Source organism: Solea senegalensis, linkage group LG20 (genome assembly GCF_019176455.1).
Source record: "Solea senegalensis isolate Sse05_10M linkage group LG20, IFAPA_SoseM_1, whole genome shotgun sequence".
NCBI classification, from domain to species: Eukaryota; Metazoa; Chordata; class Actinopteri; order Pleuronectiformes; family Soleidae; genus Solea; species Solea senegalensis.
In genome coordinates this window covers 19,980,863-20,105,798 of record NC_058039.1, presented here as the reverse complement: position 1 = coordinate 20,105,798, position 124,936 = coordinate 19,980,863, and the positions used below count along the sequence as shown (strand labels likewise).

The 124,936-nt window shown below is 41.8% G+C and overlaps 15 protein-coding genes, 1 long non-coding RNA gene and 1 other non-coding gene across 23 annotated transcripts in view; 7 read left to right on the top strand and 10 right to left on the bottom strand.

Moving 5' to 3' along the window:
- Positions 1-4,704: 4,704 nt before the first annotated feature.
- Positions 4,705-22,635, bottom strand: LOC122786507 (CCR4-NOT transcription complex subunit 3-like; the record flags this gene model as incomplete). The annotated part of the gene is made up of 17 exons (XM_044052868.1): positions 4,705-7,059; positions 8,917-9,042; positions 9,151-9,283; positions 10,294-10,495; positions 11,125-11,221; positions 11,559-11,763; positions 11,971-12,073; positions 12,326-13,310; positions 13,879-13,935; positions 16,475-16,608; positions 17,142-17,232; positions 17,459-17,587; positions 19,420-19,515; positions 20,375-20,503; positions 21,333-21,422; positions 21,733-21,807; positions 22,552-22,635. Coding segments are annotated over 17 exons (2,835 nt in total), but the record flags the coding sequence as incomplete, so codon positions are not given.
- A 5,585-nt stretch (positions 22,636-28,220) lies between these two features.
- Positions 28,221-34,050, bottom strand: LOC122786389 (coiled-coil domain-containing protein 106-like). 4 transcript variants are annotated; one of them, XM_044052664.1, is made up of 8 exons: positions 33,433-34,050; positions 33,199-33,304; positions 32,016-32,189; positions 31,220-31,411; positions 29,808-29,954; positions 29,531-29,731; positions 29,279-29,439; positions 28,221-28,584 (listed from the first exon to the last, which is right to left on the bottom strand). In XM_044052664.1, exons 2-8 carry the CDS (start codon positions 33,236-33,238, stop codon positions 28,429-28,431), a joined length of 1,071 nt encoding a protein of 356 aa, XP_043908599.1. In that variant the 5' UTR covers positions 33,239-33,304; positions 33,433-34,050; the 3' UTR covers positions 28,221-28,428. The 4 variants fall into 4 exon arrangements, with proteins under 4 accessions (XP_043908599.1, XP_043908600.1, XP_043908601.1 ...); XM_044052665.1 differs by having other exon boundaries at positions 33,199-33,301; XM_044052666.1 differs by having other exon boundaries at positions 32,016-32,150; positions 33,199-34,050.
- A 23-nt stretch (positions 34,051-34,073) lies between these two features.
- tmem238a (transmembrane protein 238a) lies at positions 34,074-35,435 on the top strand. Its single transcript, XM_044052670.1, has 3 exons — positions 34,074-34,175; positions 34,538-34,698; positions 34,835-35,435. The coding sequence occupies exons 2-3, from the start codon at positions 34,545-34,547 to the stop codon at positions 34,996-34,998; spliced, it is 318 nt and encodes a 105-aa protein (XP_043908605.1). The 5' UTR covers positions 34,074-34,175; positions 34,538-34,544; the 3' UTR covers positions 34,999-35,435.
- A 1,729-nt stretch (positions 35,436-37,164) lies between these two features.
- On the top strand, positions 37,165-41,465 carry LOC122786390 (recoverin-like). Of its 2 annotated transcripts, none has more exons than XM_044052669.1 (4): positions 37,165-37,234; positions 39,078-39,650; positions 39,922-40,033; positions 40,760-41,465. In XM_044052669.1, exons 2-4 carry the CDS (start codon positions 39,270-39,272, stop codon positions 40,843-40,845), a joined length of 579 nt encoding a protein of 192 aa, XP_043908604.1. In that variant the 5' UTR covers positions 37,165-37,234; positions 39,078-39,269; the 3' UTR covers positions 40,846-41,465. The 2 variants fall into 2 exon arrangements, with proteins under 2 accessions (XP_043908604.1, XP_043908603.1); XM_044052668.1 differs by having other exon boundaries at positions 39,029-39,650.
- A 411-nt stretch (positions 41,466-41,876) lies between these two features.
- Positions 41,877-49,565, bottom strand: LOC122786388 (germ cell-specific gene 1-like protein). 2 transcript variants are annotated; one of them, XM_044052662.1, is made up of 7 exons: positions 49,497-49,565; positions 47,037-48,007; positions 44,659-44,853; positions 44,515-44,574; positions 44,270-44,428; positions 44,055-44,166; positions 41,877-43,101 (listed from the first exon to the last, which is right to left on the bottom strand). In XM_044052662.1, exons 2-7 carry the CDS (start codon positions 47,230-47,232, stop codon positions 42,546-42,548), a joined length of 1,278 nt encoding a protein of 425 aa, XP_043908597.1. In that variant the 5' UTR covers positions 47,233-48,007; positions 49,497-49,565; the 3' UTR covers positions 41,877-42,545. The 2 variants fall into 2 exon arrangements, with proteins under 2 accessions (XP_043908597.1, XP_043908598.1); XM_044052663.1 differs by having other exon boundaries at positions 47,037-47,992.
- Positions 49,566-51,645: 2,080 nt separating this feature from the next.
- Positions 51,646-53,491, top strand: LOC122786560. The gene is made up of 2 exons (XR_006362458.1): positions 51,646-52,090; positions 53,317-53,491. It is a non-coding gene; the product is annotated as an uncharacterized LOC122786560 (long non-coding RNA).
- A 2-nt stretch (positions 53,492-53,493) lies between these two features.
- Positions 53,494-60,915, bottom strand: LOC122786559 (epsin-1-like). Of its 2 annotated transcripts, XM_044052942.1 has the most exons (10): positions 60,816-60,910; positions 59,946-60,056; positions 59,457-59,612; positions 59,155-59,283; positions 58,946-59,066; positions 58,679-58,854; positions 57,220-58,525; positions 56,827-56,973; positions 55,866-56,021; positions 53,494-54,738 (listed from the first exon to the last, which is right to left on the bottom strand). In XM_044052942.1, the coding sequence occupies exons 2-10, from the start codon at positions 60,012-60,014 to the stop codon at positions 54,230-54,232; spliced, it is 2,769 nt and encodes a 922-aa protein (XP_043908877.1). In that variant the 5' UTR covers positions 60,015-60,056; positions 60,816-60,910; the 3' UTR covers positions 53,494-54,229. The 2 variants fall into 2 exon arrangements, with proteins under 2 accessions (XP_043908877.1, XP_043908878.1); XM_044052943.1 differs by lacking the exon at positions 53,494-54,738 and having other exon boundaries at positions 55,769-56,064; positions 60,816-60,915.
- A 640-nt stretch (positions 60,916-61,555) lies between these two features.
- necap1 (NECAP endocytosis associated 1) lies at positions 61,556-66,817 on the top strand. The gene is made up of 8 exons (XM_044053390.1): positions 61,556-61,676; positions 62,854-62,954; positions 63,308-63,412; positions 63,505-63,586; positions 63,670-63,778; positions 64,326-64,467; positions 64,540-64,633; positions 65,273-66,817. The coding sequence occupies exons 1-8, from the start codon at positions 61,582-61,584 to the stop codon at positions 65,328-65,330; spliced, it is 786 nt and encodes a 261-aa protein (XP_043909325.1). The 5' UTR covers positions 61,556-61,581; the 3' UTR covers positions 65,331-66,817.
- A 407-nt stretch (positions 66,818-67,224) lies between these two features.
- txnl4a (thioredoxin-like 4A) lies at positions 67,225-69,572 on the bottom strand. The gene is made up of 4 exons (XM_044053392.1): positions 69,420-69,572; positions 69,044-69,222; positions 67,700-67,803; positions 67,225-67,621 (listed from the first exon to the last, which is right to left on the bottom strand). Exons 2-4 carry the CDS (start codon positions 69,194-69,196, stop codon positions 67,450-67,452), a joined length of 429 nt encoding a protein of 142 aa, XP_043909327.1. The 5' UTR covers positions 69,197-69,222; positions 69,420-69,572; the 3' UTR covers positions 67,225-67,449.
- A 985-nt stretch (positions 69,573-70,557) lies between these two features.
- On the bottom strand, positions 70,558-77,378 carry LOC122786877 (E3 ubiquitin-protein ligase znrf2-like). Its single transcript, XM_044053391.1, has 4 exons — positions 76,588-77,378; positions 74,689-74,784; positions 72,221-72,326; positions 70,558-71,929 (listed from the first exon to the last, which is right to left on the bottom strand). Exons 1-4 carry the CDS (start codon positions 76,913-76,915, stop codon positions 71,872-71,874), a joined length of 588 nt encoding a protein of 195 aa, XP_043909326.1. The 5' UTR covers positions 76,916-77,378; the 3' UTR covers positions 70,558-71,871.
- Positions 77,379-79,384: 2,006 nt separating this feature from the next.
- On the bottom strand, positions 79,385-83,699 carry mturn (maturin, neural progenitor differentiation regulator homolog (Xenopus)). The gene is made up of 3 exons (XM_044053393.1): positions 83,061-83,699; positions 80,099-80,221; positions 79,385-80,026 (listed from the first exon to the last, which is right to left on the bottom strand). The coding sequence occupies exons 1-3, from the start codon at positions 83,217-83,219 to the stop codon at positions 79,919-79,921; spliced, it is 390 nt and encodes a 129-aa protein (XP_043909328.1). The 5' UTR covers positions 83,220-83,699; the 3' UTR covers positions 79,385-79,918.
- Positions 83,700-85,306: 1,607 nt separating this feature from the next.
- On the top strand, positions 85,307-99,885 carry LOC122786875 (SH3 domain-binding protein 5-like). Its single transcript, XM_044053389.1, has 9 exons — positions 85,307-85,652; positions 85,921-85,983; positions 89,005-89,133; positions 95,413-95,577; positions 95,660-95,790; positions 95,995-96,037; positions 96,781-97,000; positions 97,118-97,471; positions 98,687-99,885. Exons 1-9 carry the CDS (start codon positions 85,560-85,562, stop codon positions 98,872-98,874), a joined length of 1,386 nt encoding a protein of 461 aa, XP_043909324.1. The 5' UTR covers positions 85,307-85,559; the 3' UTR covers positions 98,875-99,885.
- Positions 99,886-100,849: 964 nt separating this feature from the next.
- On the bottom strand, positions 100,850-102,771 carry LOC122786749. The gene is made up of 4 exons (XM_044053215.1): positions 102,678-102,771; positions 102,536-102,591; positions 100,992-102,112; positions 100,850-100,915 (listed from the first exon to the last, which is right to left on the bottom strand). The coding sequence occupies exons 1-4, from the start codon at positions 102,698-102,700 to the stop codon at positions 100,904-100,906; spliced, it is 1,212 nt and encodes a 403-aa protein (XP_043909150.1). The 5' UTR covers positions 102,701-102,771; the 3' UTR covers positions 100,850-100,903.
- Positions 102,772-105,615: 2,844 nt separating this feature from the next.
- trnae-uuc lies at positions 105,616-105,687 on the top strand. The gene has a single exon. It is a non-coding gene; the product is annotated as a tRNA-Glu (tRNA).
- Positions 105,688-111,383: 5,696 nt separating this feature from the next.
- tpbga (trophoblast glycoprotein a) lies at positions 111,384-114,179 on the bottom strand. The gene is made up of 2 exons (XM_044052115.1): positions 113,662-114,179; positions 111,384-113,511 (listed from the first exon to the last, which is right to left on the bottom strand). Exons 1-2 carry the CDS (start codon positions 113,946-113,948, stop codon positions 112,662-112,664), a joined length of 1,137 nt encoding a protein of 378 aa, XP_043908050.1. The 5' UTR covers positions 113,949-114,179; the 3' UTR covers positions 111,384-112,661.
- A 5,883-nt stretch (positions 114,180-120,062) lies between these two features.
- Positions 120,063-124,211, bottom strand: tmem222b (transmembrane protein 222b). The gene is made up of 6 exons (XM_044053387.1): positions 124,044-124,211; positions 123,213-123,297; positions 122,835-122,866; positions 122,623-122,719; positions 122,404-122,534; positions 120,063-120,884 (listed from the first exon to the last, which is right to left on the bottom strand). Exons 1-6 carry the CDS (start codon positions 124,166-124,168, stop codon positions 120,797-120,799), a joined length of 558 nt encoding a protein of 185 aa, XP_043909322.1. The 5' UTR covers positions 124,169-124,211; the 3' UTR covers positions 120,063-120,796.
- A 635-nt stretch (positions 124,212-124,846) lies between these two features.
- paqr7a (progestin and adipoQ receptor family member VII, a) overlaps positions 124,847-124,936 on the top strand; it is a 10,920-nt gene continuing 10,830 nt past the window's right edge. The window contains exon 1 of the mRNA XM_044052133.1: positions 124,847-124,868. The gene's annotated coding sequence lies outside the window, so the exon portion shown is untranslated. The remainder of the gene's footprint in view (positions 124,869-124,936) is intronic.

The window sequence follows — 124,936 nt, the reverse complement described above, 5'->3', positions numbered from 1 at the left end:
TAATTGAGATAAAATCACATGCTAAATTAGCTTCACTCTACCCTAATTTTACAAACTTCTCAAAGAATGTATCTACGCTATAGAGAATATAATCTAATTAAACTACAGTTTATAATCTGAAACAGTGAGTATCCTAATATCATACACACTGAACGTGTCATTTAAATTTCAATGCACTGATATCGTACCAACCCTTGACAAAAAGACGGAAATAAACAGTGATAAAAGTATATTGTAGGCATTAATTCTCCACTTGTAATCACCTATTGTGATAATTAATTCCACAGATTGTGTAACAAACACCGTGTTCACCACAAACAGAGCATTTAAAAATGAATTTGGGTTTGGTCGCCCTCAGCTTCCTGAACGCTCTTGTGCTGTTGAATGGCTGCTTGATGAATGGGAGGAAAACGAGAGGATGCGGGAGGATGCCAAGCGATAACGCGCTGTCATCAGTTACCTTGACAACTGCAACCTCCACCTCTAACATGTTAATTATGGGTTTTTTTCTTCTTCTTTTGTCCTGTTCTTGGCTCAGCGTCGTGAACTCTTTGACTTCACTGACTGAAAATATACAAAACATGTAAATCTGTACAACACTTTAACTTTATATATATTATATATAGTCAAGAGGTAGTTATGATGCAGCTGTAACCTTAAGGTTTGTCCATTAGTAGTTTCATTGGCTGAGTTTCAAAATACATTTAATATCTATATATTGTCTATAATTGACCTTATATAGCACTAAATAATGGTAAACATAAAAAAATATATATTTTGGTGGATAAATCTGAATTGATTGACAGACAGGTGATCACGCAAGTATGTTCCCATTAAATTTTGGTGAGAATCGACCCACCGATGACGTCACAAACCATGATCGACCTGGTCAACAAATCCCAGTCACTTATAATGAGCAAAACTGTGGAAAGACTGAGACATATCTCAGTCAAAACCGGATCAGAGACTCTACCATCCGGATCCAGTCATTTAAATGTAACATGGTTCAGTTCCATTCAACAACATCGAAACATGTTTGTGTGACAACAGCGATAAGGAGGTTAAGTTCTACACGGACCAGTGAAATTTAAATAATTATAATGTGACCCAGAGTTGTTTTCTTGTCTCTGTTTTTTTTTAAACACTGTGGGATGACGAGTTCTACCTGTGAGTGTTTGTTTGTGTGGTTGGTCATAAACGTGACCTGCAGCCACACGAACAGGGAAACTGAAGTCTGTGTTCCTTTGCTCCTCCACACCAAAGTCCATGGAGAAAAACAGTCATTTTTACATCACACACACACACACACACACACACACACACACACACACGAGTTGCTGAGCCACTGCTGCCTCCACCAGCGACTTCAAATGTAAATAACACATTTTAGAAGTTGGCATTTGAAATCCTTTGATCAGATTGACCTCAGAGACACCGTGTGACCACACGAGGCAGCAGAGGACCAGCAGCTTCTGTGTCCCCGTGAGCTAAACTCACTGAATTTCTCTGTGGGCTTTGGTGTGGGAGAGTGAGTGGTTTACAAACTTCAGTTTCCTGTTGGGAAAGTCAGTGTAACAGTGAGATAAAGACGTGAACATGTTCTTAAGATGTCGTAGACTTAAACTGACATAGATCATTTTATCGCTCTAAATCTCAGCTACAGCGTTTCCATTTGTCTTTCACGTGGATAAGTATTAATATTTTAAAAATGTTCAAGTGCAAAGACGACGGGCGTCGTCTGAACTGAGCTCTCGCAGTAAGAGTCACATGGTGGAGGAAGCACAGATGGAGGAGCTACGTGTTGGTCTCTCTCTCTGCAGGAGTAGCCAGAGGAGCTGGAACACATCGAGCTGAGCGTTTGCCAGCTGTTCCCTCACCAAAGACGACGACTGATGCTTTAATCTGCGTTTCACATCACAACACATCACACAGCCCAGGGAGGCAACAACAGATTATTAGTCTGGAAGATGGAAAATGTGGTAAATGTGGTTGTGAAGCTCCTGCAGATGGACGACACCAGGATCCTCTGCAGTCAAAGTATCAGTAAATCAATACTGCCACTGGATTTGTGATCAATAAACCAGAGGAGATCAATTCTGTGCAGCACGCTAAATTAAATATTTACTTTCCCCCGTGTGCGTCGTTTCAATCATTTCAGCAGTTTTGGTGTCAGTTGTCGACGGTTAATCATTGAAAGCCTCGCTGGAATCCACCGAGGACCAAACACACCAAAACTGAACCGAGAAGGAAACCGGATCTCTGTGTGTGTGTGTGTGTGTGTGTGTGTGTGTGTGTGTGTTAGTCGACCTCCAAAGAGAGTGACACGTAAGTAGAGGCAGAGAAATGTACGTATTTCCCTCTGAAACGACGTCATCTGTGAGACACTAAACGTCGGTGAAAACCCGGGACAACAAAGCCAAAGCTAAGTTGCACCAAATTTTTACAAAGATTTGCACGTTTTCGTAAATGAACAAACTCGTCTGAGTGCGAAAATCGTGGCAACATTAAAACGTGTCCATTTGAATGAATGGTTCAGCGTGACCTTCATCATCATCATCATCATCAGTGAGGAGCAGCAGGAGAACATGTGGGGGAGCAGATATGATTCAGAGGGAGGGGGGAACGCGGGGGGGCAGCGGGATGTGAGGTGATGAAGAAAATGAACCCTTTAATGATGCCCTCGAGGATCCAGCTGGACGACGGATGAGGAGTGACTCAGTGTCTGTGACGAGATGAGGAGGTCAAACTGATTTGTTTCCTGTGACCTCTGACCTTTCACCTCCTGACCCTGCATCATCTACACATCTATAAACTGTATCTAGTTATAGTATGTTGATATAAATCCTGGTTTGCTCACAAAAAGTGGAATTTTAAGGGGTTCAAATTCGAAACACAGGTGTCCCTTATGTTAAGGGTTTTTTTAAGGGTTAAAGGAAGAGGAGGTCACAGGCTGTGATATGAAGTTATCATGAAGGCTTGGTGCGGCCCTGCTGTGACAGGAAGCAGCTGAGTGGAGCCCCCGGTGGTTTCACTGTGACACAGGCTGAGGGAAAAAAAGGAGAAAAAAACTTTCTCTGGGCGTTTTCCAGACTCTGCTTCAGCACCATCGCTCGTCTCCATGGTAACATGTATGAACGGATGAGCGTCAAACAGGCAGAATGTAGGGCAGGAGCCGCTGACGCCGCGCTGTCAGTGGCGTTTTATCATCATTATTACATTTCTCCTCTTCATATTTGCAGTTTATTTGAAGTCTGTTTGTTTGTTTATTAAAATAAATAAAGTGTATATTTTAAAGTTGAAGGTTCACTTTATTGTCATTCATCGTGTTAACATGGAGAGTGGAAATATAATTATATAATAATAATTATGACTTTGCTTTAAACAAAACGATTTCATGAATGTTATTTGTTTGTTTTGTTCTTGAAAATTAAATAAGATTTCAGTGGTTTTATATAACAAATATAAATATATAAATATTAGAATAAACTATGATGATGTGGTGGAGAGACAGACGGACAGAGAGACAGACAGACAGACGGAGGGAGGGAGGGGCGAGCAGATGGCGACACATCGTCTCCATATGTCACATGAGGTGAAAACTGTGACGAGTAAACAAGCGTGAAACATGAAAGAAGAGAAAGTAAATAAGTGGGACCATGTTCACCCAGAGGTGAGGAAGAGGGTGATGAGGAGGAAGATGACAGGACGAGTAAGAAGAGTAGTAAGAGAAGGAAGAGGAGGAAGAAGAAGTGGATGAAGATGAGGAAGAGAAAGAATTAGAGGAAGAAGAGGCAGAAAAGGAGGAAGAAGAGGAAGTTCAGACCCAGGCGTCTGTTTTAATAAATGTGGCGGCCATTTTGTTTGCCTGTTTACCTGAGTTTTTTACTGGACAGAAAATCAGAGAGAGACGGACAGAAAGAGACAGAGAGAGACAGACAGACAGAGAGAGACAGAGTTGTGTTGAGGTCAGGAGTCAGAAGTTCCAAACCTCACCTGTGGTCATGAGCTGTGAGTCGTGACTGAAAGGATGAGATGATGATGATAATCTGGGACGTCTGAGCTTCAGGCTGAGACAGAGTCCAGGAGACGCAGAGTCAAAGGAGGAGTTCCCTCTGAGGAGACGAGGAGAAAAACCTCAGAAAACCAGAGCAGAAAAAGAAATGACGTGTCGTACAAGCAGAAATATGTTGGTTTGTTTTCAAATTCATGTTCTGGACTTTTTCTGTATAAAACATCAGAGGAAGTGGACGCTCTTACCTGCTGACAGGTGAACCTCAGGGAACCGTCTGTGACTGTGAAAGCTTCATGAAAACTTTATTAGTTTCTTATATTTCACAAACCACACGAGCAGCTGGGATTTTTCTGAAAAGTAATTCTTTTTTAATATTTTACAATCCTTTATTCATGGGTTATTTCATTATTTACTTTTTCAGCGTGTCACTCTGTAAGCGTCGTACTCGCGTGTTGTCCGACGACAACAAACAAGAGACAAAAAAAAACAACCGAGAGCTTTTTGAAGAAAAGAGTCTGTACAAGAGTTTGTCGCCGAGAGAAAGATTTTCACATTTCACGTCAAAACTCTCGTCCTTTCAAAAAAATCAAGGACGACAAACGTAAACAAACAGTTTTTAAAAGCAGGACAGAGAGTGGAGGGAGCGGCTCAACACGTGTGTGTGTGTGTGTGTGTGTGTGTGTGTGTGTGTGTTTATAAAATCCTCGTTCTCCTCGGGTTTTAAAACACTTTCCCAAAAACAAACCAGTACAAACAACCACAGACAAGTCCAAAAAAATACAAAATATAATAATAAAGATGGTCTCTGTTGCTGCTCCAAACATTGGAGGATAAAAATGTGTTATTTTTCTGTTTTATTTCTTTTTCTTAAAAAAACAAAGAAACAAACAAAGAAAAAAAACAGTGATTTTTGTGAAATGAAACAACGCGCGTGAAGCGAGGGATGAAAGCGTGATTTTTGTCGGCCGTCGTCGTTGTTGTTGTTGTTGTGCTGTTACTGCAGCTGCTGATGACAACGATTACATTTCCTCATTAAATGATCAAATACTTCCTGAGAAACAACGGAAACATTTACCTGACGCGAGAAGAAGAAGAGAAACAGCGAGAAGAAAACGCCAGCGAAACGCGGGAAAAGACAACTGTCAGTTGTGCGTCTGTTTGTGTGTGTGTGTCAGTGCTGGTATCAGTTTGATGATGACGACAAAGGAAGCAGGGAAGAAAGTTAAGGAAAGGAAGGAAGGAGAATGAAGAAATAATTTTCAATTTTTTGGTGAAAAGTCGTGTTATTTCATTTCCACGATTTCCGTTTCCTGTTCCGATCGAAGCTGGAATTCGCGGCTTTGCGTCGTTTTTGTACGTAAGCGCGATCAAAACGAATACTTTTCACCTTTAAAAAAAAGAAGAAACTTCTTTGACGTCCTAACATTTCAAACCATCATGATTTCTCTCTTATTTAGTTGCCAGACGTCTGACCTTTGACCTCGTTCTTCTACGTCTTCATCATGTTGTTGTTAAATTGTCCTCTTGTTTGTGTGTGTGTGTGTGTGTGTGTGGTGAAACTGACATTAACGCTGCCCACCAGGTTACAACGTTACTACCAACACCTCGGCGGCTGTGGCTGTGATGATGATGATGATGTGAGGAGGAGGCGGGGCTCGATTATTTATAGAGCGCAGACTCACAAAAATGAAACAGCCACTCTGAAGCCACTTCACACAGAACACAGGATGGTGAAGTGTGTGTGTGTGTGTGCGTGTGTGCGTGCGAGAGAGAGAGAGAGTGAGACAGTCGTGGTAGTGTTGGGGTTTTTAAAGCCTGAGGAACCAGGAAAAAAAAACATTTGAGCCACTTCTTAAAAGACTCGGCTCATAAAATCTACGTCAGTTTGAGTCTACGGCGTCTTAAGAACACGTTCACGTCTTTATCTCACTGTGAGACAAACCTTTCCAACAGGAAACTGAAGTCTGTAAACCACTCACTCTCACACACCAAAGCCCACAGAGAAAATCAGTCATTTTAGCTGCTGGTCCTCTGCTGCCTCGTGTGGTGACTTTGTGTCACTTGGGTAAATGTTAGTGAAGTCTTTCAAACACAGAAATAATACAAATAACACATTTGAACTTAGCGATGGAGGCCGCAGTGCATCAACAACTCCTGTGAGGCTGTGATGTAAAATAGTTCTTGTTCTCTATGGGCTTTGGTGTGGGAGTGGTTTACAAACGTCAGTTTCCTGTGTGAAGAGTCCGCCTGACACTGAGATAAAGACGTGAACGTGTTCTTAACGTATCGTAGACGTAGAGGAGTCTGGCTACAATGTATTTCTCCTCGAGTCTCCAGTGGCAGCCATGTTAGCCAGGTGTACCTAATAAAGTGTTTATTATTTTATTAAGGAAAGAGGAATCAAAATAACTCCTCCTCCTCACCGCTGCATCGGTCTCCGCCCACAGCCTGAGACGCTGAGTCATGGTTAAAGTTTCCTCTCTTTCTCTGTGTGTGTGTGTGTGTGTGTGTGTGACTGTTGTATGATTAACGGTTCATTATCTTTGGTTGTTTCAGGGCGAAACCGCTTTTAAAGCAACACAACAGAGCGGGGAATGAAAACAAAAACAAAGAAACGTGTGGCGTCAGGTGGACAACTACAAAATAAAAGTCCTCGTATTGTGTGAAAAGAAAGCTCCAGTTTCAGGAAAAGACAGGAAAAAAAAAGAAGGACCTGATCCTGATGATGCAGGTGGTGGGAGGAGCTTATCACTGAGGATGACGAGGCAGAGGTCAGGTCAGAGGGAGGGAGGAGTCTGGCTCCCGTCCCTCGGTGAGCTGAGGTCAAATGTTAGCCAGTGGACCGCTCCCGTCTTCAGCTGCTCGTTTGTCTTTCTGTGTGTCCACTTGTCCCCCGTCTCACTTCTCTGGCGTCCATCTGTCTGTTTGTCCGCGTTTGTCTCCACAGGTCACTGGAGGTCGCGGTCTTCTAGATACCGGTACTCGAACGTGAAACCCTCTTTCTTCCTCTGGCCCCATTTCTCGTAGTCAAAGTAAATGTAGGTTCCCTAAAACACAAACCATGCAAATAATAATAAATAAATAAATAAATACAATAAATACTCATCACAATCCTCGCATCAAAAACATCACATCAAAGTAGGGATGCACGATATATCGGCATTAATATTGTTATCGGCCGATGTTCGTCATTTTTTAACATATCGGCATCGGTTCAATGAGTAAAACTGCGCCGATTTTAACAACCGATGTTTATATCCGTCTAATTGCTGTTTGTGTATGTGTGTCGGGAAGGGGAGGCCATGCGGCATTTGTTTGGGCACATGACAGCGTCAGTGGCGCAAGCGCAGCACAAGGTGTGTGTGTGTGTGTGTGTGTGTGTTGAGGAGAGAGAATGTCAGCGGTGTGGGCGATTTTTCAGGGTGTTAATAGAAGATACGCAAAAAGCATTATGCAACACTTGAAAAATCGAGGTAATGCGCGGAGGGTTCCGCGTCAAGTCATTCAATACCACAAATTTAATTATGTCATTTGAAAAACCGTCACCCTGAAGTACACAAACAACGGCAGGAAGCTAACGCTAGTAACATTAGGCTGCAGACAAAAAAGAAAGCAGCGCAGCTGGGACTCGACCAAAGGAAGACAGTGGCCAGGGCAATAACGATCAAGGCAATGGAAATGATTGCTCTTGACGACCAGCCGAGGGTTCCGACGGTTGATAGCGCATATTGAACCCCGCAACAATGTTTTGCAATTGAATAAATATCTGGTTGCCATAAATACTGGCAAGTTTGATAAAGTATTTTAACATGTTTTCTTTTATTATGGCAGCTCTTAGTAGAGCTTGTCAGGCATCTGTTGTGTAGTTTTATTGTGAAGGGAAGTGGCGCGGTTGTTGTTGTTGCCGGAAGGAAGGGTTGTTGACTTTATTTACGTACCCAGTATAGACGCCCTTATCTCGGTTACAGTAACTTTGGCAGGGTATTATTTTTATTTATGTTCATGTTTGTAATTTATGATCCAAACTTTCTCACAGGAGTTTAGTGAGTTGAGGGAGTTAAACTTTTAAACTACTTTAATTTAGTTACACACTTGCTACAAGTGGTAAAGGTTTCTAAAAATCTTTACTTGTAGTTGGTTACTTGTGTCTTATGTGACCTTGTTATTTGGAGGTAAAACATGTTTTGAAAATAAAGGAAGACATTCAAAAATTCAGCTTGCATGATTTTCATTCTGTACAAACTTTTATCATCTCAGAAACTTTTTTTTAAAACATATATCGATATCGGTAGATATCGGTTATCGGCCATAGCAGCAATATTAATATCGGATATCGGTATCGGGGGAAATAGTCATATCGGTGCATCCCTACATCAAAGTTCATAAACCACTCACTCTCCCACACCAAAGTCCAGAGAGAAAATCAATGATTTTACATCACACACACAGGAGTTGTTGATCCACTGCTGCCTCCATCACTGTGGGCTTTGGTGTGGGAGAGTGAGTGGCTTATAAACTTCAGTTTGTCCAACAGTGAGATAAAGACGTGATCATGTTCTGAAGATATCATGGACTGATTCATCAGATAAAACATCACAGTTTAATTATGATAAATTAAGAACACAACTGCTTATTTGAACTTTTATTCAATACAAGTAAGAAGCTAAAAATCTGTGTTTTTAAGAAGTTTTTAAAGATGTGCAAAAATGGCCAGAAAGGGTGGAAGAAGAAGAAAATGGCTGCCATAGAACAACATACAGAGGAAGATGAAGAAAACAGAGAAGAAGACGACGACGACTAAGAGCAAGAGGAGAACGATGCAAAAACTAAGTATGAATAAACTAAATACTTAGTTACTAAGTTTCTTCATAATCCGCTGAAACACATGAAGACGAGACACTGACCTGCTCAAACTCATCCGTGATGGTCTTGGGTTCTTCATGTCTCTGGAACCACATCATGTACTTTGTGTGAAACCTCCACGACTGTTTCTTCAGAGCTTTGGCTGCCAGATACTGAGCCTTGGTGCCCTGCACACACAGACGACACAGAGGACACACAGCGTTACAGACATGTGGAAACACTCCCTCCTCTTCCTCCTCTCCCTCCTCTTCTTCTGAGATGAGCGAACATCGTACCTCCAGGTAGTAGAAGATGAAGAAGAGCGTCTCTGTGGAGAGTCTCTGGTAGAACTCCACGGTGTCGGAGTGAGGTGGCGGCACCTGGTGGTGGAAAGGCAGGGTGGGACACGGGTTCCTCATCAGGTACTGCCTGTGGACAGAGGACAGAGTCTTTTAGTGGGACACAAGCGGAGGACGGAGGGACAACGAGACAACGAGACAAAAAACAAGAGGGAACATGAAGTTGTGTCAGTCAGATCAGAAAAAAAATTGTAAAAACGATATAAACAAACGTCTTAGAACGCCTCACACATCGTGGACTCCATCTCCCAGAATGCATCAGTCCTCTTTTGTGACTTAAACTTTGTTTGTTCTTAACGTGAAATAATAAAGAAAATGTATTCAAATTAACGTTACACGAATGTCTATGAAGATTTTTTAGCATGGAAACATAAGCCTTTTAAAATCATTGCTGTTGATAATAAGCATGAATAAACAAAAACATGAGCATGAACAAACACCATAAATAATGACAAATACTGTTCAAATATACATGAATACATGTATATACCAAATGTGTCGCATTTCCTGTGGCAGGAAGTTCTCTCTTCAAAAAACACATTTACTAAGAAATAAGTTTATGATACAATAAAATAGCATCGTGTAAGAACCTCGTCAAACTAAAAAGAGGAAGAACTCACTGGGAACGATCACGTGACCTCCCTGATGGATCCACACTAAGTGGGAAAATCCACCAAACTCACTTTTTCCATGTAAACCACGTATTTTTAGACCCCAGACAAACTCACTGTGTCCTGGTTTGTTTCCACTCATCACAGTGACACAACAAGAGTGTCCCAAAAATCAAACAAACAGACAAGGATGTCAGGGAAAAACAGAACAGAACATTTCAACCCAAATAAGCAAACGACACAAACTGTGTCAGAGACACTTTGTTTTAGGATGCTACTTGTGCTTTTAAATTCTTATATTTACATTCTAATTGTTTTCCTCTCAAATTCAAAGTTAAACATTTTTAACAACCTAAAAAAAAATTAAAACGGAAAGGATTTTTCTCAAACAAGTAAAAAGGTTTTGTCCATAATTACAGTCACACTGTTTTCATTATTCCTATCGTGAAAACAAGAGTTTGTACTGCACCTGATCCTCTCCGAGTCGGACGGGTGGGGCATGTGCGTCCACGCCGCCTCCTCCATGGCCTGTTGGTAGAGCTGGTCTTTGGACAGGGGAACCGGCCCCAGCGGGCAGACGCCCAGTGACGGAGCGATGCTGACCTCTGACAGCGAGGACTGGGGTGCTGACGAGGAGACGGAGGAGGCCACGGTGCTACTGGGGAAGATGTCTGTGGAGACGCGGAGAGGACAGACAGTTAGAGAGAGGGGAATAAAATCCAGGATTATAGTCAAACTCACCGGGTAAAATCTACAATGACACCTTCAGATTATGTTCACATCTTTATCTCACTCTTAGACACACTTTCTCAACAGGAAACTGAAGTTTGTAAACCACTCACTCTCCTACACCAAAGCCCACAGAGAAAATCAGTGATTTTAGCTCGCAGGGACACAGGAGCTGCCTCGTGTGGTCACTGAGGTACATGTGAGGGAAGGATTTCACAAGATGAAATCTCAAACTAAGACATTAGAACTTAGTGATGGAGGCAGCAGTGAGTGTGTGTGTGTGTGTGTGTGTGTGTGTGTGTGTGTGATGTTAAAATCACTGGTTTTCTCTGTGAGGTTTGGTGTGGGAGAGTGAGTGGTTTACAAACTTCAGTTTCCTGTTGGGAAAGTGTGTCTACGAGTGAGATAAAGACGTGAACGTGTTCTTAAGATACTGTAGACTTCAGCAGATTATATATATGTGATATATGTAGAAGTTTCATTTCAGTTAAACAGGAAAAAAATCAGTTTTCCTACTTGTGCTCTGTGCTTGGCGTGTGTGTGTGTGTGTGTGTGTGTGTGTGTGTGTTACCTGCGGTGAGGTGCAGTGAGGGCAGGTCTCCCTCCATCCCTGAGCTGAGTGCTGCTCGCTCAGCCATGGACTTGAGGCTGCTCAGAGGCTCCTGGGGCTGATGAGGACAGACAAGGAGACTCATGGGAAAACAGGTTCTTAGTTGTGTGCGTGCGTGTGTGTGTGTGTGTGTGTGTGTGTGTGTGAGGTTGTATACGTAAATAGAATAATATATAAACTCAATATTAACATTTGATTTTGCCAACTACATTTTGCGATGAATAAAATAAGGTTTTAGTGACTTTGGAGCATTTACCAACTTTTTCTGAGAACAAGAATGCGTCGTAAGTGGCTGATGAATAAATAATTATACGCTGATGCTGATTATTAAAGTTGTATATGGTCTCAGCCCTCGTGTGTGTGTGTGTGTGTAGTTTGTTGTGCTATTGTCTCACCTTGATGCTGTCAGAGGACATAGTGGAGTAGGACATTGGTCCGTTCAGCAGGCTGTTACTGCTGCTGCTGCTGATGCTGATGTTTGCAGTTTTAGCCTCGCTGTAAGACGCCGGGGACAGAGCGCTCGACGACAGAGTTAAAGAGCCCAGTAAACTGGGACCAGTGTCCTTACTGGGAAAGAGACCGAGAAGAGAGGAAGAAACACTGAGAGACAAAGACGGGTTTAGATTTTTAAGACGTGTGAAAATGACTTTAAAACACTTGAACACATTCAGCCATTATCTATCTACTACATACAGTATATAATATATAACATGAAAACAACGCCTACATTTTAATGTACGTTTTTCAACTTGATGGTTTATTGTTCTAACAATAAAAGTGTCACTCAAACTGCTGCTGGATACTCACGGCTGATTGGCTATGGAGGTCAAAGACGATGGTTGGCTGCTCAGTGATTGGCTGCTGCTGAGGATGGATTCTATTGTGGCGTCAGCGACCACGGCACTGTAACCTGGGACAAAGAGACAACGTCAATATTTCTTTGCTCCATAAAACAAATAAATCATTCAAACTGAATCCCTTTTAGAGAACATCATCATCATCATCATCATCTCCAGGTTTGATTGATATTTTTCAACATTTATCACTAAATCAATGTCAGAGGAAGTGACACACAGCCTCATACACCTCTCCGTGTACATTAAGGTGAGCTGATGTTATGGCTGGATGAATGAAACATGGCGACACTTGAACAAAAACTCACTGGTGCTACCGTTCTGCTTCTGCTGACTCGGCGGTCGGACGGAGAGCGACGAGTTTCCTCCGATGACTCCGCTCCCCGACGATCCCGAGCTGCCCCCGTTGCTCCCGATGACTCCCAGTCCACTCCCTGGAGCGAGGCCTCCCACCGGACCCGGCGACATCAGAGAAGAACTCTGCACCAGCGACTGGCTCGAGCCCAGACCCAGAATCCCAGAGCCGATGGTTCCCATCCCCACCGACGAGCCCAGCAGTCCGGCCGACGAGGACGTCGGGCCGCCGACTGTAACGCACCCGCTGCCGATGGACCCCACCGCGCTGTTGGAGGTGGTGGTGCAGATGCCGCCCAGAGAGCCCGGCAACCCTGAGCCGACGGTGCCCACGGCGGCCGCCTGAGCGTACGGTGCCGGGGTGGAGCTGGACAGAAGGCTGGCCATGGAGCTCAGGGACGCCGGCATCCCCGAGAGACCCAGACTACCAGACAACGGGCTGGTGGCCATGGAGCCGGACATGCCGCCTTTCCCCAGCGACAGACCCAGACCCAGCCCGAAGCTGTTGGAGGTCGGCGGGGGCCCCAACGGAGCCTGAGGCTGGGAGTTTGACATCAGGGGCCCCTGAGTGATGGCGTTGGGGGGAGAGGAGGCCAAGGGGGCGGGGTGGCTGTTGATGGTGGCGATGGGGATGGGCAATGAGGAGGAGCCAAGTGAGTTTTTGGCCTGTTGCTGCTGCTGTGTTGACGGGTGCGGCGGCTGCTGCGTGGCGTTGCTGTAGCTGCCGGCGGAGATGTTGGAGAGCAAACCCCCCGAGCTGCCGTGGTGACTGTTCCCACCGGAGCCGCCGCCGCCCGCAGCGATGGTCGCCATAGAGACCAGCGAGGATGCGGTCAGTCCTGAGACAGAGGAGGAGGACGAGGACGAGGAGGACGAGGAGGATGAGGAGGAGGAGGAAGAGGACAGCGAGGAGGACGGGTTTCCGTTCTTCACGGGCGACTGGAAACCAAAAATAAGAAAACATGGGTTTCTTCGTCCTGTTTTCACACCGTGACACTGAACTATTCTGTACACTTCATAACATCTGGAATTAAAACTCTATGAATGAGCAAAAAGACTGCACTCATTTTGAATTTCATTTTATGAAATATAAGAGCTTTCTTAAATGCGACTTTGGAAAGTACGAAGACAATAAGACAAATATTCCTGAGTAAATATGTCAAATGTTTCACACTGTAGAGTGATAACCATATGAAATTAATCTATAAGATAATTTAACAAGACATGAGAATTTCTGAGTGTATGAGCCGTTACATTCATTTCTGACGAAATAATTAAAATGAAAAGAGAAGACGGAGAGAAAATGTGCAGATTTACTGGCTTAAAATCGCCATTTCATCACAGAAAAACAAAACAGATGAAATAATAGTGTATTTGTTCATTTGTAGCAAACATTGTTTTGCGCAATAAAATTTACTTTCTTTACTTTATGACCTCACTGGCTAATCTGATGTTGTGACTGTTAAACTCAGGATTATTTCATGAGTTTCTTTCTCTTCAGACTCACCTGACTCACTTCACTGTCAGTCGAACGTCCTCTCTTCTTATCGTCCTCTGAGTTCTCCTGAAAATAACAACAATCAAGTTTTTATTTTCATGTTATGAATAAAACACAGGAAATACAAAATCTAAGTGAGGAGCAGAAAAGGGGAAATAATCTCATATAATCCGCCCACATTTAACAAGACATGAACGTAAAACACTGCAGAGATATCGTATATTTAAAATCAGCCGTTTTCACGTATCATCTATGAGGAAAGTTGCATGTTTCATAAGTGAACTTTGACTTTTATCAGTGTAACTGAAGCTGTACGAGTCTCAGACTTACCCTCTGTTCCTCGATCATTAATAGCTAAACTCCACCTCCTCGATGTCAAAGCATTTCACATTTCCACGCCCTCTATTCACACACAATAACTGCTCTCATACAGTAATAAAGAGTGCAGTATGTGGGCAGAGACGAAAGAACAGATGATTCGAGGCTAACCGCAGCAGAACAATGGCAATTACCTCACGTTCACCGTTTTAATGTCAGACATGATGATGAGGAGAAAGAAGAAGTGACAAAAATGAGGGTCAATGATGAGAATAAAGTGGGAGGTGATTGTTTTTGCTGGAGCAGTTTGATGAAGTTTACTCAGAAAAGAAGAGCAGACGAGTTTTAACGGCGAGGACGAGGGACACATTTACACTTGCTGATCAAACAAAGGCGTCAAATGATTTAATCTGCAGTAAAAAGACTCACCGAGTGTGTTTGACTACATTTCTAGGCAAATAAACCTTAATTTGACATAAATAAGCCAAAGAAATAAAGCAGGTATTATCTGAAATGAAAGGTAATATTAAGTGTATTTTAAGATCATGTAATACAGATGATAAATAGTAGAGTGTATTTACAGTGTACTGTCATGAGTCCAGAGAAACAACCTGTGTGTGTGCAGCTTTATATCATATATATACATACATGTATATATGTATATATATACATAAATATATATACACATATATATGTATATATATACACATAAATATATATACACATATATAAATATATATATATACATACATATATATACATAAATATATATACATACATATATAATATATCAGGATTTATATGACATATTACCCAGACCGTTTAGTACTTTTTATCTTTTTTATTAGTTTGAACTTGAGGGGTAAAGTTCAAACTTTCCAAAATAATATATACATATATAATAATATAATAAAATAATAAAATATACAGCCTGGAAGCACATCAGACCATCTGAAATGTCTACCATATTGTTCAGCAGAGGGCGGTGTGAATGCAGCAATCCTTAGATCCACTTTAAAGGGGACATATTATACCCTATTTCTCCAAGTTAAAATAGTTCCCTGGTGTACTAATGAACATGTCAGTGACATGCTTTGGTCAAAATACCATAAGGATGAAGCATCATAGCAGTTCAATAACCCTGCTAAACCCGCCCCATTCAGAACGCTCGGTTTTGTGCATGGTCCCTTTATATGCAAATGAGACCCAGGCAAACACACACCCACTTCTTCCAGGGGGTTTCTGATTTGTCCTCTTTACAGCGCTTTACAGCTCTATTCGTCTCCCCCTCCCTCCACTAGTTCTCTGACAATATCAACATGTCAGCAAGAGTGCCGTCACAGGAAGAGACGTCCTACATAAGGATGGAGCCGAACACTGTCCAACTGTAAATCAGTTAAAAACACTTACGGACAGCACCACTGATCCACCGCTGTGCTCCGGTCATGGAGGACATACTGAACAAATATGTTTAATTAGGACGTGTCAGAATGGTCAGTTATGACCTCTATGTGACCTTTTCTTAACAATGTGTGTGTTTGTACGTTGCTGACTAAATACGGCGACCGCTGGTCGCAGTCTGATGTGAAGTGGTGGGGTGGAGTGGCTCAGTGGTTAAGACTGGAAGCCTGTGTGTGAAAGACATCGTGGTCCCAATGGTCGCAAGTTCGACTCCACCCCTGGCTGATTGTATTCAATCCAATTGTAAGCCGCTTTGGATAACAGCGTCTGCTAAATGACATGTAATTAAAAAGTGGTGCGAACACACGTTTGCTGACTTTATCCGGCACATTAGCTTCATATATAAAATCCTCTGTAAAACACTGTGCTCCACTGTGCAGCCACCAACAGCACACTTGTCCCTCCGCGTTGACATAATACCGCTCTTCCTCCCTCGCCTGCACTCTCGCAGGGACAAGGTGGAGCTAAGGTGGAGCTCTCCAAGTAAACTTACTGGTGGGGCGGTAACATTCGCGGTGAAATGCGCATGCTGCCGTCATAAGAGCAGGGAATTCAACATGGAGTGTTTTATCGCCTATACTTACACTAAGGGGGACCACGAAAACATGACTGAGTATGGTTTTTCTACACTTTGGCGACTGGTAGGGCCTCCAGAGTCCCAAATATAAGTATTGAAATGGTTAAAAAGTTGATTTTGCATAATATGTCCCCTTTAAATAACACAAGTTAAACCTCCTCCTGACATTTGGACCACGTTTAAAAACAATGAGCCACAAACAGAAAATCCACACACGTGGAACGGCTGAGTCTGTGAAAGCTTTGGTACCGTAGTGCACGTGGCCGGTGAGGGGGGGATGGGCGAGGACGAGGTGGTGGAGGTGGGCGTGCTGCTGGAGTGCTGGAAGATCTCGTCCTCTAAGTGCGAGTGTCCTGGCGGTGACGTGGCCATCAGCGCCTGAGCTGCAGAGACACACACGGAACAAGAGTTTACATCAAATATCAGTCAATCATTGTCTGAATCTGAATTTCCTTCTTCTGGGGTCTCTATACCGACTTCTGCAGCAGCTGTACCTCATCTGCACATAGAGCATCAACAATCAATAACTGTCTTGTATTTAAAACTGTTAACTGGGAAAAATTGACATGTCAGATTAAATGTGTGTGTGTGGGGGGGGGATGGGTAAGATTGTGTTGATTTATATACTAATGTGAGTAAAAAAGAATTTAGTTATCGTAAGTTAAAAATCGTACACAGGTTATTATAATAATCATTCATTCTATGTACATTTAATGTGCTCAAAGTCTGGGTCGGGACCCAAAGTCTGGGCCACAAAATGATCCAAACCTTTCAGTTAACGTTTATGTGCCTATGTTTTGAATAATGAGCATAAAATTAAGTTTTATTTTATCCAGGTGTGCATTGACTTTATAATCTACGTTTCCATCAAAACAAAAATGTGCTCATAGTTCAGATTACACAGAACTCCACTTACGAATTTCCTCCAGATTCAGGTCGTCGTAGAGGAACTCGTTCTCTTCGAAGTCCATATCCTGCGACGAGTCCACATAATACTCCACGTCATCCTGGAACACGAGGAAGGACAAGGAAAAATATTAGAAAGGTTATTTTTTAAAGGAATTGTGCAAAACAAAACCTCAAAAAATGACTGGAATATAAAAGGGAACCAGTGCTTTTATTCATGTTCTGTTTTTGCTGTAACAATTACTCGATTATTAATCCACGACTAAACTATTTCGATAACAAACATAATATTGACTGGTCCACAGACGTCTGCAGGCGTGGACAAACCTTGATCTTCCTGATGGCGTCCACCTGCACTGAGTCGTTGTCCAGCATCCTCAGTATCGTCTCCAGCATCCTGATGTGGTGTCGATGCTTCTCGATGAACTTCTTCAGCTCCTCAATCCGGTCCTGCTTCTATGCAACAAGGGGAAAAACAGGACAGACAGACGGAAAGACAGACGGAGGAAGAGACCTTAAAAATTGTCGAGTCATAGTTTGTGCGTGTGTGTGTGGACGGTGAGCTGTCAGAGCCGGTTGTTGTCGCACAAACTTCTTAATTTAAGAGCGCGAGCGTCATTTTAAAATAAAACAAGCAAAACAAGCATGAAGAGAAAGGATGTTAAAATTTTAATAAGTGAAGTGAAACACAGAAGCAGCTGCTCCACGTGCACTTTACAGCCTAATGCGTCAAACGCAACCACTTCATATTTCAATAATTCATTCTTAAAACTCCGTCACAGTTGATTAACGCTCTGAAGTAAAAAATCAAACGCCTTTTATTTTCATTTTCTTGCTTACTCGTGTAGTTCAGCTCACGTCTGTGGACTGTGGACGTGTATTTGGTGAGTAAAAGCTTAGAGAGTGGACTCTTCAGAACGACTGCTTACGCTGATGTGATCTTTAAAAACACAGGCCAGTCATGTTTTAGTGGAACGTAGCCACGCGTTTCCTCTCAGAACATAATATTAATGAAGCAGCAGCAGCAGCTACAGCTACTGCAGCTGCAGCAGCAGCAGCAGCAGCTACAGCTACAACAGCACCAGCTACAACAGCAGCAGTAGCAGCTACAGCAGCAGCAGCAGTAGCAGCTACAACAGCTACAGCAGCAGCTACAACAGCTACAGCAGCAGCTACAACAGCTGCAGCAGCAGCAGCTACAGCAGCAGCTACAACAGCTACAGCAGCAGCAACAGTTACAGCAGCAGCAACAGCTGCAGCAGCTACAGCAGCAGCAGCTACAGCTGCAGCAGCTACAGCAGCAGCAGCTACAGCTACAACAGCAGCAGTAGCAGCTACAACAGCTACAGCAGCAGCTACAACAGCTACAGCAGCAGCAGCAACAGTTACAGCAGCAGCAACAGCTGCAGCAGCTACAGCAGCAGCAGCTACAGCTGCAGCAGCTACAGCAGCAGCAGCTACAGCTACAACAGCAGCAGTAGCAGCTACAACAGCTACAGCAGCAGCTACAACAGCTACAGCAGCAGCTACAACAGCTACAGCAGCAGCAGCTACAACAGCTGCAGCAGCAGCAGCTACAACAGCAGCAGCGGCGGCAGCATCATCACATGTGAGGAACATGAAGCGGACGTTAAATTCTTCATGTTCCACTTAAGGCTTATTTTCATGATTGATTCCTCTGTCCATTATTTTCTAGCTGAATTTATTTGTGATATGCAGCAAAGAAACCTGAAAATATTATGGGCTGCAACAATAAGTCAATTATTACTCGTTAATTTAGTTAAAACAAGTTTTCAGCTTCTTAAATGTGGATATTTTCTGTTTCTTTGCTTCATGTTAACATATTAACAAACAAAACATGGCGTTTGAGAACATCATCATTTCCTAGTCTGATCTAAACATTTTTAACATATTCTGACATTTTATGGACCCACTTGACTCATTTGGAAAATAATCGACAGATAAATCAATTGTAAAAATAATCGTTAACTTTCGTTAGTTTTTAGTTTCCTACATAAAAACAACTTTAAATTCTTCATGCCCCACTCACACCAATTACATTTAGAGCTGAAATCTGGCTTTGAATTAAAAATAGAACAAGAAAACTTTATTTTGCCACCTAAAAACTTTCCTCATCATTTCTTTGGCTCATATTTGGCTTAATGAGTTTCTGTGGACGACTTGAAATGATGCGCTTCTCAAACGTCTTGTTTTTTGTCCTCACACTGTGTGAAGATGAAGAGACGAGGACAGCAGCCAAACCTTCACTGAGACCAGATCACACTCACCTCTTTGTCCCCTTTCTTTTTTCTCGTCTGGACCGACAAAGACTCCACTTCGCTCTCAAACTGGTCCACCTGCATGTTTAACGTGTCGATCATGTTCTGAGACACAGAGAAGGAGTGAACCAATGAATGTTAGTAGAATTAGTCACAGCTCAGGTGAGAAGCATTACACAGCTTCATAGAGATTTAAATCAAAGTACAATAAAAAGAATCCAGTACTTCTTAGATCACATTACACTGTAAATAATAGACAATGAACAATATTAATAAAAGCTGACTACTATGGTAAGGTAAAAAAAAAACAACTGTTCACAGAGAGATATTTAGAGAGAGGGCGCCTCCTACTGGCTGTTCCACTAAGCGCTGAGCAGCTGCACATTACTAGACCCTTCAGTGGAGAGGTCAGCATTCCAGCTTCAGCAACAACTGCACATTTAAAGTAGATCCATTTTCAATGTCCTCATAAGAAAATTCTTCAAATATCTTTTTATGAGGAACAGCACAAACATGTTTTCCAGCTCACAGCACCAGGACCTGAGAGTTTATGTTTCTGCCTCAGTCAAACCCTCTTAAGACCATCGCCTGCATTTACTTTGATTTTATGGCTGTAGAATTGTCACAAAATCTTACATTTTTCCAAGATAATTTTCACTTTCTTTCATCTGGCAGTTATTCAGCCGTTAAGGAATCACGGTACTGAGAAGCTGACATCACAAATGTGTGACGCGGTGGTGAATCTCGTCTGTGAGTCCAGAGGTTCTACCGTAATGACCAGTATACGCGGTCACGCTCTGGACCGAGCCAGTCCATAGCTTTTATATTCTAACAGTCTACAGGAGTTACGGTAATGAGACGTAAACATGGCGACGACAGCATGGTCACAGGGAAGATTTTCAACACTCCACTCCAGTCCACCAGGTGGCAGTAACGTTAAAGACAAAGACGCGATGACACTCACCGTCAGCCACATCCCGACCTCCTCCTTCTCCTTCTGGGCAGGGTCCACCTTCTGTGCCAGACCCAGTCCTTCTTTAGAGTAGGCTTTGGTCTTCGTTTCTCTCTCCACGATCTTGAAGCGCTCCATTTGCTGCAGACGCACGTGTAAACGCACACATGTGAGTAAAACACTGTGTTTGAGGCAGTGTGTGTCTGATCAGACAGAAACAACGCTGTGATGCTTTGTTTAATTATTAATTCATTCATTAGACCATTGTCAGTGGACAGTTAAGTTTTGCTTTTACAAACTACACAAGTAAAAGCTTGTAGGAACAGAGTAATAATAACTGCACTATACTCTTAATTTTCTTATTTTTGTGTTTTATTTTGACTTCAAATCATTAAAACTAAATCATTTTGGTTTGTGATCGACATTTTAAAAGTTTACGTACCATATAAAGTTAACTTGTACAATGTGTGAGAGAATTTTTACATATTTTTAAGTCACAAAAACAGGTTTTTTTATTCTTATTTCAAGACATTTCATTGATTATTAATCAATTACTAGAAATGTTCAATAATTAAAACCAGTTTCTGTGATTTTTCAGCTTCTTGAAAATTCTTTGCTGCATATAAACAAAGAAATCATCAGAATTGAATCATTTTTGGTTTGTGGACAAATCAGACATCATTTCCAAGTTTAAGAAGCACTGGTCAATATTTTCCAACATCTTTTAAACGTTTGTGTACCAAACAAGTACGGAATAATTGTTACTTGCAGCCCTAATAATAATAATAATAATCAATGATAGTTTACAACATGACACATTCATTCACATCTTAATGATTAAGATACTGTCTGTAACAACGACCACAAAGATTTTCAGAGCTTTTCCTGAAACAAACCCAGTCATACACACGCGTCCTGCAGGGAGCGCTATAGTCAACATTCTCTCTCCTCCCGCCATCTTTCCACTCACCGTTTCTATGAGTTTGCGATTCTCGACGAGCTGCCTTTTGTCTTTGATCTCGTTGGAGGCCACCCACGTCTTGATCTGGTCTCGAAGACGCTGACGGATCAGAGGAGGAAGAGGAGGAGAGACAGACAGGGAGAGAGAGAGGGAGAGAGAGAGAGAGAGAGACACATGAGTGAAGTGTGAGATTTGTGCAGAGACTCATCTTCAGCTTGGCTTGAGTTTGGTCTTCATGGAAACATGGAGATGAAGCACAGACGCTGCTACTGGCTGACTGTGATGAAACTTAAAACTCTGCACTCACAGATGAAAATGTGTCACATCAGCAGATACTCGGGCTGTCACAATAATCAAACTAACCTCTAATGACACATAGGGAGGTTAAAATCAGGCTCTCTGTGTTTACCTGGAGCTTTTTAATCTCTTTCTTGAGGTCCGCCTCATATTTCTCCTTCTGGTTGGCGTTTGCTGCATTGTGAAGCTGCAGAGACGGTGAAAGAGAAGAGAGGGCAAAGGTTAAAACGTTCTGGAACAACGTTGGGGTTATTGTGTGTATGTGTCTGTGTGTGTATGTGTGTGTGTGTGTGTGTGTGTGGTTTGAATGAAAACTGTGATGTAATAAAATTCTTCTTACGGGAGAAAAACTATGAAAAGGTTCAAAGAATGTGAATTTATCATGATCTGTCCTCACCAGGGGAATTCATAATCCATTAAATTAGTTTAAGATTTTCTGGTTTCTTTGCGCCATAAAACAAAGAAATCATTTGGACTGGTCAATTAATCAGTCTATACGTTCTGGTTCGACTCAAATTCTGATTGGTCGACTTTTTACTGTGTTCATTTCATACAGTCTACGGTTAATTTGATTTCATCAGGAAGAATGTACCAAGTGCTAATGGGGGTGTTTTCAGAGAACACCCCCCTTCTTTTCAGTATTTTGGATTAGCCCCACCCACAAGAGACAGATTAAAGAACGTCTGGTGGTTTTATTTAATGTCAGTCGTCCTCTAACATCCATGTCACAGACGTCACAGTGTGGCAGCATTTTACGAAAATATATGGCGGGAAAAAAGGCAAATGCAAAGTTTGCCAGCGACCGTTTTCATATCACAGCTCGACTACAAACATATCATATAAAAATGGAACAAGTTCACAATTCACAGAAAACCTAATCAACAGATAATTGATTATGAAAATAATCATGAGTTGCAGTTCTATTTCTCACCTTTTGCCAAATGTCTTCAAACTGTTCAACTCCTTCCCCGACTTTTTTCAGACATCGATCTATTTCACCTGGATGAAAGAAAACAGAATAAAATCAAACATACACAGAGAATAATAATAATAACTTAAGCAAGAAAAATATCATCTTAAAGTCGCTTAAATGTGTTTAATCAATTACTTTTACACATTCTCTGATATGAATTGATTCAACTGATTGACAGTTGATTCCACGTAGAGATGCAGCTATTTTCATAGTTGACTAATCAGTTTGTGTTTTTAAAGAATTAAAGGAAGTTTCTCTGATTTTTCAGCTTCTTAAATGTGAATATTTTGTAAAAAATGAATCATTTCAAAAGCAGACATTTGAGAACTTCAAATCGAAACACTGATCAATAGTTTTCAGCATTTTCTGACATTTTCTGGACCAAACGACAATTCAGTTCATTGTGAAAATAACAAACACAGACATTTACACATTTTTCCTACATTTTCTTGATTAACTGAGAAACTTCCAAAGATTAATTGTTCAGTGGACTATTTGAGGAGACTTAAGGATGTTTGACATGTAATTAAGTGGACTGAAAAAAAAACTTTTACATGGACTCTGCCTCCTCAAACAGCCTGGATGTTATTTTAGATGAAAGTCCAAACTTTCATTTATGTAATAAAACATCACGACGTGACACTCAGCATCATCTCTGCTCCTCTGTGAGTGGAACTAGAGCGAGATTCACAGTTTTTATAAACTCTATGTATTGAGCGTGGATGGAACATCCGTTAACGATATCCCGCTGTAATCCCAGGTCACTTCCACCTTAAGTTTTCTCTCATTCATTTGAGCAGCACCACCATGAGGAGATATGAAGTAGTGACGCCCGGTCAGTGAATCTGTAATGATTCTCTCTGACACACATGTTGGACATTCATGACTTGAGGGGACATTGCATTGACTTACATTCATTTCCTGGAGACTTACTCTGACCTAAACCACAATTAGTACTGACCTAATCCTAACCCTGAGCCTGACCTTAAAATGTAGTCATTTACATTATTTACAAGTCCCCATAATGTGACTGTGTAAACAGGTTTAGGTCCCCACAACATTAGTAATACCTGGACGCACACACACACACAACAAAGATGAAAAGACTGCAGTGGAATCTCACTCAAGGAAAAACTACTTAGGGAAATGAACTGTTCATCATCATCATCATCATCATCATCATCCTTCTTCTATGGCTTCCTCCTCCACATGAGGGTCACGTTAAACTAAAATAAGCAGGTTTATTAAACACTTAAAATGAGTGCGTCCTTCTGGTTTTGTTTCTCCTTTGAGCTTCAACTGACGTCAAAAACAACCACGGTGCAAATAAGAACAGTATTATCAACATTTACTGTTTAATTAATTTTAAAAATGCATGTCATGATTGCCTGTTATTAAAGGCTGTTGCATTGATAATCATCATATTTGTCAAATATACTAATTATTAGAAATGTTCATTTAAAAAGTCACTTATAATAACATGTCTTCAATTTGACCATATTTATAGTCAATGTCATTGTAACACACATAAATATCCTTTATTTAAAGAAATAAAGCAGGTGTTATCTGACATGAAACGTGTACTATTTTAAGATCATGTAATACAGACCATAAACAGTAGATTACATTTTATTTTAGAGTGTATTTACAGTGTAATGTCACTCTCAAAATGTTTCATGAGTCCAGGGAAACAACCTGTGTGCAGCTTTATATCCACATATATCTCCTATACAGGATATAGTCTCAACATACACTGATTATATTTATAACACATTGTTTTAATTATCAAGTAAAACCACTCAAACTGATTAATCGACTACCAAAATAGTGGATCATTGCAGCCCTGAATTTTACAACAAAATAATATAATATCAGAATGAAGTCAGTCATAACTGCTGCACAGACTGTGTTGACTGTTTCATCAGAAACACCATCACATCTATACGCTACCATCATGTCATTCTGACTCATAAGAGGAGATGTATTTTTATTATTCCGGTGCCAAATATCAATATTTATAGTTTCAAATATATGGCGCTCTAAACAGAACACACTGAGCAGCATCAGGACACAATTTCCCGACTGTGGAGAATGAGAGCAGCCTAAATATTAGAGGGGTTACCTCTCAGCAAAACACGGCAGTTACTGCAGGGCTGTTGATCACACTATATTCCTTTGATTCTAAAATTAATATTTAACGAGTAATAAAATTAATTGATATTATAGTGCTTAACTGAGTGGAAGCTCGACTATTGCTGTGTTTCCATCGCGGTATCGTTCGGATTGGAACGGTTAAGTCCTGGGTCGGGCAACGTCGTACCGGTGAAACGACCACGAAACAACAGAGAACGTCCAGCAGCTCTTTTTTTCCCAGCAAGATTTGCGTCCGTTTGTCTCAACAGGACGTCAAACACGCATTTACCTCAACTACCATGCGATATTTACACCAGTCCACCCTGACCAGTACCCCAAGTACATGACCAGTACTCTGGTACCCCAAGTGAAGGGTGCCAAAGAACGGAACCAATATTGATAATTTTGGTATTATTGCCAATGAAAACGCACTGACTGTGGGAAACCGAACCGTTCCACTCTGTAAAACCGTGTTTCCATCATGGTATAGTTTGGTTGGGTTTGGAATAGTCAGGCGTGCGTTTAGACTGAGAATGATACCTGTATTTGGTAGACGGGGGGTGTGGCCTGTGCTCGATGGTCCTGCCAGGGAGATACGTAGCGTGGCGTTGTATGTCTGTGGCAAAAAAAGAATAAACTGGACGTTTTTTGTCCCCCCCAAACAACTGTCATGGGTCTGGCTCCACCTGTAGCGGACCGTACCACTACTCCTACCCTAAGGGAAGTGTACTGTGTCTGTTTGCTTCATCTTCCTCTGTATGTTGTTCTATGGCAGCCATTTTCTTCTTCTTCCACCCTTTTTGCACATCTTTAAAAACTTATTTAAAAACACAGATTTTTAGTTTCTTACTAGTATTCAATAAAAGTGAATGTAAGCAATTGTGTTCTTAATTTATCATAATTAAACTGTGATATTTTATCCGATGAATCAGTCTATGATTCTGAACAGTTACTGCAATCCCACCGCAAAACACTAACACAGTGATTGTTGTCATATTTTCCTGGATCAGATATCAGCGAGAAAAGAAAACGTAAAATCTGATACACACCTCATGGTCAATTCTTACATGATAAAGCCCCTTTAAATGAGCATTAAAGTTTACCAACACGTTTAATACAGGGACCCACTTTTATGGAGATAAACAACTTGTATTTTATACATAAATCTACTAAGTAAAAAGATAACTCTATACATTTGTTTGGGGAATGAACTCTGCCTGAAGCTTCTGTGGGCCTCACACGTCACAGATTGGCATCGTGGATGTGTAGCTGCCAAATCTGCAGCATCTGTGTGACGCCACCGTGTCAATATTGTAATAATTCTAATAAAGTGGTCAAAGTACGATATATATATGATACTACAATCAATGTCATCACTACGAGATTATATCATTTATTGGCCCTGACTTCCTCAGTAAACTATTATACTTTAATATTGTATGATTTTTGCTTAATTTCACATTTGAAACTAAGGGACACAGTTGAAACTAAGACACCAAACCATGTCAGCTCACCTGTGTGTTTTCACCTTGAGAAATTGATTTATAATGGCGTGTAATTAATAACACAAACTGTCTGTGTTGCTTCTAGGATTCACTTCATCAATATGTGCACACATTTGACCCGCAGAAGATACGTCGACTGTCCGTTTCTCCACAGTTTCACGGTCCCACAGAAGAACCAGGCAGCGAGGGTCAAACATTTCTTATCCCGGGATGTTTGTAAACAAGGCGGGCATCAGCGGCGCCAGCGGCAGCCTGAGGGGCACCGACCACACTTGTCCAACTCCGCTCACAAAACCGAGCCTCAGCCCGGGCAGAAGTTTGAGTGTGAAGGCGCCGTGGGAACACGCAAACACGGAGGGGCCAGCGGCGTGGAGAGCCGCAGCTTCCCACCGGCTGCGCTGTTCGATGTAGGAGACACAATTTGGAAAGAGGAGAGAGAGAGAGGGAGAGAGAGAGAGAGAAAGGGGCGCACGGCACGCAAATACATCACTTTCGGCTCCTGCGGGCCGCTTACCTGGATTTTTCCGAGTCCCGATTTCTTTCCACGATCGCTCCCACTTCGGGAAATCTTCAGGGATTCAGTGAAAAAGGCCCTTTTTTCTAAATTGTTCTACAATTCTTCTCGCTAAACAATCACTCCGCACATCCAAGATGGCTGCCAGGAACACCTCCTCCTCCGATGCCCAGTCGGCCGGGAGTCCCGCCCTCCTCGACTCTGATTGGTCCGCAGCAGCTGCTCGCGCACTCCTATTGGTCAACATCTGCCATCCGTACAGAAAGCCTGCTTTGACGACTTCCGGCACAATTCGCGCTGTGATTGGCCGCAGGGCGTTGTGGGAAATGGCGTTCAGTCGCGTGTCACAGCTCGCCATAAGTGTTTTATTGATTCCGATCGATTTTTTTGGACTGATTGCTCGATTTATTGATTGAAATAACAAAGTATAACAAAGCACGTATGGGAAATCAAAATGTACATTTTAACGAAATAAAAGAAAAAAATATTTAAAATGTACGGTTTTTACGATTGAAATTCATAGCAAATAAATAAATAACTGGCTGAAAATAACATATAATATAACATGTAATATACTAATATATGTAATATATTAGGTATTAACATAGATATTGCACAGATTTATTTACTTAGTCATATATTTATGCTTATTTTATATTTAATATTTATTTTGTATTATTATTTCATACATTTTGGTATTCATTTGAAATTTGAATTAAATTTGAATAGTAAGAGTTTAATAGTTCTTTTTTATCTACTTTAATTTAAAATACTTTAATTGTTTGTCTCTATGTACGGGCCTATAACTCTGATTGGCACAGGAATTATTTAAAATTGCATTATTTAAATCATGTATGAAATGTTATATATTTTGAATCGAATTTCCATAAGTGAGACATCTGAAGGATCAATAAAGTCTAGTCTAAGTCTATAATTATTATTGATTGTTAATTAATCATAACCAGTTAAGCCCTAAACTTAAACCACCTTAAATTATAGTTATAGTTATTATAATTATAATAACAACTATGCTCTTAAACATTTTTTTTTCTGCTTCTTGAAATTTTGTTTTAGATTGTATTATTTTAACATTCATAACAATTCTTAAAAAAACGGACATGTTTTTGTCCACTGGAGGGCGCTGCAAGCTGCTGCTACACAATGTTCTCCTTTCATTTCTTTTTCAACTAATAGTCATGAATAACTTAAACTGTGTGTGATGAATACATGAATGTAGAACAGTAACAAACAGTAATATTGTGAATTAAACACTTGAAATGTTTGTTTATTCAACATCATTCCTCATATATACACGCGCACATATGGAAACACTGTAACAAAATAAATTATAAATAAGAATTAAATTTACTTATGACACAAGTCACAAACAAACAAAAAATAATATATATTGCTTATATAACAAATACAGCAACTCTTTTTTTTCTCCAATGATACTTGATGACAAATGTCAATATTTTAAATAAACACAAAATAGTTGGTCATAAATTAAACAAACACAAAATGAACTCGTCCGATTTCATCCAACGTTCAAACAGACAAGAAAGTTTTCAGCATGAACTAAAGTCAACGTGATGCAGATTCTCTCAGTGAAGGTAAACAAAAAAACATCCTGCTGCACGATAAATAAATGAATGTCAGAGTGTGTCAGTGAAGCGCCTCTGCTCAGTTTCTGAAGCGGTACGAAATGGGCAGCAGCTTGTGATTCTTCTTCATGGTCTGGACTTTGCCGTGCGTGGGCTCGTCCATGGTCTTGTAGCAGCGGCGAGCGTAATCCAGCAGCTTCTCCTTCGACGACTCGAACTCTCCCACCTCTGCCATCTGCACCACACATTTACACACTCATTACACATTAAAGCAAGTTTCTGTGAGTCTTCAGCTTCTTAAACATGAATATTTTCAGTTTTCTGCTCCATATAAACACGTTTCATAATATATTATCAGTATTATGATAAATAAATAATACTAATCGTGATTTCCAGGTTTGATCAAAATGTTTCTACATTTTATGACATTTTATGGACCAAACATCTGTCGTCAACAGAAATGTATAAAGGCAAATACGAGCTAATGAAATGATGAGGTGGAAAAATAAAGTTTGCTTTGATATTTTGAAGCTTGAAAAGAATCAAAACCAGTTTCTTTCATATTTCAGCTTCATAAATGTGAATATTTACTACTTTGTGACAATTTTCAGCTACAACTACTGTCTGTAGTTCAGTCAGGGTCCTAAAATTAAATTAAACTAAATGTACTTAAATTTACATAATTCTACTTTATGTTCTTTTTTTATTTCTGGTCATTCTCACATTTCTTACACACGTTTGATGTTTTATTTGTGCTTTACTTCCACTTTCAAAGCAAATTCAGTTTATTATGAATATAAAATATGAAATCTGATCTTTTAACTTCTTAAATCAAATTCTCTTGACAGATTTTGTCACGATGTGAACATATTTACAGCTAATAAAGCTGCAGGTATTGAACGTGTGAATGTGTGAACGTCAGCTCAGACCTTGTCCGGAGCGACCAGCAGCAGCTCGGCGATGGGCGAGGTGGAGGCCATGGTGTTCCGGTCGACGCCGTGGATCTGGAACGCCCGGGACATGCTCCTCACGCGCTGGTACGTGGACAGAATCTTCTTGTAACGGATCAGAACGCCGTCTGGGTCTTTCACTGAGCGGCGAGGAAGAGGAGGAGGAAGAGAGAAAACAGAGAGTGAAGACGTAATCATGAAAGAACATAATTCACCGTCTGCGAGTCAAACCTCTCTGTCTCTCCCTCCCGTGCGTGATCCTGAAGATCCTCCTCATCTTCATCCTGGGCTCAGCGCTGCCTCGTCCTCGGTTCTTCTTCTTCGTCCCCTTCTCTGCGACCTCGTCCTCGTCCTCGTCGTCTTCCTCCTCTTCCTCCAGGTACTCGTCCTCAGTGTAGTATTTTTCTTCCTCCACGTGGAACTCCTGCTTGACTGAGAGGATGAGGGCGGACACGTTACAGTGACACGCGTGTGCGGGAGACGTGAAGGACACGTGCGACGTCCTCACCTGGGACGGCGGTGGCGCGGCGGCTCCGAGCTCCGGGCGCCTGCAGGCGTTTGAGGGTCATTCCTGAGCGGGTGGTCATGGGTGAGGGAGGCGGGGGAGAGCAGGAGGGCTGGACCTTCATGCTGCGCTGAGCGTCTGCACACCACTCTGATCACAGCAGAGATTATTCACAGGTTTATTTTCTGATTTAAAAATAAAGGAAACGGAGGAAGAAAAGATGCTTCATGATCCTGTTAATGTTTAAAAACTGGACCATAACATGAGATTAGATGAGATTAGGATAAAATAAAAAGAGATAACAAGATTAGATAACATAAAATGAGATTAGATGAGATAACATGAGATTAGGTGAGATAACATGAGATGAAATAACGTGAGATTAGATGAAATGAGATATGATAACATGAGGTGAGATACGGTTAGATGAAGTGAAATAAAATGAGATTAGAGGAGAGAAGAACAGATGATATTAGGATACAATAAGAAAAGACGAGGTAACATGAGATTAGTGCTGCAACTAACGATTATTTTCAAAATCAATTTATCTGTCGATTATTTTTCGATTAATAGTAGAATCGTTCGGTCCATAAATATCAGAAAACCTTAAAAAAAGTTGATCGGTGTTTGTCAAACCTGGAAATGATGATGTTCTCAAATGTCTTGTTTTGTCCTCAAACCAAGAGCAAAACAATGAAGAAAATATTCACATTGAAGAAGATTAAACAATCAGAAATCTTGTTTTAATCATGAAAAAAAAACGATTATCGATTATCAAAATAGTTGTCAATTAATTTAGTAATCGATTAATAAGGTGACGTGTGTGTGTGTGTGTGTGCGTGAGGTAACGTGTGTGTGTGAGAGGTGTGTGTGTGTGTGTGTGTGTGAGTGTGTGTGTGTGTGTGTGTGTGTGTGTGTGTGTGTGTGTGTGTGTGTGTGAGGTGGCGTGTGTGTGTGTAGTGACGTCCAGGTATTACTAATGTTGTGGGGACCTAAACCTGTTTACACAGTCACATTATGGGGACTTGTCCTCCTTGTGGGGACAAAAAGCAAGTCCCCATAACGTAAATTACTACATTTTAAGGTGAAGATATGTTTTAAGGTTAGGTTAGGGTTAGGATTAGGCCAGTAGTAATTGTGGTTAAGGTTAGAGTAAGTCTCCAAGAAATGAATGTAAGTCAATGCAATGTCCCCTGCGTGTGTGCGTGTGTATTACATTACATTACATTACATGTCATGTCATGTCATGTCATCTAGCAGACGCTTTTATCCAAAGCGACTTACAATGGAATTGAGTACAGTCAGCGAGGGGTGGAATCGAACTTGCGACCATTGCGACCATGATGTTTTTCGCACATAGGGTACTGGTCTTAACCACTGAGCCACTCCACCCCCCCGTGTGTGGTGTCTCTCACCCTCCGGGCTCCTCATGCTGACGATGAAGCGGTCGAGCTGACAGCGCAGGAAGTTGCGCTCCTCCTCCAGCTCCTCGATGCGTTTCTGCAGCCAGGCGTTCTTCTCCAGAGCCACGTACAGGTGAGCACGCAGGTTTGACACCAGGATGAAGGGGCTGTAGTGAGGGTGAGCGGGCTCCTGCCCCACAGGCTCTGCAGGAGGAGGAGGAGGAGGAGGAGTCAATAAGACCCTGTGAAAACATTGTATTCTGCACGTATTTAAAATACACTCCCACACCAAACTCCATAGAGAAAATCAGTGATTTCAGCCACGGGGACACAGGAGCTGCTGGTCTACTGCTGCCTCATGTGGTCACTTTGTGTCACTGAGGTTAATCTGAATGAAAGATTTCACAAACCAAACTCACTAAATAAGACGTTAGAACTAAAAAGTTTGCAACAGCGAGATTATGTTGCAAACATAGACTTAATCTGGATTAAATATCTGTTGTGGTTGTAGCAGCCATGTGTTTAGTGACAGTGAGTCTCTGTGTCAGTTCCTCATACAGCCACACTTGAACTTTTTTTCTTTCTGAGTTCCAATTACAAATGGAACGCACCAGAAGAAGAAGAAGAAGAAGACGAAGAAGAAGAAGAAGAAGTAGTTTCCAACGCAAACATCCTCTCAGGAACGTGAAGATGGCTCCATGACCCACTGAGGGATTACAATCTGCAGTGTCACCAGTAGATGTCACTCACTCTCACACACTGAACAGTGTGACCTGAGATATATTCTGACACATGATAAACAACGTACCATCCATCATCTGCTGGCCCTGGTTCAGGTGATGATAAGACGGTGGTCTCTCCAAACGCTCCTCCAGAGGGAAGGAGACTTCGTAGGCATCCAGATACAAACCACCTCCTCCTCCTCCTCCTCCTCCTGCTGCTCCTGCAGAGGAGGACGAAGACAACTGAGGCATGTAGTGACCTGACAAACAACAACAGAACAGCAAAAAACAAGCCACTTAAAAACGGCATAATATTCCATCTACACTGCAATCTCTGGAGTCTGGAGGTCAATTGAGAGGTGGACCACAGTCCAGATCCAGACGCTGTCTTATCCAGACCTGGACCTATGATTATCATACAGAGTTGTCGCTGTGAATACCTGGAAATCTTCAACAACAACGTCATAATCTTTGAGTTTGATCCTGGAAAATTGACCAGGAATTTTCTGCCCCCTTTTCCAACTCTAACCCTTGTATTTCAACTGGCACAAGAGGTCCAGGACATTCAGTCAAAACGATCGTTCATGTCAAGAGTTCTAACGTCCAAACACAACAAAACATCCACTTCCTGTTTCACAGTAAGAGCACTCATTCATGGAGGCTTTTATTGTGACATAAGTGTTGTTGTTTTGGATATCAACTGTCTGGTGTTGTATTGATATATAAGACAATTATATCACTATAAATGAATTATTGATCAGCTCTTAGTATAAACACAAGTGGTATATGTGTTTCTGTTAATGTATAATAAAAATATACAGAAAATAAATACATGTGAATAAATGAAGTGGAAGAACACTTGAATTTCCCTCAGAATCATTCAGTGAAGCCTGTTTTCACTGTTTCACTTTTAATGAATGTGATTCTATTGAACATCATCAATGATTATTATCATTTTATCCACAGTTATGTCTTTAGTTTATCATTTCTGACTCTAATCACTCAAAATGTGATTAACTCAATCTATCTGAGCTTATATCTCACTCTATTTTACCTCTTTTTAAGAGATAATCTCTGTAAACTATACTTTTATTGTTTGATGAGTTATTATTGAGCATGTTTGAGTTTCTGCTTCGTATGAAATCACAAAGATTAAAAAGTCGAATTGATAAAAACAGAAAGCAGGAAAAAAAAACAGGTCATAAAATCAATGATAAACATGAATAATACTGATTAAACACGTGATTATAGTGTCACAGTGGTCGTTACCTGTCGTGTTCACTTCGTCTCTGTTATCCGGTGGATTCATGGCTCACAAACTCGTTATGAATGAATAAATGAATGAGTGAATGATTCCCGCCGCTCCGTGACACTGCTTAATACAGGTTAATACAGGTTAATACAGGTTAATACTGGGTTTTTTACTGGTTATAGTGGAGTAATACCGCGTGACAGCGTCCACACACACGCACACACACGCAGCGTGTGGTCTGCTGCAGTTACCTGATTATAAGTGACGACAACAGGTGAAGAACAAGCAGCAGCAGCAGCAGCGTGGACAGGTCTCTTTACTGCGCATGCGCACAACAGCCGCGAGTCACGAACCTCCGCCATTTTCTACCTTTTTTAAAACTTTATTCACAGTGAACAGTGAGGAAGACCGTTCCCGCCATTTAGAGAAAAAAACAATACACACGTAAGTCACAATTATGAGATATTACGTCATTATTGTGAGATATTATGTCATAATGATGATATATTAAATCATAATTATAGATATGTAGTCATAACTATGACATATTAAGTCATAACTGACATAATAAGCCACTAAGTCACAATTATGAGATATTAAGTCACAATTATGAGATATTAAGTCATAATTATGAGATGCTATGTCATAATAATTATACTATCACAAAAATCCTATTTGAGTTACATGAGTTACTATCTCATAATCATAACTAACTCTCATAATTATGACTAATATACATTTTTACTTTTCAAGGGGCAGAAACATATTTGCCTTGGAATATGTTGAAAAATATCCACCATCCAGTCCAGTAGGTGGCAGTAGTACTGCATGTATTCAGCGTCATTAAACCCGAGAGGAATAACCGGAAGTGTGCCACCTGAAGGCGTGGCTCAGGTTAACGCGGAAGTGAAGAAAAGCAGCAGCTTCGTCCGTGAAAAAGTTCATAAAAACGTTTTAAAAAAACACGAGTTTGAGTGAAAAACAGAGAAAACAGGTGAGTGGATATGAAAGAGGAAGACTTTATGCTGAGTCATGACGGATTAATACGTTTATAGATTATCTGATGAAGATAGTTTGATCTGATCTGAGTTTATCTGTTTATGTGTATGTGCAGTTATTGTTATTTAAAAGGTTCCTGCATCATTAGTTCAACCCTAGTTAGTCTAACTAACTAGTGTTCTGATTATTCTATAACATGTCTATGTCTATTATACTTCTTTTTCTTATTAAATCATAAAACAATGTTTTATGTTTAATGGTTTATTTAAAATGTAGTATTGTTCCATTTATTAGTGGGTAAACTCTGTCATTGGTGGATTATAGATGAATTATTGGAGCGCGTTTGTTTTCTCTCAGTGTGACGATGAAGAATCTGTGCGACGGACTCTCTCGCTGTAAAATTGCTCTGGCCTTCGCCGTGCTGATGGATTTGCTGGGTGGCGCCGCCCTGCTGTTGGGAGTCTTCGCTCACCTGGAAGTCAAAGGACGCGACTTTGGTGACTTACTGGTCTACACTGGTACGTTTCTTTTGTCTCTGCTGTAATTCAGGTTTAAAACACTTAAAAACAGCAGCAGCAGATCATTTATTGTTTTATGTCTTTTGAAAATGATGATTGATTGATTATTGATGATGTGACCTGTGTGTGTCCTCAGGAGCTCTGTTTGTCCTCATGTCCCTCGGAGGTTGGGTCCTGTGGTACAGCGGGAACATCGAGGGCCTGACGTCAAAGAAGGAGCTCGGACACATCGGCAGCGCCGTCGACCGACTCGCTCGCAACCTGAGCCGCAAGATCCGCACCTACAGGGGGCGCCTTTGAAGCCCTGGACGTGAACACATGAATACATTTCATCCTGAGAGTCACGTGTGTGTGTGTGTTCGTCAGTGTTAGTTTGAGGAGTAAAGTGTTTGTTTTTTACTTAATATTCAGTGTTAGAAACATTTCAACTGTTACAAAAAACTGCTTTTTTAAAAAGTCATATTTTAAATAAATTTTTAAGTAAAAGCCTTTAATAAACTGTTTACATGTTTGTTATCTCTTTGTTTTTATTTGATTTGATTTTATAGCCCATCACATTTAAAAACATTTAAAAGTAACTCAGTGACGTCATTCTGGTGAATTTATTTCATCAACAACTCAAGTCCTTGGGATATACTTTCAAGTGCCACAAGGGGGCGCCTCTACTTTTCCAGTCAGGATTTACAGGAGAAGCAGGAGGAGTTTGTTTTTTAAAGATTCATGTTTTTAACTTTACAATATTCAATAAAAATGTGTAATTTATGTCAAACTTCATGTAAATAAAGTGAACATATCCAGTTTCTGCATTTATTTCTGTTAACCTTTTTTGATGCTTCATTTCTGTCACCTTTTATTTTATTTTAGTTTATAATACATTTTTTTGTCCACATATTAATTTTTAGTTTAGTAAATGAGACGTTGTGAAGCAACACTGAGTCCAAACTTAGTCATAAATAATTACCTAATAACTACATAAGAAATAATATGCAGTATATAAGATGATTTTATTCAAAACAAAACAGACGGATAAATATGTCGACGTGAAAAATAACATAAAACTTTAACAAGAAAAATATTAAAGTAAAAGTTTGAAATAATTATAAGTTTAGTGTAACAACTGCCACAAGGGGGAGCCTGTGTCTTTACTGTAGTATGATCTTTTTTAAAAATCCATGTTATTAACTTTAAAATAATAAAGTCATTTGTTTCAGATTAAATGAAAATAAAGTGATTTTTTTTAACCGTATGAAGATATAATATCAATATTTTTAAAAGCATAAAAGATAACGTGTCATGTTTGACACGCGTCAGCAGAGAAGACACTGACCTGACGTGAAGAAGAAGAATGTCCTCGTCCTCGTCTTCACTGATGTCGTCACCAAATCCTCTTTACAGTGAACAACATGGCCGACCTTCACCTTCTTCACCTCCTTCATCTTCTTGGTCTAAACCTGGAGCTAACCCTGGTCTAAACCTGGAACTAAACCTGGTCTGAACCTGGTTGCAACTCAAAGAATGTAAAGTTTAATTTCAAGAGCATCAGAACATGAAAAAGTTAACAAACAAATCATGTGGCTACATGTGGCTAACATGAGCTAACATTAGCATCAGGATCAAACCAAACTGTGGCAAAAATAACGTTTACGTTTTCCTCAATGAATGAAACTTTTTCTTTTTCTTTGAACAACAACATTTTTGTTTTTTAACATTTATACAGGATGAGGAGAGAGGAGAGAGGAAGGACACTGGTGAGGATCCTCAGGAAATAAGTGGTTTTATTTAATCCAGAGATCAGCTGATTAGAGTGGATGCTGTTCTAATGTTGTCCTGCATTAAAGAGAGTTTACATGTGGTTATGTCACAGGTGTTGGTTGATGTTATATAATTAAGTATTTACTTATCACTAAAACTTCTTCTTTGGTGTTCTTCTTTGGTACAGCTGTGAGCATCTTCTTCTTCTTCTCTGTGAAACATCAGACACGAGTCACTGGAGGAAAAACAAACTGAAGTGAGTTTAAATGAGGTCAAACCTTCCCATCATGCCTCAGTCAGGACGTCGACACCTCGTTTTCCTGAAGCTGAAGACTGTTGATACGACGTTGTTTTTGTTTAAACTGCTTCAGAGCCGAGCAGATGGTGGATGAGGAGTCAAAAACCGAGCCAAGAGTCTTTAAATCTCTTCACCACACTCTTCCTTTAAGCCGATTATTCTTCAACAGAGTTTAGGTCCCTGTTGATTTTGGAAACGTTTGACTTACTTTGTCACTTCCTCCTTGATCAGGTTTATTTGTGTCAACTGTCGCTGTCATTACATAATATCGTCTATATCAGATTAAGTTAAAGCTATATGTATGTATATGTTGTCTTAAATGGTGATAAAGAGGAGGAGGATGAATAAAGTCACATCACATGTGGCTCCACTGCTGCATGATCATCCAGCTTAATTGACTTAATCTGATCAGGTGGAGGCAGATTTTCTGTGTCGCTCACAGACGCAGAATCAGTGCTATCATCGACTCGTCAGCTGAAAACACAGGTAAGACCTTCACACACCTGCTCTACACTGACATCAGCACATATGAACACGTTTTAGTGGAATAAGCTTTCATGTTATCTGAGTCTAAGTTTAATTATGTGAAAAATATTATTTTGTGGATATCTGGGCATTTAGGGTTTGCTGTATAAAAGTAGAGACAGTCAAATATTCTATTTCGATATTTAATTCATGTAAAAATACAGATACTTTTAGCTATTTGTAGGCACAAATACAGAATATTGTGAGAAAAACCCTGGAATTGTATTAGCAATCAGTGTTAAGTAATAATTCATCATCAACTTATACTTATTTAGTGACAATTTATATTTTAAATATGTTTAAATCAAAACATATTTGTAATCATGTAAAAATAAAAATAAATAGGCTTAAAAAGAATTTGACTTTGCAAATCTCACAGTGTCTGTGTTTTTTTAATGTGTCATGTTGAATAAAAACTAAAGTTGAATAAATAAATAAAAGTTTTATAATTATTTATAATTTGCATGTAGATGTTGGTGAACAGCGACACCTAGTGGGATTACTACGCCAGAAAGAAAGAAAATGTTGAGTGTTGCAGTAAAAAGCCAAAGATATTGATAAATAAGACTCGTGTAGACACCTGTAATGTCTTAATATTTGTCTCCTCAATTTCAATGAGAAATTGTCAGCCAAGAACTTTTCAGATCTTTGATGCTGGATTGTCAGAAAGCAACGGGAATGAGATGGAGCTCATTATTTCCTTCATTGTTTTTAATGCGAGCGTGGGTCAACGCAAACAAATGTGTCGCTGAGGGTTCTCAGTCATCCTGGTCATAGTCTTCTTCAGTCGTTACCTGGGCGCGGCTGGAGAGGCTTCTACAGTTCTGACTCACCTGTGGGAAGAACCAGGTTCTTTAACCTCTGAGGTTGATTCCGGTCTAGAGAGTCGCTTCACTGTTGTTCTGTGTTTGCTTGTTGATCCTTTTTGGAAGAGAGCTCAGGACAGTCAGGACTCAATTGTTCACCTACATCTCAAGGACAAGGGACGAGAATGTTCACATTCTGTCCAGGGAAGACAGACGGTTTGAAAGAGGAGTGAAGGAAGACATCTACGTGAACCTGGAGAAACCATCAGTCAACAGAGGAGGTGGACTAAAAGTCCTGGTGTACTTCTGCACCAAGAGTGTGTTGGGTGCATGTAGACAGCGAACTGAATTCCCGCCCCATTGGTCTGTCGAGTATAAGCCCCGCTCACCAAGCAGAAAAAACATTTCGACATGGCGACCCATGAACCGGCTGACACTCCGACTCCCCGAGGGAGCTGTAGCATCGTTCTCTTCTTCTTCTTTGGTAGGAATGCATCTAGACTTGTACCGCCACCCGATAGTGAAGTGGGATACTACAGGACCCAGACATGCTAAGGAGGACAGGAGTATTTAAGGAGGACTTAAGACACCAACTATCAGACACCTACAATGCTGTTCTGAACATAACAACAACACTGAAGTCCAACACGTCACGATAGTAGACTCTGCCTCATGTGAAACAACAATCTGCGTCGTTCAACCAAACAGCTCTCTAGACCGGAATCAGCCTAAGAGGTTAAAGACCGGGTTCTTCCCATGAGTTAGTCAGAACTGAAGAAACATCTTCAACTCAACTCAAGCCAGTCCAGTTGTCCACAGCTAACTACTGAAGAACAACTAGAAAATGTGATTTCTCATCCAGTCTGCGTAGATAATGATTCTGAATTTGCTTTACTTGAAAGAACTTCTTGTGTCTTGTCTGTGACGCTTCTTTGCTGGTCTCACGAAGGGCTGATTGGCTTAATGAGCTCACCAAGTGGCTTCTTCTAATGTCACAGGATCTGCTTCTGTGCGGCGGATCACTGGCCGGGACCAGGCTCAAGATTAAGACGGATAATGCTGTGATATTACGGCCGGAATAATCTCCTCTTTGCTACTTTGACAAATAAGAGGAGGCAAATCCACACGTCAAGAGTTTTGCGTCGCTTGTTGCCGTCTCAACTCGAGAACTTTACCAACAGCCGACGACAATGGGTAACACCAAGAGTGGAGCTGTGTCGAAGGAGATCCTAGAGGACCTGAAGCTCAAGACCAAGTTCTCAGAGACTGAGATTGTCCAGTGGTACGAAAACTTCAAGAGGCAGTGTCCGACAGGACGCATCTCGCAGGAGGAGTTCCAGAACATATACAGAAAGTTCTTCCCGGACAGCGACGCCAACACGTACGCCCAACACGTCTTCCGCTCCTTCGACACCAACGACGATGGCACACTGGACTTCAAGGAGTACATCATCGCTCTGCACATGACATCGACGGGGAAGACCACGAGGAAACTGGAGTGGGCCTTCTCACTGTTTGACGTGGACAAGAACGGATACATCACCAAGACAGAGGTCAAGGAGATCTGTACGGTGAGTTCTGGATCGCGGGGACTATTTTTAATCAGCACACGTTTTTATTTCCACTCAACGGAGGATTTTAAGTATACACAACAGTATCATCGGTATAGAGGATGACTTTATTGTTTCCTTCTGGATTATTTTCCTACACAAAAGTAGAATTTACAGTTGTGATAAATACATTTACATCATCTATATCAGGAGAAAATAACAAGCATGTATGGTATGTTTATTGAAGCTTATTAACACATTAAAAACATTGGTTTGTTTGTTTTGCTAACAGGCGATTTTTAAGCTGATTTCCAAAGAGGACATGGCCAAACTGCCTCAAGATGAAAACACAGCTGAGAAGAGGGCGGACAAACTCTGGAAATACTTTGAGAAGGACGACGATGGTGAGATGAACCAGTGAATGACGATCATGAGTGACAGATTCACACATACAGTATGTGTTGTTTTTTTGTTGGTGGGCCCGACACTATCGGTGTTAGCGTCACAAAAAAACATCGTAAATTTGAAGAGCTACCATGTCAAGGAGTTCTGTTTGTGACGTGTTTGATTCAAATGTATAAAAGTGATTTGATTGGCGAGAGCCTCCTGGTATTACGTGCTCCTTGATCGGACATTGCGTCTTTACATGTAGACGATGGAGGCGTTCGTCAACACTGAACGCCTCCATCGTCTACATGTAAAGACGCGTTTGGTGTGACGGGCATGACTTTGACGCACATCTATCGCACCAACCGTGTCTGGCGCTCGAGTTGAAATTTTCCACTTTTTCCGAAAAATCACACTGACGGCGTCTGGCTGCTGGTAAGTATGTGACATCATTCAGAGAATCTCAACGCTGATTGGCCATCACGTCAGGCTGTGCTGTCATGACTCAGAGCACAAATCCATGGGAAATTGGATTTCCACTCAAATTATTATGTGTCCATCCAAACAACAATTTCATATAAACCTAACACAATTTTTTGCAAACGTTGACAAATTTGCGTCACGTTGGGTGTGAACACAGCATCAGACGATGTCAATTAGCTCAAATAAACACTGCATTATCATGTCGTTAATAATTCATTGTGAGTTTAACGTCTTTCCGCATCTTTTCTCCACGACTCCAGACCGAGTGGCAGAAGGAGAGTTCGTGAAGGGAGTGTTGGAGAACGACGGCGCTCTTCGTTTGATTCAGTACGAGCCGTCCAAGTAACTCTTTCATATTCAACGACATCTTCGTTCATGACACGTGAACACAGAGCAGGAGTGTCTGTGGTCTGTGAGAGAATTTTTATAACATTTTTAACACATATTACAATTAAAAACCCGAGTTTAAAGTTTCCATAATTTTTTACTTTCACATAGAGAGAAACGTTCCCTCCAATTGTTTGTGGCAGAACTTCCTCACTTTAATCACAGTAGAAAATGTGCATTAATGTGTGATTATTTAGTTTAATTCTGAAGAAAAGTGAATTGTGTTTTAGCTTCTCAAACACATATTTATTTTTTCTCCACTGGGCAGAAAATGACTGTATAACTGTTGACGCTCTCGGTCGTTTTCTAAATGTATGACATGTGAAACTGAATTTTCCTTCACAATAAAATTGGTAGGATTGTAGTAAAAACTTTTATTTTGAAATGACACCTTTTTCTCTCCTGAACTCTTCATGTTCACGACATTTCTCAACATTTTCTGACCCAAACTACTGAAAAGAAACAGAGGAAGTTTAGTTTCGTTATAACGAGAACGTTTATTTGTTGCTGTTTCAGCTTCCTCTGACAAATGACGACGTTCAGGTTCAAAATAAAAACAAATAATAATAAAAAACAAAACTCCAATCTCTCTCTGATTCTCTGATAATCCACAAACTCCCCTGGGACTCGTTTGGATTAGAAACTGCTTTAGAAACATATTTTCAATGAAGTCTGACGATTAATCCCAGTAACCAGGACACTGTCTCACCATCTTACTGTCTCACTGTCTTATTTTCTCACTGTCTCACTGTCTTTTTGTCTCACTATCTCATTATCTTATTGTCTCACTGTCTCACATCTAACTGTCTCACTGTCTTTTTGTCTCACTATCTTACTGTCTCACTGTCTCATATTTTAATGTCATGTAATCCAGGTTATAAACAGTAGATTATTTTTTATTTTCAGCGTATTTACAGATTATTGTCACTGTCCACACACATGTTTATATCCACATGTGTCTCATTTATATCAGGATAGAGACTCAACATATACACAGATTATCACCAGATTTATTTAAAGGGCAGTGACAAAGATTTAAGATTATACAACTGATTTATTTACCTAAGAGAGAATCCTTTAACTTCAGTGAGAGATCAGATTAAACAGGTGGAAACGTTTATAAAAACACTATTGTTTTACCAGTGAATGAATGAATGAATGAATGAATGAATGAAAAAATCCTTCATCTGGTTGTTCTCGGGGAAACAGATTACGGCACGAAAATCATCTCAGTTACAAGTTTGTGTCTTATGTAAAGTGTTGTTTAATTCAGCCTCGTAATTTACGTTTTTAATTAATCTCCTCGTTCTCTCTCTCTCTGACTGGGCAGATTATTGACGATAATCCCCTGTCCAGTATTTGAAAGCATCTGTCCAAACGTTCAAATCTCTCTGTCGCTGTAATCTCAGATTCTTCCTTGTACTTAAAATCAAGGTGGTTAAAACAACAAATATAAATAAAGTAAGAAAACTGGGTTTATAATAAACCGACATCCCTCCTTTCTCAGTAAACCGTGTCTTCATGTCTCCCAGTAAAGTCCAGAATTGGACGACACATCAGTGGCAGCTGAGCAGAGTCTTGATTAAGAGACTGGATTAAGCTCTTTTTAGAATCGTTTATATACAAACAAAGACAAAGGTTCAAGTGTCTTCTGAAATCTCAGCAGAGTGAGTCCTCTCTCTCGCATGCGCACTCTTCGTGCAGCTCATAATCCATCTCGTCCATTTCCCGCTCGCAGTCTTCACATCCCTCGACGCCACATCCCTCCACCACCACCACACCGTGAGGGTCCACCAGTGCCGCCACACCACCGACTCCTCCCGCCGCCCCCAGCGCCATCCCAACGCCGTTCCCTCCGACTCCTCCCACTCCTCCCATTCCCATCCCCAATCCTCCGACTCCGATTCCTCCCCCGCCGACCAGCAGCGCTCCCCCAGCGCCGCACTCTAGAGGTCCCACAGCTGGTCCCACTCCTCTGGGCCACAGCGGGTCCATGATCGCCCCCTGCTGGCCGAGCTGGATCAGCTGGCTGACGGAGTAAACGCCGGCGCCGCCGGATCGAACGACCTCCTCGTAGGAAGGGGCGCGGGCGGCGGCGCGGGCGTCCTCCAGCCTGACCCGAGCCCGGTGCTTCATCTCGATGATGGTCTTGGTGTAGGAGTTGAGCGTCGCCACGGCGGCGGCCATGCAGCAGCTGAACGACAGCCACGCCATGCTGCGGGACGACATGTCGTCATTTTTACGTCTTTTAAAGACACAGAAACCACCCAAACTTTTACAAACAAAGGATCATCTTTAGTCCCAGGTCTACGGCTTCCATTTTAACTAGTTTGGGCAAAAGAGTATGTTTTTCAAGATGGCGACCGTTGACGTAGAAATTTGAGCATTTCATACAAAACTTTTTGACCACCCAAGCTTCTAGAATTTATTATTTTTTGACTAAAAGAAACTTAGCTGAAGGATCATCCATATTCCCAGGTCTACGGCCTCCATTTTGACTCGTTTGGGCAAGATCAACAGAATCCACCATTTCTGCCCTGTCATCAAGATGGTGGCCATCTCAAATTCCTGGAATTTATTTATTTTCTTCCGAAATTATCACATTTTTGTGGCACTAAACGTTGGTGAAAATGGACAAAAATTGGCACAGAAATCAGAACTACGTAAAAGTGGTGCAAATGGGCTCAGTGGTGCCACCAAAGGTGAAACCCGGTAGGACAAAGACGAAACAAAGTTGCACCAAATTTCAAGAAACTTGGTTGAAACATGTCACAGCCCAAGACCAAGAAAAACGTCTATTGGGACCATGACCTCAACATAACAGAAAGTCGGCCATTTTGAATTTTGGCGTGAATGAATGAGCATCCAATAATCATACCAACTTAAAAAACGGGAACCATCGGAATTTCAATCGTTTGCCACAAAACAGGAAGTGTCCTGTAACTTTGCCATACATTGACTGATCTGCTCAAAACTTCCTACGTGAGACGAGAGACACGGCCAGAAAACATCAGCACAGGAAAACTAGGACATGGCGCCAGGGCGGCGGGGATAAATAAGATAAATGTGTCATCAATATGGTGGTCACTGACGTTGTTGATAATTGTGTCCATCATTTCATCCCAAACTCTTTGACCATCCAAACTTTTACAAGTGAAACAAACTTACGCGAAGGACCATCCGTAGTCCCAGGTCTGCGGCCTCCAGTCTTTGGGTCCGATGCTGACGGTCATCTGAAACACTGTGGTGTACATCATGTGAGCCACCATCCCCATCATCCCTGAGCGAGCAGGAAGACACCAGCACAGAGTTTCAAACAAAAGTAAGAGAGAAAACTGTAGAACACAGCAGCACAAAGTGTCCCAGTGTCCCCTCGTCCTCACCGGAGAGGACGGTGCACATGGCGGCGAAGGCGTTGATCTTCAGCGCGTTCATCTCCCTCTTAGCGCAGAGGCAAATGGATTCCACACACATGAGCAGGAAGCCCATGGCCAGAAGACCGATGTACATGCACTCACTGATGACGGACAGCCACAGGACGCCTGCGGACAAGAAGTGTACGTACTTATTTTGAAATATATATACATATGTTCTGCTTTTAAATAAACGAGTGACGACTCGTACCAACCTTGAGTTTCTCCTGGCGTCAGCTCAATGAAGCTGCGACACTTTTCCTCCTGATCATTCCCTGAAACATCCGTCACCACAGACTGCTTTTTCAAACCGTGCATTTAGGCGGACTTCAGAGACTTGACAGTTCTTCACCACTTACCTTCATTGTGTTTCTCACAGGAGAGCCAGAAGCCTGTATGGAAGTAGCGCAGCATGTACTTGTCCTCGCCCGTCTCCCAGATGTACTGGACGGCGTTGGCCAGCTGCTTCTTCTTGAGCCGGGCCAGTTCCTCCTTCTGCAGCGGAGTCAGCGTCACGTTTGGCGCCGGGTTCCTCGGGTCCGGAGTCGGAGCCTCTGAAAGATCGGATTTAAAAACACAGAAGAGAGAAGGTGAGGAAACGTATGGAAGCCCGTTTCAGCCATAAAGAAAAGAAGGCATACTAGGTCATAATTATGAGATACTAAGTCATAGTTTTTAGATACTAAGTCATTATTATAAGCTACTAAGTCATGATTGTGAGATATTAAGTCAGTCAGTCAGTCAGTCATCATCTAACCGCTTTATCCTCCACCAGAGGGTCGCGGGGGGTGCTGTGCCAATCTCAGCTACACCGGGCGATAGGCGGGGTACACCCTGGACAGTTGGCCAGTCCATCGCAGGGCCACACACAACTAGAGACAAACAACCATTCACTCTCACACTCACACTCACTCCTACGGTCAATTTAGAGTGTCCAATTTACCTAATCCCCACATTGCATGTTTTTTTTTTTGGACTGTGGGAGGAAGCCGGAGAACCCGGAGAGAACCCACGCACACACGGGGAGAACATGCAAACTCCATGCAGAAAGGCCCTTGTTCCAACCGGGGCTCGAACCCGGGTCTTCTCGCTGCAAGGCGAGAGCGCTAACCACTACATCACCGTGTGGCAGATATTAAGTCATCATGACATAATATCTCAATCATGACTTACTCATGACTCATGATTGAGATATATAACGACTTAGTATCTCATAACTATGATATGGCAGAAACAGACTTCCATAGAATCAGAGTTCTTCAACAAACACTTGACTGTGTGTGTGTGTGTGTGTGTGTGTGGGATTATTTCAGTCATCCATGTGCCAAGAAAACCTCGACATAAATCCTACGAGGATTCTCCTGTCGCTCACACAGCGTGTAACACAATCCGGCCGGCTGGGAACACAGTACACTCTGGGTAAATTATGGTCTTTCTCTATGTCGTGGAAATTGAGTCGTACATGGAAACAAATAGGCTTAGAGCTGGAAGATAAGAAGAGTCCAGATAACGTCCAGCTGCAGATGCAAAGTTCTCAGATTAGCAACAAATCTGGGATTATGTGACGCTGCGACAGACGACTCCAGAGAAAATGATGGAATATATTAAAAAAATCATGGATCAAAATCTGCACTGAAATATAAATAAACAGAAGTTTACTCGTGTGTGGAGCTTTTCTTCAAACCTGAACAAAGTTTGTTTTTGTTCTGGTGAATGAATGCAGAAAATGAACGGCTGAATTTTCATTTAGACGCAAGTAAAAAGTGTATTTTCTCATCCTTATGTTACATCTTAAACAAACTGCAGAACATTTCATTTTGTAAAGTAGTTTTAAGAAATGATCACTTTTTATTATAAAAAATATTATAAATACTAGATAAAGAAACATTTAGTCTGAATATTATACAATTTCTTGACTAAAACATGTTTTAAATTTTAAATAATATGTAAATAATATTTTAAATAATGTTCATGTTTAAATGCCATTCATCATTACATATGCAAATATCTTGTAAAATATTTCTTCAATGTAAGAAAATAATAATGTTAGTGTTTTATAGTTTATAAGTGATATAAAATAAATAAAAATTAAGTTGTACAAAAAACATCTGTGACACTTCTTAGTGACAATTATTTGTTTTGGTCAAATACTTGTAAGAAATATGAACAAATATATAAAACTGTAAACATAATATCAATTCTTTTAATATTTTATGTTTCTGGAAACAGTTTTGTGACAGCAAAAGTAAAATTTTGCCAAAATGGTTTACGTTTTATAAATCTTTACAATGTATTTGTCCAAACCAGCTGCGTTGTTTTTGTATCATGTGGCAAAAGGTTTTAGGCTAAATGAATCTGCTTTCTAAACAAAAATCCAATAATAAGTTTATACATAACAATATTTTACAATTTAAATAAAGAAAATATGATGAGGTTTAAATCAGTGTTCCTCAAACCTTCTATATGAAGACTTACCTTTTGAAAGATGGTAAACGATTGTAGCGACTCATTTCTGAAACAACTAATATCACAAAGTGTAGAGATATTTGATCAATTCATTTAAACTTCAATTGTAACAAAAAATGGGAACATTTGGCAACATTTTTGACAAATGTTGCCATGTTTTGGAACCCAGTCACACTTTTTTTTTTATAACATGAACAGCGTTTATGAACATACAGTAGGTGTGTGTGTGTGTGTTTGTGTGAACAGCAGGGGGCGCTGCAGCAGCAGTCACCTGTGGTGTACGGCTGGCTGTTGTTCTGGCCACAGTTCTTCATCTTGACCGGCGACAGGCAGAGCGGCTTCACCACCTTGTGCGTCCCCTCGCACCAGTACGACGTGCAGAACGCCGACACGGACAGCGTGAGCGCCAGCGAGGTGAGCGACAGCGAGAGGAGGGAGCGGTTCCGCCGTGACATCTTCTCCAACATGGCTGCCTGTCTCTCCCGAGCGAGGCCTCGGGCTCACAGACCACCGGTCCTGGTTCACAAAAATGGCCCCAAGAGCCGATCTGACCGAGTGGGAGGCGACGGTAGCTCAGTGGTAGAGCGATTGTCTTTCAACTCAAAGGTTGTGGGTTCGATCTACATGCCGACGTGTCCTTGGGCAGGATTAACCCCACGTTGAGACCCCACCAGGTCTCTGAGAGCAGAGGAGTGTGAACTGTAGAGTAAAGCAGTTTTGAGTGGTCATTAGTTGCCGTGGTGATTGAAACGGATTCATGGAGGATGGTGGCGAGGCGAGGTCGAGAGAGCGGATTAAGGATGTTTGAGAACTGGAATAAAGGTCAAAGGGCAGGATAAAAGGGCGGGGCTTAAGGAGGAGGACAAAGAGGTTAGAAGATGACGTGATTTAATCACTACGAGAGACAGATGTGGACTTCCTCTCTCTTCTCTCTCGTGTGACCTTTGACCTTTGGCACGAAGCCATCGCCGCTCCACCACAGGCGTGCGCCGCCGCCGTCGCCATCAGAAAAAAAAAAGTCTAAATCTTTTCCTGCAGATTTTTGCCGACTAATCATTTGCGCGTTGAGGGCATCAACCTGTGCCTGCACCTCACCGAAGGAGAGATTGAGCTCGTGGAGGAGCGGATTAGTCCCAAATCTCGGGCCTAACTCTGGTAATCTCTGTATTAATCCCACAGAGTTAGGTGGATGGGATTAACGTCTGGTGACTGCGGTGCTGTCTTTGTCTGGATGATGACCACCTCAGAGGAGAGAAGAGGAGAGAGACAGAAAGTTCACAATATTATTATAATTATTATCATTATTGTATGGTCTTAAAGTGATAGTTTTTTGAGATTCTGACACATAATCCAGACGCACACTCGACATCCAGCCCAGGGAAGTCAGTAAATAAAATCTACGTCCATTTTAAATCGACAATATCTAACGAGTAAATTCACTGCTTTATCTCACTGTTTAATGACAGTGAGTTTTCTGACTGGAAACTAAAGTCTATAAACTGTTCATTTTCAACCTGTGAAGAATAGTAACATTAATCTAAGCATAAATTGTGTAAAATGATGTAGTTTTAGTATATGTAACAGTAGTAGACAGTTTGGTTAGACTCTTTCGGACCTCGGGGGCCCCAAAGCCTCGGGACACGCCCCTGCTAATATAGTGAACATGCTCAAGTTTACGCCCACTTTGAATGTTAGCATGCTAGAGTTAGCATTATGTCCAAAGACATATTTCAGAATAGCTTCAATAACTGGCTTTTACCACTCACTCACTCTCCCACACCAGAGTCCATAGAGAGAATCAGTGATTTTCGCTCACAGGGACACAGGAGCTGCTGGTCCTCTGCTGCCTCGTGTGGCCACTTTGTGTCACTGAGGTCAATCTGAACGTATGTTTTCAAACACAGAATTCACAAATAAGCTCATTTGGACTTATTGATGGAGGCAGCAGTGGATCAACAACTCCTGTGTCCCTGTGATGTAAAAATGATACTTCTCTCTCGGGGGTTTGGTGTGGGACAGTGACTGAAGCAGCAAAAACTTAAGTTTTACAGTCAGAAAAATACAAAATAAACATAACATGAGGTTATGGGATTCAGGTTCAACTCAGTCCAGCTCAGCTCACGATGTGGAGCTTTAATCCAGTAGTAGTTATTGTTGTGTGTGTGTGTGTGTGTTTATCACCTGTGACTGTGTCATCAGATTACAGATGAACACATGGACTTTATCCATAAATCACAGATTACACTTTAATCACACATGCAACTTTACGAGTAGTGTTTTTAATCATTGATAATGTTTTTTACAAAGTAAGATTGTCTCTCAAAACTAATAAACACAACATTTTCTTTAAAAATGAAACTGCATCACAACAAGATTCATTCATAGTATGTATAATGTGTTTAAATATATCTGTAAAAACACTTTAGACAGAATAAACAAACGATGTGGACTCACAGAACGTGGTTTGGTGCAGTTAGACTTTATGTTTGTTACTTCGCTTTTGTTTTTGGAGATTTAATCACGTTCAAACAAATAAACTAAAGTAAATATAAGAGGGATTTTGCAGAATGAGGTCATTTTTTTTATCAGATTTTGTGTTTTCACTGTCTCTGTAACGTCCTCACAGAGACAGTGAGACATAAATAAATAAAACACTTCAGTAATTGATTTTTGATCAGATTACACTCACAACTCAACACAAGGAAAAGAGGGAAAAACACAGTGAACTCACAGAGTTTATGTCAGTGTCTCCTCTGCTCTTCCTCCCAAGTGTCTCCTCTCTTCTACTCTTCCTCCCGAGCGTCTCCTCTACTCTTCCTCTTCCTCCTGTGCGTCTCCTCTGCTCTTCCTCTTCCTCTTGAGCGTCTTCTCTGCTCTTCCTCCTGAGCGTCTCCTCTGCTCCTCCTCCTCAGCGTCTCCTCTGCTCTTCCTCTTCCTCCTCAGCGCCTCCTCGGGTGAGTTTCCCGTCTGAAAACCTCACAGATTTCTCCTCTAATCCTCACAAGTCCCATCTGTTACTTTCCCTGCCTGGTTTTTCCTTCATCTCCTCTGTGACCTCTGCTCCTATACTGATTACTTTGACAGGATGGTATAGAACAGATGATGAGTGTGTCGTGATGTCACCGTGTCAGGACCATGATGCTGATGATGCTGATGATGAAGAAAGAGAAAAAGCAGAAAATCAGGAGTGAAGCTGAAATAATCGACCACACACTCGCGGAGATAGTTCTACATTTCTACATGTATTTCAATGTCAAAACCTTTCAAACAATAAACAGATAAACTTAACTTGAGGCTTATTTTTCAGTCAAGCCCAAATTCAATTTATGTAAAATGACTAATAATTGCAACATTTATACTTAAAATGATGTAAATAATGAATTATTACACAGCTGGGCCCATTTTTAAGACATTTTCAGTGATTAACATTGATTCCGATTTTCAACTATTAACAGATTTGGATTTGTGCATATTCTAGGGAATTTTATTCAACAAAATGTGAAAATATGATGATTTAAATCAAATCTAATAGTAATGTGAACACTAATACACTAGTAGTAATACTTTTACACGGTACAATCATGTACCACAACGTGCTAATTCCCTACAATGTTTACATGCTGAATATTAAGCTTGTGCTGTTTCTTATTCTGAGATTAAAGTCAGAATTGGCAGCGGTACACGGGTTTCCTGTGGTGCTACTTGGGAGGAAAATCACAAATACTGTTCTACTGTGTAAACACTCACACACATGTGAGTGTGTAGAAAATTAAAGCATACAGTATGTGAGGAAGAGGAGGATGATGAGAGATTAAATCGGCCTTCTGTGAAAAGTCTATGTACGCCACTGTGTTTTAACATTTTACTCTCAGCTGGTTCATGGTATAAAAATGCAACTATACACAAAAAAAGGTCAGAACTTTAATGACTTTAACGTCAGAATTCTGTCTTTTGGTTGTTGTTGTGACATGTGGGTCAAATCCTCATGTGAAAGAAAAAAAAAGGCATCGCGAGGACTGAACTGACCATCGTGTCCTAATGTCACACACACACACACACACTCTTAATCTGCTGCCTCCCTCCGTCTGTTTTTAGACAATAATCTGTCTCTGTTTTTGTGAATGGTGGACACTCTCCTCGTTTCCTAGTCCTCGTCTCCTCAGCATTTCCTCCAACATCCTGATCTGACTCCGCCCCCCTCACTCTCATTAACTTGATGAATAATAAAAAGTCTTGTGTGTCTGTTTTTATTTGTCTCTGTAACGTCCTCACAGAGACAGTGAAACATTGAAACAACAGTTAACTCACAGAGTTTGGATCAGCGTCTCCTCTGCTCTTCCTCCTGAACGCCTCCTTCTCCTCAGACGTGGATCAGCGTCTCCTCTGCTCTTCCTCCTGAACGCCTCCTTCTCCTCAGGCGTGGATCAGCGTCTCCTTCTCCTCAGGCGTGGATCAGCGTCTCCCTTCTCCTCCTGGATCACGCCTCCTTCTCCTCAGGCGTGGATCAGCGTCTCCTTCTCCTCAGATGTGGATCAGCGTCTCCTTCTCCTCTGGATCAGCGCCTCCTTCTCCTCGTCTCCTTCTCCTCAGAGGCGTGGATCAGTGTCTCCTTCTCCTCAGATGTGGATCAGTGTCTCCTCTGCTCTTCTTCCTGAGCGCCTCCTTCTCCTCAGATGTGGATCAGCGCCTCCTTCTCCTCAGGCGTGGATCAGTGTCTCCTCTGCTCTTCCTCCTGAACGCCTCCTTCTCCTCAGATGTGGATCAGCGCCTCCTTCTCCTCAGGCGTGGATCAGTGTCTCCTCTGCTCTTCCTCCTGAGCGTCTCCTTCTCCTCAGATGTGGATCAGCACCTCCTTCTCCTCAGGCGTGGATCAGTCTCCTCAGATGTGGATCAGCGTCTCCTCTGCTCTTCCTCCTGAACGCCTCCTTCTCCTCAGATGTGGATAAGCGCCTCCTTCTCCTCGGACGTGGATCAGTGTCTCCTTCTCAGACGAGGACCAGTGTCTCCTTCTCCTCAGACATGGATCAGCGTCTCCTCTGCTCTTCCTCCTCTTGACATCCAAGAAGCAAACTGGGCCAAACTGATCAAAGTTTGTAAATCACTGTTTACTCGGATGTAGATTATGAATAAACGTGTGTTTATCACACAGCTGTGGCTGCAGCAGGCAAGTTCTTTACCAGACCTTTGATGACACGGTCAGGAGCAACGTGGGATTCAGTATCTTGCCCCCTGAGCTGGGAATCAAAACCACAACCTTCCAGTCACACACAAGAACAACCTGTAACATGAATAGTGAAACTTTCCAGTAAAGAAGCACAAAAATCAGTGAGTAAAAGCAAAGATTTGTCATGTTTTAGTGTGGTTTTATTTCTCAAATGTACTGTATATACTGACTGTCACACATTACAACACAACTTTCAATTTAAATACACAGGAAAAAATAAATCAATTTGGTACAAAATTAAATTTGAGCAATAATAATAACAATAATAATAATAATAAAAATAATACATGTTTCATTCTTCTCTACGGGAACAAACATGCGTGTACATGTCCGGTTTTCATGTAGATAACACCTAATTGTCCATTATCAAATTTTTACTTATTTTTTTGGAAAAATCAAGATGTTTATGAAACAAAATACTGTTTTTTTTGTCATTCATGAGAAAATATGTCAGGGGACATATCTTTTAAGAGTTTGTTACTTTCACAAATTGAGGGTTTATTTGAGCATGATTAGCTGAAGATTAGCTGAAGCTCTTAATGACTTATATCATTTATAACACCTGTTTGATTCTGGATATATCACATTGCTGCTGTTTTAAATCATTTTTATACGTTTTCTGTAATGGTTTATACACCACTATGTAGAAGCTTATTTATCTGAAATGATATTTTTAATGCTAAAATATAATTATTATTGTTGTCCATGGATTCTCAAATTGACTGTTTTACAAAAAAACAGGAAAAAATGTGTTGTTATTATTTCTTTATTAAGATGTGAAATTATATTTAATTACTTGCATTCCTGAGCAGAAAAAATAGTTCTAGTGTTTCAATGTTATGCTTGATTAATTTCTGACTCAAATTTTGGAAAAAAAAGATAAATTTGGTTTGTGATTTGTCAAATAAATAACATTTCTATAACATTTTCTCATGTTATGACAGGTGGTCTAATAAATGTGTTAAGCATGGTATAGATTAAAACATTATGAAACTCAAGTTTGCATCACTTTGTAAACCACTCACTCTCTCACACCAAACCCCATAGAGAAAATCCTGCATTTGGATTTACTTCAGTGACACAAAGTGACCACACGAGGCAGCAGTAGACCAGCAGCTCCTTTGTCCCTGTGAGCTAAAATCACTGATTTTCTCTATGGACTTTGATGCGGGAGAGTGAACATTTTTCAAACTTCAAAATTCTGTCCAACAGTAGGATAAAGTAATATGTTTTTTTTAAGATATCATAGTCTTAAGTCGGTGTAGATTTCAGTAGTTGAGTTTTAAGTGAAATGGCTAAATCTGTTTTTCCTTGTTTTTTTTTACAGGGGGCGCTCACAGTACAGTCAGCACTGACTGTCCACCACTACCTCATACAATGACACTTGAAAAAAAAATACCTGAACTACCCCTTTAACATCATGTGATCATAATGGTGGTGAATTGCCCTGAATCATCAGTGAATAATCGAGCAATGAATTAATAAATAAATGAATCAATAAATAGTCATTTATGTTTTTAACACATACAGAACATCTGTGACTCCCCATATTTACATGAGCACTATATATATACTGCATACACACACACACACACACACACACACACACACACTTACACACACATACATACACAACACTATTATGGGAAATTTTCACACAAACTCACTCAGATTCTTCACACTGCATGAAATAAATTAAGTTTTCCAATAGATTTGGTTGAAATCATTGGTAGTTTCACACATATACGGCCCTGTCTATAGATATATACATATATCATACGCTGTACACATCAAAACCTTGGCTGTTTCATGAGTTGGACGCAACCAGATTTAAGGGCTGAAGGTGAAGCGGGTTTTGTTTTGTATTCATTCATATATTAATTCATATTACGTTCAGGAAGCCGCGTACGACACATATTCCAGCGCTATAAATATTGTTTTCTTAAACTTATTTTGGGCAAAAGTTATGGCTCTCTTCATCAATATGAGCCTAGTCTTCTTCTAAAATGGCTGCCTGAAGGTGTTACTAAGATGGCTACCAAACATTAGTGAGGCTTAATTTGTACTATCACACTTTTTGGAAGGTACATTCAAGGACCGTGGGAGCCACAAGTCTTTATCTGTCTCCTTATGTCTCCCCTATGAGCTACACATACATGAAAACTGCACAGTGTGGTTCTTTAACACACTCATCCAAATAAAACACGCATTTATATTTAAAATTGTGACAATTTTAAATGTCAGAACTGGAAGGGATTGCTGTTTTTGCTCCCCGTCTCACCCGTCCTGCTGTTTGGCGTTGGCTGTGGCTGCACTGGGGCTCCCCCTGCTGGCTGTGGAGTAAATCCTCCCACATGACCTACTCCTGTCTGAGGACTCCCACCAAAGAAACTGGACACAGTGGGATCTGCTAAAGGATTCCTCACAGGACTTCCTCTCGGGACCATTCCCACTCCTCCACGGGGTGACTCCACGTGACGTCCCATCAACTGACTCCCTCCAACAGAAACGGGAACGCTCAAGCCAGAATAAGACGCTCCCAGAGACTGGTATGGCAGCTGCATACGGGGAGTTTGACTGGAAGGATTGGCAGCTCCAAAAGTGGGAGCAAATGCACCACGGGAAGGTGCAAAGGTGGAGCCAAGAGGGAACCTGCTGGGTTGGGATGATGTTTGAGGAAAGGACACTCCAGCAACAGAACCTGAGCTGAGCACACGGCCAAACGACAGGCCCGGGGCTTTGAAAGAGCCTGGGAAATCAGCAAAAGTCATGAAGGGATAGAGGGACGTGGAGGGGGGGAGGGAGGAAGTCCGAAGAATTCCAGCAAAGAAAGAATGCACCAAATCAGAGCGGGGGTTTATATATAAATATACAGAATATATATATGTACTGTATGTGTGCTTGTTTATATACAGTTAAGGCCAATTCATTGTTTCCATGTCTGTGAGTCCAATAAAATTGTTTGTCTCTATGTTTGCGACAGTCATCCATGTTCCCTGGTTACAGTCACATGCAGTGCAATGCTGTGTTTACGTCATGGTGCGGTGTCTTGATTGAAAACATGAAAACAGAACTTTTACTTGGTAGGCAGGAAGGTAGTGCTATTCAAATATTTGATAGTATTATTTGTCGAATATTGTAAACTAAAAGTGACAATAATGCATTCAAAGGCCCTCGTAAATTCCATCACTACTGCATGATCTACTATAGCTTTAAGATGCATTCAAGAACCCTTGCGAATTTCAAACACACATGACATCCACAGAGTTTAAATGCAAGTACTGATAAAACATTTGTTTTGTATCTTTTCAACAAATTACGAATAGTTAACAGTCACTGATCGACTTTTTATAATCAAGCAAATAATCGATTATTCTACTACTCATGCCTACCCCGACCAAAAAGGTGAAGGTACACAGCTATTTACTGAGGACTCTAATACACCAGAACATCACAGACTGTCACTTTCAGGTATTTATGTGTGAGCAGAACATAGAGTAACTTTCAGTGGACCCACAGGACAGAAAGGATGGAGAGGACTTTAAAATGTATGAGTAAACAAGGTATTGTAGGTCACTAATGTTCACACATGTACACATACAACATCTACACACAACAGCTTTTGACCACAGGGGAGGAGGACAACACATGATCACACTAAGCTTCTCCAAACAAACCTACAGATAAATATGTATTTGTCAGTCACACTGTTCCTCGCTCCTCTCTCTGCACTGGAATGATAAGCGTTTGTAATTTCAGTGATTTGTTTTCATGCATCCGTTTGAGTCAAGCGCACGGTAAATAGTTCCACATGAAGGCAGCGTTTTCACCCAGAGCGACGTGTTTTGCTTTTGTTTTTTTTCCCCCAGTTCTTACCGATGGCTTGCGTCTGGGCAGCGGGCATGTCGGTGACAGTGCGTTGTTTGGGTTTAGAAGAAAACAGATCATCCAGATCGACCAGCGACGCGCCCGATGAACCCAAGAACTGAGCAGTCTTTCTGTACATCTCCTCTTCTTGTGCTGTTCGCTTTCCTGCAATAAAATAAAGGTCCGGTTCTATTCTAAAAGGTGTTTTCTTAAAAAGGGGACAGATTAGGAGGGAAAAGAAAGAGAGAGCAGAGTGGAAGAGAGGGTTAATCGATTAAGTTTGTTAGCAGAGCGCTGACTCATGGAGAGATGGCGGTGAAATGGAGGATATGGAGAGAGATAGTCATTCATGCAAAGGGACTTGAAAGTGTATAAGAAAAGAGTTCACAACATGGTATGGTTTGGTTTGGTACGGTACTGTATGGTTTGGAATGGTAAAGCCCTGGATGTACCATACCATTTACTCTGGTACATCAAGAGAATGGTGCCAAAGAATGGAATGGTTGGATATGGAAACACATTTAAAATACATACTGTAATGAACCAAATTGAATTGTTCCACTCAGTGGAAACACAGCTTAAGAGATTGTCCACACAAAACAAGTTTCAGTGAATCTGCTTACATTTCTTGTATCAGGAATTACATCTCAACAAAGACTGGCTTATGTTACGCAAATTTTTCACTGAGTTTAAATATTCAATTCGAGTGATTGAGGCAAGCTTTACTTTTCACGAGCGATGCAAAACTTGCGTAACCTCACAAGTTTTCAATAATGTTACACGTAACCTTGCCATGTGAGAAATTTGCATCCTGGAGTTGGTTTCAGTTAAAATCAAGCACAAATTTTAGTGACAATTTAGTTAGATTAATCAAAGGGGAGAATTCTATCGATGAACACAAAGCAAATAATGAGGATTCAGCCTTGTGAGCGATGGATGAATGGATCATGTAGAGTAGCTTGTGTTTTACCTGTGACATTGCTAGCTCCGCTGCTCGGTGCACCCCACGGATCGTTGGCTTTAGATGCTCCGTCTCCAAAGGGGTCACTGGATGGTGAGGAGGCCGAGGGTGGAGCAGGTGAGCCCCACGCATCATCTGTACTGGCTGGAGCTGAAGCTACATGAATAAAAAGAAACCACCATTTCAAACAGGACACAAAAGTAATACAGATTTGACACCAATATTTCAGTGTGAAGTTTAAAGACAGGGTTAATGTCCTGGCTTCTTTCATACTCTTAATCTGTCTCTCCAACTGTCAATTCTTGTTATTGAGAAGGCTAAACTTGTTGCAATTATGCAAACATACCACACCTCCACATGTTACATTCTGTTACTCTGAGCATAAATTTGTTTGCTTCTTACCTGTGGCTCCCCAAGGGTCATTGTCCGCTTTCGAGACATCTCCAAACGGGTCAGACGTATTGATGGGTGAGGTGGCTCCCCAGGGATCTGATGGTGGAGCTGATGGTGCCCCCCATGGATCTGACCCAGTAGCGGGTGGAGAGCTGGCAGGGGCTTCCCAAACACCTGGACCACCTTTGGGCGACCTGGGTGAAGAGGCATTAAAGGGATCTGAGTTGTCCTCTTTGGGGGGCGTTGTTGGTGCAGTGAAGGGATCTGTCTTTGTAGGTTTGGTTGGTGCAGAGAAAGGATCCTCTTTAGGAGGTGTTGTTGGCGCAGTAAAAGGGTCATCTTCAGGAAGTTTGGATGATGTAGAGAAGGGATCCTCTTTGGGTGGTGGGGCAGCAAAAGGGTCATCTTGAGCAGGTTTGGCTGCTGCAGAAAAAGGATCTTCTTTAGGCGGTGTTGTGGGAGCAATGAAAGGGTCTTGAGGAGATGTCAGTGCTGCAAATGGGTCTTCTTTAGGGGGTGCTGATGCTGGTGCAGTGAAGGGGTCATCTTTTGGGGCACTGAAAGGATCGTCTTTTGGGGAGTTGAAAGGATCATCTTTTGGTGTGTTAAATGGGTCATTATTTGGTGCATTGAAAGGATCGTCTTTTGGGGTGTTAAATGGGTCATTCTTTGGGGAACTGAAAGGATCGTCTTTTGGGGAGTTAAATGGGTCATCTTTTGGGTTGTTAAATGGATCATCTTTTGGGGAGTTAAATTGGTCATCTTTTGGGGTGTTAAATGGATCGTCTTTTGGGGTGTTAAATGGATCGTCTTTTGGGGTGTTGAAGGGATCATCCTTTGGAGCACTGAATGGATCGTCTTTAGGTGTATTAAAAGGATCACTGTTTGATGAAGTAAATGGATCTTCATTGTCTTTGGGGGCACTGAAAGGGTCATCTTTCGGTGCATTGAATGGATCTGGCCCATCTTTGGAAGCTACAAAACGATCCTCTCCATTCTTTGGTACAGCAAAAGGATCTTCCTCAGTTTTTGTTGATACAAAAGGATCTTCATCAGTTTTTGGTGTGGCAAATTGATCGTCATCCGCTGTACTCGGAGAACCCCAAGGATCACTGCCAGGTGCTTTGTCGGTTGCGTCAGGTCTTGTGGGTGTACCCCATGGAGCTGTGGCCTCTTTAGGTTCCTTGATGGGCCCCCATGGGCCTGGTTTCACCTGCTTCTCCTCCTCTGCATTTTCTCCTGCCCACACATTGCCTTTCACGTCAGCACCTTTGCCAGCATCCTCCCATTTCAGCTCGTCTTCACTCATCTTAGCCTAGAATTAAAGAGATCAGAAAAAAGGATCAGTCATGTAATCAGCTGCACCTGTTAAAGTGAAACTGCAAGTCTGGTAGCTTATTCTCTACAGAGCTCCCCCTATAGTTTCAGAGTACCGATCCATCCATCGTCAACATTGACATTCACTCACCCGTCTCTCCGTTTCTTTCTTCTCAACTTCCTGTCTGACCCGCTCCTCTTTACGGGCAGTGAAGGAAGCGGTTAAGTCAGCCACTGAGGGAATGTTGTCTAAGGACGGAAGCCCAGTGGCTCCGGGAACATAGCACGGCTTGTAACTTGCATCCTTGACAGCATCTGAGGATGACGCTGGCTCGAAAGGATTGAAAATAGTCAATTAATTAGAGTTGTGTGATTTGCATCCAACCAAAACATTGTGTAAATTTAGCAGTGAGCTCACCTGCGGCACTTTTTGATGTCTTTTCTCTGGTCTTAACTGCAAAGTCTCTTTCCTCTTTAAGTTTCTCATCGTCCTCCATTAGAACGAGGACAACCTTAGCTTTCTCTCTCACATTCCCACCCTGGGAAGATACACTTGTATTAGACTCGCATCATTCAAACAAAATCCAACTTACGCCTGAAATATAGTCATAATTACAATTCATGTACCTGATCTTTGCCATCTTTTTCAACAAAGCGGTATTCTGTGAGGGCCTTGACGATGTAGACGTTGTCTTTCATTTTCAAAAGCACGCGATCATCACCGGTCTTTAGCAGATACTCCAAAAGTGTCAGGGACTAGAGAGGAAAAAAAAAATTTTTTTCAAGTAAATGAATAAGAAATCTAGACAAAATTGGCAGATTATTTTACTTAAATCAATTGAAGGATACCGACTCATTTCTTATCAGAGTAAAAATATATATTGCTTAACATCCCTGGTGAAACTGCTTGGTTCCCCTCGGTTCCTCACCTTGTGGATGTGTCTCCAGTTCCTGTCATCTTTCAGGCGTTTCCACAGCATCGTCATGATCTCACTGCAGGCCACGGCATTGTAGGTCAGGTCGGAGATGTCGGCCATCTGAGTGCTGGACGGGCCCCATGGGTCGTTGGATGTAGCCTCTCTCACCTGCAAACGGACATCGGAATCAGAGCCGGCCCAAGGCATAAGCGAACTAAGCGGCTGCTTAGGGCCCCAAGACCACCAGGGGGCCCCAAGAGCAATTAATTAAGTAATAATAAATAAAAAATTTTTTTTGCGTGCGAGTGATGACACATATCAGTGTTCTTGAGGGGAAAAAAAAGCAGCGAAACATAGAGAATTTAAGTTGAGACATTAGTTGGAGTGAAAACACAGCTGAGAGCAGCCCAGTGGGTTATAATTTATGTATGTGTGTGTGTGTGTGTGTGTGTGTGTGAGTGAGAGAGAGAGCGAAAGCTGTGTCTGTCTAATTACCCTTACCTTAACCTCAGCCTCAGAGTAGTTCTGGACCAGGTTCTTCAATTGTCTGCGAAGCATGGAGGACGTCATGGTGACCGAGGGGGAGTAGGTGGGGAATCAAACCACCACGATCTGATTCAGAGGAAACAAAGAGTGAACAAAAGATTGACCCAAAAACACTCACAATTAAGTAGCTAAATAGCTAATGTCACTTAATAACACTACTCTAATTTGTCATTATATGTAACATATAAATGTCCTGCATAAACAGTGGATATTTTATTTTAGAGTGTATTTACAGTGCGTTGTCACAGAAACACCTGCTTTATACCCACACATATCTCCTATATCATGATCCAAATACACACATATTATGTATAAGATATATCACCCAGGCTTACAGAAATGTTGATTTGACTTGTGTAATTATATAAATATAACAATATCAAATTATTTAAAAACAGCATATTTACATGTCATTTGATTTGTGACAGTTTGTGTCTGTGTGACACTGCGACAACCACAGACCTGTGTCTGCTGTGTGGCTAAGCTACATGCTAGTTAGCAGCCAGCATCCTGAGGCTCGCCTGTGGTGAAGATACGAGCGAAACCATCACAAACAGAAGAAGGCGACACTGACTATGGGCCTCAGTCTAACTGCTGGTGGATGAAGTAACTGTGGACATTCACGCTCCAAGGTTTCAGGACCTCGGAGAGCGACTGAAGACGAACAGCAGCTAACGGTGTCAAGCTAGCCAGAGTTAGCTTAGGACTTTAGCTACAGGCGGCATTGTTTTGATTCCAGAATCGCTCACAATAACACATAATGAACTGTATTATGTTCTACAGTTATTAATGTGTAGCTACAGTATAAAAAATAACCGCTTTTACCCCCGAGTGAATGTTCAGGAACCTTCGAGGAGACGACACGTCGCTGCGGGGTTTCCGTTTCCGCTTCCGCCGACGTCCAGCACCTGCAGCTGTGTTGTTGCCAGGTTACACCGTGGGGATGTGAACGGAAGTAGTCAAAATCGGAGCTAATAATTAACAAATATCTGTGGAATTGAATCAAAGTTTAAAGCAACCATTTATTTAGACAGTGTTACATTTTAAAGATAATTTAGCAGATTTAACTTTAGCACAAAACATTCATGTTGCTATGGGCTTAATTAGATTTTAGATATGTGTGACTGTGTAACAGTGCGAAAATGAAGTATGCCGATGTGTGTATATACTTAAGTTGGTTTATGTCTTCTTCAGACTCTGTATAATGAGTACAATGTTTATGTTATGTATTTAAGTTTGAATTATGCCGAATTGGCCAGTAGTAGCACATGCATGTAATTCACTACTATATGAACTTAAACCAAACAGTGATCCCATTAAAACTGATGAAAACTTTAAAAATACTACAAATTTCAGCCAAGTTCTGTGAGTTTTTTGTTCCCACCAGATGTTACTGATAATAACATTTTACTTGTTATTATGAGTGTTATTATTATATAATGTATTATCCTGGCTCCGTATAACGATATGATAATTATGATAAGGAATTAAATAATTAAAAATGAAGGGAGTAGTAGCACGCGCGCGCGCACACACACACACACACAAATGAGTCAGAACAACTCCCCGCATTAATAACACTTGAGCCAAGATGGCGGCCGAGGGCGAGTACGAGTCGATCTTGTGCGTTAAACCCGATGTCAACGTTTACCGGATTCCCCCGCGAGCTTCGAACCGCGCATACAGGTGAGCGAAGAGCCGCCGGTCACCGACAGCGTCTGTTACCGCGGGTGTGTGGCGGTGTCTGGTGTCGCTTTGCGCGGACATTTCTTTCATGTGGTCGCTGTCAGGTCGCTCCAGCTGCCGGAGCAGAACGCGGGAGAACCGGCGTCTAAGAGCAGACTGACACACACACACACACACACCTGTTGATTCGGAGGTTCTTTAACGTACATGTATGTTCGTGTTTCGGGAACTCTCGGGCTTGTCATGAAAGGTTCGTGTGTTCTCGGAGCCGCTTTGTTGTGCTCAGGGACGTCGGTGGCTTATTTGTCATCGTGACGCCAGTGGTTCGATCCCGGGCGTTGAGCCAGGACTTTCATGAGTTCTTCCTTTGAAAAAAATAATAATAACGGGTGTCATCCCGGAAATCAGCTGTTTTTGCGTTTGTTTTAATAATTTCAAAATAAAAGTCCCCACTATAATGTAAGGAAACCCATCCAGCATCTTCCTGATAAAAGATCAATTTCACCACCACGCCATACATTAACCAATTCACAGCCATTTATAATAAATACATCGTATGATTAAATAATAAGTTTTTCATTTTTTCACTTGTTTCGTCCATACTATTGTTAGAAACGGAGAGTCAGAGTTCTGCAAACCTCGTCTGCGGACACTCTTGACTTATTGTAAGTCGCTTTGGATAAAAGCATCTGCTAAATGACATGTAATGTAACTTGAAATATTCAGTTTGATGGATCATAGTACAGCATCTAACAATCAGAAAATGTTAAAAAAGAAATCCTTATTGGTGTTTCCCAAACCTCAAAAATATGATTTGAAATGTCTTATCTAAGTGATGTTTGGGGTTAAGTGTCTTTAAGGACACATATATAGACGAGCAGAGCCAGAAATTGAACCCACAACCTTCCAGTTGAAAGACAACTCGCCCTACCACTTAACCTTTACTTAAGTCACATCATGGGGGGTGGAGTGGCTCAGTGGTTAAGACCGGTACCCTGTGTGCAAAAGACATCATGGTCACAAGTTCAGCTCCACTCCTGGCTGATTGTACTCAATTCCCTTGTAAGTCGCTTTGGATGAAAGCGTCTGCTAAATTAAATAATGTAATGTAATGTTCTCCACATGGACGTTTGGTACATTTTATTTAATTCATAATGGAACATGTTGATTTGTGCAGGGCGGCCGACTGGAAACTGGACACTCCAGACTGGTCCGGTCGAATGAGGATCACAGCGAAGGGCAACGTGGCTTTCATCAAACTGGAGGACAAAGTTTCAGGTAAAGACCTTTAGGTGTATTAAATGTTTATATATTCCAACTTTTTTGCAGAGTTTTTTTCTCGGACTTCTGACTTTTTCCTCGGATTTCTGAATTTTTCTCAGAATTATGACTTTTTCTCAAAATTCCGACTTTTTCTCAGAATTAAGACTTTTCCTCAGAATTACGACTTTTCCTCAGAATTACGACTTTTTCTGAGAATTCTGTTTTTTTTTTTACTTTCTTTCAAACTTTTTTTTAACATGTGTCCCTAAATACGCTTCAATAAAAAGAGGTTTATTTACACTTAAAGTAGAAAATGTATGAACAGAAGAACAGAAGCAGGTGTTTTGTTTATGTTTTTTTCCCTGCAGGTGAGCTGTTCGCTCAGGCACCAGTGAAGGAATATCCCGGCATCGCTGTGGAGACGGTCAGCGACTCCAGCCGATACTTTGTCCTGCGGATACAGGACGACAGCGGTGAGGACGAGGTGTTGTTGTTGTCCACGTGACTCCTGGAAATCTCTGTGGAAACGTTTTAAAGTTCAGTTCTTCTCTCTTTTATCTCGCAGGTCGCAGCGCTTTCATCGGGGTCGGCTTCGTGGACCGAGGGGACGCTTTCGACTTTAACGTGTCTCTGCAGGACCATTTCAAGTAAGATGGTGGCGACGTTGCTGAATTCTGCTGAGATGCTTTGTTTATTTCAGTATCAGCACTGACTGTGTGTGTGTGTGCAGATGGGTGAAACAGGAGATTGAGATCAATAAAAGTAGCCAGCTTGGACACTCAGGACCAAAACTGGACCTGGGCTTTAAAGAGGGACAAACCATCACACTCAACATAGGGGTGAGAGTCAGTTTCATCAAATAGAAAACAGAAAACATGTGTCGTAGAAATAAACAGTTGACTTTAGTCATAGTTCTCATATTTGAAATTTTAATTTTTTATATTTCTTGGTTCTGTAGCATGCAAGATACAAGTATTCAATATAATTTTCATAGTCTATGATGTTTTAAGAATAAGGTTCCTAACAAGAAACTGAAGTTTGTGAACCACTCACTCTTCCACACCAAAGTCCATAGAGAAAATCAGTGATTTAAGCTCGCATGGACACAGGAGCTGCTGGTCTACTGCTGCCTCGTGTGGTCACTTTGAGTCTCTTGGGTAAATGTTAGTGAAAATTTCACTCACAAAATAAGACATTTGATCTACTGATGGAGGCAGCAGTGGATCAATATCCTGAGTGCTGTGATGTACAATCACTGATTTTCTCTATGGAGTTTGGCGTGAGCAGGTTAAAAGCCATTAAAAAAAACAGAACTATCCCTTTAATAAATAATAATTTAATAAATTCCACTAAAATGCTGACACTGACGTTTTCCTCTGTCTCCAGCAAGGTAAAAAGAAGGATAAACCCCGCCCACAAAGCGCAGGAGGGTTTGGACTCCTCCCACCACCACCTGGAGGCAAGATAGCCCCTCCTCCTTCATCAAGCTCATCCAATCACAACATAGTGCCGCAGACTACAGCAACAGGTAGATGGCGCTAACACGTGTATTACTGAAAAATGACATTGAAACGCTTTGACACGAGTCATGTGGTTTCAGGCTGTCTGTTAGAGCTGGACACCAGTAACTCCAACACTGTGGTTCAGTCCAAACCCACTTCAGACCTGTGGGGAGACTTCTCTGCTCCTGCCACGTGAGTCTCACACTGTTTCATCCTCGAGAAATTCACTCACTCACAGGCAAGTGTCAAATATCATCATTTTCATGGTTTTTCTTCCTTGAAAATGTCGTGTTCTGTAAGAAAAGTGATCAATCCTAACAATTCAGTCAATTCTTTTTTCAATTCTTTTTATAATCAATTAATCTGAGCACTTGTTTGGTCCATAAATTGTCAGAAAAACCTCAAAATGATGACGTGCTTAAAGTGTCAAAATTCATCAGTTTGAATGATTTCTTTGTTATATGGAGCAAAAATAATGAATTGATAGTTAAACTAATATATAATCCATAAATCAATCATTTGTTAGTCATTATTTTGAAAAAAAAACCTGTGTGTTTTTGTAATTTTTGACAGTCTTCTGTTATCTTAAAGGTCCAGTATGTAAGAATTAGTGACATCTCACATGAGACTCCACCCACATCTTCCTTTCTCTTGTGCATCAGGAAACTACGGCGGGCCTCACAGACCATAAAGGATGTCAGTATTTTTTAGATCAGACTCATACAAACAAACCTGTGGTAGATTCCATTTCTTAAATCTTACGTACTGGACCTTTAAACGCGATAAAACACAGAAATTGTCCTTTTTTTAACGTGTCTTGTGTGTTTTCAGCTCGGCTCCTCCTCCTTCATCTCAACCACAGAACACGACCAACTGGATCCAGTTCTGAGTCGCCAGCGTTTCCATGGTTACGCAATTTTTTTATTCTTTAATCTTGCCTGCATCAGTGTTCGCTACTTCCTGTTCATCACGTTCACGCCCCCGATCCCGAAAAAAAAATCTGAATCACATGATCACATGATATCGTCATCTCACAGTTTCCTGACAGAAGTGACATCACCGGTCACATGACTAAGGGCTACTGTTTATGTGAGAGTTTGTGCCGGTGTCTCCGCACCACTAGATGGCTCTCTGAGCAACTCTAATCTCGAGGGCTTTTCTTATTTGTATCGCCCTCTGCAGGCTGACTGGAGAACTACACCTCCAGAAGTTGTAAGAGTAAAGTGAATATTAAAGGACTTTTGTTTACATTTTATACTTAATTAAAGACGTAGAGTAGTCACGTCTTCACCCTGGAGAAAATTTAAATATCCTCCAAATTTCTGCACTTATCACCTCTAATCCTCATTTATCACCACAGTAATCAGGATTAATCAGATTATATATCAGCTGTGAGGTGTTTTAATCCCTGTTTTTGCTTAAGCGTGTCAATATAATGTTATTTTACTCATAGAAATGAACACAAACGATGTTCATTTCCGAGAAATAATCTGAAATTGAGATTCAAACGCCTCAGAACTGAAGGCAGAAAAACTAGCTACCAGGATTGTTACTTTATCGGACGGATGTCTCCATGGCAGCAAATGATATGTGATCGTAAAAGTACGTTCACATTCCAAGTTGTCGACTGACATTCTCGAACTTTTTTATACCAGGTGCCACCAGAGGGAAACGCATGCACCACTGGTGGTCCACGTACCACAGTTTGAATATTTGAATTTAAGTGACTCAATGATGGTAAGACTTTGCGATGCCTGGCAAAGAGTGACGCAAAATTCATGAATGCTCGCGTCTTTGCTTCGACTCGGTGAGATAACGTTGTACAGTAATATCACTGCGCCGGATTACATCATACAGTATGCTCACTGTATGGGATTACTTTGTACAGTAATCTCACTGTGGGATTACTATGTACAGTATGCTCAGTGTGGCATTATATTGTACAGTAATCTCAACGTGTGGGATTACCTCATACAGTAATCTCACGGGTGGTATTACGTCGTACAGTATTTGATATATTATATTGAATTATATGTTGTATATTGTACAGTAATCTCACCCTGCAGGATTACTTCGTATGGTTATTTTACTGTGTGGGATTACGTTGTACAGCACTGTAATCTCAGCATGTGGGATTATGACATACAGTAATCTCATTGGGTGTGAACGCTCCACGAGGCTTTGTGTGTTTGTGTTTCCACGACTGTGAAATCTATATTAATGTATGTGTACGCGTTTACATTTGTTTCTGTTGCTGCTAAAATGTAAATAAACAAGCGTCTCTTCATTTCTCGCTCGGGATTAATCACGGTATTAACACGTTCGATTTACGACCAATTTAGCGAGAAAGAGGCAATAAATCCCTTTTTAAAAGGACGACTGACTTGTGTGGTTTTTGTGTTTTTTTACGCACAAACACACAAAACCTGCACATAAACACACTGAGTGCTCCAGTGGCGTCATACGAAGACCAGACCTGAGTATGTCTGACTCCATCTGGTGGCGATTACGAGCCATTGCACCCTCCGTCTTTCTCAGGGTAGATCAAAGTGTGGCGGTGAACCACAACAGATTACAGAGCTGCAGTCCCAACAGACATGACAGAACAGAAAGTACTTAAAGAGTGCAAACTTCTGCAACAGCCTTCGTATTAACATTTTTGTCCAGCATAATAATCAACATCTGTCCTTCACTTTGAGTTTTGCTGCAGACTGAGATAATCAAACAGACTAATAATCAGTCTTAACCTTCTTGGAGAAAGAAAATATGAGACAAATCAAGCATTTTTCTGTAAAAGTCATATTTATTACAACATTTAAATAACGGTCTTGTCTCTCGTGTCATTCAGCACTCGTTTCATAGAAATAAATGTTGAATTATTTGCATGAAGTGGAAATCTACACACACAAAAAACTGAATATTGTTTTAAAGATCTGGGGCTTTTTGTAAGTTGTCGAGACAAAAACTTCTTAGAAACGTTGGGTAAAAAAATAATAAAAAAAAGTGAATCAATATCTGTATTTTGTGGAATAATCCTTGGGCGACACCACCAGACCTCGTCCCTTCCTCGCTCCGCGGTAAACTGTCTCAACAATGTCTATCATCTCCTGCTTGTCCTCCATCGTCCAGTTGATCTTGTTGTTGTTACCGGTGCCCAAATCAATCATGATGTGTTTGTTCCTGAGAAAGAAAACAATGACTTTATTTAAATAATGAAGCACTTAATATGAATACTGCACAGTACAAACACCATCTTACCTGAAGAAGAACATGACCGTGCAGGGATCGTACAACTCGTACATCTTGTTGAAGTCGGGCACTTCTGTGATGTCCACCAGGTAAATGACAGCAAAATTCTTCACCTGTCAAGATAAATATTAATATTATTATTATTATTAGTATTAGAGCCCGAGCCACGAATGGCAGGGGCCGAAAATTTAGTTCCTCCGAATGTCCCGAAACTTGGTGGGAAGATGTTAAAGACCAAGATGAACAAAAAAGTCGATAGGAACCACGGCCTCAACTCAACAGGAAGTCGGCCATTTTGAAGATCTGCAACCTATGTAAATGAGCGAACTCGAGACGAGTTCAAGACGTTTGTTGTACCGACACAAAAACACGGCAATTTATACGAGACACAACAAAGGTGAAATGTTGTCGAATGGTTTTGCAGATTCAAAACGGCGTGACCATGGCAACCCTCATTATTATTATAGCCATGGCTTTCCAGTCATTTTTGAGTTAACGTGCATAGAACGGCTTGAAATTTGGCATGGAGGTCGGGTCGGCACAAAACCGTTCGTAGCCCTAGGGCTCTGTAGCGCCCCCAGAAGTCAGTTCATGGTCAGACAAACAAAGTGGTCGGATCGGGACGAAATTCGGTGAGATTGTCGGGCTTACTCCACGTAAGTCTTGAGCTAAAATTGCTTTGAATGCTAATTTATTGGTTTCTAAGTCACATATAGTTGTTCCAATTTTAATAATTATTATTATTATTGTTATTATTATTAAGTGTAAAATCATCTTCACTGTTTTTGGTGTAACGTTACAGCGCCACTTACAGTCCTGGCATATGTACTGCAGCGTTTTGAGTTGTTTTGTGTGGACGGAGATATTTCCCGAAGCATCACAGCACGTGACCGGCAAGTGACGCTAGTGATCATGTTTCGTAGACACGGAGAGTGAGCTTATGCAAACTTGTCTCTGATTTTTCTTTGCTGTGGAAATATGTGCTGTTTGGTTTCCACGACAACAAAAATAAAAAGCAGAATTAATGTGTTGATCAATCTATGGAAATATCATATTCACAAAGCCAAATTTAGTAAATCTAAACCTCCTTTTATAGCTTTTGGTAAGGAAACTGAACAGTAAACCATCTATGATTCAAAAAATAAGAAAGCTGCTGTTATGCTCTATTATGAATGTATTTATTTGAAACTCCCCCTGGCTCTGGTCTTAACGAATGTGTCTGTATGTATTAATGACTCTGTTTTGCGTGTTGTTATTGTTTTGTTTCATAAAGGTTCAATAAAGATTTTTGTTCTTTTGTTGTTTTTTTTAAAGAGTGAGCTTATGCTAGTGTCCCAATAAATGTACTCTAACCTTTTCTGCGATGCTGTAAAGAACCTCGTCCATCTTCATGCACGTCGGGTCCCAGTCGTGTCCGAAACGGATCACCAGGACTCGGTCCTCTTCTGAGAGGATGGCTTGGTCAACCTGCCAGCCATTGTGGAGATGTGGGAGCATGTACGACATCTTGAAGCGGATCTCTTCACCCCAAGCTGGAAATCAACACATAAGTCAAGCTTGGTAAAAACAAAACAGAACTAAAACCGGGTTTTAGCTCACAGCGTGAACGGAGGTGTAGCCTAGCGAGTGGCTGCTAACAAGCTAGCAAAGAGCCTACAAGCAGGGTGAAATAAAACCATTATAAATGGAGATTACCGACGTAAAAAACACACTGAAACATTTGACGTACCTCAAAAATGCAAATGTTGTGTATTCGGCGACGGCGTCAACCCTCTTTGGCTTTAAATGCGGTGAAATCCCCGGTGTTTGATATATATATTTTGTCCTTTTCGTCAGGGCGACGTACGCGAGTCGACGTGACGTCACAATCTCCTTCTTTGAGGTTTTGTGGCGTTTGGCAAACTACGATTTGCTGCATTAGCGCCACCACATGGTGTGGAGTAAATGTTTAAGAATTCTTATACTAGTTATGATAAAAATAAAAATAATTATTATTAAATAATAATAAAATGAACCTAATATCTCAGTCTATATCCTCTTAATCAATTAAGAAACTGATCTTTTTGATCACATTCACTCCAGTTCTGTAGTTATTTTGAACTAAAACTGAAGAAAACATTTCCGTTTAAAATAAAAACTATAACTGAAACTGAATTGTGAGTTTATAAAAGTAACTTAAATGACGAGACTTTTGGTTATAAACCTGTCATTAAATGAAACAAGAAATTCTTAGCTTAACTCCTAAAATGTATTTATTTTTTAAGAATAACAATTACAATTTTATTTTATTTTATTTTAGAATCCCCAAAACTATAAGAACCTTGGCCTTCTTAACACGTGGAAACACTGTGATAATCTCCTGCTTGTCTTTCTTTCTCAAGTCTAAAGTGATTTCTTTTGTTTTTGGCACAATCAGGGGATGGTTGTTCATGTGTTTAAATACATTTAAAAACAATAATTAAAACTAATGACAAATCCAAAACTATTGTAACTTTGGTTGTAAAATGAAACAGACAGAATCATTTTATTTCTGTGTGCAAAGTCAAATAATGGACGTATCCAAAATAAAACTAGGATGTTTGTAAAAAGCTGTTAAACATTATGTTGCTGTGTTAAACAGCGTTTAGGGAAATACCTTTTTAAAACAATGACATTGTCATAGGTGGGGCTAACAATTCCGTCCTCGACTGTATCATATAACATAGTTCTAAGGTCTAATAACAGGTGCTTTTACCTCCATCATTTAACATTTAAATCACTTCTAAAGATTCACCTCTTCAGAATAAGAAAAGTTAACTTTTACCATGTCACTATGTTATTATGTCACTGTTTTACTTCTATTTTGTGCTCTAAAAAATAACATCGACTTGTGCAAGGAAGAGACACGGAGACAAAACATTTATTCTTGTGCAATCCATTACAGTACAAATACAAAATACATTGGACAAAGGGTTCAAAGGTTACAGGGAAAACGTCCCAGTCTATGGCATAGCAGCATATTACGACACTCCCCTGGAGAGAGAGAGAGAGATTTATGAATCAACGTCATTTTCACCAATAAACTACATAATCACACCAGTGTGGTTCTAAAAAAACAAAAACAAAAACATGTTAGACCAACTCTTCTACGGCACATGATGATTGTTTAACACACAGTAGTGATCGCCAATGTTTTTACATCCTTACTACAATCAACACTGTAATCATCCCTTAAAGTTGATTTTGGTGTTACTCATTGTTTATGGCTGGGGGTTTTTTTCACATTGCACAACAACAGACTCTAATCCAGTCTGCGACCCAGTCTGCGACCCAGTCTGCGATCCAGTCTGCGATCCAGTCTGTGAACAGGCGTCGACCCAACTCTCTCCTACAAGAGATTCTCGTCGGATTTAAACGTCACTTTGCTTTAACACCTTCGTACGGAAGCGTATCGCAGTCACCTAAAATCATTTTTAAAAAGGCTGTTTTAGTGACATTTTTTGTGGGGGGATGACTTTTTCTGCTGAGTGAATGAGATTAAAGCTTGATCGTCGCTGACTTGAAAGCAAAGATGTCCAGTTTTTTTACTTAACTTTGGGTTTCAGACGTTGGGAGATTCTTCTGTCGTAAATGTCGTTAAAACAGACCCGAAAAAAATCACGCTAATACAGACCCCGCAATTTTTTTTCATAAAACAGACCCCGGAATTTTTTTGTAAAAACAGACCTGGAAAAAAAAACCCCCCAAAAATCTCTCGTAATCTCATAAAAAAACAGCTCGAAACACAAATTTTTAAAAATGATTTCACGTGAATGCGATATTCCTCCGTAAACGCCCTGCAGCAGAACGTCTCTCTCCAGTTCCCGTGTTGTTATGAACCCTCTTTAATCCAGCAGGCGGAGTCACGAACATTCACATAATTCTGGAAACAAAATGGCTCCACCAGTAAGTTCTGAGAATGTCACATGACGTCTTGAAAGAAATGTTTCCAAACGTCCACGAAGAGATACGAAAAATGAAATGTCTTAGAATCCCTGAGGAGCAGCCGAAGCTCGGCTCAAGCTCGGCTCAAGCTCGGCTCAAGCTCGGCTCAAGCTCGGCTCGAGCTCGGCTGACGATCGGCTCACACAGACAGTGTTGGGATGAGGTCAGCGGAGACACAGTCGACCACAGTGATGTTGAAATGTTAACTCTCGCAGCTTCTAGTCGGCGGGGTGTTCTGGACACGAGCGGTTCACCTCAAACCACTCGTCTATGCACCTGAAACAGGAGAAACAACGTGTTTTCTCTCATGATCCAAAAGAATTTTTAACATAAAGACATCTCGTAAAAACAGAATGTGTAAAAACATTTACACACTACAAATGTAGCCATTTTTGTTTTAATATCATTTACATGTGATTTCCAGGTGCGTTTTACAGACATACAGGTGACCACTTGGGGGCAGAATTTCCAAACTGATGAGGATTGATCACTGAAGTGTGTTTAATCATGAGTTTAATCGTGAGTTTAATCGTGAGTTTAATCATGAGTTTGTGTGTCAGTCATCACCCTTTATGGTAGATGCAGAGACAGGGCAGTCTGGCGATGGTGTCTCCCTGCTCCATGTCTTCTAAACAGATGGCACACTCCCCAGAGTCTCTGGACAGGATGTCCTCTGACAAAGACAGAGACAAAGACAACAGAGTGAGCCACTGTAACAAACATCAGTTTGGTCACAGAGAAGAGAGAAAGACATCAGCCTCTGATGGGATGAACGGCTGTTTATGATGGAAAAAGAGTTTGAAACATGTTTGTCTGCATGTTTAACAATCACCGGTTCTACTGTCAACACCGGAGGCAAAGAAAGAACCACAACAGTGTCAGTGCGTGCAGAGATCTTCAGATGTTCTCTGAGAACTGTTACTAGTACTATTTTATGTAGCCCATGAAGTAACATATAATTCACTCCATCATATTATGCCATATGATGTTATATTATTCAATATGCACTTTGCATTTGTATTATTTATTTTTGCTTAACTTAACCATTTAATTTAGTAATCTTTGGGGTCACGTTTTTACAAATTTGGCTCGTTTTCATGAACAAAAGTAGAAGAAAAACATGGTCTTTTGTCACTTCTGCACACCTGCACACACCTCCAGCATGTCCATATAAGGAGTTGTGTGTTATTCCCACGGCAATTTACTTACTGTGCACCTGCGGCACAGACCTGTGCCGTGTGAGCACTGGGGTTACAGACTTTAAGTGTATTGGTGTCATCTGTTTTTCTGTGATAAGCTCAGCGACACACGACACACTGTACCGTATCTGTGAGTAACAGACACACACACACACACACACACACATCACTGTGTGTGTGAGCAGGTGTACGTTTGTTTTATACATAGCTCACAGTTCAGACCGAGGAAGAAGCGTCGACATGCAAAAACTGTGACGAGCTGTGTTTGCTTCTCCTGTGCACACACACACACACTGTGCCTGTGTAACACCTGTGCAGTGTGTGTGTGTGTGTGTGATCATTATTATTATCATTATTATCATTATTATTATTATTGATGATATTATTGTTGCTGAAACGTAGATGGAATAAGCCAAAATGAAGCTTCACCGAATTTCACAAAACTTGGTGGGAACCTGTCACAGCCCAAGACGAACAAAACAGTCCTGAGACCACGGCCTTGAATCAACAGGAAACTGGCCATTTTGAATTTGTGCATCCACTTTGTCGATTTGCACCCATTCCACGTCTTTGTGGACATTTTTGTCCGGTCGGGCGAAATTGCGATCTTGTCATCGCGCACGGACCCGTGCGTTACACCCGGGTGGAGCAAGCCAAGAATCAGTTGCACCAAATTTCACAAGACTTGGTGGGAACTTGTAATAACCCATGTCAATCCCAACAGGAAGTCGGACTTTTGCCATCCATCAATCGGCTCGCTTCGTAAATGAACGGACTCGCCTGAGCGCGTTTGTCGTACCGCAGTAAAAAAACGTGACAATTTGTACCACAAGTAGTTGTTGATGTAGATGTGCAGGATTTTGAGGTTCTTGTACTCGTCACCTCGTTCTTCCACATTTATACACACATTATGTTTACTCCACAGTTAGAGGGATGAATGTGTGAAAAATGGTCAAAGATTTGTCTTAAAATATGATGCATTATTAATGAATATACTCATTTACGTAATAAAAAATGTGAATAACAACCACACCATTAAAATATAACAAAATATTAATATACATATATGTATATATATATATACACATATATATATATATATATATATATATATATATATATATGTATATATATATATATATATATATATACATACATATATATATATACATACATATATACATATATATATATATACATACATATATATATATATATATATATATATATATATATATATATATATATATACATACATATATATATATATATATATACATACATATATATATATATATACATACATATATATATATATATATATATATATGTATACATATGTGTGTGGTTTGTGGACAAAAACAAGACATTTGAGAACATCATCATTTCCAGGTTTGATGAACACCAAGCAACATTTTTTAAAGGTTTTCTGATATTTATAGACCAAACGATTAATGGGGAAATAATCGACAGATTAATGGATTAAGAAAATAAACTCTAATTAACTCACATTAAGTAACATTTTGATCCAGCGATGGTTAAGTTTGTGATTAACTGTTCACTTTGTTTCTAAACGTTTGACTTCTTGTTGCTTTTCTTGGTTCTTTATTTTTACCTCTCCAAAGTTTCCTCATTGATGTTCCTGACAGTTGTAATGTCGTCTATAGCATCGGTGTGTGTGTGTGTGTGTGTGTGTCTAAGGGAGTGGGAGGTAAAGTGGGTTCATTTTGTATGAAAGCTGTGTTATAAATAATCAAAGAATAAAACTAAAAGCCAACCCCGTGCATCCAACCTCTCAATATGTGCCGTGCCCTGCTTGTGTCCTGCTGTTCTTACTGTTGTAGGTGAGGTGTGTTTTGCTGAAACACATGAGCAGGTGCTTCTCTATTTCATCAGACGCCATAAACTTGGAGCAGACAGGGCAGTGGAAGCCTGGCGGGGAACACACACACACAGACACACACACACACACAGACAAAAACACATGAGGACTCAGATGTGATGATTGACATCTTTCTCATACCTTTTATTGACATGTACACGAGGAAGGGCGTGGGAGTGTAAGCGGCCCCACATGACCTGACACCTGCGCGCTCTTCACTCACTCAGTCATAAACGATCTTTGACAAAACATCTACAACGACTTTAGTCCACAAATCGAAAATATTCACTGTCACAGAGGAGCAAAGAAACCAGGACACGTTCACAACGTCAAAATAGCTTTTTAGTAATTGATCAGTAAATGATTCATCTAATGAATTAATTCAAGTTCAGTTCAAGCTTCTTTTTTTTTGCCCCTGAGCTTTCATACCCTCAGCTAAAGCCAATTTTACAATTCCTTCTACTAAATGTAGTAATCTTTGGGGTCATTTTTATAATTTTTTATAATGTTTGGAGTCAGTTGAACTCATTTTAGTAACCTTATTTATTTTCTTTACTTTCCTATCGTTGTGTGAAAAATGTAAAAACAATCCATTATTCACGTTACCTGCACCTGTATCTCTGTGTGACACAGGTTTCCGTTCTTTTTATTCATAACTTGACCCACATACATATTCACCACCTCACAAACCCTCGTGACCCCGCTGTGTTTTCTCAGCTGCACAAAGATTAATAGGCCAAGAGCTTGCTCCACTTCAGATAAGCTAACCTCCTGTTTTTTTTACGTGACAGCGCCGCGGCCAACGCGCGGATAACAAGTGCATCCATGCAGACGGTCATTATCATTATCTCAGTGTCTGCCGGGAGGAGGAGGAGGAGGAGGAGATGCACTGAGCCTGTGGATTAAATGTCAGGCCTCAAAAATCACATGGATCTAATGAGCAAAGGTTGTTATGACAAGAGTGACTAATGATTTCTGCATCAGGGAAATGACCCGTGCCGGTAAACTGAGGAAGATTTTTAGCCCAATCCTGATTGGAACTGGGAGTGTGTCGTTTCCAAGCAGCAGCAGCAGCAGCAGCAGCAGCAGCAGCAGCAGCAGCACAGGGACAGAATGTAAACGTTGACATCACGACGCTGGTGTGGTCTAATGGTCCTGTTGTGTGTGAGTCATACTTTGTTGTGGTCTGGGAGACAAAACCCACCAGCCGTTGTGAAACTGCCAGACTGCTGGATTCAGGAAGTTTGTGTGTGTGTGTGTGTGTGTGTGTGTGTGTGTGTGTGTGTGTGTGTGTTAGTCAGGCAATGTGTAACCAGCAGGAAGCTCTTATCTGCTGACCTACATTGTGCACTCTTCCCTCTCAGCTGCAGCGAAAAACAGGCCAGTTTTGCAAGACAGAGAAGAAGAAGAAGAAGAAGAAGAAGAAGAAGTGAGGCTGCTTTTCACAGCACAGCACAGCACAGCACAGCACAGCCACCTGTGGCTACAATGAAAGCACGAGTGTTAAACAAAGGGCTCGGTCAACACAGCAGCTATTACCATAACACGTCGAATGGAAAAGTACTAAGCACTGTACTGATCTGACTAATGCACTGCACACACATTAAAACGTATCTTCATAAAACACATGAAAACAAACATCAAAGACAGACCATATGGCACATGGAAGATTAAACCATAATAATAAAAATAAAGCTTTTTATTTGAAGGAATACGCTTTTAAACCACAGTTCTAAACACAACATGACACAATAGTCAACAATATAGATGAAATTGACATTGATATAAGCTGTAAGACAGAGATTCAGTCATGATGATGACGCAAATGTGACTTTTATTATTGTGAATCTTACCTCCCAGCAGGTGAGGGGACAGGTGTGCAGGTAACGAGCCTATGAGCAGCCTGTGGCCGTCAGGGGGCAGCTCGCCCTCACCGTCACCGTCCGTGCCATCGAGGCTCTGGTTGAGTTCATGTGACCCTGACCTGCCGCCGCCCGGTATACTCAGGCCGGAGCTGGTCGGCCCCGCGCCTGTGTACCGGATCCGCGGTCCATCCGGTCCGTTCGTGTACCTGAACCCGGCGATCCTCTCCCCGCCGCTGGTGTTGCCAGACGGGAGATCGGAGCTGGAATAAGCCCGAGTTCTGCCGTCGAACACTGGGTTGCTCTGTTTGGCCCCCATGCTGCCTCTGGGTGTTTGTTTGTTTTTTGGAGTGCGCTTTAAAAGTTTCTTAACCGCGACGCATGTTCACAGTGAAGAGCTGACGACGACAACAACAACAACAACAACAACAACAACAACAAAGGAGACAAAGCCGAACACACGACGCAAACTAAAGGCGAGGTGTGACATGTCAAAGTTTCACGGTGCGCCCCTGGTGCGTAAAGTGCGCACTCACTGACGCATAACTTAATGGTTGTTGTTTTGGTTTTTTTCTTGTCAAAGCCCTTCCGTGTTTTTTTTTCAACAAAGGAAAAAGAGCAAAGATCAAACGTCGTCGGTGCAGCGGCCTCGTTTCCTCCGCTTCATGCGCGCGCGTCAACGCAGACGTCGAGGCCACGGATCGCGTGGTTCAAGTTTGTTTTCGTGCTTAACTCCGCTCTGTCTGCGAAGAAAAATAAAATCAGAGGCTGCTCTCCTCCCTCTGTGACACACACGCGTCAAAGCACACGAGCTGCACCGGTGCACCGGCACACGTTTGCCTTCAAAATAAAAGTATCTCAGTGTGGAAATTATGGGGGAATACCGATCTTATAGTGATTGTGATACAAAAGTTATCTTTTATTATTATGTCGTTTCTGTGGCTGTTCTTCAGTATAATATATATATATATAATATATCATTAGCTGTATAGTGACACTTTTATAAACCAGTACTGAATTACTTTACTCAAGTATAGCTTTATCATATCATAGTGGTACTTTTACGTAAGTACCACTAAGTAAAACAGTAGTTTGTTTAAAATGTGCTCAGCGTAAAAGATACTTAGTTACTTTTTTAACTTGGATGTGGTTCTTTCTTGTCTCACTGTTCTCCTGACCTCATCATTCACCTGTCCTCATCTTTCACCTGTCACCTGTCCTCATCATTTACCTGTCCTCATCACCTGTCCTCCTCACCTGTCCCTCATCATTCACCTGTCCTCATCACTCACCTGTCCCAATTCACCTGTCCTCATCACTCACCTGTCACCTGTCCTCATCATTCATTCACCTGTCCTCATCATTACCTGTCCTCATCATTCACCTGTCACCTGTCCTCATCATTTACCTGTCCTCATCATTCCTCATCATTCACCTGTCCTCATCATTCATCATTCACCTGTCCTCATCATTTACCTGTCCTCAACATTCATTCACCTGTCCTCATCATTCACCTGTCCCCATCATTCATTCACCTGTCCTTATCATTCATAAATCACTACATAATTCATATAGTGAAGTACAGTTCTTCCAAAATAATTTATAATAATTGAATGTAGTCCAGACATTAGTATTTTTATTATTATTGTTCGTAGTAATAGTAGTAGTAGCTACTGTAGTACTGTAGATAGTTACATGTTTGAGCAGTAAGACATAAGTGTACTTATGTCATGTTTTTTTTATTGCTTTTACTCTGAAGGCCAAAGCGACACTTCCGGTCAGGCCCTGTCACACTGTCCAGCTCGACAGCCTTGAGTGGGCGCGTCAGGTGGCTCGTGACGTCATCCCCCAGTAACACCAGCGGGGCTGTTGCCTCAGCAGCAGGTCACCAGTCCACTGTGAGACATGAGGACGTCCATGTTGAGTCTTGTCCTCCATTTACCAAGAGACAGACAGACAGACGCACAGACTCTGTCCACACGCTTTATTCAACAATTCCACACAAACACAGGGTTATACACCGTGTGAGAAACATTCACAGAGAGAGAGGCAGTAAAAAGACACAAAATAAACATTTACAAGCCAAAGGAAGCAGATAAATATGACAGTCTGACGTCAGGTGTCTGAGGCCGGAAGGAGGAAGCGTCGCAGTGTGATATAACAACAGAGACAACTCACAGGGCACAACTCGTGTTTGCTCTTCCCTCTGATAATGACACTCAGGAGGGTGTGTGTGTGTGTGTGTGTGTGTGTGTGCATTCATCAAATTCATGGTGACAAACACAGAGAAGAAAACAACACGAGCAAAGAGAGAGAGAGAGAGAGAGAGAGAGAGAGAGAGAGGAGGTCGTGCTTAAATCCTGGAGGGGAACAAATCTGTGAAACACACCGACAACCAGAGGGACAGGGGGTGTCATGTGACACATGAGAGACAAATGTGTCACTCATACATGGGGAGGGTTGAAGCTGCAGCATGTGGTATGCTTCTGAATGTTTCCTTCACTCTGAATGTTTCCTTCACTCTGAATGTTTCCTTTACCCAACATGCACTTTGTGTGTGGTTCTACAATCTGAGCTGATGACAGAAGTAACCAGGGTCTTTATGAAGTCTTTGTATGATAATAACACGGATTAAAAAACAGTCGACTCATGCTACTGTAAAGCTGCAAAACTTTGATTTAAACACAAGAACAAATATGTCATATGCTTCTGTTAAGTGTGTGTGTTTAAAACAGGAGTGGCCCCCACCTGAATCCTCCACTCTCCTCACTGCCTCCCTGTGCCTACCCCACAACCCAATCCCGTCACTTTTCATCCGTGAAACTTTTCACGTCGTGTTCACGCAGCATCCTCTGTGTCAACAGAGAAAGTAGGTTATCTGTGTGTGTGTGTGTGTGTGTGTGTGTGTGTGTGTGTGTGTGTGTGCGTGTGTGTGTGCTGCACTAACATCTGACTGACTGTATTTCTGCATAACAAAGCTGAGGCCCACGTAATATTGCTGTGTTGTGGATCTTTAACTAACCAAACGGTGAATGATTATGATTCTTGCATTTGAACTTGGCTGTGTGTGTGTGTGTGTGTGTGTGTGGGGCAACACAGTGCAACAGAGTGCACTCTTTGGGAAGCAAAGCTACTGAGACATTCAAGAACATGGTGGTGCATTTTTTTAGCAGGTTGACCGTGTGTGTGTGTGTGTGTGTTGGGGCTGATGATGAGTCGAGGTCCTGGGCTCACAGGCAGCGCTGTCACCCCCCCACCGCACACCCCCCACCCCTCCCAACCCTCCAACCACCAGCTGCAAGCCTCTTCCTGGGAGGGCTCATCACTGCTGGCTGACCCCCATCTGCTGTTGGTCAGGCCCTGGTTCCCCCTCCATGTCGGCGTGGTAATGCTCAAAACTGTCGTCTTCTATGTCTGGAAGGCCCAGCAGCTGAAATATAAATCAAAAGCCTGTAAAGGGTGTTTATATAAAGCGTTGATATGTAACTGTGGGTTTCCTTACAGGCCTGAAGGAGGTGAAGACCTTCTCCAGCACCTCCAGAAGAGTCTTCTTCCCACAAGAGGTGATGTAGTCCTGGGCCAGCTGTAGATAGGGAAGGCAGTCCTCACTCTCACTCCATACATGCTGCACACACACACACACACACACACACACACACACACATTTATTTATTTTTTAGTCTACTGTAAACGATGTTAACTAAAATGCTCACACTAACACTCCTATGTACAAAAATGTCCTCATTGAAACCCATTTAAAATCACTATTTATGACAAATGTGGCAATTTAAGGGTTAAAAACGTTTAAAAAAATGAATTAATGTTTGATGAGGACTGATGTTGGTTTACATTTATTTATAGCTTCATTTTTTATGAGCACACATTGATGCTCTAGGTGTGTTTACGTGTCTGCTAATCTTTCACATCTACCATATCATAATCAAACCCAAAATATCCATGCAAATCCAGTTTGCAAGACATATACTGATAATAATAATGACAATATTGTGGGTTTTTAGACCATACAATGAAGGTGCATCATGACAAAAACGTGTTCATTTAAGGATTCATTTGATCGTTTGACGTGTATGGTTTAAAACAATTCCATACAGGTTTTAAATTGTAAAGTTAAAGTTAAATTTTTTATGAACACATTTTGGTGCTCCAGGTGTGTTCACGTCAAAAAAAAGGAAAACATGCTCATATTTCATTATTTTTAGGTAGGTACTCTAGTCACTTTCCAGGTGATGCACTGCAGCCGTGCTTCGCTTCCTAATGTAACCTCACGGGAGCTGAACAGAGACAAACAGCTCACAGGAAGTGATGATGAAGATGAATTCATCCTGGATAAATGGCAACACGGCAGAGACGAAAAATAAAACAAGGAGGTGAAAACGGGCTGAAGGTTTTCTCTTCACAGTTGACGCTGTCTTACACAGAAACAACCAGTACAGGCCTCATCCTTCTGAAGGACCCTGCAGCCAGGACTTTAAACTCTGGCCTAAAACACACACACACACACACACACACACACGTCGAGTAATTCTTGACATCAGTGTTCTTGTTGGATTGAAACCAACTTCCTCATGAGAGCAGGATTGTCCGGTACATCAGAAACATTTACAGGAACTGTTACACATCGGCTGTGACAGTGACTTTGTGTCGTGTAGTTTAATTGCAGTCTAAAGGCCGCGCAGTTAGGTTATGTATTAGCTCGTGTTATTAAGGAAGTCCCGGCCAAGTGTGCAGAGTGACCTGCAGGTGTGAAAACAACCTGACCTGAAATGAATTAGAACCTGATTATTATTATGTCTTTGTGGTCATTTCTGAGCGGGTTAAAACTCTGGAAACTTGGCACAGAGGTCAGGTGTGGCGAAAATGCGATTTTCTTAGTGCCCGGACCCGTGTGTTACACCAGGGCTCTATAGCGCCCCCTAAGGTGAAATGTGAATGGAGCAAACCAAAATGAAGTTGCACCGAATTTCACAAAACTCGGTGGAAACTTGTAATAACCCAAGACAAACAAAAAAGTCCACTGGGACCATGGCCTCAACTCAACAGGAAGTCAGTCATTTTAAATTGTTTGGCATCCACAGGGCTCTATAGCGCCCCCCCAAGGTGAAAACTGAGCCAAAATTAATTAAGTTCCACCGAATTTCTCCAAACTTGGTGTGGACATGTGATAGCCCAAACAGAACAAAAAAGTCGACAGCAACCACGGCCTCAACTCAACAAGAAGTCGGTCATTTCACACCAAAGTCTGTTCCCTGCACACTTTTTCATCAGAGCTGCTCACACAATCATCATCCCCAATAGTTTTTCAGCTGCTCAACGTTGTCTCCCATGACCTGGACGAGTGGAAAATACTGAAACACACCATGAGGGATGACACTGCACAGAGCAGAGCACAGTGTGCTGCTGCTGCTGCTAATGAGCCTGAGCTCACAATGCCCCCTAGTGGACAGGATGAAGCACTGAGTGTCCATGACTTGGGAACAACAAGATACAATGACTATGATGATGTTAAAGTGTGATCATCCACACAAACACATGATTAAGCTGTTTCAGTGAGAGGAAGTCTTATTTCGATTTGTGCACTTATCTGTGCCTTGCTCATGGGCCCCGTCCTGGAGTCTGAAACAACAACAAACCAAGTCCAAATCCTTTCCTCTCATCTGCCCATTCTTCTTTACCATTCTTCTTCTTCTTTTATTTGGTTTATGGTTGGGTTTGGATGTCCCAGAGATGTAAACACACCTGCGATGCATAAGTGCAGTTTGTGCATTCACTTTCCACGCACACCCAACACACTCTTTGCACACGGTTCCAAAATAAGTAGGAAGTAGCGCCTTAAGATTTAAAGCTGCTGTCGCAACATGGCAGCACAAGATGGCAGCCTCCCTAAAGCAAGAGCCTGGGCTATAATACAACCAAAATGTCACGCACTGGACCTTTAAGCCATGTTTGTGTTTGAGAAGCACTTTATCACTTTGTTTTGAGACGTGCTACATAAATAAAGATATTATAATAGCATCACTAGTATAGTTGTTGTATGTAATAAGCAAGAATAATCCATGTATTCTAATATTACTGCAGAGTTCCTTCTGAATAACATCATAATGTGCACGTTTTATTTTGAAAGTGACAGGCCTCCTCCTCCTCCTCCTCCTCTAACCTGGCCTCATCATCATCATCATCATCATCATGGTGTTGTGGGTCACAGGCTCTGACTTATTGTCGCATGAGAATATGATGCACGGAAATAACACCGTGGACAGAGAAATACACACGCGCACACGGTCATTACATCATCGACTCACAGTCCCTGCTGCCACCTCCCTGCCCATCTTCCGCTCATCAGCTGGAAAACCTGGAGCAGCACAACCGCACCTCCTCCAGCACACACACACGCACGCACGCACGCGCACACACACACACAGAGGCCCTGCAGAACGCGCACTCACGAAAGTGTCGGTGCCGCCGGGACACAGCACGTAGAAGGAGACGCCGGGCTCTGCGTAAAAGTCCAGCCGCCTCTCGTCGTCCTCCTCGGCGAAGATGAGGTCGAACGGGTTCCCGGAGCACCACTTCTCCGCCGCCTCCACCAGGTGCTTGAACTCCATCCTCGGTGATCCGCCTCGGTGCGCTGCTGCTGTCCCTGGGTGCGGAGCTTGGTCTCGGTCCCTGCGGCCGTCGCGGCGATGGATGCGATGCTCAACAAGACGCGAATAACAGCTGATCGGACAGCGGCAGCATCAGCAGCATCTCCTGGTCGTGCGCAGCGCCTGCATGGAAGTGGAGTCTGCTGGTGCACGCGCGGGCGGGCGGACGGACGGACGGACGGACGGAGCCTGTGCCGGGTCTGGTGCTCTCAAAGCCCCATTCCTCTCGTCTTCCTCCCCGCGTTATGAAATGAGCCCGTCCGTCGCTCGCTCGGTCGCACGCGTGCAGACGCAGGAGGACGCGGGAGGAAACGCGATGACGAAGCGCGGAGCCGCGGGCAGTGAGAGGAGAGGCCGGACCCGGACCCGAACCCGTCACTGCAGGAGCATTTTAACCTGCTGACACACACACACACACACACACACACTGTTAGAGGAATATTATGGGATGTATGGAAGGAGCGAAAGATACAAACTACTCTGACATGAAATATAGTTATATAAGCACATGTATATTTGTTTTTATTCTACTTTTGTGTAGAGTTTTTCTACTTTGACTCGAGTATATTTATTATTTTGTACACACACTTGTATAATATTATAATGATTAATAATATGTTGGTTAATTAAAATAAAACTTTAAATTATGTCAAGTTTGCATGTTCATTTAAAAGAGAACGTTCTCTAAAGGTTTTAGAAAAGTAGCGTTCTGGGAACCAAATGTGCAACCGTAAACTAACGTTAGGAAAACTTTCCATATCAACCAAGGGAGAACCTAGGGGAGGAACCTTCAGGGAACGGTCTTGCAACCAAAAGGAACCAAAAATTGTATGAAGGATGTTGATAAGAACAGAGTCAAGGTGAGCACTGACCTTTGACCTTTCATTTTTTTTGGGGCCATTAGTTTTCGGGGTTTTTATGGAAGCTGCTGATTTATTTCTCGTACACTGGCGTGTTTGGACGTTTAGGTCTTTGGTGAGTTTAGTTTTTGTCTTGTGCTTTTATTATTATTATTGATTTGATTATCCGATTCACCTGGTTCTGCTCGTTCCTGCCTTGTTTGCGCCTCATGGTCGTTTACACGTGTTTACAACTTTAAAGTTGTTGTTCTGTTCTTGGGCCTCAACATTCAACAAGATATTTTTCTTTTTCGTGTGTGTGTGTGTGTTTCTGTTAATATTCATAATATTTTGATTCCTATGGTCCATTGAGCAGAGAAAGGTCACATTCTCACAGCACTTTATTATGTTTTCAGTGATAAATGACGTCTTTATTATTTATGTTTTGAAAATAATTGTGTGAAAAACACCAAATGGATCAAACTATGGATCAGTAAGTCACAGAAACCATGAACATTATCTCTCCTGTGTGTGAGTATGAATCTCACCACCAGAGGGCGAAGGAAACCAACTGTGAGCCTCACATTTGTTAGAGCCGGAAATCAAGAGCTGAACAAAAAGAGCAAACAGTTTGAGTCAAAATAAAAGCACAATCTGTCAGAAACAAAAGTAGGTCAATAATGATTCATATAGAAATCTAGTGAAGTTAAAGACTATGAGTCCATTTTTGATTCAACTGAATTTAAAGCGTTATAAAATGTTAATTATAGAGAAAAATAGTGATGATACACTGACGCAGGAAAGAAATGCATATAAATAACATGTGGACTTTTTAACCATGAAGGAGAACTGAGTATGTGATCTGAAAGGACCTGGGACTCAAACCGCCAACCCTCCAGTAAGAGGACAACCCACTCTACCACTGACCCACAGCTGCCACAGTCACATTCCCAGTTACTTTTCTACAACCTACAAATGAACATTAGGGGGACACAGTGGGAACCTTTAGAGAATGCAAAGGTGACAAAGTAACATTTACTTTTATATAATCTTCATTTATTCCCCTAATGTTCATTTGTAGGTTGTATGTTATGTGAATTAATAACAACCTTCATACATTAACGTGACAGCGTTGTCTTTTATTTTGAAAGCGCACAGCAGAAGTAGTGGCGCTGGTGAATGAAACAAACTTTATTTCCCACACAGTTCCTTTTGCAGCCTTCGACAGCAGACAGCTCCTCACACGGTCAGTGTGGCGGCGGCGGTCACGCACCTCAGGTCACTCACACCCACGGAGGCGTTGAGAGGCTGAGACATGATTTAAAGGTTAGAGAGGACACAGAGGACTGTGAGGACACGGAGGACAGAGAGGACAGAGAGGACCACTGCTGGACAAACCCACTGTCCAGCACCCCGGGCTCGCGCTTTGTCTGCAGGGAAGAACCTCCTCTGTTCTGTGGCCATGGATCCTTTACAGAGTCCCTGTGAGAAGGAATCACAGTGTGCTGAGGAAGAGGAGGAGGAGGAGGGGGAGGAAGTGGACCCGAGAATACAGGTGAGATTTTCTTCTTCAGTGAAAGTGACATTGACATCAAAATGAAGATAATGAGTAAAATGTGTCACTAAAGGTCATAAAATGATGGACTGTGTCAACTGTAAGTCAAAAGTGTTCCAGTGAGAGTGGACATGGACAGATTCTGTCCACACACACACACACACACACACACAGACGCTGCACAGTGTAGCCTGAAGATACATAATGTCTTTTAACCACAGTCCAACTCTCTGTGTGTCTGTGTTTCTCTGATATTTTGTGTAAACAGGGAGAATTGGAGAAGTTAAACCAGTCCACAGATGACATTAACCGCTGGGAGAGTGAGCTGGAGGTAAGACGTCAAAACACCCTCAGCCAGCACGGTTTGACGGTGTATAAAGAATGCTGCAATCTTAATGTGCTGTGAAGGTTCTGACCAATTAACATGAGAGGAACGTTCTCTAAAGGTTGTATGAAGGTTGTGACAAAGTAACGTCCTGGGAACCAAGTGTGCAACCAAAAACCAATGTTAGGGGAACCACAGGAGAACCTAGGGAGGAACCTTCAGGGAAAGTTCACTCAACCAAAAGGTTACGTTCCCAGAACATTTTGGGAACCTAAAGTTGTTAGCTGGAAAGTTCTGGGAACCTTTAGAGAATGTTCTCTAAAGGTTGTGTGAAGGTTGTGACGTTAGGGGAACGTTCTGGGAACCAAATGTGCAACGTTAAGGGAAAGTTAGGAAAACGTTCCATATCAACCACAGGAGAACCTAGGGGTGGAACCTTCAGGGAACATTCCCCCAACCAAAAGGAAACGTTCCTGGAATGTTCTGGGAACCAAAGATTGTTCACGATGATGATGATGATGATGATGATGTCTGTCTGTGGTGACTGTTCCACTTTCACGTGTAAAAAAAACCTGCTTTTTACTGTAAACAAACGACTGCGTCTTTTAGGATTTTGCCTAGCAACCACGTCTTTGCTTTGAAACAGGAATGGAAACGTTCTAAAAGTAGCAGCAGTAGCAGCAGCAGCTTCAGCAGCAGCAGCAGCAGCAGCTTCCTCCTCTGAGGGTCAAACACAGAGAAAGTGGCCCTCGTTATGTTTGTCATAGTTGAAATGTAATATTTAAAGTGGAACATGAGCAGCAGTGTGAATGCTGAGCTCTGTTCTCGTGTCGCTGCAGCGAAAACAGACCAAGTGTAAAAGTGTTTGGGTTGTGGTTGAGTTTTTATTTAAATGTGTGCGACGAGAGTGAGTTACTGTTCAGCCAAAAATAAAAACATTCCATTCTCCTCCTCAAAGTGGGTCTGTCCTGCTTCTCATTAGTCAGACCTTCAGTCTGGTCTTGGACAGACGTCAGAGTGCCGTGTTGCAAACGTTGTGACATATTTCAAGTTTTAAAGCTGAATACAGTTAAAAAAAATGAGAATAAAAAGCCTGGTCGTGGACACGAATACACTCACAGACACAGAGAAGGAGGGCAGTTCATGAAGTGGCAGGAAGGAGAAACCGTTCTCGATTAAGTTTGAATTACAGTCGAGTTAGAGGGAGAAAATGACTCTGCTAAACCTCTGCAGAGGAGTTCAAACCCTGTGTTTAATATCTGACCCGCAGCTTACAGATTTACTCGCCACACTGCAAAGCCACCGCGTCACTATCTCATCGCAGGAACAGGAAGTAAGGAAACATAATGATGTCACAGGAAGCACACTTCCTGCCGCGCCCCCTCTCCCTTTTCCCCTCTTTAACCTCAGGTTTATTCCCCTCCGTCAGATCTGTGACAGGATGCAGGTGAACGCTGACTTTCCTAATGAGGTTTTTGCAAAATACGACACGTAGACACACACTGTGTTCTGTTAGTTATTACAACTGTACAACTAGAGTTAGCGCCCACCTTGTTCGGTTGTGCAACAACTTCAAGCTTGATTTCACCAGCTGCTGCTGCTGCTGCTGCTGAAGCTGAACCTGAAGCTGCTGAAGTTGCTGCTGCTGCTGAAGCTGAAGCTGCTGCTGCTGCTGCTGCTGCTGCTGCTGAATCCGATCTATTTGGCCTTTGGCCTGCAGAGTGGCTCCTTTAATTCAAGTCATCACTAGACGATTAAGCCAAATAGATGCATGTGCAGAACTATTGACAGCAGCAGCAGCAGCAGCAGAAACACGCAGACTTGAAGCAACTGTGTGAATTTGTTGAAAATCTAGTGTAGAAGTAGAGTAGAGTTGCTACGACTTGAGCTAAATGCTAACGTCAGCATATAACCAGGTTCTCATAGTGTGGTACGCGCTCCACCAGTGGTACGCAAGCTTCCTCTGGTGGAACGTGGAGAAATAGTGTTCTGCTGTAAATCCCAGGGTGTGTGATCAGAGTGGAGCTGAGGAATCTTGACGCATAGAAAATGAAGAAAATAATATTTTTTGAGCAGCGACATGAGAGTCACTGGGATGTTTGAGCAGAACTCTCTGTACTTCAAGTCCTATGAGAATGAAAACAACACACAGGGTCAGACAACGACCATAGCCACGTTTTTATTTATAATTGTCTGTGTTAGTAGGCAAATGTGGACACGAGAAGAGTTTGTTTTTCAGTTAGCGGGCGCAATACACACACATTATAAAACCTGAAAACTTAAACTGCGACTGTGTAAAAAGGTATCGAAATGTGAATTTAGGTGAGAAAAGTCTCAAGTCTTGTGACCCGTTTAAAGTTTCAACCACGTCTCTGCGTTCAAGTGTGACGACGCTGTGAGGCTCCAAAATGTAATCATTCCTGGTCAACAACAGATGCTAGCTTTGCATTGCTAACAATAACAATAACAGTGATTACAGTCACCTTCTTGATCTAATTTAGCTACAAGCATCAAACGTATGCGTGAGGAAGAGGAATAAATCTGCCTCCTTAACTCATTTACATATTTACACACACATTTACACTGTATTGGTGAGGATGGTGTTAGTTTGAGATATTATCCGCACAGTATCAACGTTATCGTTGTTAGATATTGGCTTTAAAATGTATTATTGGATATCGGCAAACACGCAAAGATCCACGTACGACTGAATTAGTGAACTGAAAAAGCTGCGAAAGCTGCGACCTCCCTGACTTCTACACTAGCGCCCCCTAATATCCACATATTATATCCACATCTGCTGCCACATGTGAATGAAAACTATCCTTTAGAAGAGACGTTTAGAGTATATCTGTATATATCTGTGTTTTCTCATGTGACGCCCAAAGTTTGTCACATTCTCCGTTCTAAACAAAACCAACCTCCTCATTTATTACACCACAGAGAGGTCGACTAATTACAGTAATATCACCATTGTGTTTCTGACCGCGTGTGTGTGTCTGTGTGTGTCTGTGTGTGTGTGTGCAGGACTGCCGTCAGAGGTTCCGTGCCGTTCTGGTGGAAGCGACGATGAAGCTGGACGAGCAGGTGAAGAGGATCGGGCGAGCTGTGGACGACTCCAAGCCGTACTGGGAGGCCCGCAAAGTCGCGAGACAGGTACACACGCACACACGCACACACACACACACACACACACACACACACTGTGAGGACAGTGAGAGTGAGGACAAGCTGACAAAGGATTAGCGGCGAGAAGTTTAAACAGCTCAGTTTGTGTCTACTTAAAGTGAGCTCGGTCACGTGATGTCTATTTTTAAACAGTCACACTTCTGCTGTATTCTAAAACACACACACACACACACACACACACGCACATGTGTGCACGCACACACACACACACACACATACACATACACACACATGTTGGACATTCATGTCATTTACGATGTGGGGACAAGTCCCCATAATGTGACTGTGTAAACAGGTTTAGGTCCCCACAACATTAGTAATACCTGCACACACACAGACAGACAGACACACACACACACACACACAGTGTTGTGTTCCCTCTTCACTGGGTCCCGTCCTTCACTGTCTAATGGATCTGACCCGGTTTAGATTCCATGATCCAGTTGGACAGCACCAGAAATTTGGAACACATGGAACACACACACACGCACACACATTAACATACACACACGCACACACACTAACACACACACACGCACAAACACAAAAACCCTGTTCCATTCCAGGCCAATAAGAAAGGAGTGTATGAGTCATTGGTCAGAGAGCTGATATTTGTGTGTCAGTGCTGAGCTGTCACACTGAAATAGATGTGTGTGTGTGTGTTTGTGTGTGTGTGTGTGTGTGTGTGTGTGTTTGCACTGTGACACAAACCACCACCAGTGTACCTGTGAGCCAGCTCTGTGTTCTCTGTATTAAAACTGTGTTTAGAGACCTTTGGTTTTTAGGGTTAGGTTCAAGTTTAGGTTAGGTTTAAGTTAGTGGTTAGGGTTATCCAATCACATACACCTCACATACAAATGCAAACATAAAAATAAAATAAAATCTACTAATAAAAGGCAGGAGGAGGAAACATTACTGATATGGGATGTTAAAGAGAGAGTTCTGACTCCCAGATTCTTTACCTTAGAGGAGGGGGGAGGGCGGAGGGGGAGGAGTTAACGACGGATATGGATAAACTGTGGAGTTTGGATAAAGTGGATTTAGTGTCAGTTAGAAGTCTTGTTTTTTATTGCTGTTTAATTTAAGGACGTTTTTAAGATGAACCAGGACTTTATTTGCAGGAGACGATTGATGAGGGAGGAGAGTGGACAATTCTATTGTGATATTCCATCATGATAATTCAATAAGAATGTATTTGTGACAGAATTTCACAATAAAATACATGGTTTGTGTGTGTGCGCGCGTGTGTGTGTGTATTCTCACACTTAGTTGTCATGATTTATGGATAAATATGTTAAATATTTAATACTTGACCTATTTTTCATTTTGAAGTATTCAGTGGTAGATCTGTCCGTCCCTCGTCCAACCACAACCTCCCCTCCCCCTATCCCCCCCCCCACATTCCAACAAATCAGGGAGGGGGTTGTTTAGTGTGTGGGAATTTGCCAACACTGTCCTATCTTTCCCTTTTTTTTACCCAGCATTCTCTTGTCTGTCTCGTTCATCGTCCATGTGTCCATGTGTCCACGTGTCCCTCCCTCACCTCCCAGACTTGTATCTAAATGAAAAACCCTGCTGTGTTGAATGGTTTGCTCCTGAGACGGCAGATAATCACATCATGTCGTCTCCGTGATGTGGGGACAATTCTGTGATAACAAAGCTCGTCGTTTGCTTTGCCGTCAAAGGCTGATTGTGTCATAAAAATGTCACTCAGCAGCGTGACTCACAGGCGACCAAAGTGCTTTACAAAATAAAAGCATGACAGACACGCAGCACTGAAAACAGAAAATATTGATTTAATTGCAATAATCTGAATTTTGCAATTAGACCGGAAGCGACATAGACCGGAAGCTCCAATTAATGCTGCGTTTATGTCTATGTCATGACCTCGTTTATGAAACCCTAACGTTTCAGAACAGTTCAGCCACTGCTGAGAAAATAGGCTTTTATTGTTTTCCTGGGCTCTGTGGAGCCTCACCACTCCGTGCCACCACCATAGCGCCTCCTGGTGCGGGCACTAGTCCGGGCACATCCGGGTTGCGTACATTCAACCGCAGAAGAAGAAGAACTACACTCATTGTAGCTGCTGAGATGCAGAGCATCGTGCTAATGACGTCACTTCCAGGTACCTGGCCAATCACAGGACAGTGGGAAAGCTCTCGTTGGCTGGCCAATCACAACACAGTCCACGTTCTGGGGGTGTGGTTTTGGTCTGAAACAGCGCGGCTGACAAGAGCGTCAGTGAGGAGATATTTTGATTGGCTCGTTTGCAGCGATTAGGAGGTTTTTAACCATGAAAACAAGTTAATATATGTAAGTAGACCTCCATAACTAACATATATGTGACCAGAAAACAAGTTAATATATGTAAGTAGACCTCCATAACTAACATATATGTGACCATGAAAACAAGTTAATATATGTAAGTAGACCTCCATAACTAACATATATGTGACCAAGTTAATATATGTAAGAAAACAAGTTAATATATGTAAGTAGACCTCCATAACTAACATATATATGTGACCATGAAAACAAGTTAATATATGTAAGTAGACCTCCATAACTAACATATATATGTGACCATGAAAACAAGTTAATATATGTAAGTAGACCTCCATAACTAACATATATGTGTGACCATGAAAACAAGTTAATATATGTAAGTAGACCTCCAAAACTAACATATATGTGACCATGAAAACAAGTTAATATATGTAAGTAGACCTCCATAACTAACATATATATGTGACCATGAAAACAAGTTAATATATGTAAGTAGACCTCCATAACTAACATATATGTGATCATGAAAACAAGTTAATATATGTAAGTAGACCTCCATAACTAACATATATGTGACCATGAAAACAAGTTAATATATGTAAGTAGACCTCCATAACTAACATATATGTGACCATGAAAACAAGTTAATATATGTAAGTAGACCTCCATAACTCCATATATGTGACCATGAAAACAAGTTAATATATGTAAGTAGACCTCCATAACTAACATATATGTGACCAAACAAGTTAATATATGTAAGTAGACCTCCATAACTAACATATATGTGACCATGAAAACAAGTTAATATATGTAAGTAGACCTCCATAACTAACATATATGTGACCATGAAAACAAGTTAATATATGTAAGTAGACCTCCATAACTAACATATATGTGACCATGAAAACAAGTTAATATATGTAAGTAGACCTCCATAACTAACATATATGTGTGACCATGAAAACAAGTTAATATATGTATGTAGACCTCCATAACTAACATATATGTGCGATACAAGCATTCCATGTCACCTTTAAGTATCTAACGTGGACAGAGACACCAAGCCTGTGACTACTTCCTGTCCATTGAGCAAACGCAAGAGTCGGAGCAAACGACATTCTGATCATTGCAAACAAAAACTGTATTTTATTTGTAATTTGTTGTAAATTAGATTTTTAGTTTGTTTTGCTCAGTTCATAAAGTGTTGACACAGATCTAATCCCATAAACGCTGAGCAGGTGCTGCAGATTTATGAGCTCACACGCGATCCTGTTTTACGCAGGAAGTGTGTGTGTGCAGGAACTCTGGTGAAGGACGAGATTTCGTGTGTGAATCATGTGAGCTTCTTCACGGTTTCTTCCTCGAGGTTTTCTCCTCATCAAATTTTCACCATCCTCTGTCTGTTTTCCTTGCACCACCCCCCAATTTCCAAGTCTGGGAAATGGGTCACGGCAAGACACAAAGAGGGAGGGAGGGAGGGAGGGAGGGAGTGGTCTTTGCCAGTTAGTCAAATGAACACAGATTATCATCCCTCGGTTGTTCCCTGTCTCTTCTCTGTCTTGGAGGAGCCTGGAGAACGTTAAAGTCAGACGTCTGTGTTTTCTACCTTGTGCATGAGATGACACAGACCTCTCCCTCCTCACGTCACTGCTGTTGTCTGTTATCATCAAACATGGCCGACTGTGGCAGGGAGGTCAAGTTACAGGGGTCAGTGTGATGAGGAGGCAGATCTTTTGCCCCTGATCTTTAGTCATTTAGATTATTGTGGTGTCCCACAGGGTTCTATCCTGGGCTCCATGTTTTTCTCTCTTACGATGTTTCCTGTAAAGCTTTTTTTATGACGCTCCTTCAAAATAGGTGTTTTATTTTGATGCGTCTGCAAGTGTTGTCATCTTTCATGAATAAGAATACTGATTTCTTATGTTTAAAACTTAAAATCCACATTACAATCACAGCGTTAACAGTACGTATAAAAACAGACAGCAGCCACGACGCAAAGTTCTTCTTTTTACATCATTAAAACATGTTGATGTTTAAAACTGTTAAATTGTCTGTGTTTCTCACAGGAACTCGATCGGCAAGTTTGTTTCACAGTATACAGTCAACATAAAACTCTATGAACTTCTCCTATAAATGTCCCCGGGACAGAATATGAATATTCTATCATATGAATAGTTTATTTGTTTACATTATAGTGATAGTGCTTTGGGTCAGACTCATCAGTATAACACGTAGGAGACTCGAGTGCTTATGTGTTTTGGGTTTTTTTACCTGTGAAAACGATGGATTTGTTGATTTGCTTTATTGGACAAAAGAAACCCGATGAGAACCTTTAATAACCCAGCATGGAAACTCACTTTTCCTTTGCCTTGTTACACTATAGTAGTCGTTATATACGAAATAAACTTCACTGAATCAAACGGCCGCTACACTTATTAGATGCTCAGTTTTCACCATTTTTAGTTAGGTTAGGTTTTAGTTAAGTTAAAAGAGAGAGAGAGAGGAGAATAATCCTGTCATTAACTTTGGTCAGTGTGGGCATGAAGCTGAAGCTGAAGCTGAAGCGCCCACTGACGTGACCACGTCGTCAGATTTTTCTGAGCGACAAAGCTGGTGTTTGTGTGTTTGCATCAAAGCTCACAGTTGTCTTTCCCCGTGTCTCTGTGATGAGGACATCAACCGTGGTGGTTTGTCCACAAGCAAACGGAGGTCACAGGATTAGAGATGCAGTCGTGTTCTCAAATATAATGGATCTGTTTCGTGTTGTGTGTTTTCATGTATATCTTGAAATTGAAAACTAAAAATAAAATATTCTAAAAAAAAAAAAAATATATAATGAATCTGGAGCCACAAAAGCTTCTTTATAACAACTGAAGTTTGTGAATGATAAAAACCGTCAAAAAGAAAAGTGTTGACACGTCTCACAGCTGAAAATTGAGAAATAAAAAGTGAAATAAGCACAAGCATGTGGATCCAAATAAGCACTTATTCAAGTTTTAAACACAGGTCTTTTTGGAGTTTATTTAAATATTAAAACACTTATTTATCGCCTTGATTGATTTTTATAACAATTAATACAAGCTTTCTGATTTTGCAGCTTCTTCATTTAATGTGAATATTTGCTGGTTTTCTTTGACAAAAAAAAGTCATTAAAACTGAAAACGACATTTGAGAACATGGTGATTTCAGGGTTTGGTAAAAAACTGATAATCCACAGATTACTCGATTACAGATTACTCGTTAGTTGCAGCCCTAGCCTTGAAAATAAGAGGTTTTCACTTTGAAAGACAAACATTTAAATCTAGAAGACTCCTGGTGTATGTTGTATACACGTAAACATTTGAATCATTCTTTTATATGACTTTCGCTGCCATAAATGATGTTGTGCTATTTTACATGTTATTTATTTTAATTCACTTTGTTTCTGTGATTGTGAAAAATGTCTCCTTAACTTTGCACTTTGTAAGAATCTTATTCTGTTTAACGTTTTGATAGTTTGTCGGTGGATTGAGACGCACTAATAAAGTGTAACCACGATAGATCGGCGCTGTGGAGGGACAAACATGATCACAGTTCTTATTTTATTGCTCATTCTATTCACTTTTTTTGCTGCCGTTACAACTCACTTTCCCCTGGTGTTGAATCAATCACGTCTAATCTAATTTTATCTCATCTAATCTAATCTAATCTGGGGAATACTGCTGCACTCAGACACCATAAATAGAGCAGCTTTGCATATAAACAGGTTTGAAGCTGCCGTGATTGTGTTTTAACGACATCAGAACGTCATTAAAGCGAGATGAAGGCTGACTCTAGTCAAATACACACAGTATGAGGACAAAACGTCATGTTTGAGCACTAATCGTGTTTAAAAGTTGTCTTTTCATGGGGCAAAACATCTGTGGCCTTTAAAAATAGATAGAATATTTATCATATTAGTTGTTTTTAAACCTGCAGGCCCAGGTGGAGGCACAGAAGGCCACTCAGGAGTTCCAGCGAGCGGTGGAGATTCTGCGCGCGGCCAAAGAAACCATCGCCCTGGCCGAGGAGCGGCTGCTGGAGGAGGAAAGCCGACAGTTCGACTCCGCCTGGCAGGAAATGCTTAACCATGCCACGCAGAGGGTAAGACGTGCCACACTGTCAGACACGCGTCACGTCACAAACCCGTAACACTTCGTGAAAGTCACCGTGGTAACTGTTGCAGGTGATGGAGGCCGAGCAGGCGAGAACACGCAGCGAAGCCGAACACAGGAAAACTGCGGCAAACCACAACTCCTGCATCAGCCACATGAGGCAGTTAGAGAAGAAGCTCAAACGCTCCATCAACAAATCCAGGTTTGTGCCTTTGTTTTCCCCCTCTGCTCCGGCCTCTTCATGCTCCTCCTCTGTCCATGTCATCTAATGTAGTCCAGATGTTCTGTGCTGGGTGTGCTCCCGCTGTCAGAGCCAAGGAATGTGAGCCAGTGTTATTGTTCGGGTTCTCCAGTTTCTCTACACTCTCTCACAGTTTCTTCTTCTTCTCTTTTCTCTCCCATGCAGACCATATTTTGAACTAAAAGCCAAGTACTACCTACAGCTCGAGGTAAAGTATTCATACATTGTACAGTAACGGTACAAATACAACTGAATGTAAATGTGAACTCCGTGGAGCTGTGACAGTCACACATGCATTTAATCTTGTAAATAATCAAATCAAACACGCAAAAGCTGCTGGAGAAAGAATTAGACGTGGAAAGAAATCTCAAAGATACTCTTTCTCTATTTTAATGAAAGACTGGAAAAAAACAGCATACATATGTATGTATATATATATACATACATATATATGTATATATATAACCCTATATATACAATAATTATAATTAATATGTGTGTGTGTGTATATATGTACATATATATTATATACAATAATTATAATTAATATATGTGTGTGTGTGTATATATATGTACATACATATATATTATATACAATAATTATAATTAATATATGTGTGTGTGTATATATATATGTACATACATAAATATTATATACAATAATTATAATTAATATATGTGTGTGTGTGTATATATATGTACATAAATATATACAATAATTATAATTAATATATGTGTGTGTGTGTATATATGTACATACATATATATTATATACAATAATTTTAATTAATATATGTGTGTGTATATATATATATGTACATACATAAATATTATATACAATAATTATAATTAATATATGTGTGTGTGTATATATATATGTACATACATATATATATATATATTATATACAATAATTATAATTAATATATGTGTGTGTTTGATTTCTAATAGCAACTAAAACGCCACGTGGACGAGTATCAGGCCAAACTGGTCGTGGCTAAAGCCGAGTACCGCGCGGCGCTGCGTAGCCTGGAGACCATCTCTGAGGAGATTCACGCGCAGCGGCGCGCCGTCGCCATGGGAACGCGGGAGCAGGGTGTCGGCGCGGAAGGCGACGAGGACGGCCACGACGACATCGCCAATTTCAAAATGGAGTCGGACGGTCTGTCAAGTGAGTGCGACGCCAGCGCCGTCTGTCCTCTCTGTCCGTCTGTCCTCTCTGTCCGTCTGTCCTCTCTGTCCGTCTGTCCACGTGTGTGTGTGTTTAATGTACGTGTGTGTGTTTCAGTGGTGTCCGTGTCCATTGATGAAGACGGCAGTCACAGCAGCAGCAGCTCAGAGGAGGAGACGACAGACACTCACTCCACCTCCTCTTCCAAAACCACGCCTTCATCACCATCCTCCTCCTCCTCCCATCCCTCCACCTCTGCCTCCACTCCCCTCGACACGCCCCCCTCCTACATTTCCACGTCTCCCTCACCTCCCGACCTCTCCGCCTCCTCTCCCGTGGGCCTGGAGTTGGGCAGAACCTGCAGCTCTGGCGACCCAGACTCGGTGTGTGGTTCTGGGCACGCCTCGCCTCTGCTGGGCCCTCGCAGCCAGTGCAGTGGAGCCTCCTCTCCAGACTGTGACCAGGAGAGAGGTGTGTGTTCTCACCACGTCCACGCCCACGTGTGTGTGTGTGTGTGTGTGTGTGTGTGTTTGTTGCTCCATGAGTGTGTTCACTTGTAGTTTTGGTGTTGGGAATTAAAACGTCCACAGAAAACTACAAATATATATGTTTATACATATTTTAAGATTAGATTGTTAACGTGCACAAAGACGACATCACCATAATCTACTGTAAAACATTGCATCAGTGTCTTTGATATTCAGACTCTGGAGACGCAGATCCAGGCGTGGTCCACTTCACACACATGCAGTGTACAGATTAAGTGTATTTAAATCTTTCATTTAAATGAAACTTTCACTGAAATTAAACTTAAATTCCTCTCATTTCACACATGCAGTGCAGTCGTCACTCACTTTGTCTTTAGAATGGAGGTAAAAGGTGGGAAATTCTGAGATTAAAGTCAGAAAAAAGTCAAAATTCTGAGATTAAAGTTAGAGAAAAATCAGAATTCCCAGATTAAAGTCAGAAAAAAGTCAAAATTCTGAGATTAAAGTCAGAAAAAAGTCCAAATTCTGAGATTAAAGTTAGTGAAAAATCAGAATTCCCAGATTAAAGTCAGAAAAAAGTCCAAATTCTGAGATTAAAGTTAGAAAAAAATCAGAATTCTGAGATTAAAGTCAGGAAAAAAAGTCAGAAAAAAGTCAGGATTCTGAGATTAAAGTCAGGATTCTGAGATTAAAGTCCTATTTCTTGTGATTTGCAGCAGTGCATCTTCTGTCCGTTCACATGAACAGAGCAGCTTTTACAGTGACGTAAAGTGAGTTCATGCTTAGTGCAGTGAGTGTGAATAAGAAGTGAAGACTGCAGTGCATGTGTGAAAAGAGAGGAATTTCAGTGAAAGTTTCTCCTATAAAGTCATTTAAATCTGTGTGAGGCCACTGCCGCCTGGTGGCCAATGATGGTACTGCAGGCCATAAACGCTCATGAGAAACAACTTCTTCCTTTTTCTTTTCTTTTTTTAAATATCCAGTATTATATTATTTTATTATTTTATTTTGTCTGTTTATAGAAATAATCTTAATGTTGAGCTGCAGACACTTAGATGTGTAAATGTTACGTATTATAGCAGCTTTATATATATGTAGGGTCTGCATCGTTACAAAGTTAACCTGTGTCTGTGTGTGTCTGTGTGTGTGTCGTCTTGGCGTGTGTGTGTGTGTGTGTGTGTGTGTGTGTGTGTTCCAGGTGACCGAGCAGAGGGAGCAGAGGCCTCACTAGAAGCCGGTCTGAACAAGCTCACATTGACTGTTTCACCACAAAAACAAGGAGACTCTGAGGACGACCAGGACCAGGACCAGGACCAGGACCAGCACTACGATAACCATGAAACCACCACATCCAGCACTGCCATCGTGATCCTCAACAGTGTTTAATGAGTGACGTCACGTGTGAAAAACAGAGAGAGTTTAAAACACTTGGGATTTTCTCACCACTGTGAGAAAAGTTAAGTAAACTACATTTCCCATAATCCTCCACGCATCCTATTGGAAATGTTTTGGCCACATTTTGTTGTAGGATTGTGAGGAGAACTCGTAACACTGCGGAACTACGGAAGAGTGAGGGACACATTTAAAAAGATTTTTGAAAGAAAGTAAAAAAAAAAAAAAATAAGATGACAAGAATTTGAGGAAAAAGTTTGAATTCTGAGAATTTTTATTTAATTCATGCTTTTTTTTTCTTCTGTGTGGCACTAACACTTCCTTATAAAACACTAAAGGGTTAACTTTTTAATGTGCATCAGGCAAAATGAATATTTGATATTTTTGTCTAAATTCTAAAATACAATGATTCGATTTTTTTAAAGAAACTTGTCAAATGAACATTTTCACTCTGAAACAGTTGTTCCGGTGTAATCTGGTCAATCTTTCTCTGAAGGACACAGACGTCCTTTATGTTTGTGCCATAATGAAATCCCGTCTCCGTCCATCCGTATTAACAGAGACGTGTGGTTTTACTTTTTATTGACGTTGAAATGATATCGTTGGCGTCGCAAAGAGACGTTTTGTGTTAAATGTGGACAGTGAGCCTCGTTTTTGCAGCTCTGACTCGTTATCATTGTGTGAGTCGTGTGTCAGTGTAGGAGACACATGGGGACACATGTGGAGACACGTGGGGACAGAAACCCTCTCAGCACTGAAGACACTTGTGGAAAACAAATGGTCTTCCATTGATATTATGAATGAGTGAGTAAAATACTACAGCATATGCTCCCTTCTGAGGTGAATTGTTGTGTGACTGGATGAGTGAATGACTGTGTGTTTGTCCTGTGTTCAAATATCCCGTAGTACAGATTCTATATTTATACTCCTGTATTCTTGTATATAAACCGTGTTTTGTGGTTACTGTTCTTATTTAACACAAACAATAAACATGTTCTTCATGTCCGCTCCTTTATCAGTGTTTGTTTCAACGGAATTTACAGATTTTTTCCTCTTAAAACAGGAAAATGACTCTGTTGGGTGGAACAATCCACGCTGTGAAGTGGTTCATTGTATTTATGTTGTAGTTTCAGGCTCACACAGGTGTGTAGATGTCATGCAGTGACTGAGGATGAAATTCATTAAATAGGAATATTTTGGCAACTTTTAGTTCAGATGATAAACATTCTGTAGACTTTTTAAACTTCAGAAATGGAAGAAAATCAATCTTTTATGGTTCAGTCTTAAATCAGGTGGGATTATGTCACTGGTGGCCCTGTTCCATTTAGCTCCTTCAGCGTCAGGAACAGTGCTATAAATCTGAAAATGTCATTTCTCGCTGTACTCTGGATTAAACGTGGCTTCCACTCAAACGCTGCATTAACTACACGAACGCTCATCTCACCATTTATTTATTTTTTTTTTATTTTAAATGTAAAACGTGCAGTTTTTCCTGAAGTTGATATCAAAATGTCAGTTTGATGTTCCACAGGATGAGAGAGGAATGAGATGTAAGAGCTTGTGTGGTGAGTGCTGGAGTTTCCGCGTCATGTTTTACTCAATGACTCGGCATAAAAACCCTGGCGTACAACTATGTTGTGCTCACGGATTAGATAATCCAAAAAAGCCAACTTTTAGCTCATGCAGTTAAATGTACGCAAGTTACACTATTTGTCTTCCACACATCTGACATCAAATATTTAAAGGGCCACGCCCCCCCCCCCCACACAAAGTTTACCAATTTCCTGAGAGTGGACAAAGTGAACCAGCCGTTGAACCACATTTTGGAGCTTGTTTTTAGAAATATGACTCATTTCACGCTGCAACCTTTTGTGCCCACAGCAGGAAGTAAAGTTTCAAAGAGTCCTTGCAATACATGTTTTTACACACTAGGTGGCACCAGTCAACAATAATCCAAACACAACTGGAGTTCAAGTCCAGATTTAAAATGATTTATTTTAAACACAAACATTTCAGGATCAGGTCACTGCTGCATCTGGAAACAAAGGAAACAGGATTAAATCACAGGGGAGAGAAGTGAGCAAACACTCACCTGTCCTATAAACACTCACCTGTCCTGCTCTGACGTTCATCCACCGGCTGGGCTCATGAAGACCCTGCTGTGGGTCGTACGACGCCGTCTTCTGTGAAGGGTTCGCGTGGCGCTGCTGTGGAGCTGGTTTCTGGTCGACTGGTTCTCTCAGACGCCTGATGGCGAAGCCCCCGAAGCGCTCGGGGATGCTGAGAGTCTTGGTTGGAGCGAAGCGCTGAGATCCAGGATTAGATCCAAGATGAGATCCAGGCTGGCCTGCGTTTGTGTTCCACAGCGAGCTCACACCAGCCTCGTTCTGCTGAGACGTGTACCTGGGGTTGTTAAACCTCTGGTTTGTTTTCACCTGCATGCTCCTCGGTGCAAACACAGCACTTGACTCCACGTTAGAAGCAGACTTGCTCGGGTAAGTGTTGGCAGGCCCGGCGGGCGAGAGCAGAGCGTGTTTGGAGGTCAGTCTCTGAGCAGGAGCCGTGGCTGAGGTTCTCATTTGCACCGAGTTTGGAACGTAAGAGTTTGACCTGAACAAAGTGGCCTTCTGCGCAGGTGGGTGAGGAGAGGCGGAGCGTCCTTGAGAGGAGAAGGCCGGAGTGTTGGCAGGAGAGCTGCGAGGCCTCTGTGCTGCAGACTGCTGCGAGGACGAGGTCAAGTAGTTTCTCTCCCGAGAAGACGCCGAGCTGCTCGGCAGATACTGACCAGTGCGACGGGTTCCCTGCTCCGCCGGCCAACTCCTCGGCCTGATCGCCGTGTAGCTTTTCTTGGTCGGATACTTGGACACAGAGTTTCCACTCGCTATCAAAGTAGAGAGGCCAAACCTGGACTTCTGTGGTGTTTCTGCGGTCTGAGCATTAACGTTGTTGGACACAGACGTTGGCCAGTTGGGCTTTGACACTTTAGCCTGCACAAACCGGACTGATGAGTAGCCACTGCCGCTCTGAGCTGGCTGTGAAAAGCCCTGATTATTATGTTGTTTATTATTATGATTATTATTATAACTGCTACCAACTACAGGCTCTGGGTTAAAGCTGCTGGAGGCCTGTCTGAATTTATTCTGGGGATAACTGCCACCAAGTCTGGTTTCACCACCGTCGCGTTGTGAGAAGCCAACATATGTGTTGCCGTTTCGTCTCTGGGAGCCGTGAGCTGCAAAACAAAGACGCACAGCCAGAAGTCAGTTTAAATTCATCGTGTAGTGCATGTTTCAGAGCTTTCAAACATGACCAGCAGACCTGAGATTATTTAAGACTCCAGTTTGAACACACTAGCCTGCTAGCACTTCTCATTAGCTACCAGTTGTTGTGACCCTCTCATCATTTCCTGTAACAGACCAGCAGGGGGACATGGGGGCGGAGTTTGTTCTGTCAGGACTCAGTACCAACAAACAGGTGGGGAGTGTTTTTATAGGACGGACCATGAACTTCTTATTACAGCACCTACGTGTGGTTCCCGTCACTGGAGGCTAACAGGTCTTTCGTGGACTCAAATGTTAGCATAGTAGCTTTGCTCTTAGCATGTTAGCACAGTTTAGAGATGAGGTGAGTGTACTTGTGTGAATGCTTTATTCACCTTCTGTGGCCCATGAACAGCAAACATGCTCTGCTTGAACTAAAATCAGCAACATCCTGCACAGAGAAGTTCACACATCACACATCAACTCAACACTTAAATAATAATAATACTACAACAACAACAACAACAACAACTGTACCCCAAATGAATCCCACGAGCCATGTCTCTCTGAGCCGGAGTCTGCAGTGGATTCAACGCACCAGCCGCCCTACTACCCTGATGCTGTGTGTGTGTGTGTGTGTGCAGCAGAGAAGCAGCTTTATTTGCAGCCTGAGTCCAATCACTGCTTAATGAGGTGATTGTGTGCAGGTGTGTGTGTGTGTGTGTCACACTCTGACTCTCTGAAGTCTCGACTCTTCTGTGTTTAACATTATTAATACACATTGTGTGTGTGTATGTGTAGGTCAGGTGGAAGCAACTGTGACAGTTGTTTTTATTGTCACATTAATGTGAGTCGACAGACTCCAAGAAGTTGTTTCATGATCCAGGGTTAAAGTGTTTAACACTACGGAACTATGGGAGAGTGTGAGGCCATGTGTAAGAAAAGAGTTTTTGAAAGAAGGTATATAAAAAAAAAACCCACAGCATGAATTCTGAGAAAAAAGCAGAATAAAAGTATGAATTCTGAAATTAAAGTAGAATAAAAGTCTGAATTCTGAAATTAAAGTAGAATAAAAATCTGAATTCTGAGATTAAAGTAGAGTACAAGTCTGAATTCTGAGATTAAAATGGAATACAAATCTGAATTCTGAGATTAAAGTGGAATAAGAATCAGAATTCTGAGATTAAAGTAGAATAAAAGTCAGAATTCTGAGATTAAAGTAGAATAAACGTCTGAATTCTGAGGTAAAAGTAGAATAAAAATCTGAATTCTGAGATTAAAGTCTGAATTCTGAGATTAAAGTAGAATAAAAGTCTGAATTCTGAGGTTAAAGTAGAATAAAAATCAGAATTCTGAGATTAAAGTAGAATAAAAATCAGAATTCTGAGATTAAAGTAGAATAAAAGTCAGAATTCCCAGATTAAAACAGAATAAAACCAGATTTGATTAAAAGTAGAATAAAAGTCAGAATTCTGAGATTAAAGTAGAATAAAAGTCAGAATTCTGAGATTAAAGTAGAATAAAAATCAGAATTCTGAGATTAAAGTAGAATAAAAGTCAGAATTCCCAGATTAAAACAGAATAAAAACCAGAATTCTGAGATTAAAGTAGAATAAAAGTCAGAATTCTGAGATTAAAGTAGAATAAAAGTCAGAATTCTGAGATTAAAGTAGAATAAAAGTCAGAATTCTGAGGTTGAAGAATACATTTTCTGAGACGACAGACGATCCATTGTTATCGCTGTTTTTACATCACACTGCTGCACACAGGAAGTGATTAGTTTTTTATGACGTGGCAGGCAGCAAAGTTTCAATAATAAAAACAGTCATTCAGAAGTTTGATGAGATAAATGCTTCTAACCCACGTAAACACAACTGCTGTAAATGCTGCTACACAAATCACTAGAAGTTACGCACTGCATATTTAGCCCAGGTATTTATAATAAGAATGACTTGAATGAGTTTGTGAGGACAGTGTCATTAATTGAATTATTTACCGTTGTGTGTTGGCTGCCATGATATTGTATATTTTAGCCTCCAGGTCAGGCGTCTGCAACCTTTAGTTTGTTCCCTCTCCACCCAAATACAATGATTCACCTGGAGCTGCAAAAACCCAATTCACTCATAAAATGAACATGTAAAGGTTACATACACGTTATGTTAGAGAATGATAGTTTGTTTACGACATTTGAGAATTTATACACAACCTTTAATAAAGTGGAGGAAATAAAACACAGAATCATGTACAGTAGACCTCGTTCCTCTATTCTATTATCACTTTATGACATGGAATCATTTACAAAATGTGTTGCTGAGTCAAAGTTATGATTCATTTTAAACCGGAGTAAAGACATTTGTGCAGAAGTGACAAAAAATACAAGGTTTTTCTTTGATTTTTTTTTAAGTGACCTTTGCACTGTGACATATTTCACACATTTTTGAGCAGTTTTTTTGCTCAGGTGTGTTTATATAGATGGTGAAAATGAAAAGAGAAGCGGATTTTAACATAGTAATGGAGAGACGCAGCTTAAATACTGTTCTCAGAGTTAAATGACATTTTTATCATTGATAAGAATGAACATACACTTGAATCAGCAGCTACCTGTTTTATTTTTGTGACAGATTTGCTCATATTATAAACGTTGATAATCCGTAATGGGAAGAATTCAGAAAGCAGGAGGTGTCCTTCTTCTCTTCCTCCTCCTCCTCCTCCTCCTCCTCTGTGCCGCTTCCTTTGACAGGAAATTGTGTCTTTGATCTAAGCCACCACACTCATCTGGTCATCGCATGTGCTACGGCGTGCAGAGAGGGACATTTGACACTGGAATGTCCATCGTTTAAGAAAGAGAGCGAAAACGTGATTTGATTAAATCTGTGATTGAAAAGAAGAAGAAGAAGTGATGATGCACACACACAACTCAGGATGGTGTGGCAGGATGACAGTCGTCGTGCTTCCTACTGGCAGATTATTAACTCGCACAGTCTGGTATGAAGATTCATAATCTGCCAGACGACCAGGGGAGTGTGTGTGTGTGTGTGTGTGTGTGTGTGTGTCACCTGCACAGACGGTGTAAAGGGTCGTTCTCCTGCGGGACGTCTCCCACACAAGGTCACAGGAAGCTGATGATATTACAGTAATACAGTATACTGTACATTGTGTGCAATAAGAAGTTGTGAGAACACGGATGTTGATGTTTGTTTACATCATGTGTACTGTGTGTCATATGAGTCATTGACAGCAGGGGGCGTACTGTATATACTGTAAGAGGACGTTGAGTGTAGGTGTTTGTGACAAGAGTATCAGGGTCATCTGTGGCAGGAACATAAATCTCCTGAGACATGATGAAGTGGTGATACCTCATGTTGTTTGAGACAGGGCCCATATAACAGGTAAATGAATGAATGATGAGTAAAGGTGATGAATGAATGAATGATTAGAACATGTAAATGTTGAGTACAGGTGAAAGAATTGTCATTCCCATATGGTCTAGCGGTTAGGATTCCTGGTTTTCACCCAGCTGGCCCGGGTTCGACTCCCGGTATGGGAACTTTGTTTTGGGCAGCCTGTGGCCAAGTGGAAAGGGGATTTTTAAGGGCATTTGTGAACAATAAGTCTCCAAAATCATCCTTTTTTTGTTTTTATGTCTTTTATGTTCCAGCTGAAGTGAACGCAGAATAATCCTTTAGAATCTCTGATCCTGGAATTCTTATCAAACATTATATAATAATGATATATTACAGAAATATAATCACGTGCTGCTGTGACAGAACGTCTTTGTCCAACATGAGCCCGACTGAAGAGGAGCGAGATGATCTGCAGCCAGAGACAGACAGACAGGCAGATGGGAGTCTTCTTCCCGGAAGACCCTTTGGCCTCCAAACTGTTGGTCCTCCTCCTGACCAATGAGGTTCCTCTGGTCCCTGTCGGGCGTGTGGGGGCCTCCTCCTGCTCTGGCATCTGTTCCTGTATTTTTACTTATGAAGAAGAAGAAGAATGAGCTTAAATCTCCTCCGGAAAAGGCAAAGGTCAAACTACCTGCGGAGAGTTAACACTCCACAGCATTCCAGGTCACCAGCAGAGTCTGCGCTCGCTCGCGGAGGTGAAGTTAAAGGGCCGTTTCAGCTGTTTCAGCTCATTCCACAGAACATGGAAACTATGGTTTAAAAACAACAACCGCGTCCACGTATATTTAGTGACACTCGGTGTGGACGTCTGTCCACACCGAGTGTCACTAAATATACGTGGACGAGGTTTAGGTGAAGACGCCGTTTCAGGACCTGAAACTGTACTTTTTGAAAACGCCTATAGTGCCCTTGAGCAACGCATGGGTCCGGACACTATGCCAATTCATGTTTTTGTCAGAATGGCCGCAAAGCCAAGGATATTACAATAATAATGATAATACTACTACTAATAATAATAATAATCTGAAGGAAAACACTAAAAAGGATTTCTGTAAGTTTCTTGGCTTAATTCTTAGAATTAGTTCTCGAGTAAACATGCAGCTGCTTCCATCACTTATAGACAGAGGCGATAAGAATATGGAATATAGAGTCACAGTTCAAAGTTCAAAGTTCACTTGGCTCGTTTTTATGAACAAAAAGAAAAGGAAAAACTTCTCTTTTCGTGACTTTTGCACAAATATCGCTACTATTATAAACCCATTTTGTAAAGTCTGAACATGTGACCTACTAACACTCACACACACGCGGCATAGACCTGTGCCGCGTGAGCACTGAGGGTGAAAAAGTGTGCGACATTTTGATCATGTTGAATGTTTAATATCAGGTTGTTTGGCTCGTGTAGTTTTAATAATGTCGTCATAATAAACATCAGGTAGTATATAAAATCACTGATGAGGCGTCTTTATACAGCCTCCAGCCTGAATATCGTATTTGTCTCTGCACTCAGATGATGACGTGAGGCGGGAGTTGTGAGTGTCACGGCCGTTCATTATCAACCAGGAGCCTTATATTAGCCTTATATTCCTCAGAGAAAGTCAGTCATGATTCCTGTGGATAATCAATGGCAAGAGCCTTGATTACATCTGTTTCACTCCTGGAACAATTCATCTTTATACTGCACTCACCCTCGAGAATCATTTCCTGCGTGGAACGAGAGAGAGAGAGAGACAGAGAGACAGAGGGAAATATGTGTCTCCCTGACCTCACCCTCCTATAAACAACCACAGCAACAACAACACCAAACTTCTGACAAGCCACATGGATCCACACTCTGATTCATGGCAGGCCGGGGGATCGCCGAGGCCACAACAAGGCTTTCAGGACGCTGGGCTCAGAGCGTGGAGGCCCAGACCAGGGAACAGGACTTTTCTTCTTTCTGCTGCTGCTGCTGCTGCTGATGATGATGATGATGATGCTGCTGCTGCTTTTACAGTTGTTGTCAATGCAGAGATGAATGAAGGAGACCATGGTCACGAGGACTTCAGAGGACGAGCATTGTTGTGGTGGTTTTGTTTTACATGAGGAGACGGGACTCTTTGTGTGTGTGTGTGTGTGTGTGTGTGTGTGTGTGTGTGTGTGTGTGTGTGTGAGAGAGAGCATTTGTTTCTGGTTTGCTGCAGGTCAACACACACACACACACACACACACACACCAAGAGGTTTTTGTTTAAGTTGTGTGTCCATGGTGACGTGTGGACGCGTTCATGTTGTTAGTTGTGCAGACTCACAGATATAAATCAGATATAAATCAGATCTGTTTGTAAACGTGAGTTCTGTTTAAAGTCTGAACTGGATTTTAACGTCTTCGCTGCAGTAGAAAGTCTTTCGTGTGAACTTCCTGTGGCGCCAGCGCGCGTGTGCGTGCGTGTGTGTGTGTGTAACCGTTGACAGACGAAAAACACTTGTGATCGAACGTCTTCGCTCTTTTCCGAGTTAAAGGTTACATTTGTGTGTCACGCTGTAACATTTGTGACTGAGCTAACAATAATAAGAGAGGGGATCTCCACTGCGACCAGCTGCTCCTTCAGTGCGGGGAGTCGGTTCTGTTTGAACGTCGTGAATGAAAACATTCATTTGTCTCAGTTTTCTGCACTCAGTGAAATGTGAGGTCACCACTGAGTTTGCTGCGTGTACAGTTTGGTGCTTTTATTGTGTAACATCAAACACTCCAGAGTCAGAGTTGGAAAGTTCACGTCCAGACGTCTTGAATTGTCTGCAGTTTGTCTTGAAACGTGACAAAGTGCGTAAACGTCACTCCAGAGTGAGCTCATGTGAGAACACACGTGTGTGCAGATGTTCTGCTGCATGTGAACAGGAAATACTGGATAATATTCAGATCCATGCAACCTTCTGGATATTTTCTGTGTTGGGGGGAAAAAGGTCTTCCCCTGTCCTTCTACAAGACCATCTTGAGGACCCAGGTCTTCAAGAGCGTCCTCTGTCCTGTAGCACTTACCTCACACTTTACACTTCCCCTCCTCTGCTGCACTGTTCCCATAATCAGTAAGTCACTCACTCACTCACTCACTCGGGCGCCAATTCTCATCCATCCATCTTCTACTGCTTTATCCTCCACGTGAGGGTCGCTGGTGCCAATCCCAGCTGACATAGTGCAAAAGGCAGGGGTCACACCCTGTACAGGTCGCCAGTCCATCACAGGGACACATAGTACGGTCAATTTAGAGGATCAATTTAACTAATCCCAGGAAGAACATGCAAACTCCATGCAGAAAGGACTGACCAGGTCATGAACCATGGTCTTCTGGTTGCAAAGGCAAGAGTGCTGACCACTACACCCACCGTGTGGCCCGGCCCCAATGACTTTGAGAGCAAAGAGCAAAGAGTTGTCGACCTGCGACTTTAGTTTAACACAGATTATCACACACAGCAGAAAAAATGTTAATAATGTAATATGTTTAATCCCACTACATAATCACACTCAGATGAAGGCGAGCTGTTACTGTTAATAAGAGAAATTGAATCCATGTAGAATGTAAGTGGATCTTTTTATGAAAGAGATAAATGAGGCAGAAGTTGCTCTGAATTACATTGATCAAGAGAGCAGCAGAACAATGGGCAGAGACCCCACAGGAAACACTTCTGTGGTCTCGTTACCACCTTTGCTGCCCGAGCTCGTTGGACATGATGTATAGGTACAGACATATATCTATATACAGCTATATATAGCTGTGTGTGTGTGTGTGTGTGTGTGTGGGAGCTGGGCGAACAAATGAATTGATCTCATGAATAAGTTCTTTGTTAAAAGAAGGAGAGAGAGGAGTACAGCAGACTTTGTTTCACCGTCTTTTGCTTTGAAACAAAAAAAAGTTGCATTAATGCATTAGAATAGAATAATAAATACAAATTAGAATAAAACCAGAGAATAAACCTGATGGCCTGATGCAGTCACAGACATCCGTGAGTTTCAGAGGAATGGGAAAGCCTTCAAACGCTGATTCATTTGGCGGAATAATCCTGAGAATTATAATAATTCCTTCAGTTTCAATAGCACTCGGACCCTAATAAACAACTGCAACGATAAATACACGATAAATAAATGCTTCTACCAGGTGAAGTGTTCAGTATTTAGTGTCATGTTCCCTTACACTGGTTTAAATCTCACGTTACATATACGACATAAGTCGCATGGCTTTAACTAGCTCATATACTGCATATACGACCAACTTTCAATCCCACTGAATTAAGTCTAATTATTTCTCTCACTTAATTAGAATAAAACCAGAGAATAAACTGAAATCTGTTTGCAATATTAAATAAAACCAGGACTGACTCACGGTCATGATAGGGCCCTCGCCCCACGCAGCTCGCCATTTTCACGTCAACTTTGTCGGAGCGCTGAGGCCACGCCTTTTGTCGCGGAGAAAATCCTCTGACAAATTTGAATCATTAACTTGTCGAGAACACATGGACCGAGTTTGGCGCGCTAGCTCAAACGTGCTCGGACGATTTTGTTTAAATGCCTAGATGGGTGGGCGGAGCTTGTGGAAGTACATTAGAAATTTGTTTGGAATCTTGAGAGCAACGAGTTTACCAAGTTTGGTTCAAATCAAAACTATGTGCAACTTAGACACGATAGTAAGCCCGACAAACTCCGAATTTCAAGAGTTTTTGTGCACAATAAGATCGGAGAAGAATAATAATCTCAACAATAGGTTCCTGGGACCTAATAATGAGAATAATTCCTTCCACACGTTGTGCACTCGGACATTAATAAACAACTGCAATGATAAACACACGACAAAGAAGTGCCATATCTCCATATTTCATTGTTTGTCTCACTTTACACATACGACATAAGTTGTTTGAGTTTAACTTAGCTTATATATTTATACAAGAACAACTTTCAATCACATCGTTCCCTTCAAAACGCCAACAGTCACTGAATTTAAAGAACATAAAATCATCCAAAAAAAGGACAAACAATAATCTTGTGCCTGGTGTGTGTGGTGACAAAGCTGCAGATCAGGTCATGTCATAGCAGAGGAGGAGGCGGGGGTGAGGATGGGGTGAGGAGGGGGGAGGTAAATGCCACAGTGTCTCTGTTGTGGTCTCACTCTTTTTTTTCAAACATGTTCAATTCCTCACAGATGTGGCGTTGACTTTTAAGGCATATTCACTATCACGGCCATTAAATCCATGTAATGACGCCAAGATGTTTCCCTGAGAGGAGGAGGAGGAGGACGAGGAGGAGGAGGAGGAAGAAACCACATGTCGTGCAGAACAACAGCGACGTGAACGACGTTGTTAAAGCTGCAGAGGAAACGAGTGAGAACTCCAAGTTTGAAACTTGAATCAGAACATGATCGTGTTTTTAACAAGCCTCTGTTGTGTAGAGTTAGTAATGGAGACCGTGTGTGTGTGTGTGTGTGTGTGTGTGTGTAGCTTTCAAACACACAGGCTCATAAAAAGCAGAGATCCTAATCCACACTTTAATGAGAGAAAGCGGACGTACTGACGTGCGCGCGTGTGAAATATTAAGAACGATGAGACTTTCTTTGAACAGTCGCTGCTTCAGAGAACTTTGTCATCATGAGTGAATCCTATTATGTTGACGGGGTATAATGGTTGGCTCTGTGAGAGCGATGAGCATCACAAGGCAGCGACGGGGCAAACAAAGCGCACTTGAGCTCGTGTCTGTGCAGTCTGAGCTGCGGCAGCAATTGTTTTCTCCTCAGCGAGTAAATCGCCGGTTTAATGTGGTTGTGCAGCTCAGAGAGAGACGACGATACCTCACACAGTCCAAACATTAGGATTACACATACACTTACAACACTTTTATTACGTCTTTCTTTGCACATGCAGGACAACAACAGGCGCTTTCTTAAACAATGACAATGTTTAACCAGGATCTTTTCACTGAGCTCACAAAACACACATTTGTAAAGACACAGAGGGCAGATTAAACCCAGATTAAAACCATCTTCCCTGCGTATTTGGCTCTTTAACCGACGCTGAATGAAACAATGTCGCTGGTGTTTCTGAATCATCTGTATCTTATCAATGAGGAAAAAAAATAAGATCCTTTTAAACAGAAAAACGTGGAGAGCCACATTTGTGTGCTTCAAAGGGCCTGCAGAGCGGCTGTTGTCTTACAGGAGGGAGGGGAGGGGAGGGGAGGTGAGGGGGGAGGCAGAGAGGGCTGAGCAGCCTCGGCCTCATGGTTCTCATCATTTTGACAATAAAACTCAAGGAGTTGAAACAAAGCAATGTTTCATGATGGAAAAAAAGACGAGGGGGCTATGGGAGATTTCCGCTGCTCTGTGCTCAGTTGTCCCCTCCACCTCACCCTCCTCACCCTCCTCACCCTCCCTGCTCAATCCAAAGAAAAGCCATGTTTTCGTAGAGTCAGGATCCAAAACGTGTGTGTGTGTGTGTGTGTGAGTCCAGGTCAGATCCATAAATTGATCAGTAAATAAAAACCCCGGAGACTTTTTGAGGCACTTGCTGTTTCTGCGTGAACACGAGCAGGAGCATGCAGAGGGAAACACGGACGCTGTTACATTCTCATTTTTCAGTGCATGCGTTCATTCAACAAGGCCGTTTTCTATGGAGTTACATTCATGTCCACGTTTCCACACAAAAATATGGATTTAATCATTCACAAATATTGTGTTTTATTGTTTGAAAAAACACTTTGTTTTTTGTGTAGGCGGGGCTTAGGGCGCTGCCTGCTGATTGGCTACTGAGTTTTGTCTGGAACTTGTTCCCTGTTATAAATATCGAACGTTTATAATCTGACAAACGTTCGATAGTCACAATCATTTTGACAGACATTAAAGGGGAGCGAGTTCCAGACTGACAACGACTCCAAAACTCAGTAGCCAATCAGCAGGCAGTCCTAAGCCCCGCCCACAAACACATAGCAAACAATAAAACCCCATATTTTTGTTGAGTCTTGAAAATATGGACACAACTCTAACTCCACAGTATTAACACAACACTATTTATATATTTACACACATTTGTAACATATTTAAATGTTGATAAATGCATCGGAGAAAAAGAGTCTTAGAAAACGTAAACAAGCGACTGTCCTCTCACGCGTCGACGCCCGCTGAGACCTGCGACACCCGCGGGTCCGAGTCGATCTCGATGCGGTAGTGGTAGCCCTCCCACACCTCCCTGCACGCGTCCCGCAGGTCGTACACGCGTTTCTTGATGCCCTTCCGGTTCAGATAAAGTACAAAGAGGAAGATGAGGCCGATGAAGCCCAGGACGATGCCCAGGAAGACGTACGACGTCTGCAGGGCCAGGTCCGCCCCTGCGTCCCTCTGGTGGCAGCCCAGAGTCAGCGTGCCCACAGCGAGCATGGACGTGTTCCTCATGCTCAGTGGGAAGGAGCACACGAGGCCGTCGGCGTTTCTGATACGTCCCTGCGACCTGTTGAGCCACGCGGCAAAAGGTTCAATCCCACACGTGCACGTGAAAGGGTTTTCCCCCAGCAGGAGCGTCGCTGTGGGCAGGGAGTCCAGCTCCAGCAGGCCCTCCTCTGGCACCGTCCTGAGGGCGTTGAGCGTGAGGTCCAGTTCCTCCAGGCGATCCAGACCCAAGAAGGTGGCGTTGTGGATGGCGACCAGGGAGTTGTTGGAGAGCTGGAGCCTCCGCAGGCTGCTCAGGTGGGAGAAGATGCGCGAGGGCAGGAAGATGAGGTTGTTGTGAGAGAGGTCCAGAACCTTCAGCGTCGCCAGGGAGCTCCAGCGGAAGGACGTGGCCAGGTCCATCACCGACGAGTGGTTGTAAAGGGCTCGGCTGAGGTTGAGCTCCTGCAGGGACTCGTTCTGGACGGTGAAGGCCTCGGGGTGAATGATGGCCAGCTGGTTGTTGCTCAGGTCCAGAGAGCGGAGGCTGCGGAGTCCGGCAAACGTGTGAGATTCCACCTCTGAGATCCTACATGAGAGGACGTCCAAGACAAGGTTGGAGGCAATGAAAGAACTTTCCAAACTTTAACTCTAACTTACATTAATACTTTGACTGGGATTAAACAGACCTTCAAGTCCTTAAAGCATCATCGCCTCATGATCACTTTTATGATCTTACCTGTTATTGCTCAGAGACAAGTTGGTCACATTCTCCAGTTCTCTGAAACTCTCCGGACCGATGCGGCGGATCTGGTTCCCAGTGACGAACAGATTCCGGGTGTACCCGGGGATCCCGGTCGGAATTGTCCGCAGGTCTTTGGAGACGCACTTCACGGTGTGCGCCGCCTCGGAACACTCGCAGCGCGCGGGACACGGAGACGGCGAAGATGAGGACGAGGACGCGCGGACGCCGCAGCAGCAGAGGAGCGCGAGGAGAAGAGCGCGCGGCGCCAGACGATCCAGCATGTTGGAGAAGAAGTCCGAGACCAGGAGCAGCAGCAGCGAGGAAGATCCGGGGATCTGACGGGGAGAGACGATCAGCTCCTCCAGGACCTCACCTCCTCCTCCACCACCATCATCATCATCATCATCATCAACTGCTGCTGCTGCTGCTGTCCCGGCTGGGAATGCGCATCAACTTCGCATGTGTGCAGAGAGAAGTGTGTCCGGGAAGTTGAAGCAGGCTCTGATTTCCATGAGAACAGAAGGAGGGGGTCGCCGTGCTGAGGGGGGCTGCTGCTTGATCCTCTCTTTTTTGCCCTGACAAAGCGGGGCGTCGCCACTTGTTCAACAATGAAGTTAAAAGCAGCGTGGAGCAGTGCAGTGATCCGCGGGGAGGGGCTTCTCTCCTGCCTGCCTGCTTCACCCCCGTCCCCCCCAGGACTAGATCCACCTCATCTTCTAGCTCCGAGTAGCGACACAGGCAGCAGGAGGAGGAGGAGAGAAGAGGAGGAGGAGGAGGAGGAGAGAGGATACACATGATATTTCATGTGTTTTGTGCTTAAGAGTCAGTGGCGCGCACAGGATTTCAGGGAACAGGAGCTCCAGTAAAACAAAAAGAAAGGCACCCCTTCATATTTAAAGTTCCAGCTGCAAACCTTGTACTTACTTACTCACACATATATGGCACTTTTCCACGATACAGTTTCGGCACTGCTCCACTCGCCTCGGCACGGCTCGGCACATGTTTTTGGACTGAAAGTCACTGGAAGAGTCACGAGCGCGACGTCCGACACAAATTCGCTCTCTGTATCGACCTCGTCAGAGCCTCGCGGCGAGGCGGTCGCGCCAATGCCAATCTTCTTCTTTTGGCTTCTCCCTTTAGGAGTCACCACAGCGGATCATCTTGTCCTCTTCCTCTTCTCCTCCATCTTCAACATCCTTTTTCCGTCCCTTATTTAATATTTTTAACTTCTGAATGCAGAGGTTTCCCGGGACTATTCTAGAAGTTTCTGCACTCTGACTACGTTAAAGAACGACTGCTTTCTCGTAGAAGTTGCAACGCAAATGTGATTCATGAGATTTTTGGCCATGATTTCACACTTTTGATGCTCTGGGCTACATAAAAAACACACAAATGTAAAGGTCAATTAAATATAATTTAATAAAAAAATGACACAATGTCGGGTTTCAACCTTCAAATAATGACTCTCAGCTTAATTTGATGGTCCAGGATCATTCTCAGTGGAGACTTTCCAGGTTTTACAGAGACTCAAACTCCTGAAACTCAGGAAATGGAAGTTCATTACCTCCATTAAAGTTCTCTGTGAATCTCGTCAGACACACGTACGTCATGTTATTAATAATAAAATGCAAAAGCATGGGAGGTTTTTGTGTATTGTTTAAAGTGAGACCAAGTATTTCACACCTCAGTGTGTCCCCAGTCATTCCCACCTCCACAGGTGGTCATTGTGTGTATTAAGGGTGGTTAAAGGTGGGGGAGGACAGATTCAGCCCAGAGTCCCAGACTGCAGAGGCTTTGATCCATCCCTGATCCCCACACACACACACCACCTTCTCCTGAATGTGTGAGTATCAGAGCTGTGATGGATTTCCTTTCTTGATGTTTATTCTGACAGATTAGAGCGATCATTACAGGAATCACTTCAGAGAATATTTATAGAAACTTGCAGAGGAGGAGGAGTCGTCGTCAGCATTTCATGGCTCAGAGCCTTGGAACTCTGACTCCGCCCCACTGACAGCCTTGATGAAACACAGTTGTCATAATTCAGTGATGTGAAGTCCAATTAGGGGAAAAAGGAAAGGTCTACAATACAAACATCTTTATTGATATTATTTTATATCAGTAAGTCATAAACACGTCCAGGAGTATCTGGATTCCCTGTGGGCTAAATGATCGGCAACATAGAGGATAGTTTTTAGTTTGGGGAGAGATTAAAGAATGAAAAGAAGGAATCAGAAGTGCACACTGGTGGACGTCGTATACATGGATGGTGCTTCTGATAATAGCTTCCCAACTGTGTTTTGTCAGCGCTCTGAATCACTGCGACCACATGTCTCCACATTCCACGACCTGGCTCTTAGATACAGAACATCTAACAGCATTCAAACCAGACCATCCCCACTGAACGTCACATTCTTCCCCCGTCACTGAGCTCAGGTCTCAGAGCAACAGCAGCTCAACTCTGTCATTCAGATGACTGGACTAAAACTTAGGTCTCATAATATATTAGCAAGCTGTCGATGTGTTTAGTGAGTTAATGTTAATAAAGCTGGAGCAATAATACCAACATAAGCACAGGTCTTTACCCATAACATGATAACATTAGTTCCACTGCAGTTTAAAGACAGTCACGCTCAGTCCACTCCACTCCGGTTTTCCTAACGTTAGTTTTTGGTTGCAAATTTGGTTCCCAGAACGTTACTTTGTCACCTACTTCCCAGAAGGTTCCTGTAACCACTTTTGTCACAACCTTTAGTAAAAAGGTCCTCTGAAGGTTCCTAGAACGTTCCCCTTATGTTAGTTTTTGGTTGCACATTTGGTTTCCAGAACATTACTTTGTCACAACCTTTAGAGAACATTCTCTAAAGGTTCCCAGTAGGTTCCTGTAACCACTTTTGTCACAACCTTTAGTGAAAGGTCCTCTGAAGGTTCCCAGAAGGTTCCCCTTATGTTAGTTTTTGGTTGCACATTTGGTTCCCAGAACGTTACTTTGTCACAACCTTTAGAGAACATTCTCTAAAGGTTCCCAGAAGGTTCCTGTAACCACTTTTGTCACAACCTTTAGTGAAAGGTTCTCTGAAGGTTCCTAGAACGTTCCCCTTATGTTAGTTTTTGGTTGCACATTTGGTTCCCAGAACGTTACTTTGTCACAACCTTTAGAGAACATTCTCTAAAGGTTCCCAGAAGGTTCCTGTAACCACTTTTGTCACAACCTTTAGTGAAAGGTTCTCTGAAGGTTCCTAGAACGTTCCCCTTATGTTAGTTTTTGGTTGCACATTTGGTTCCCAGAACGTTACTTTGTCACAACCTTTAGAGAACATTCTCTAAAGGTTCCCAGAAGGTTCCTGTAACCACTTTTGTCACAACCTTTAGTGAAAGGTTCTCTGAAGGTTCCTAGAACGTTCCCCTTATGTTAGTTTTTGGTTGCACATTTGGTTCCCAGAACGTTACTTTGTCACAACCTTTAGAGAACATTCTCTAAAGGTTCCCAGAAGGTTCCTGTAACCACTTTTGTCACAACCTTTAGTGAAAGGTTCTCTGAAGGTTCCTAGAACGTTCCCCTTATGTTAGTTTTTGGTTGCACATTTGGTTCCCAGAACGTTACTTTGTCACAACCTTCAGAGAACATTCTCTAAAGGTTCCCAGAAGGTTCCTGTAACCACTTTTGTCACAACCTTTAGTGAAAAGGTCCTCTGAAGGTTCCTAGAACGTTCCCCTTATGTTAGTTTTTGGTTGCACATTTGGTTTCCAGAACATTACTTTGTCACAACCTTTAGAGAACATTCTCTAAAGGTTCCCAGTAGGTTCCTGTAACCACTTTTGTCACAACCTTTAGTGAAAGGTCCTCTGAAGGTTCCCAGAAGGTTCCCCTTATGTTAGTTTTTGGTTGCACATTTGGTTCCCAGAACGTTACTTTGTCACAACCTTTAGAGAACATTCTCTAAAGGTTCCCAGAAGGTTCCTGTAACCACTTTTGTCACAACCTTTAGTGAAAGGTTCTCTGAAGGTTCCCAGAACGTTCCCCTATGTTAGTTTTTGGTTGCACATTTGGTTCCCATAATGTTACTTTGTCACAACCTTCATACAACATTTAGAGAACGTTCTGTAAAAGTTCCCAGAACATTCCCCTAACGTTTCTGTCACAACCTTATGGAACCTTGAGAGAATGTTTTCTAAAAGTTAACAGAACGTTCCTGTTACCCGCTTTGTGACAAAAAACTTCATACAACCTTTGGAGAACCTTTATAGAACATTCCCCAAACATTAGAACGTTCTCTAAAGGTTCACAGAACGGTCCTGTGACAGCTTTTGTCACAATCTTCATACAACCGTTAGAGAATTTTCTCTTTTGGTTCCCAGAACGTTCTCCCTTAAGTTTTTGGTTGCACATTTGGTTACAAGAACGTTACTCTGTCACAACCTTTAGAGAACGTTCTCTAAAGGTACTCACAAAGTTCCAGTTTCAAAAAGACACATTAGTGACGTTATTGAAATATCCCAGCTAACAATTTATGGTTCCCAGAAGGTTCCCTGAAGGTTCCCCCTCGGTTGTCTTGTGGTTGATATGGAAGGTTTTCTACTGCTCCAACCTTTATGGAATGTTCTCTGGTTGTATTTTGTGGACGTGTCCCAGTGAAGTGATAAATCAATAATGATGCTGTACGCTCATTTACACGTCGCTGTGTGATGTGACGACGGCGGCCTCAGACTGTTCAGCACAACAGTGGGAAATGACAATGCCGCGAGTGTCATCAGCTGATCTCAAAGGCCTTTAATGGCTGGTGTTGTCATGAATGAGCTGTTTCACTGCAGAACAAGCGGCGCATTCAAGAACACAGCTCGTCCCGCGTTCTCCGACATTGAGCTCAATTATGGAGAATCAGAGGGATTTTTCACGTCTGTGTTCTGTGCTCCAGTCTCTGCAGGTATTTTCCAAACGCCACCTTTCAGCGAGTGTGGTCAGAGACGGAAAAATAAAAAGTGTATTTTAGGGCATAACGACTTTTAGTAACAGCACAATCTGCTTAAAATATCCTCATTCACAAGTTACACATGACAAAGAGTTAATGGATTTAAATATATAACTTCCACTTTACAAATTAAGGCCAGATTCTATTTTTGTTCAATTTCCTTGTTTTTATTTGAATCTTTTAAGAAAAACAACTCTGCTGCTCTTTGTCTACAGAGTCTAAGGCTACACACTCACACACACACACAAGTATAGAGGCTATTACACTGAATTAGTGTTAACATCCACCGGCCTGTTACAGTCTAATTTATTATTTATCCTTGCAAGGGTTTGACTTTACCCGCTCTCCCCATTTAGAACAAAACAAGAGCGATGATAAATATAGAAATCAATCAGCAGGCGGTCGGCAGCGGCGACACATTTGCTGATTATTAATCAAGAAGCCACAGTATGAGTCAAATATGAAACTTCCCTTCATCCTCAAATACCTCCTGTTGTTGCACACATGCGACGCAGACAATCACATGCTCTCGCTCCGGTCGTGTGCATGACACACACACACACACACACACACACACACACACACACACACACACACACAGATGTGAACCTGAGATGATATGATATAAAGCAAACCTAAATTATTCAGGGTGTAAATGTGTAGCATGAGCGATCGAGCATATGCAAAGTATACAAAGAGCAACTGGTGTACGTTATAATGTGTGTTCAAATATTTACACATGCATTAGCCCTACATACCATAATAGTATGAGATTAGATTTAGATTTTCAATCAAAACGTTTTAAGCAAATAAAATATTGATTTAATCATTCAAAAATAATATAAAAGTATTTTACAATAAAATACAATATGTCTGAATGATTAAATCCTTATTTTATTTGCTTTTTAAAAAGCGTTGTTTGAAGATACTGACATAAATCTTATCCACGCTTGCCACAGAAAAGAAAACCTCCCACTTTGTACACTTGGATTATTGCAGGACGTTGGTGGTTGGAGGCGACGTCTATATGGAAAGCGTTAAGAGAAACAGCGCTGACATTTCACAATGACCTTCCCGTCTGATCTGCAGAGGTGAGGGAAACCAGCGGGAGCGACGCTAGAGTGGGGGGGTGTTCAGCAGGGGTCAGTGAGCGTGAAAAACCTGAGGATCCTGGCTGCTACCTGCTGCTTCTGGCAGCACCGTGGACAAAGAGGGGGCTCAACACATTTTTCTGTTTGATTGCAAACAATGAGGGATTTAAATCTGCAAAAAAAAAAAAGCCATGGCAACGGAGTTTGTGTGCCAACCACGACGTGAAAAACATGTGAGAGGAGAGATGTCGATTTTAGGCACTGCTTCTTTACACAAACGTAAAATTAGTGGTGAGAATGAAACGGAACGTTTTACGCCAGTTTTTTTGAAAAGTCCAACATCGTCAACAACGCACGTTTCCACTAAACAACCAGCTCCATATTCAAAAGGACACAGTCTGAGTTTGGTCGACCGTTCTCTTCATATTTGGCACCATTTTACAAAACCAGGAGAACATTCGCTGAGGTTCGAGGCTACAATCGTGATCCGATGACCTGTAGTTGCATGTATGAAAGCGTCGTACCATGAGGTGATGTGTGTGTGTGTAACATAATCTCTGAGAGAATAGTTCCTTTTCAGGAGACTCAGACTCCGCTGCGGCACTTTTAGGCTGTGGAAGAGCTACATTAGATCAAGCATGAAATGCAATCCGTTCCCTAAAAAGGCATCTTAACCGTGTTTTTCCTCCCCCCGGTACAAAAGTGGTGTTGTGGAAGCACTGAATATCATCCATTACAGAGTGAAAGTAAGTAAAGGTCATCAAAAAATCTGAAAGCAAGGCATGGACGTGTTTCCCTCCAGAGGATTCACAGCAGCACCTCTTCTATGCTTTGCAGGTGTCAGCAGAGCAGTTGGTGTGGTCCTGGTGTGTGTGAGCCGTGCAGCCCGCTCGCCACAGACCACGCACGAGTCGGACACCTCGAGTAGGTGAGTCTTCAACTCCGTGTGATGACACCCACCCTCCCTCTCTCTCCTCTCTCTTGTTGTTGATAAAAAAAGGTCAATCTCCCCGCCCCCCATGTCCGACCTGCAGGGGGTTCTCAGTGTCTTTGACCCCGTTTCCCAGGTCACCGGAGGTTCAGGGCCAGGGCCACTGTGAGGATGAGGCCCAACAGCATCAGGAAAGGCAGCCAGGTTTTCAGGAAGCCGGCACAGCTGCATGGACGAGGAGGAGGAGAAGTGAAGGTAAGAGATTAGACACGTTTCTATAAAACCTCCTCCTGTTGTTACTCCGACAACAAAAGAATACACAGAGGGGTAAAAAATGCAGGAAACATACAGATTATTCCTCTTAAACTGTACAGTGGGGCTGTTCTATATGGGAGAATAGTTGCTCCCAATCCCTGTAGCCAGCTCCCCAAGTCAAACCTCTGGTAAGTGTTTGAGCGAGCGCGTGTGTGACAACATGACAAACGAACAGGAGAAGCCTCCTTACACTCCCTCGTCTGACGTTCAGGAGGATCCTCCAGCTGAAAGCATCTCAGCAGAGAAACGACAAACTCCACAGAATTCATGTGTGCTCCTTTAATTAACACAGGTTATGCTGCATGTAATGAAAGGGAGTGTCATGAAAGTGCAAGACACGACCTGAGGCTGTGCTGTCACATGAGAAGAAAAGCTGTTTTAGGTCAGAAAATCCAGAATTCCAGATTAAATCCAAAGGAATGCATTTCCCTGCATAAGAAAGCATATCCACATGTTGCTCGTCCTGTCTCACGTCTCAGGCAGACTATAAAAAACGTCTAATAGCTCTTAACAACACCGTTTTACAGCGTCTGGATGTTTTGTATTCTAACGTGGACATGTGACGTGTGTACGATGATTCCCACAGAGTGACTGAGAGGTGCAGATTATTCCTGGAACAGTAAAAAGCTCTGTTAGAACATCCTTCATATAGTATATACAGAATAAAAACCTCACAGGGATCCTGGTGTGACATTCAAGAGAGGTGCGTAAATTATGCAAGGGTGTATGGTTGCATATGGACAGTGGGAACATGTCTCCACTAATACTTGGAGAAAGTCAGATTGGCCCTACTTTTAAGAGGAGATCGAGTGGATTTTACAAGCATCAGTGAACGCGTCACAGAGTCACAGAGCAGACGAGAGCTGATGTTCTGTTCTGAGTTTTTAGGGCCAGACCTGAAGCATCCTCAACAGTCTTGTAAACAAACCTACGCCCGCCCATGCCTGGACGTTCCTCCTCCTCCTCCTCCTCCTCCTCCGGCACAAAACGAGCCATGATTTGACTTGTGCTTCTTTAAGCTAAGGCGCTCTTTTAGCACAGAAATGCAGTCCTTGCACATTAAACACTCCAGGTTGGTGCTTGTTCTCGTTGGAAGAGTAAGCAAATATTTCTCTGTCCATTCGTTCTGGAACTGATGATTTTCTAAGTTAACTTTGCGTCGCCTTAGCTTTGGCGAACGACATCATGGTGTGCTTTGTCAGGCGCTGACGTGAGCGTCTCTGACCCGACCCGTCATTTACAGAGAGGTCACTGTGTAGAGTGGGCCTGGGCTACACAGTGCAGCGCAGTGAAAGCAGCACATTAGCAGGACTTTCAGGATCTACATGTTAAAAAGGAAGACAACACACTGGCAGCTTTAAAATATGCCTGGAGTCGTAGCTTCGAGGGTTATTAGCCAGTGTGCTAATAAGAGCAGATCTCTTCTCACCTCACATGCTTCCCGTGGATCAGAGCGAGGAGGCAGAGATTGACCATGTTCCACGACGTACTGTTTTCATACCTCATTAGATTCAGAGCCATGGCGACGTGCGAGTGACAGTTGTCACAGCAGAGGTTGTGCTGTGGAGCAAACAAGAAGAAGAAGAAGAAGAAGAAGAGGTTAATATCGGTTAATATAGATAAAAAAGATATTTCTATCCATTCTCACCATCCTGTGCTTATACTCCTCCGACGCATCGTGCACTGCCGTGTCCCAGGCGTTGGAGCCGCTTGCGTACACTTTGCTGACGTCAAGCATCCAGTATCTACAGTCAGAGAGGAAAACACTGTGTTGTTGCTGTTGTTGTTGTTTTTGTTGTTGTTGTTGATGATGAACAGCAGGTGTGAAAGCAAGGCTGGGTGAGAATTTCTCTGACTTACTTTGTCGGCCTCCCAAAAGCCATGTTGTCTTCCTGCAACGAGAAAATGTCTCTTTGATTAGGGTGCGTGTTCCATTTATGTTTTGTACTACACAAACATACACTTTACACTTAGTGCAGCCTGACACTGCAACCATTAGGTCTGAACTCTGTGCATTAAGAGATGAGGAAATGAGTGTGTTATTCTGTTTGGCTTCATCAACCACCAACGTTGTTTGTGATTATAAATGAAACATGAAATGAAGCTTACTCTGGTGCCATCCTCTCTCTCACACACACACACACTTATACACACTGCTATTAAGTAAGTTTAGCTCAGCCACTGTATCTGAATATTTACAATATTTTTTCAGGAAAGATTACGATCACTAAGACTTACTGAGACAAAGTAAGGCCCGGCAAAGTCCCTGATGACTCCGGTTGAGGTGCAGATTCCCATGTGACCAATGAATGGAAACAACCATCTGAATGAAAAACATAGCAACATATATAAATATATATACATATACATGCATATATAAGTTTTAAACATTTTAGTTTTCATTATTTTGTTAATGACAATTACCTTGGTCTGAAGCATAACATCTAAAGCTTCCATTTCATCTAATCATGTAATAATATCTACTGTTGTTGAATTAGTTGCATAATTGTCAGCACTGTATTAATGGAAAGTAATTAGAATTTAGAAACTTGGTTCATTGTCATAGAAAAGTTAAGAAACCTGGAAATGTGAACTTAATTAAAGAACTTGGTTCTTTTGCTGATTAAGAACCCATTAAAACCAATGTATTGCACAAACTGGCAATACATTTGAATGGTTAAAAAAAACAAACATATTGTGTCAGTTTAAACAGTAACGGTTTGTGTAAAGGTGAAATAAATCACCTTTAACTTGTTTCACATTGTTTTATTAAAATGATTTGCATACTTTGACTACCTTTCTTAATTTTTTACTAATTCTATTTATATGGATATACGTTTAAATAATGCAATAAATACATAAAACCATAATAAGCCAATAACTCATGAATCGTACAGTTATTAACAGTTAGGACACAATAATAAAGGACATCTTTTCAGAGGGAACCAGCAACAGGATGTGGGTCGTGTTATAGTACGGGAGCTAGCTAAAGCTAAGCTACCGTAGCTGTCACTTGTTCCGGAGGCTTTGTTTAAGCGGAGAAGCGAAACAGCGGCGGCGGTAACTCACGATAACACGGGGATGGGTGTCCAGACAATGCAGTACGGGTAGCGGCTGGCCGCTGGGTTGATTTTCTCGGAGGCTATGTGGTAATTCTTCATGCTGTCCTTTTCAACATCAACATCCGCCATCATCAGCTGAGGAGAGCGAACTTCATTTGTCCCACTTCCGTCGAGTTAGCCGCACTCACATGCGAAACGAGACTTCAAAATAAGTCACATCGTGATTACTTTCTCATTCAAAACGCGTAGATATTCAAAAATATTAACAAAATTGTACTTGGAGGTATCTACAAAAATAAAAAACAGTGGGGAAGACGCCCCAGGTTTTTAAAAATAACTTTAAGAAGTATGTCGTGTAGTTTAATAAGTTGATGTTTTATTTTGAAAGGAAAAACTGGAAGTTTTCTCCTGTATTAAATCGGACCTAACGGTCTTGTATTACCTACCTGGCAGCAACAGCAGCTTCCGGGTCTGCGAAGCAAACGTAAAAGCACAGGGTTCTCAAACTGTGGTACGTACGGAATGAAGTATTATTATTTTTTATTATTATTATTTATAAGTCAGAATTGTGAAGGAAAAAAGTCAGAATTCTGACTTTAATCTCAGAATTCATACTGTTTTATTGTTTTTTATTGTTTTTTATTGTTTTTTTATCAATATATGATGATTTTATTTGAAATGTTTTGCCAAATGAAAAAGTCTTCACCTACATTTCACACAGTGAACGCTTAACAATAAAAATACAAGAACATGTTCTATTGGTTTTGATTGTTTTTTCTTAGTTTTGCAGCATTCTATGGACGAACCCTGACTGAGCAAGTCAATAGTGGAGGTTAGTGAGTGATTTCTGTCTTTGTTTTTTCCCCCTCATGTTTTTGACTTTCTGCCCTCATCGCTAAA

Bases quoted from the DNA above. Each gene is read 5' to 3' on its own strand.
- LOC122786877 (XM_044053391.1), bottom strand. From the start codon at position 76,915: ATGGGGGCCAAACAGAGCAACCCAGTGTTCGACGGCAGAACTCGGGCT. The intron at 74,785-76,587 runs GTAAGATTCACA...GTTCCCCGCCAG, and splicing joins GTCCCCTCACCTGCTGGGAG to GCTTCCACTGCCCTGTCTGC. The intron at 72,327-74,688 runs GTAAGAACAGCA...TGTCTTTGTCAG, and splicing joins AACACACCTCACCTACAACA to AGGACATCCTGTCCAGAGAC.
- tmem238a (XM_044052670.1), top strand. From the start codon at position 34,545: ATGAAGAATCTGTGCGACGGACTCTCTCGCTGTAAAATTGCTCTGGCC. The intron at 34,699-34,834 runs GTACGTTTCTTT...GTGTGTCCTCAG, and splicing joins TGACTTACTGGTCTACACTG to GAGCTCTGTTTGTCCTCATG.
- LOC122786749 (XM_044053215.1), bottom strand. From the start codon at position 102,700: ATGGCTCGTGGGATTCATTTGGG. The intron at 102,592-102,677 runs GTACAGTTGTTG...TTCTCTGTGCAG, and splicing joins GCTCGTGGGATTCATTTGGG to GATGTTGCTGATTTTAGTTC. The intron at 102,113-102,535 runs GTGAATAAAGCA...TTTGTTTTGCAG, and splicing joins CTGTTCATGGGCCACAGAAG to CTCACGGCTCCCAGAGACGA.
- LOC122786388 (XM_044052662.1), bottom strand. From the start codon at position 47,232: ATGTTGGAGAAGATGTCACGGCGGAACCGCTCCCTCCTCTCGCTGTCG. The intron at 44,575-44,658 runs GTAAGTGGTGAA...CGGATGTTTCAG, and splicing joins CTGTGAGAAACACAATGAAG to GGAATGATCAGGAGGAAAAG. The intron at 43,102-44,054 runs GTAAGTTTGTTT...GTCGTCCCGCAG, and splicing joins GACTACGGATGGTCCTTCGC to CATGGCGTGGCTGTCGTTCA.
- necap1 (XM_044053390.1), top strand. From the start codon at position 61,582: ATGGCGGCCGAGGGCGAGTACGAGTCGATCTTGTGCGTTAAACCCGAT. The intron at 61,677-62,853 runs GTGAGCGAAGAG...TGATTTGTGCAG, and splicing joins GCTTCGAACCGCGCATACAG to GGCGGCCGACTGGAAACTGG. The intron at 63,779-64,325 runs GTGAGAGTCAGT...CTCTGTCTCCAG, and splicing joins CCATCACACTCAACATAGGG to CAAGGTAAAAAGAAGGATAA.
- LOC122786390 (XM_044052669.1), top strand. From the start codon at position 39,270: ATGGGTAACACCAAGAGTGGAGCTGTGTCGAAGGAGATCCTAGAGGAC. The intron at 39,651-39,921 runs GTGAGTTCTGGA...TTTTGCTAACAG, and splicing joins AGGTCAAGGAGATCTGTACG to GCGATTTTTAAGCTGATTTC. The intron at 40,034-40,759 runs GTGAGATGAACC...CCACGACTCCAG, and splicing joins CTTTGAGAAGGACGACGATG to ACCGAGTGGCAGAAGGAGAG.
- tmem222b (XM_044053387.1), bottom strand. From the start codon at position 124,168: ATGATGGCGGATGTTGATGTTGAAAAGGACAGCATGAAGAATTACCAC. The intron at 122,720-122,834 runs GTAAGTCAGAGA...CTCTGACTGTAG, and splicing joins GCTTTTGGGAGGCCGACAAA to ATACTGGATGCTTGACGTCA. The intron at 122,535-122,622 runs GTGAGAATGGAT...TTTGCTCCACAG, and splicing joins AGGAGTATAAGCACAGGATG to CACAACCTCTGCTGTGACAA.
- LOC122786389 (XM_044052664.1), bottom strand. From the start codon at position 33,238: ATGAATCCACCGGATAACAGAGACGAAGTGAACACGACAG. The intron at 31,412-32,015 runs GTACGTTGTTTA...CTCCTCCTGCAG, and splicing joins GGGCCAGCAGATGATGGATG to AGCCTGTGGGGCAGGAGCCC. The intron at 29,440-29,530 runs GTTTGACTCGCA...CTCGCCGCTCAG, and splicing joins CGGGAGGGAGAGACAGAGAG to TGAAAGACCCAGACGGCGTT.
- LOC122786875 (XM_044053389.1), top strand. From the start codon at position 85,560: ATGGATCCTTTACAGAGTCCCTGTGAGAAGGAATCACAGTGTGCTGAG. The intron at 85,653-85,920 runs GTGAGATTTTCT...TTGTGTAAACAG, and splicing joins AAGTGGACCCGAGAATACAG to GGAGAATTGGAGAAGTTAAA. The intron at 89,134-95,412 runs GTACACACGCAC...TTAAACCTGCAG, and splicing joins CCCGCAAAGTCGCGAGACAG to GCCCAGGTGGAGGCACAGAA.
- tpbga (XM_044052115.1), bottom strand. From the start codon at position 113,948: ATGCTGGATCGTCTGGCGCCGCGCGCTCTTCTCCTCGCGCTCCTCTGC. The intron at 113,512-113,661 runs GTAAGATCATAA...CCTCTCATGTAG, and splicing joins TTGTCTCTGAGCAATAACAG to GATCTCAGAGGTGGAATCTC.
- mturn (XM_044053393.1), bottom strand. From the start codon at position 83,219: ATGGAGTTCAAGCACCTGGTGGAGGCGGCGGAGAAGTGGTGCTCCGGG. The intron at 80,222-83,060 runs GTGAGTGCGCGT...GTGTGTGTGCAG, and splicing joins CCGGCGGCACCGACACTTTC to CATGTATGGAGTGAGAGTGA. The intron at 80,027-80,098 runs GTAAGGAAACCC...TTTATATTTCAG, and splicing joins TCTTCACCTCCTTCAGGCCT to CTGCTGGGCCTTCCAGACAT.
- LOC122786559 (XM_044052942.1), bottom strand. From the start codon at position 60,014: ATGACGTCCTCCATGCTTCGCAGACAATTGAAGAACCTGGTCCAGAAC. The intron at 58,855-58,945 runs GTGAGCTCACTG...CTTTCGAGCCAG, and splicing joins GACATCAAAAAGTGCCGCAG to CGTCATCCTCAGATGCTGTC. The intron at 58,526-58,678 runs GTGAGTGAATGT...CTTTAATTCTAG, and splicing joins AGAAAGAAACGGAGAGACGG to GCTAAGATGAGTGAAGACGA.
- txnl4a (XM_044053392.1), bottom strand. From the start codon at position 69,196: ATGTCGTACATGCTCCCACATCTCCACAATGGCTGGCAGGTTGACCAA. The intron at 67,804-69,043 runs GTTAGAGTACAT...TTATCTTGACAG, and splicing joins TTTACAGCATCGCAGAAAAG to GTGAAGAATTTTGCTGTCAT. The intron at 67,622-67,699 runs GTAAGATGGTGT...TTTCTTTCTCAG, and splicing joins ACGGTCATGTTCTTCTTCAG to GAACAAACACATCATGATTG.